The sequence below is a fragment of the Myotis myotis genome, unplaced genomic scaffold, assembly GCF_014108235.1.
Source record: "Myotis myotis isolate mMyoMyo1 unplaced genomic scaffold, mMyoMyo1.p scaffold_m19_p_4, whole genome shotgun sequence".
In the NCBI taxonomy this organism is placed as follows: Eukaryota; Metazoa; Chordata; class Mammalia; order Chiroptera; family Vespertilionidae; genus Myotis; species Myotis myotis.
Window position 1 is genome coordinate 117325438 of NW_023416346.1, and position 137521 is coordinate 117462958.

The window sequence follows — 137521 nt, forward strand, 5'->3', positions numbered from 1 at the left end:
CCCACTAGTGAGGTCTAGTAAGGTCAACAGAATGCTGCTGAGGAATTCGTGCAAAAGAAGGGTGGTTTTACCAGCTCTGGAGCTGAGGCCTAGTTATCATCCACACCTCCTGGGCCATGAGGATACTCATCCCCCAAATTCCTGTGATGGGGATGATACAGTTTGCTTCCCCGACGATGCTTTTTATCTCTGAGGGTCAGGAGCTTCAAGAACTCGTCACAGAGTTGGAGAATAGGGGCTGAAATCCACCCCTCCCTTTGTTCACCAAGTGGGGCTGCTTGGAGCCAGAGGAGCAAAGGTGCTATATAGGGTAGCTGAGATCTGCTGCTGGCCTGTTTCTAACTCTGTGGGCCTGCTTGACTAGACTCCATCCACTGACAACTCTCAGAGCTCCGAAGCGCCCCTTGTGGTAGACCACAGAGAATTGTTCAGGGAGATCCCCTGAGACCATTTTCACTCATGAGATTCTCAAAAGTAGAGAAGATCCCTGAAAACCACCAATAAGTGTTCAGATAATAGACACCTTCATAATCCAAAGGTAGGTGGCTTCATTTGTTGACCTAAGTCTGTGCTAAGAATACAGTATGTTGCCCTAACTGGTTTGGCTTAGTGGATAGAGCGTCGGCCTGCGGACTCAAGGGTCCCAGGTTTGATTCCGGTCAAGGGCATGTACCTTGGCTGCGGACACATCTCCAGTAGGGGGTGTGCAGGAGGCAGCTGATCGATGTTTCTAACTCTCTATCTCTTTCCCTTTCTCTCTGTAAAAAATCAATAAAATATATATATTTTTTTAAAAAAAGAGAAAAGAATACAGTATGTAATTGTATTGGTAGCCCTGTCTTGGTTCTATTTACTTTATAGTCAGAATTAATCAAAACCTCTCCTCTCATCTTTCTCGTACTCATGACAAATAATCGCCTACTCTAAGCAGGAGTTAATTGAGCAAATAGATTGGCAATGATTCTTCTTTTGGATGTGAGACAGAAGCTTGGAAATATAATCAAATGCACTGTTATTCTTTTTTCCCCCCAAATGCATTGTTATTCTAAGGGATGACAACAAGAGGCAATTTCAAAATAAGCCTCTTGTGAACCATTGGGCCTTGATGACACAAGAGTGATTTTTCCATTACTGAGAAGAGCAAACCAGTGCAAATAGAGGCGGATGATGTCTTCCTGACAGCTGAACCAAGCTTCAGCTTAGTTTTAGAGAAACCTCCCGTTCAAGGTTTCTGTGCTGTGTCAAGTTGGGGCATCATTTCAATGGATCCAGTAAATCAATAATGGAAGCAATAATGTATCCAGGACTTGGTGTGTGTGTTTTTTTTTCTCTTTTAGTCTTCTATCTGGAACCTACCCCTATGGTGTGGCTTACCTCTGATGGCCCATCCCAGCCTCTTATCCATGGGGATAAGAATGAAGATGAGGAGAAAGCATAGGAATGAAGAAGGAAGAGGTACCTGCAAAAATGCTTGGAGATGAAAAGAAGCATTGCAGGGTGAGGCTATAAGGAACTGTGGGGAGAAGTCCAATACAAATATAGCATCTATTTCCTTGGGTTTCTCAGTCGCTTCTTTTTTTTCAAAATATATTTTGACTTCAGACAGAAAGGGAGAGGGAGAGAGAGATAGAAACATCAATGAGAGAGAATCATTGATCAGCTGCCTCCTGCACGCGCCATACTAGGGATTGAGCCCACAACCCGGGCATGTGCCCTGATCAGGAATTGAATCATGACCTCCTGGTTCATAGGTCGACGCTCAACCACTGAGCCACCACGGCCAGGCCTCAGTCACTTCTAAACACAAGTTCCACAGGGCTTTCTCCCTATTGCCCTCTAAACTCCTCCCATGTTGAGGATTCTCTCCTAACAGTCCTTGTGTGGTTTGGAAAAACAAGTGTATCAGTTCAGTCAGGGAAGCAGAACCACTTTGAGCTGTGGAGAAAGGGATTCATTATAGGAGACGTGGCTGGTTGTGTGAGGGACTCGGGGAGTGGAGATCTAGAGGATAGTTAGAGGATGGGAGAAACCACCCACCTGGCAGTCAGAAGCCCAGTATATCCAGCTCCCAAAGTGGAAGCACACAGGAAGCTACTCCTATCTCCGTGGGGCTGCACAAATGCCCCATGGTGGGCCTGGGGCTGTTGTTAGTCAACATTTTGGAAGAAGATCTGGACATAGAGTGAAGGAACACAAGGACCAGCTGGGACCCTCCATTCATCACCACACTCAACTATGACAACCTTTGGAGAATTCCTCTTTTGGCCAACTCTTGCCCAGAGTCCTAAGGAAAGGGGATCCTTGGAAATGGGGTTCCAGCTCACCAAGGTGGCACACGACACACTGCCACACTAGAAAACTAGCAGTGAATTCACTGACAGAGCACCCCCAGCCACTGGGCCAGCATCCATACAGAGAGAGTGCAGGATGGATGCCAGATGGATGGGAAAGTTGAAAGGATCCTTCTGTTGATCAGAGAGCAAGTTTGACCATCCTGGTGATTAGAGTATGTGAGAAAGTGACGGAGAGTTTTCCTGTTAGCATGGGACAAAAAATCTTTACGTGGCTAAGGTGAATTTAGATGGACAGCAGTCTTCATTCTGAACTGAAGTATGATACGTTAATATCAGCAGCCAAAGTTCCCATAGTACTTTGCTGCAGCCAGATTTTAAAAGAATCTTTTTTCTCAGAAAGGACCAAAAACATGCATATTTACAGTGTTCTGCCCTAGCTGGTCTTGCTCAGTGGATAGAGCATCTGCCCAGGGAATGAAGGGTCCAGGTTCAATTTCAACTAAGGGCACATATCTCAGTTGCAGGCTCTATCTATCCCCTGACCTGGTTCAGACGTGTGCAGGAGGCAACCAATTGATGTGTCTCTCTCACTTTGATGTTTCTCTCTGTCTCTCCCCCTCCTTTCCACTCTCTCTAAAACTTAATGGGAAATTTGATTTTGTTAATCCTCGGTTGCGTTCTTTTACCACACAGTGTTATCTGAGAAGAAATTACCTCAATACAAATTGTGAAGCTCCTACATGGTTAAAATGTACACATTTCTCATCAGTGGTGCTTAGAATAGCTCCTTAGAAGAGAAAAATGCTTATTTGAATCTAAGTACATGTGAGAGATTTCTTTTCTCTATCTTTATTCTCCCATTTAAATAAAGGGCTTAGTTGTATATTAATGCCTCAAGGTCTTGACCACTTTTTATCTTGAAAAAACAAAGAGAGAAAATGTTTGTCATTCCAGGAGCATAATCAGTTGAGGCAGCACACAATGACAGAGTTAATTCACCAATGGCATTTGCTGCCATAGCTCCATTGAGGCACAGAGGACATGAAACAATGGCCTTTTTCACAAGTGCAGCTTTCACCACAACCTGCCTGTCCCTGCACAACAGGGCATCCGAGCGCCAGCCCAGAGCGCGGCAATTGTCAGTGAACAACAGCCCAGAAGAGGCAAGAGGAGGTTTGCAGTAAATAAAGCAAGAACCCCCAGCAACTTGGATCTCTGCTTATTCAATCACTGGGACGCGACTAGCCCTCTGAGCTTGAGTTTGAGCTTAACCTTTGGTCAAGTGCTCCAATAAGCCCAGAGAAAGAAAAATTTCACCCGTGACTCCAAAGAACTCCAAAGAAAGGACACTAGAAAAATAGGGAAAGCAGGACAGGAGCTGACATGGTGGGCCACCAGGAATGCACCATGGAAGAGGACAGCAGAGACAATTGCACTCCCAAGTTCTGGCACAAGGTATTGTACATGCTTGTTTGTTGATTTTTGCCTCTTTGAATATCCAAGTAGCTTCAAAAAGTAAAGTCTTATGTATCTGCAAGTATAATGGACCTGTACTAATGAATAGAGTCACACTCAGAATGGAAATATTACCCTCTCTGTTTTAAGGTGATACAAAAGAAAAAATATGGCTAATGTTTGTTTATTTCCCTTACAAAGCATGCAAGCTCCCCATAGAGTTAGATGATAGGAACAAATTCTCTTTCTTAAAAACAAAGCAAAACAAAAAACCCAAGTCAAATCAGGATAAGGAAATGTAGGTAGCTTAAGGGGAAGAATGATGTCGTGGGAGCCTGAGGGTGATGGAGAATGTTTTATTTATTTTTTTAATGTATTTTTTATTGATTTCAGAGAGGAAGGGAAAGGGAGGAAGAGATAAGAAACACTGCACACCCCACACTGGGGATCGAGCCCACAACCCGAGCATGTGCCCCGACTGGGAATTGAACCTTGATCTGGTTCATAGGCTGACACTCAACCACTGAGCCACGCCAGCTGGGCACAATGGAGAATGTTTTAGCAAAATATTCATTATCTATACAATTAGAAATTCTCCTAGTAGAAAGGTCACAAAATCCTGATTACGACACCCACTTCTGGATTCTTTGCAATGCAACTAGCACATAAGTGGGACGACCTTGTGTGAGCTTTTATTTATTTGGGGAGGGGGAGGTGCTTAGGGGAATGTGCATTTTAGTGGAGCTTTGTTTTTGTGTGTGTGTGTGTGTTTGTTTTAAATATTTATTGTTGAGAGTATTACAGGTGTCCCCATATTTTCCCCTCCACTCGGTTCCCACAACCTCAGGCCTTCACCAAGTGATGTGAAGAAGAGGTTAGGACCAAGGAAAGCTTCCTAGCAATGATGTAATTTCTCTGCTTCATGGTAAAGCTGGTTTCATGTCACTTCCTTGAAAGTGGTTTCTCAGGCCTCAGGACACAGGCCCTGCTCTTTTTTGTCCCAGCACCCCTTCAGAACCCTTGGAGTGGTTGTGGATGGCTAGTTAAAGCACCATATGCCCCAGAAAGTAGTATAGGTCCGAATCTACAAGCACTTGACCTATGATTGGTAGAGCATTTACACACTCAATCTCTTTCCCATTTGCCTCCATATTATCTCAGATTTAGAGACATTTGTGTGTTGAAGGCTCATGAGTTTTACCAGCTCATTTTATTGAGTTAAGGGGGGAATCAGGAGGCATTTTTACCCATTCATCGTTCATCATTCTAAAAACAGTTTTGAAGTGGTATCAAAACAACTAAATTCAGCTTCTGACTGGTGCGGATGTGTACAATTGAAATTATCTTTCTAGGTCCAGTCACGTAAAATTAAATCTGTGCAAATATCACTCTATACTCTTATACCTTTTGTTAATTAAAAAATAGCCAATGGATTCTAATCTCATGAATCTCCCAATACCATCCTTTGTCACTTAAAATAACAGCTGACATTTTTAGTCCTTAGTAGGTGGCATGCCCTGTACTAAGTACATTACATGCCTTATTTCATGTGATTATATTCAACAAAAGTGCTCAAGCTTCTAATAACTAGCCTATTTTGCTAACTGGTGCCTCATTTTTCCCTAGTTAAATGGAATGGATTCATTCAACTTCCTTGGGCAATCAAGATGAATTACATTATTAAATGTAACAATAATAAAGAAGTGATTGCATTAACTTTTATAAGCTGAACTTTCTGATTGCCAGCCCTTATGTGCATCATACATTGGTACTCCCAAGCCGACACATGACCATTTCGGACTATTGCTTATGGTGCTGTTTACCAGCTGATAGTTATAAGCATTGTCATTAAATATTATATCTGAATGCTGAGGATAATTATGAATTTAATAATATTTTTTATCTCTCGAGGAATACAAATTCCCTTTAAATGAGAGAGTTGGTTGTCCACTTTCCACATATTTAACTTTGGTTCTTGATTGACACTTATTTGGAAATAAGAGAATGCCTGAACATATCTTAATTCATCTTGCCCCAATTCCTGTGAGGAAGATATTATGTTACTCTCATTTTCAAGTAAGAAAAATGAAGTTCACAGAGGTTCATTAAGTAAACTGTGCAAGGTAGTAAGGGTAGGGCTGGAATTCAGTTTCTTGGATTCCAATTTTACCTTTTCTTTCAACTTACACTGTCAAGTAAGGTAGCCTCTAGCCATTTATGGGTATTTAAATTTAAGTTCATTAAATAAAATTTAACATTTAGTTCCTCAGTTACACTAGATACATCTCAAATGCTCAATAACCACCTGGCTACCTTATTTTGGACAGCTAGATAATGCACATATAGACTATTCCATCATGACAGAAATTTCTATTGGTTAACGTTGCTTTAAGCTGTAATGTCTCTTTTAGATATGTTAACACGTTCTCAAAATATATTGCAGTTCTGTTACAAGTAATATAGATTTAAAATTTTACAGTAAAATCTCATTTATTTGAAGTCTCCTCATTTGCATAGCACCAAGTTAACTTTGATCTGCAAATTAATAATATAGATAAGAGTCAAGGAGACACTAAACGCACTTCAGAGACCAAAGCTTTTTAAGCACCATCAAATAATTTCAGAAGCACTCACTTAGATGCAAGCAATTGATATGATAATTACACATCATTTTTATTTATTCATTAAAACAGGGATCCCCTAAGGTGCCCTGGTAGGAAATAATGTGGTTAGCCTAGTTCTTTCTGGCAACCATTCTGCTATTTTTAATTATATGTAAAATTATTTTATACTACTGATTTACCTTCTTCTGTTCCTTTGGATCATAAATTTGTAGCATAAAATACTTTCATGCTGAAATTTTTACTAGCTCAAGATCTAACTCCAAAGCTCTTGCTTCTTCCACTATCTCCCAGGATTCCCTGAAAGGAACGCTTCTGTGGGCCCCCCAGAGAGCAAGACACATTGTAGGGGTTTGATAGTTAACTACAGATTGAATGACAGAGATGGTTCTTTCAAGATGCCACTTATTGGAGTGGACTCCAATTTTCTATAGCGAATTCATAGATCAAAATGAAAACATTTCTTCTTTCCTCTACCAGTCTTTGCTGAAAAATCTTCATGGTGAGATAAGGGCTTCCATTCCCACTCAACACCCCTACATTCTGTCTCTATGAATTTGCCTATTCTGGACATTTCCTATAGTAGAATCATACAATATGTGGTCTTTTACTAGTATGTCTAGCTTCTTTCACTTAGCATATGTTTTCAAAGTTCATTACTGTTGTGGCATGTATCAGTACTTCATTCCTTTTAATGGCCAAATAATATTCCACTGTATGGATATACCACAATTTGTTTCTCCATTCATCAGTCAGTGGATATTTGGGTTGTTTTCACTTCTTAGTTATTGTGAATAATGTTGATATGACATTCGTCTACAAGGTTTTTTGTGGACATATATGTTCAAGTCTCTTGGGTATATACCTTCGAGTGGAGTTGCTAGGTCAAAGATTAACTCTATTTTTAATTTTTTGAGAAAGTGGCAAACTGTTTTCCAAAGAGGTCACACCAGCCCTGGCCAGTTTGACTCAATGAATAGAGCATCGACCTGTGGCTTGATGGGTCCCAAGTTCAATTCTGGTCAAGAGCATGTACCTCGGTTGCAGGTTCAATCCCCAGTAGGGGCTGTGCAGGAGGCAGCCAATTGATGATATTCCTCTCTCATTGATGTTTCTATCTCCCTTCCTCTACAGCAATGTGTGGAGGTTCCATTTTTCTCTATGTCCTCAACAACACTTGTTATTTTACATTCTTAAAAATTATAGCTATTCTAGTGGGTGTGAAGTTGTATCTCATTGTGGGTTTCTTTTTAAATCCTCCTCCAAGGAATGAGGATATTTTTTCCATTGATTTTTAGAGAGAATGGAAGGGCGGAAGAGAGAGAGAGAGAGAGAGAGAGAGAGAGAGAGAGAGAGAGAGAGAGAAAGAGGGGGGGTGAGAGAGACACATTGATTGGTTGCCTCCCTTACAAGCCCTGATTGGGGGCAGGGATCAAATCTTGACCCAGAATCAAACCTGAGGCCCTCCAGTGCACAGGCTGGTGCTCTAACCACTGAGCTGTGCCAGCTAGGGCTCATTGTGGTTTTGATTTGCATGTCCCTAATGGCTAATGATGTTGAGCATTTTTCGTGTGTTTATTGGCCATTTGTATGTGTTCTTTGGAGAAATATCAATTCAAATCCTTTGTCCATTTTATTTATTTATTTATTTTTGTTACCCCTCACCTGAGGATATTTTTCCACTGATTATTTTAGAGAGAGTGGAAGGGAGGGGGAGAGACAGAGAGAGGAAACATCAATGTGAGAGAGACACATTGATTGGTTGCCTTCAGCATGCACCCCAACCAAGGTACGTGCCCTTGACCAGAATCGAACCCCGGACCCTTCAGCCCATGGGCCAACATTTTATCCACTGAGCCAAACTGGCTAGGACCATTTAATATTTTTAAGTTAAATTTATTGGGGTGACATTGGTTTTTAAGGTTATATAGGTTTCAAGTGTACACTTCCATGATACATGATCTGTATATTGTATTGTGTGCCCACCACCCAAAGTCAAATCATCTTCTGTCGCCATATATTTGGCCCTCTTTACCCTTTATACTTCCCCAACCCCCTTCCCTCTGGTAACCATCATACTGTTGTCTGTGTCTATGAGTTTCCGTTTTATATCTGAAACACCCCCGCCCAGCCCAACAGTGGAGAGCTGCACTGCAGAACCCCATGCTCTGTCAGGAGTCTGCTGGCTTAGTCACTGTTCGCTCTACTCCACTTGCCCTGCTGGACTGCCCTCAAGCAGCTCTCTGTTCCTCCTGGTCAAAGAAAGTGCCTGGTACCACTGGCTTCCTCCCCTTTCCAGGCTGAGTGCACCACGAGCTACAAGCTCTGGGCTGCAGGGCTGAGTCTGAGGGCCATCTGAGCTTTCCTCCCCTCTAATCTCCCCTTATATTCCCGGTTGCCCACCTTTAGATGTTTCAATACACAGGTCTTGCAGGTGTGCCTCTGTATTGAGCAGGGAATTCTTTGTTGAATTATAGTTGGTTAACTTGTTGAAATTTCAGGGGGAGAGGCCAAAGGGATCTTTCACTTGGCCATTCCTCTGATGGCAGTCCTATGTCCATTTTAAATTATGTCATTTGTCTCAAAGACCTATCTCTGCCCTAAAGTAGGGTTTCTCAACCTTGGCATTTTGACATTTGGGGCCAGATCATTCTTTTCTGTGAGGAATTTTCGTGTGTATTGTAGGATGTTTAGCAGCATCCCTGGTCTCTACCTAGATCAGCCGTGGGCAAACTACGACCCGCAGGCCGGATCCGGCCCGTTTGAAATGAATAAAACTAAAAAAAAAAAAAGACCGTACCCTTTTATGTAATGATGTTTACTTTGAATTTATATTAGTTCACACAAACACTCCATCCATGCTTTTGTTCCGGCCCTCAGGTCCAGTTTAAGAACCCATTGTAGCCCTCGAGTCAAAAAGTTTGCCCACCCCTGCTAGATGCTAGTCACATGCCCCTCCCCCACTGTGACAATCAAAACTGTGTCTAGACACTAAAAATTCACACTTGGGAGGGGGGCATAAAATCTCCCCTAGTCAAGAGCTGGTGCTCTAAATAATCCTCCTATGCAGCTAAGAAATACATGGAAACGTAACCCAGTTTTAAGTGGAATGTTGAGGGCAGAAGTTTATCTGAGTGGGTTGAGGATGAGACAAGAAACTGGACCCTGGGAGTGTGAACTAATCTCCCCAATATTTATTTTACGAGAGATTAATATCAAGATTATAAATGAGACTTAGGGAACATTATGAGATAAACAGTAATCCTGTATAATAAAAGGCTAATATGCAAATTGACTGATAAACAGTAATCCTATATAATAAAAGGCTAATATGCAAATCGACTGAATGGTGGAATGACCGGGCATTATGACACGCACTGACCACCAGGAGGCAGGTGCTCAACATAGGAGCTGCCCCCTGGTGTTCAGTGTGCTCCCACAGGGGGAGCACTACTCAGCCAGAAGCTGGGCTCATGGCTGACGAGCACAGCAGCAGTGGCAGGAGCCTCTCCTGCCTCCGCAGAAGCGCTAAGGATGTCTGACTGCTGGCTTAGGCCTGTGGGACTATGCTGTCAGTCGGGCATTCCCTGAGGATGCCTGGACTATGGAGAGGGCACAGGCCGGGCTGAGGGATGCCCCCCAAGTGCACTAATTCCATGCACTGGGCCTCTAGTTTAATATAAAAACACAAAAGGAGTTGTAAGACTATATATGAAAGTATCAAAAGTATGGCATAGTATATCTAAAACAATAAGGTTTCTGAGAAGGGGAATTTACTATGAGCTGGTCTCTGGGGCAGAGTGTCATCCCTTGACCCTCCTAGGCATGAAGTACAAATGAATGTTAAGTGCTCTTGCCTTTCCTGGTAGGTAGCTCTCTTGGCTTCACTTCTCAGGTTAATCTCATCTCTAGGTGTGGATGTGTTCATATCTGTGTCAGAGATAGATTGTTGGGTTGCAAGGAATAGGACCCACTAAGTTAACTTTTTCATTAGGGAGGAATGCAAAGGCTGACTATTAGAATCTACAGAAAGCTTAAAAGTAGGCTTCAGGAAGAACAGAACCCAAAGCAGCTTAAAAAGCCCTTGGAAAGAGCCATTTCTGGACATAAGTACTCCAATGCTCTGTTCACAGCTCAGCTCCCAACCCACTCGGCCTCCATCTCTTAGTTCTAATTCCTGACGGAGGGAATCTGAGGATCTGAGAAACCACTGAAGAGGCCCTGGTGTGGCTCTCTTAATCAGGTGTCCCAACCCAATTCCCTGGCTGTTGGGTGAGGCAGTTTTCATAGAAGGGTTGGAATGGGGGAAGGGAGAAATAAAGAAATAGGAACACATCATAGATCCTTAAGCCATTACACCACCTTTTTATAATTAGTATCTTTACCTTTTTCTTCTTCTTCCTCTTCTTAAAGGATACCTTTCAGCATATCACATAATACTGGTTTGGTGGTGATGAACTCCTTTAGCTTTTCCTTATCTGTGAAGCTCTTTATCTGACCTTCAATTCTGAATGATAGCTTTGCTGGGTAAAGTAATCTTGATTGTAGGTTCTTGGCATTCATCACTTTGAATATTTCTTTCCACTCCCTTCTGGCCTGCAAAGTTTCTGTTGAGAAATCAGCTGACAGTCGTATGGGTATTCCCTTGTAGGTAACTGAGTTTCTTTCTCTTGCTGCTTTTAAGATTCTCTCTTTGTCTTTTGCTCTTGGCATTTTAATTATGATGTGTCTTGGTGTGGTCCTCTTTGGATTCCTTTTGTTTGGGGTTCTCTGCGCTTCCTGGAGTTGTAAGTCTATTTCTTTCACCAGGTAGGGGAAGTTTTCTGTCATTATTTCTTCAAATAGGTTTCCACCACCTTTTTATCCTCTCACCCTTTTTTACCTCACTGACCCCCAAAACACACACCACGTCTCACAGAAATGGCCTTACTGTTGTTTTCCAGCGAATACACAGCTACCATCATTTATTTCACTCTTCTTCAGTGCCTATGGCACTGTGGTCTTGACCTCAAGTATCCTGACATTAGAAAGGGGATGGGGTGGGTAAATTACTCATAATGTGTTTTATTTAATAATGACATGGCAGGCAAGTATCATCTAAACTGCAACGGGCTATATTAATAAGAGAAATGTTTGGGGAGTAGTGTCTGAATGCCCTTCATTCCAGTCCTCCCCCATTAGTGTAACAGTTGGGAATAAAGATGACTGAGATGTTGGAAGATGATACATACTTCCCACAAGTTAATAAAGTGATGCCACCCTTCACCATCTATTAATTAAGAAAGTAATCCGTGCATGTGTTGAGTTTGCTATTTGAAACTCAAAGGCAATGAAATCAGAACACTACGCAGATTTTTTTTTCTCATAAAGAAATGAATAACAAAATAGGGCCACAGAGCTAGAGTAATCACATTTTGAATGATTTCTCCTGAGCATGCCTTTAATAACCTGTATGTGTTAGGTAAGAACAAAAAAAGGCAAAGTTAATTATTTAGGAAAAGCCTCATCAAGGAGTTTTGGTTACATTAGCTCAGGGTTTCTCAGCCTTGGTACTACTGATATTTGGGGTCAGATAGTTCTTCGTTGTGGGGAGCAATCCTGTGCATATAATAGGACTAGAGGCCTGGTGCATGAAATTCGTGCACGGGAGGGTGTGTCCCTCAGCCTGACCTGCACCCTCTCCAATCTGGGAGCCCTCAGGGGATGTCCTACTGATGGCTTAGGCTTGATCCCCATGATTCTCTGCTCTCTGCAGGGCCTGCCTGCTCCACATCACAGTGACTGCCAAGCAGGCCGTGCTGGGTGCTGCCTGTGGGCCACACTTGCCTGCTCTCCGGTCGCCACAGCGACAGCCAAGCGGGCCATGCTGGGAGCTGCCTGCTGGCTGCGCTTCCTTGCTCCCGGGTTGCTGCAGTGACGGCCAAGCGGGCTGTCCTAGGAGCTGCCTGTGGCTGTGCTTGCCTGCTCCTGGGTCCCCACCGCAACGGCCAAGCAGGCTGTGCTGGGAGCTGCCTCCTACCTGCTGTCAGTCTCCATGGAGGTGATGAGGTTAATTTGCATACTCATTCCTGATTGGCTGGTGAGTGTAGTGGAAGGATGGTCAATTTACATGTTTCTCTTTTATTATATAGGATGTTTAGCAGCATCCCTGGACTCTAACCAGGAGATTCCAATAGTACCCCCATACAAGTTGTGACAACCAAAAATGTCTCCAGATATTATTAAGTGACACTTTTGGGGCAAAATCACCCTAGATTGAGAACTATTGAATCAACCACATACATTCCTTCTTACTCCTCATCCCCTGGGTCCCTCCAGGGTTTGCAGTTTTAAACCCTGAGAACCAAACATTTCATACCAGGGCCATCTACATTTTCCAGGGAATTATTTGAAAAGAAATTGACTAGATCAAAGTTACTTGTCCCCAGAACAAGAAGGGCTCTTTGCATTTCTGTATTGAAAAGTGGCTGACAAAAAGAACAAAGGAAGAAGGTCTAAACAAAGGTATTTATTTAGGGCACTAGCTAAACACTTTACTTACATTTAATTCCTCTGAAATCCTCAGGGGCATTATTAGCCTTATTTTGTTGGTGAGGAAACTGAGGCTTAAAGAGTCTAAGTCATTTGCTCAAGAAGACACAGTCGTAATTTGGTAGTGGAGCTAGAAAGAAGTCTGAAGGCAAAGATCGGGCATTTATGCATATTGCCTCAGTATATGCACTTAAAGTGATAGATATTTAATAAACCAAGGTGACCAATTTTTATGTTTTCTAAAAAGACAACTTTTAACCCTGGCCAGTGTGGCTCAGTTGGTTGAGCATTGTACTGTGCACCCAGAGGTCACTGGTTCCATTACCAGTCAGGGCATATGCCTTGGTTGCTGGCTCCATCTCCAGTAGAGGGCATGCAAGAGACAGCTGAACCATGGTTCACTCATCGATGTTTCTCTCTCTCCCTCTTCCATCCTCCCACTCTAAAATCAATAAAAACATATTTTAAAAAATATAGCTTTTATTATGGAGAAATACAACCATATGCAAAATTAGGCAAAACAGTGTCTTCCTATTTATGCTGTTTATGTACTCCTTACCTAGCTTCAATGATGATCAAGTCATGACCAATATTTTCCACAGTTGAGGGTGGAAAATCTAAGCACAGAAGAAGGAAATACATGAAATGTTGACAGTGTTAGTAATCACTAGTTATAAGGACTTTAGGGCTTTGTTCTTTTTTTACAATTATGTATTCCCCTAACCTTTTAAAATAATAAAGCAAAAATAAATTTTTTTGTTAATCTTCACCGAAGGATATTATTTCCCATTGACTTGTAGAGAGTGGAAGGTAAGGAGCGGGAGGTAGAGGGAGAGAGAGAGAGAGAAAGAGAGAAATATCGATGTGAGAGAGATGTGGTTACCTCCTGCATGCACCCCAACTGGGACTGAGGATCAAACCTGCAACGCAGGTATGTGCCCTTGACCGGGAATTGAACCCGTTACCCTTTGGTAAGCAGGCTGATGCTCTAACCACTACACACACTGGCCAGGGGTAAAGCAAAGATAATCTATATATCTATATACATAAAAGCCTAAGTGACCATTATGACAGAACGACTGGATCGACCGGTCAACCAGTCACTATGACACGCACTGACCACCAGGGGCACTCAACACAGGAGCTGCCCCCTGGTGGTCAGTGTGCTCCCACAGTGGGAGTGCCGTTCAACCTGAAGCTGGGCTCACTGGCTGGCGAGTGCAGCTGCAGTGACAGGAGTCTCTCCCAACTCCGTGCAGTGCTAATGAATGGCAGCAGCAGGCGAGTGGTGGCAGCAGGCGCAGTGGGCCAAGATAAGCACAAGCGGTGCAGCGCCCGGCCTCAGCTCGGGCTCCTCCTTGGCCGCCTGCCACTCGGCGCACTGCTACATCACTCAGGGGATGTCCCACTGCTGGTTTAGGCCCGATCCCCACCGGCCAGGTCCAACTGCCGGGTTAGGCCTGATCCCTGCAGGCGGGCCTAACCCGGCAGTGGGACATCCCCTGAGGGGTCCTGGATTGTGAAAGGGCACAGGCCAGGCTGAGGGACCCCCCCTCATCCCCCCACCCCCACACATGAATCCATGCACTGGGCCTCTATATAATAAAAGGCCAATGGCTGTAACGACCAAAATGACCAAACAAATGGTCACCAGGAAGTGCATGGAGCACCTCTTGGTCCCTCCCCTGTGGTCCACAGGCTCCTATCACAGCAAGGCTGGTGGCCGGCAGGTGAGCAGGGTGGTGAGCGGGTGGGCACGGTGAGGCAGGCGTAACAACCTCGCCGCCACTGCCATGGCCGCCGATCAGACCCAGAGAGAGGCCCAAAGAGAGAGGCAGGACCTGATCTGAAGCCACCGAGGAGGCTGTGGATCAGGCCCAGAGATAGGCCTGGAGAGAGAGACAGCTGTCAGCGAGGCCGTTCTGGATTTCCCAGAGGAGCCAATGGCTGCATAGTAGGTGGAGCTTTTGACACTGACTGGCATAGAAACTGACCAATCAGAACCAAATCTGGGTGAACTGTGAAGGCAGAACCTAAGGTGGGGCTGAGGAGGGGTTTTAAGGGCAACAGCTATTTGGTGTAAGGCGTAAGAAAGTGGTTCAGTTTTTTAATGACCGGTTTGGCAGCAAAGTGCATATGGCTGGCTATCAGTCCAGATATAGGGGTTATGTATTTCTGTCTGCCAAAAGGTTCGACCTCCTGCTAAAAAAGGCTCCCCCCACCATTTAAGCAATCCTATCCTATATAATGTATCTATACTAGTAAAGGGGTAATATGCTAATTAGACATGGTCAACCGGCCATCTTCCAGACGTCTGACTTCCTTCTGGGCAAAGCCATGGTGGTGGGGGCCGAGGCAGAGGCAGTTAGGGGCGATATCAGGCTGGCAGTGGAGCGCAGTTGGGGGCAAGATCAGGTCAGCAGGGGAGGGCAGTTGGGAGCAACCAGGCTGGCGGGGGAGGGCAGTTGGGGGCATTAGGCAGGCAGGCAGATAAGTGGTTAGGAGCCAGTGGTCCTGGATTGCAAGAGGGATGTTTAAAACTGACAGTCGGACATCCCCTGAGGGGTCACAGATTGGAGAGTGTGCAGGCCATGCTGAGGGATGCCCCCCGTGCACAAATTTCATGCACTGGGCCTCTAGTATATATATAAAAGCCTAAGCAACTGGCCAACCAGCTGACCAGCCAACCAGCCGGTAGTTATGAAGCACACTGACCACTAGGGGGCAGACGCTCAACACAGGGGCAGAAACCACAGGCATGGAAACATAGAACAGACTGATGAATCTCAGAGGGAAGGGGGGAGGGCGGGAAGAGATTAACCAAAGATCTTATATGCACTATACATAGTAGAGGCCCAGTGCACGAAATTTGTGCACTGGGGGGGGGGAGGGGTTCCCTCAGCCTGGCCTGTACCCTCTCGCAATCTGGGACTCCTCAGGGGATGTCTGACTCCTGGTTTAGGCCTTTCTTCATTACCTTCATACCTTTATAATTACTCATTCTAAAATGATACACTTCTTACTTACTATTTGGTTACCCAAAGGTATAGTTTGTATGGGAATGGGGAGATAAATGCTTGATTTTTTTCCCTCTAGTTCCCAGTTTTCAAAATAATGCATTTGTTCCATTGCATTCTCCAATGCAGACAGCTGAGGTTTTTTGTTTCTTTCTCTTTTTTTTTGTAGTATTATGAACTCATGGATTTAAACATATTTGATGGATTTCAATACATTGCTGTTCTTATCCTTATTGATGCTTAAACTTTCCATCTTTGGCTGGCAGGAGTTTTCCCAAGTTGGCTTCTGAGTCCTTTTGACAATTTCTATCCTTTTTAAAGAAAGGATAATAGAGCTTCTGTATTCACATGAGTATTTATTTTTAATATATTTTATTGATTTTTTTACAGAGAGGAAGGGAGAGGGATAGTTAGAAAATCAATGAGAGAGAAACATTGATTAGCTGCCTCCTGCACACCCCCTACTGGGGATGTGTCCACAACCAAAGTACATGCCCTTGACCGCAATCGAACCTGGGACCCTTCAGTCCACAGGCCAATGCTCTATCCACTGACCCAAACCAGTTAGGGCTCACATGGGTATTTTTATCTTCACATTTTTGCTCCACAGGTGTTACTCAAAGTGTGGATCTCAGGTAATACCTGTGAGCTTGATAGAATGTCAAATTGATGGGCCCTTCCCTGGCCTACTGAATTAGAATCTCTGGGAAACTGAAGTTTAACAAGTTCTCCAAGTGATTCTTATGAAAATTGAAATTTGAGAACCTCTGCTCTCCAAGAAGAATTGACCTCTGAGGGCACAGTAATCATTGTGGGTTATTTCTGATATGTTTGAAATAACCAAAAGTCAACTGATAGTCTAATAGGTGAACGATAAATCTGGTTAATACCTCTTTGGATCCTAAAATTTCTATTTGATTATATAATAACTGATTTTCATAAGGGGTCTTATAAACTTGCCATGGTGAAAATTTCAAAAGGATTATGCCAAAGATGTTTTGAGCAATAGTGGTGTTGTATGTGCTAGGAATCGCCATGGTTTAATGCTAGTGGTTTTGTTCCCTTGAGTTCCTACACTTGAATGTTGTCCCGACTATTTTGCAGAAATAAAGAATTATTTTTATTTGAAAGTGTGCTTTCCCATGCTTGTTTACTTGCTTATTTAAAGGAACTTCTTGTAGCAAGGATGTGCTTATGTAAGAGCACATTGACTATATATAGTTACTCTCAAGTACCATTAGTCAGTCATTTGACATAGGCCCTTAACTGGCACTAAAGTAGACTAGATGCTTAAAGTGATTGCTTTTGGACATATTGAAGGTTTTTATATAGCCAGCTTCTTGGGACACACACACTTATAGGGCTTATTTCTTTCAATGCAAACTAATAGAGAGCTTCGGGAAAAAAGAAAGCATAATAGTTTGGGGGGTCAAAACCCATGTCTTAATAAAGTCCCTTGTCATCTCTGCTTTACCACAATGGTTTTCAACTGTTTTTTGTTTTGTTTTGGTTCTTTGTTCAGCATTTTTAAAAGTCCTGGTACTGTGCCCAGGCTGATGAAGCCAGAATCTCTAGGAAGTGGGAACCAGGCCTCAGTGGCTTTGAAAGCTCCCCTGGTGATTCTAATGTGCAGCCAAGGCTGAGAAACTTGTGAAGTGAAGCAGAGACAATGAGAGACTTTAAGATATGAACTTTGGCCCTAACCGATTTGGCTCAGTGGATAGAGCATCGGCCTGCGGACTGAAAGGTCCCAGGTTCAATTCCGGTCAAGGGCATGTACCTTGGTTGCGGGCACATCCCCAGTGGGGGGTGTGCAGAAGGCAGCTGATCGATGTTTCTCTCTCATGGATGTTTCTAACTCTCTATCCCTCTCTCTTCCTCTCTGTAAAAAATCAATAAAATATATTAAAAAAAAAGATATGAACTTTGACCCCTAAAGTGTTAGGCTCTATTTTTTTCAAGAATAAGATATCTGATAGACTTGTGGGTCTTTGGAACGATCATTTCTCACTGGCACCACCTGGTATCATTTAGAGATTTCACTCATACAGAACATAACCTAGTGAATCCACTTCTGCTCGTGTTATGGAGGAAGAACCCATCAACTGCTACTCCTTGGAAGATTAATTATTAGAGGATGGGGAGACATTATCTTGAATGAGTGTTTCATGATGATACTGTCTACTGGCTCCTATGAGTGAGTCAAATATGGGATTTATAGGGGCTTAATAGAAAGTTTTGTATCATTAAACGTCAAACCAAATGAAAAGCTTTCAACATGAAGGCTAGAGAATAAACTGAACAGAGCATGGGAAATGTCCAGATTCAGGGGCAGCATACAAGAAGCAGGAGCAGGAGCTTTGCAGTTCAACAGGCCTGAGTTTGAAACTCAGCTCTGCCACTGACCTTGGGCAAAATACTTAACCTCTCTAAGCACTGATTCTTATCTGCAAACCTGGCACAGTGCCTGTGCCTGACATAGAGGAGAGTTTCATAAATTACTAAGTATTAAAATTACAGCCCTCGCTGGTTTGGCTCAGTGGATAGAGCATCAGCTTGCAGGCTGAAGCGTCCTGAGTTTGATTTCAGTCAAGGGCAGATGCCCGGGTTTCGGGCTTGATTCTGTAGGGGGCGTTCAGGAGGCAGCTGATTAATGATTCTCTCTCATCGTCAATGTTTCTATCTCTCTCTCTCCCTCTCCCTTCCTCTCTGAAATCAATAATAATGATAATAATAATAATAAAAAGAAAATTACAGGCGATGTATTGTTTGAATATCTGAGATGAGATACCAGGTCCAGCTCATGTTAAGGAAGGTGTGGTAGGCAGAATAATGCCCCCCCACCCCAAGATGTCTACATTCTAATTCCCAGAACCTGGGTGTATGTGACTTTACATGGCAAAAGGGATTTTACAGATGTAATTTAAAAATTTAAGATGAGAGAGACTATCCTAGATTATTCAGGTGGGCCCAATGTGATCACAAGGTCCTTTCAAGTGAAAGAGGCAGGCAGGGGAGTTAGAGATGTGACTACTGAGGCAGACAGAGGCTGGAATGAGACAATTGCTGGCATTAAAGATGAAAGGGAGAGGGCCATGAGCAAAGTAATGTCGATAGCTCTAGAAGCTGGAAAAGGCAAGGAAATGGATTAGAACCTCCTGAAGAAATGCAATCTTGCTGATACCTTGATTTTAGCCCACTGAGACCCATTTTAGACTTCAGACACCAAAAACTTTAAGATAATAAACATGTGGTTTTTAAACCACTACTTTTGTGATAAATTGCTACAATAGCAATAGGAAACTAATACAGAAGATTGAACTAAATCTCTTTGAGAATCTAAAGATTCTGAGTGCAGATTTTGCAAGATGAAGATTTCACTGTGGACTCCATGCAATTCATAATTGAGTAGTATAACGTCTAAGGATTATAATAATAGTTTGCTTGTTAATAAACTTATCTATCCCAGTCTTGATTACTCACTTGCCAGTCAAGCACATTTGTTTTTGTTTGTTTTAAAATGTATTTTTATTGATTTCAGATAGGAAGGGAGAGGGAAAGAGAGATAGAAACATCAATGATGAGAATCATTGATCCGCTGCCTCTTGCACACCCCCTACTGGGGATCAAGCCCGCAACCCGGGCATGTGTTCTTGACTAGAATCGAACCCGGGACCCTTCAGTCCGCAGGCTGACGGTCTATCTGCTGAGCCAAACCAGCTAGGGCTGTCAAGCACATCTGTATGACATTGAGGTCTCAGGTATGCTCCTCAGGACTCCAGTATTTGCTGCAGTGTCGGGAGACTGCCTGGTGGGAGAGCAACAAGGAAGAGAGCTGGTTATGGCACATCAATAACCAGGAAGGACAACTCTTTAGGAATACCAGACATGTACATTTGGTCAACTACTCTAGAGGACAAATTGATAATAGTAGCAGAAAACACGCATACAAAACCTGAAAAATGCAAGTACTCTGATTCAGCAATTCTACGTGTAGAAAAATTAATTCTAGGGGGAAATCTGGATTAGTATGCATATTAGTCACCTGCTTTAAAAAATCCTTTTGTGGTCCTCATAATTGCTTATAGAATAACACTTGGGGAGACCGAAGAGCAAGAGCAGTACATCCACTCACGTTGGATAATGAAGACTGGCAGGTGTTTGTGCTGGCCATAGCTTGGTCTAGACTTGAACCTGGTTAGATTAACCTCAACAGTCCCTGAGTCACCTTTGCTACATTTGATCTTTTTCATGAAAATCACTGAAATGGTGATTGTGACTAAGAGTTCCAATGTTAAGTTGGTGCCTGCCCTTGAACATTTATTATAAACTATTATCCAATTTTGTGGCTTAAATAAATTAAAAATATTATATGTCTGTGTAATTGAGCCATTAAGTGTTGAAAATTACCTATGTTCTTACTTATCCACTGACATTCAGATAATATATTGGGCACACAAAAGTTGTGAATCCAAATTATGCTCAAATCCAAGTGAGGAATCTTTATTCATTTTCTCTTGTATTGTCTGTTTCAGCCATATGTCTGGACCCATCAAGGAGGAACCAAAATTTACACAACATTCTTGAGTATGATGGCGGCTGCATTTGGAGTTTTGATTATACTGCACTACACGTGTGATTATTACTTGTAAACAGATTAGATATTAATTAGACAATAAGTGATTGTAAAGCACTTAGAAAATAAAAGTGTTTATAAATACCACCAAGTAATAGCAACAATAATTCTTTACTGACTACACAGCTGTAATGTCAATAAGAATTATTTATTCCAGCTAAGGGCAGCTTTAATTTATGCAAAATAAAAAGCTGTTAACGTATCTGTTTTGCTACAGGAAAACAAAATACATCATACAGATTTTATCATCAGCATTTAGATAAATACATCTTATTTTGATTAAAACAACTCATCTCTTTTAGGACCTTCTCAAACACAGGCACAACCATTATGGTATGGTGTCTTTGAGTGCTAAGAACTGGAGCTCTTTACTGATTATCTCTCTAACTCATTCCAAATATTCATTTCCTTTAAGCATAAGGTGTAAAATGACATTTCATGAGTGCCATTTGCATTCATGCAGTAGGTTTGTCATGTTGGGTCTGTGCAGTTGCTCCCCATCACCTTATACAGCTTTCCTTAACCTCAATACATTTTGGTCAAATGAATGAATAAAAGTTAACTCTTTTTTTTATTGTTATGGAAGCTGGAAAAAGAAGAAAATCCAGCCGTAACTGGTTTGGCTCAGTGGATAGAGCGTCAGTCTACGGACTGAAAGGGCCTAGATTCGATTCCGGTCAAGGGCATGTACCTTGGTTGTAGGCACATCCCCAGTAGGAGGTGTGCAGGAGGCAGCTGATCGATGTTTCTCTCTCATCGATGTTTCCGACTCTCTGTCCCTCTCCCTTCCTCTCTGTGTAAAAAATCAATAAAATATATATGTATATATTTTAAATATATTTTATTGATTTTTTTCACAGAAAGGAAGGGAGAGGAATAGAGAGTTAGAAACATCGATGAGAGAGAAACATCTATCAGCTGCCTCCTGCACACCTCCTACTGGGGATGTGCCTGCAACCAAGGTACATGCCCTTGACCGGAATTGAACCTAGGACCCTTCAGTCTGCAGGCCGACGCTCTATCCACTGAGCCAAACTGGTTAGGGCAATAAAATAAATTTTTAAAAAGAAAGAAAATCCATTTGAAGAATAAAGTACTTTCATTTTATCATCTTGATTTTGTTTTTCAAAAAATAAGTTTTGAAGCTCTGACTACTTTTTATGTCTGGCCATTAATTTTTCCCCCTAATGGCCTTTTATAGGTCGTAGACTTGTATCAGCTTGGCTCTTGACCTACCAGTGAATCTGGCAAAGCATCTGTGTTTATTTTTCTGTCATAAGTAAATTCAAGCACCAGCAATGAGTCCAGGTCCATGGTTTCAGAGATATGAAATGAACTGAATAAATACAAGTGAAGAGTGCTTCATGTTACATGAATTCAGTAGAAGAGGAGTGAAGGGGTTATTTTGGATGAGTTAGCAATCTTGTTAACAAGGCAAATCCAACTATATCAAAGAGTGAGGCAGTGCCCTGGCTGGTGTGGCTCAGTTTGTTGGAGCACCACCCTGTGCACCGAAAGATTGTTGGTTCAATTCCCAGTCAGGGCATATGCCTAGGTTGTGGGTTCGATCCCCAGTTGGGGTGCATGTGGGAGGCAGACAGTCCATGTGTCTCTCTCACATCAATGTTTCTTCTCTCTCTCTCTCTCTCTCTCTCTCTCTCTCTCTCTCTCTCTCTCTTTCTCTCTCTAAAAAACAATAAATTTTAAAAAAGAGTGAGCCCTAACTGGTTTGGCTCAGTGGATAGAGCATCGGCCTACGGACTGAAAGGTCCCAGGTTCGATTCTGGTCAAGGGCATGTACCTTGGTTGTGGGCACATCCGCAGTAGGGGGCGTGCAGGAGGCAGTTGATCGATGTTTCTCATTGATGTTTCTAACTCTCTATCCTTCTCCCTTCCTCTCTGTAAAAAAAAAATCAATAATATATATATTTTTTAAAAAGAGTGAGGTGGTGTGGTGGAAAATAAAGTAAACTTAGATTCAAGAGACCTGGATTCAAATGATACTTCTGTCATTTACTGTGTGACCTTGCTCATGTCACTTAACCTCTCTAAATCTACTTACTCATTTGAAATTTTTCATGATTAATAGTTGTCAATCTCAGAGTGCTATTATGATATAATTCAATGTATGAAGGCACCAAGTGAGGGGTGAAATGCTTTACAATGAAAAAAAATTATTACCATCATTTTCCCAGAGTGGATGAAAATGATTTATGCAGGGGTTTCATTACTTAGTATAGTGGAATTTTTGTTTTTTGGCTTATGTCAGGTTTTAGGCCCAAACCATGAGCCACATGGAGAAGTGGTCAAATTAGAACCATGAAAGTAACAAAATTCCATAGCAGGTAATAATGGTTTCCAGGTAACCTAGAATTCTTTGGTCAACTTCACCTTTCATTTCTCTAGTCTCTTTCTTTTTGATGAAGTCTTCTGTGGTGAACCTGGGGCAGTGAAGAAAAATGAGTAAAGAAGAAAAAGGAGATATGAAGGAAAGAGTGATGCCTAGAGTAACGGTAAGGAGTGGGGGGGGGAGGACTTGGAAGGAAGGAGACTTTACATGTGGCTTTGATAATATTAAGAGCTGTGTAATATGTGTAGGGGCGTACAAACTAGCTAAACCACTGAAAATTTTCAGTATACTTGACCTAACATTTTTATACAATGGCTATACAATTTCTAGCAGGATGACTAGATTAAAAATTGAAAAAATAAAAGGGAAGGGTATTTTTAAAGAAGAAAAGGCTTCAATGTAATGCCTACTGAAAAATAGACTTTCATATACCAGGTTTTGACTCATTTTCATTCACATGTAATGATATGAAAGGTATTTCATCGTAAGAAACAGATCATATTAAAACTTTGTGATGAGATGCTGAAGTAGGGCCTTAGTTGGAGATCCCCCAGAAGCTGATGCTGAGACGAGGATTCAAGTTCAAGTAGTTGATTTGGGAAGTCAGCCCAGGAAACACCCTCAGGAGAGCGGATGAGTGAGCTAGTCAAGCCAGCTACCACCATGGTGAGTGGAAATTAATGCCACTGGGGAACTCTGGAGTCATGTAGAGGACTTGGGTTTTTGTACATTCACTCCTGTAAATCATTGGTTGAGAGCTCTTGGGGGAGGGAAGGGGTCGGATCTGCCTCAGTGGTGCTGTGGGTGAATGGGTGAAGGGGGCAGGTGTTTCCCATGGCCAAAGAAAGCCCTCAGCCAGAGAGATGCAGGTGCTGACAGTTGGCAGTGGGCCAGTTCACCACAATGATAAGGCCCGAGGGGATGGGTTAGGGTTCAGACAGCCTCTGCTCCGAAGAGATTCTTTTAGCTCTTCCCTGCAGATCTTTGGAAATGATATTTTCGACAACTTTTTTTTTTTACATATTTTTATTAATTTCAGAGAGGAAGGGAGAGAGGTAGAGAGAATCATTGGTCAGCTGCCTCCTGCACGCCCCCTACTGGGGATCGAGCCTGCAACCCAGGTTTGAGTCTGGTCAAGGGCACATGACTGAGTTGGGGGCTCAATCCCCAGTGGGGGACATGCATGAGGCATCCAATCAATGATTCTCCGTCATCACTGATGTTTTTACCTCTCCCTCCCTCCCTTCCTCTCTGAAATCAATAAAAATATATTAAAGTCTGTTAGTGTGTACTGACAAATGTGCCCTATGGAGTTTTTAGCAATGTTAATACCTGTGTAACTATTACCATCCTCAGAATTTGAACAATCTCTTTCCCCCACATAACCCCTGGGTTATGGAATATTTAATTCCATTGTGTGAAATTAACTGACCATTCTCAACTAATCATCTTAATAGCATTATGAAGTCCCCAAATTAAAATAACCCATGTAGGTATTATTAAGATGTTTAGCTCCAGCTGGTTTGGCTCAGTGGATAGAGCATTGGCCTTCAGACTGAAGGGTCCTGGGTTCGATTCAAGTCAAGGGCACACACACACACACACACACACAAAAGACATTTCGGGTTGCAATAGCAGTCAAGACTCTGTCCCTGGAGTGAGTGGTAAGGAACCCTCTAAGAGAAGTGCCTGAAAGTGTCTATTTCTGCACATTAGGACTGTGAGACATACTGAGATTCAACCTCTGGCCTGCGGGGTGAGAGGTAAGAGGAAGCCAAGACAAGGCTGGATGGAATAGGAATGGAATTGGTAGTAGTTACAGAGTTGACCCTCAAGACAGAAGACAAGTCTAAATTGTGAGGTTCAAGGACTTAGGCTGAATATGTGTCAAGTGTGACTTGTATTTAACATAATGGCACTGATAGGTAAGGGTCTGACTTGGGTGACACAATGAAGATACTCATCCTAGGCAGAGGCAGCGTCTTGATTTGATGGAAATGGGGAGGATGAGGAGGGAGGAAGTGGGCGGGAAGACCTCTTTTCAGATGACCCAAGTGTCACTGGAATTCTTGCATCATTGGCATTTTCTCAAGCATCTATATATATATAAAAAGCCAGAGACTGTAATGCTGTAATGACCGGAACCATAACGACCAGAATGACCAGTTGCCATGACGCCCACTGTGGCCAGTGAACTGGCCTGATCAGGGGGTGGAGCCAGCTGGCCAACCTCCTGTGGCCCCTCCCCCTGGCAAGCCCCACCCCCAATGGGCCCCCACAACCCTGATCTGCCTGCAGCCCCTCCTCCTGGCTGGCCCCGCCCCTGATTGCCCCCCACCCCAGTAGAGGGTGGGGCCAGCTGGCCAACTTCCTGCAGCCCCTCCCCTCACCTGGCCCCACCCCAGAACAGCCCCCCCACCCCAATCAGGGGCAGGGTCAGCTGGCCAACCACCCACAGCCCTTCCCCATGGCCAAGCCCACCCCCAATCGGCTCCCCAACCCCAGTTGGAGGTGGGGCCTGCTGGCCAATCACCCACCATCTCCTCCTCCTGACAGGCCTAGCCTGGATCCACCCTGATTGGGGCCGGGCCGGCCAGACCCCACCCATGCACAAATTTGTGCACTGGGCCTCTAGTTGGTAATAACTGAGATGTCAAGTGATGTCATTCTGATTTAAAGTGGTAGGCTCTATAACTGTCAATCTCTGCTGCAGACTCCATTTTCTTCTTCTGTTAAGGTAAGTCTCTTTGCTTATTTAAAGAGTAATCCTATATAATAAGGAGGGAATATGCAAATTGACCATCACTCCACCACAAAGATGGCATTGCTCACAGTGGAGGCAGTGGTGGTGGAGGGGTTCCGTAACACAAGATGGTTGCACCCACAGTGGAGGCTGAGTTCCCGTAACGAGCCTTAATGAGCAATCAGTAGGGACCTGAGGCTGTGCCCCCAACCTCCCCATGGGGTTTGACAGGGGACCTCAGGCTGCACCCGCCCCAGTGGGGCCTGACGGGGGACCTCAGGACACGGCCCCCCGCCCCAGCACTGCGCCAGGGGATCTGAGGCCACAACCCTGCCCCGGCACCAGGCTGGAAGACCTGAGGCCACACCCCCACCTGGTGAGGCTTGACAGGGGACCTCAGGCAATGCCCCCCGCCTGGCAGGGATTGACGTGGGACCTCAAGGTGTGCCCCCCGCCCAGTAGGGCTTGACGGGTGACCTTAGGCCATGCCACCTGCCCGGTGGGGCTTGACAGGGGACCTCAGGCTGCGCCCCCCACCTGGCGGGGATTGACGGGGGCCCTCAAGGTGTGCCTCCTACCCCAGTGCTGGGCTGGGGGACCTCAGGCCATGCCCCCCACCCAGTGGGGCTTGATGGGGGACCTCAGGATGTGCCCCTACCCTGGTATCGGGCTGGGCGACCTGAGGCCATGCCCCTTGCCTGGTGGGGCTTGACAGGGGACCTCAGGCTGCACCCCCCACCCGGCGGGGATTGATGGGGGCCCTCAAGGTGTGCCTCCTACCCCGGTGCTGGGCCGGGGGACCTCAGGCCATGCCCCCCCACCCAGTGGGGCTTGATGAGGGACCTGAGGCTGCACCCTGCTCCCGGAGGGGATTGATGGGGGACCTGAGGCTGAGCCCCCCCTCCCAGTGCCAGGCTGGGGGACCTATGGTTGCACCCCTCACCCGGTGGGGCTTGACAGGGGATCTCAGGCCACATTCCCCACCCTGGCACCGGACCAGGGGACCTCAGGCCATGTCCCCCGCCTGGCGCAGCTTCACGGGGGACCTGAGGCTGTGACCCCGCCCGGCAGGGCTTTACAAGGTCTGGATCTAGCCCAATGGTGGTGGGGCTGGCCAGGTTTGGGTCTCTCATGATTTCGAGGTGCATGTAAGTGGGTGGGGACTTGACTCTGGGTCCCATGGTACGCCCCAGACTCTGACAGGAGGAAGATTTTCATATACATTTTCCTAATTTTCTTTCATCTCTGACTCTTCTATTATAGAGAAAGGGCAAATAGCAATATTAAAGTATTTCCTCTAATTAATCCCCTTTTAATGTGCACAAATTTCATGCACTGGGCCACTAGTAAAAAATAACGATCCCTTACATTAGTATAGCACAGTGGTTGGCAAACTCATTAGTCAACAGAGCCAAATATCAACAGTACAATGATTGAAATTTCTTTTGAGAGCCAAATTTTTTAAACTTAAACTATATAGGTATTTGCTGCTTCTTTGTAGCCATGTCAAACAGGGCACCTAAAAAAATGTTTCATTTTATAATAAAGCCACCAACACAAAATAATTACAATTCTTAAGTCGATGACAAAAATACCTGTAGGATTTGCAGCTGGTTGGAAAAACACAGGTAACTTTATGCTTCGAGTAGGTACTTTTGTCACCCGTCCGCCATTTGCGGACACGACTAGCACTAACCACGGCACAATGAGACTGCTGACTGACTGGCTCACTCAACTCGTGCATGAATCGTCCCGCCCACCCCCCACCCCCCCCACCCCCCACCCCTGGCGCTGCGTACTCCGGGGCCGTCTGCGCTGGGTCAGCAGACCTGCTGACACCCCCCACTTCTTTCTAGCACCACTTCTTCAAAATAGACTCGCTCAGGCCGAAAACCGACTTCTGCGCATGGGCCACGAAGTTTCAATCGCACTGTACACGCGCGCCCGCACATGGTATTTTGTGGAAGAGCCACACTCAAGGGGCCAAAGAGCCGCATATGGCTCGTGAGCCGCGGTTTGCCGACCACTGGTATAGCACATTCTAATTTACAGAGTGCTTTCACATCATATCTTATTTGATCTCCCAAATTCTGTGAGGGAGGCAGAGCAGGTATTTTATCTCATCCTTTGGACTACTGGTTCTCAAAGTATGGTCCCAGGCTCTGCAGCGTTAGTATCACGTAGGAACTTGTTAGACTGTGAATCCTGGACCCTCCCCAGAGCTACTGAATCAAGTCTTCAAGGGGGGGGATCATTTGCATTTCTAACAAGTTTCCAAGTGATGCTGATGTTGGTGCTGCTGGTCCTGGACCACACTTGGATGAAAACCACTGCTATACATTAAAATGAAAGATCTAGAAGCCCAGGGACTTACCTTAAGAGGACTCCTATCTAGGTGCTCTTTCTATACCTGCTGCATCCCTGGCCCACACCCCATCCTTTCAATTCCAGCTCTATTGCTTATGAGTTTGAGGCCCTGAGCAATTACTCTAAATTGCAATTTCTTCACCTGTAAAATGGGGATAATAGGATCAACTCCTTTGGGTTCTTATGAAGATTAAACAAGATCTAGGTAAAGTACTTAGCGCTGTGCCTGTGCTTAAAAATGCTAGCAATTACCACGACTTTTATTAATATTATTAAAAGTGCAATATTTCACAAGAATGAATACCTTCATAAGTTTTTTTGAGTGTATGTCCCTCTTAAAATAGGGGGGTATTCCTGACTGATTCAGACATTGTCACTTCCTCTTTAACACCCCATCTGGGATGTTTGTGTGATTGCCATGAGCATTTGCTGAGAGCTGGGTGCTTAGGAGGTGGAGCAGAGGAAATGAGCATGTGGAACAATGTATGGAAGGGCAAACAACAGCAACTTTACTGAGGAGAGAATAGGGGACCAGGGGGAGTATGGCTGAGGGAGGAAGCAATTGGAGAAAGCAGTCAGGGGTAAAAGGCAAGTTATTGAAAAACAATTTACCTCCTTCAGAGTCGCCCCCTCACCGCCCCCCCAGCAAGGGCTAGGCTCCAGGAGGCGAAGCCAGGCCTCAGGGGATCTGTCCTGCTCTTGTTGCAGTCAAGGGGTGAACACTCAGGTGCTCACAATAAATGCCCTGAGAAGCCATCCGGGGATAGCAGACAATTGCGGGCACAGGGAGTTTGGGCTCAAAAGTGGCTTTGTCTTCAAAGTGACTCCTGTTGGGCAAATTTCTGACTGGACCACGTCAAACGCGCCAGGGACATGGTTCTTTTTTAGCAGAGGTCTACAGTGTTCTTTCTTGGGGCATCCTGTCCCCGCCTCCGGAAGCGTTTTTTATCTTATCTGGGTAATGCAGCCCGGGTCCCTTTCCCCAGTGGACTGAGACCTTTGCAACTGAATTAAAGAAAAGAAACAAAAGCGGCAAGTTCGGCCCCGTGGGCACGGCAGGCCACCAATGGGCGCGGCCGCTCCCTAGCGGAGTGGTACTATGATGACAGTAGCCAATCAGCGCGCTCCATGCAAATAGGGTACTGTATCCCGCACCGCAGCTCCAGTGCCATCTGCTTGTTCTAGTGATAAACTGAGGCCTTGCCTCTCGGCTTCTCCCAGAACGAAAGGGGCGGGGGTGGGGGGTAACCTCTTTACTCCCCCCAGGATAGACAGAAAGAAGTGATGAAGAAGGGGGATGGGTAAGGAAGAGAAAAATACCTGAGAAAGAAAACATTCTCTGCCTGGGAGGAGACTGACGGGGTGTAGAGCTTGGAGGGAGCATTCACTGGCCATGCCAGTACTTACCACTGATGCTGAGTCAGAAACAGGTATCCCAAAATCCCTTTCCAATGAGCCTCCCTCAGAAACCATGGAGGAAATAGAGCACACATGCCCACAGCCTCGACTGGTAAGTAAAGACAAAGGATGCAAATGTATGCGTGGCTATGGCACAAAAGAATTCCTTATGCGCCTGCAGCCAGCGAGGAAAAAGATGCTGAGGATTTTCATGTAAATGAGAATGGAGCTACCGCCTAATCCTTCTCAGCTGTTTATATTTAGCTTCTCTACCCGGCGCTGCTCTCCGCTTACAAAGCATTTTTGTACCGGCTGGGTAGGAAATGGGCTGCTTGGGCTCTGCTGTGTTTTTGTGCTTGGGAGGAGGGAATGGCCTTTTTCCTTTTAAGTGTGTTCTCGTCTGAAGATAAAAAAAAAAAAAAGCCACAGTGCAATTTACAAAATGGTATTCTTTTCGCAAAGCTTGGGACGAGTCCGTTAAGTTCTCAGTCCTAGGTAAGGAATGATTCGGTCTTCAACTAATGTTGGTGCCTAATGCCAGTTTGGTAAAAATGAAAACGACATGGAAGCAAACTTCCCCATTTGCTTGAAAATGTCAAAATAACTGAGCAAAAGAGTCCCTCGATGATGTATTTAGAAATAACGTGTATCTTAAATGAATTGCAAGCATTTCCGGGTCTGCTGTCAGGGTTTCTCTTCAGGTATGGGAGCCTGGGGGAGCTGCATTTACTTAGCAAGGGGCTGCATGCCTTTAATAAGTGCAAATGGAGCACTTAGCGCTTCCTTCCTTCTCATTAACTGAATCAAAAACAACAAATGGGTAGCGGGTTTTCGGTGGCCTGGAGTCTTGTGGAACTTGGGGAGACCTCTCTTTGAACCCTCAGATCCAAGCCATACACTGTTTAGGGCTATATTTTCTCTCTAGCATTTCCCTCAAGTTAAAGGGTGCAATATTTTGATTGGCTGTGGAGTTTGACCCTGGGAAGAGGTGTTTTTTTTTTATTGTTTTTTAAGGATTTTGTGATGTAGTATTTTCCGTGAACTACCCCAATGAGGGCTCACAGATTCCAAAGCCAGCCCATCATGAAACTGTTATTTCTTCATAAGGGTTCATAAGGATTCAAAGGCAGGCTTAGGACAACTTCCTAATGCATGAAAACAAAGGAAGTTATATAGAGCCCCGTGGGCTTTTGTTCACTGTGCTTCTGTTTTTTCAAAAATATATTTTGTTAAGGCAATTTGATATTAACTGCTCCCCAGCACTTTCAGCCACTTATTGAATGTCATACATAAACGTTTTACCTATGTTCTCAAAAGATACAAACCATCCCAATAAGGACTTCCTTTGGGCTACTAAATATCTCATGTTTTAGCATAGAAAAAACTGACCACTAAAAACGTGTCACCCAAAATGTTTTTAAAAGTTAAACCCAATGTTCCAATTTGCATCAGACTTGCTGACAGGTAGGTAAAGGGTAGGCGAGAGAAAGGCGGCATCCAGTTCCAGTTTGTGTATGGGTTGAGTCTCTTGTGCCAACTTCTTTTCCTTCCCTTTTTGCCTTTTAGCGATTCTTTCCCTTGCTTGCTTCTGCCTGTGAGGGTGGGCAGAGGAAATCAAGGGAAGGAAGCAAGTTCAAGTACTTTTCACTTTCACTTGTAACAGCTCAGCCTGGAGTTAACTCTCAAGAATCATGCAAAGCTGGCAATGTTATACTTCCATCTCCCTGCTGCTTTAGAAATGAGGAAACTGAGGTTCAGAGAGGGTAAGTGACTTCCCCAAAGTCACATTGCTTCAAAGGGGTAGATCTGGGATTTGAACCCAGAGCTCTACCCCTGCAAAGTGGAAGATCCCCCCCCTCGCCCCCCGCAACATACTCTTAGGTGAGAAACATCCCCTTCCCATCTTTTTGGCAGTTCTGGCTTAAAGTGTGTGTGTGTGTGTGTGTGTGTGTGTGTGTGTGTGTGTGTGTGTGAAGAATATCCAACAGTTCCACTGTTAAAGTGACTGCTTTGTTCTGTGTTTTTTTTTTAATCCTCACCCGAGTATATTTGTCCATTGATTTTTAGAGAGAATGGAAGAGAGAGAGAGAGGGAAAGACAAAGAAATATTGATGTGAGAGAAACACATCAATTGGTTGCCTCTTGCACAAGCCCCTACTAGGGCCCTGGCCGGGGAGGAGCCTGCAACCGAGGTACGGGCCCTTGACCGGATTCAAACCAGGGACCCTTTGGTCTGCAGGCCGATGCTCTGTCCACTGACCCAAACCAGCTAGGGCTGCTTTGTTCTACTTTTGATAAAAATGTTCTATGTTGTCCATCATTATCATGATCTGCTGAAAACGGGCTCTGTTTAAATAGGGACTGCAACCAACTTGTAAACCACTGCACTCAATTCTTCGAAGCGCCTTTTCTCTGATCAGCAAACTTTGATCCCTGTAGGGGTATATAAATTTTGATTTACACTTCAGAGCCCAACTTTCCTTTGCTAAGAATTTTACTTTAAGGATGCAGGCACGTGTGAACTACTTAATAACAAAGTTTGCTCCTGAAGAGAATGAATGGCAAGTGAAAATGCTAAACTTGCATTTCTCTGGAAGGTTTTAGTAGTTTCTGTTGATCTTTAGCTTTGCTGATATCTTCACATTTCAAATTATATAAATTCTGTGTTTTTCCCAGCACCCAAGCACATTTGTCCAAAATTACAATGGACCCCTGCCGCCACAGTGGCGGCAAGGTGTGGCTGCTGCGTAGCTTTGGAAAGTGCATGAAAGACTTGAGAGATTCGCCTGCAGAAGACAGTCTCCTTCTCCCACTTGTCACCAAACTTGAATTCATACCGTTTAGAGAAAACAGGACTCAATAATAAAACATTTTTTTTAAAGTAGCAATTATGAAAGTAGTTGTCATGTGCTTTTTTTTTAAACTTTTTTTTGGTTAATCTTCACCCAAAGACATTTTTTTTCCATTGGTTTTTAGAGAGAGTGGAAGGGAATGGGAGACACACACAGAGAGGAACTTCGATGTGAGAGAGGCACATCGATTGGTTGCCTCCTGCACGGGCCCTGACCAGGGCCAGGGATCGAGCCTGCAACCAAGGCATGTGTCTTTGACCAGAATCAAACCCGGGGCCTTTCAGTTCTCCGGCCGATGCTCTATCCACTGAGCCAAACTGGCTAGGGCAGAGTGGTTGTCATTGTATTAGCTGATGCACACACTGGCTCCCCAAACTCTAATTTTACTTGGGAATAATGGAAAAGGAAATTTCTGAGTATATAAGGGCTATAAAGCTTTACTACAAGTTCCAGAATGTGAACTTAGGTCACCAAACGTTATTGTCTGTAAATACAGATTTTATTTAAATCTCAACAATTTGCCCCTAACTGGTTTGGCTCAGTGGATAGAGCATTGGCCTGCGGACTGAAAGGTCCCAGGTTCGATTACGGCCAGGGGCATGTACCTTGGTTGCAGGCACATCCCCAGTGGGGGGTGTGCAGGAGGCAGCTGATCGATGTTCCTCTCTCATTGATGTTTCTAACTCTCTATCTGTCTCCCTTCCTCTCTGTAAAAATATCAATAAAATATATATTTAAAAAATAAAATAAATCTCAGCAATTGTGTAAAATGCCTTTTTTTTGGTCATGAATTGGGCTCTCTATTTAGCATGGCACTAGAGAAGGTGTGTACAGTGTTCGTGTCTACGTGTGTTTGCCTCTATATTATTTACAGTGAAGGTTGTCTTTTGTGATCCAGTTGAACTCAGCCCTCATTGATTGAGCCCCCACTACATGCTAAGCTCTGAATCCTCAAGTACTTTGTGATCTAGAGATTCGAGAAGAGACTGAAACATAAACAGATAGTTTCCATACAGGTTGATAAGGGCACAGCGTGCTAAGAGTTGTGTTACCGGGTGCAGTGGGGACAGAAAGGAGAGTAGTGAACTCCTTCAGAGCGAGTCAAAGTTTGCCAGAGGGATGTTGACTAGAAACCTGTCTTGTCATCACTGTATCTCTGGTCTCTAATACACAGCCTGGCATAGTTCTTTAAGGAAATGCAACAGGAAGTTGGCTTACCTAAATAGGATTTTAAAGCAATCTATATTTTAGATCCTTGTAAGAAGCAAATTGATAGGGATATTGAGGATACGGTGGAATCGTGTTCAAGGGGAAATTTTTTTTTCTGAAAGGTATACCTGTAGTCTTTCCACCCTGCCTTATTTTTCGTTGGGAAAAAGCATAAGAAAGGAGAGGAGTAAGTAGAATTAAATAACACTGATAAAGAAATTAGGCACAGACAACAGTGTGGTTGGTGATGGCCAGAAGGAAGGGAGGAGGCAGGGTAGAGGCAGGCAAAGGGGTGGGGGGAATGGGGACATCTGTAATAGTGTCAACAATAAGAATAAAGAAAAAATAATAATATTTTAAAAATATTAACAAGAAATTAAGAAAGAACAGAACATGACCTAGGCTTTAAGATAGAGCTTATATTTTAGGAATGTAATCTTACTGCACTGGCTACTTTACTATGCTGCATGGGTTTGAGATGTTTCTTCTTTCCATTACTACAGTGTTTATTCTTGATCTTTGATTCGATTTCTGTTATTTGTTATTTTCTTGCTTGAACATGATGCAAGGTGACTCAAAACTTTGACTGTCAAGAAGAGACACTGAGTAGCCTCGGGCGATATGATGTAACAGCCCTCCTTGTAGACCCAACTCCTGAGGGATGAGGACTCCCTGTGGGCAAGGACTGTGTCCTCTTATGTCCTCAACCTTCAGATTTTGCCTAGACAAATCCTGTGGGCCCAGCAGGTGTTCCACTAACCCTTTCTAACAAGGCCCAGCCACCCTGAAAGCTGTCTGCTGAAGGATTTGGTTAACAACCTTGCTCAAGTTCTTGTAGGAGTACATTCTGCTATCAGAAGGAAGTTGTAATTCTAGCCTGCAGTAGTCACTTCCATGAAGATGGATGTGCCACGAATCAACTGAGAAGGCCTGGGAAATAAAATTGGGCTGGTTCAATATGCCACTTTAGCAGGAGTTCATTTCAGGCTTTACTTCAAAGGGGAGCAGGGCCAAAAGACTGCTGTCTTGCAGAAGGTGCATTATGTCAGCTGAGAGATAGGATGCTCACCGGCTGGTGCACCAAAAGATGCTGGATTTCCAGAGACATCAGTGGCTTCCTTTACTAGGTATCACCATCTATGTAGGCACTTAGAGCAGCATGCATTTTAAAGCGGGCACTTAATGTGCTGTGTTAGTGAAAGTAAACAAACATGGGCTTCCTTGGGCATTTACTGTGATCTACTGGAATTCTGCCCAAGGTTATTATTAGACGTTTTCCTGCTGCTCTCAGTTCAAATGCAACATTCATTTCTTGCAGGTTGATCATAGTCAGGCATACTGAGCATGGAATCAATGAATTCGTTTCTTCCATTTTAAATGTGTTCTTTCACTACCCCTCCAACCCACCATTTGCTGAATGCTGGACTCCTTATGGAACAAATGAATCAAAATCAAATGTAAGAAGATAGGCAGGTTCTTTGTTTTATTTTGGTGTCTGATCATATGGAAATGAACAGGGTGCGTGTGTCCTCATTCAGGCAGGGGGTGGGGAATTAAAGTATTTAGTGTTGCAGAGCTTTGGATGATAACTGAGAGAAAACTCAGTCCCCCACCAACAGGATCCCCAGTTAGCCAGTTGGTTATCAGCTTCCATGTACAGCAATGCACCAGGTGCTGTGGAGAGAAACGAAAGAAGTAATCCACAGCCCCTGACCTTGAAAATCATTTCCATTGAACAGAAGGCAGTAGTTCGGGATGTGGAAGCATGCCAGGATGCTGAAATCCCTCGAGAGCTTTTTTTGTAAGTTTGACTTCTTTAACCTGATGTATCCAAAATATTAGTATTTCAACAAGTCATCAATATAAAAGGATTAACGTTTATTATTTAATATAAAGGTATTTTATATTCTTTTCTTCATATTAAATCTGAAATCCAGTGTACATTATACTTGCAACACCTCTCAATTTAGGCTAGCCAATTTCAAGTGTGCAGCAGCCACACATGGCCTTAGAGCAGTGGTTCTCAACCTTCTGGCCCTTTAAATACAGTTCCTCATGTTGTGACCAAACCATAAAATTATTTTCGTTGCTACTTCATAACTGTAATGTTGCTACTGTTATGAATCGTAATGTTAACATCTGATATGCAGGATGGTCTTAGGCGACCCCTGTGAAAGGGTCCTTCGACCGCCAAAGGGGTCGCGACCCACAGGTTGAGAACCCCTGCCTTAGAGGGACCTCAGACACCTGCCCAGGCCTGTGGAGGATGAGCTCTGAGAAGCCACAATGATATATGTATGTTTCACAGTACACACATATATTTACTCATAACTAAAAACACCCCCACTTTCCTTTACTTTATATCTTGTACTCATATTTTCTTTTTAAAACATTTTTATTGATTTCAGACAGGAAGGGAAAGGGAGGGAGTGATAGAAACGACAATGATGAGAGAGAATCATTGATCAGCTGCCTCCTGCATGCCCTCTACTGGGAGTGAGCCTGCAACCCAGGTTTATTCCCTGACAAGGAATCGAACCCATGACCTCCTGGTTCATAGGTTGATACTCAACCACTGAGCCACACCAGCTAGGCACACTCATATTTTCAATGCTATCCTATTCTGTTTTAGTTAGGAGGCTGTTGCAAGAATCTAAATGAGAATGTTTGAAGTTATGGATGTGGCAGTAGAGAAGGAGAGAACTGGATAGATATGAGAGACATTAGGAGGCAAAAGCCCCAGGATTTGATAGCTGCCTGAGGGTGGGACAGTATCAAGGAAGACTTAATTTTCTGGATCCAGTGAGTGGGTGCCATCACTGGAATGGGAGCATCAGGTGACAGCAGTCTGTGAGAGTTCTGTTAGAGATACCGTGGGGACTTCCCTTTGGTGGTGTCTAGTAAATGTTTGTCTTTGGAACTCAAGAGAGAGTTCTGAGCTGGAGATGTAGATCTGGGAGGCATTGGTATGGAAGAGAGGAAAGGGAAGGGAAGGAAAATTGAGGTAGTGAAATTGATGGGAGCAAAATTGAGTCAAGACAGTTTCTGGACTTAGAGGAACTGAATAGAAATGGTTAGCAAGAGCACCTCGGGATAATCCTACTACAGGGTAATTCTGGAAAATAACTGACCCTGAGCCATCCTATCAGGGGGAACAGAGAAGAGCTGTAATTAAAACTATTAGAAGGCTCCTTCTATCTGCCTATCTCTACATGATATCTGGTTAAGTTAATCTACTTTATCCCAGAATCTTTCCAGGATGGAACCCTGAGAACACCATTTAAAGGGTCAATAGAGAAAGGATTGTGAAAAAAAGACAGAGAGGTATTTCTCAAATATTTGAGAGATCAGGGTGGGGGGGTGGAGGGCAGGGTAAGTTTCATGAAGGGAATGTCCAATCGTATCTAATGAATAAAGTAAAGTAACAAACAAAATAGAAAAGACCCACAGAACAGACTGACAGCTGTCAGAGTGGAGGGGTGTTGGGAGGTTGGGTAAAAAAGGTGAAGAGATTAAGCAAAGAAAAACTCATAGACACAGACAACAGTATGGTGATTACCAGAGGGAAAGGGGAGGTGAGGGCGGTAGAAGAGGGGAAAAGGGGGATAAATAGTGACAGAAGGAGACTTGACTTGGGGTGGTAAACACACAATGCAATATACAGATGATGTATTATAGAATTGTACACTTGAAACTGTATAAATCTATTAATCAATGTCTCCTTAATAAATTCAATAAAAATTAAAATAAAGAACCAAATGCAGCAGACAGAGCAAATGAGATAATAAGAAAAAGTCTCCCTTGGATTTAGAAAGAAGTCAATAGTGTCATCAATATAAAAGGATGAATGTTTATTATTTAATATAAAGGTACATTCAGTGAAGTTGTGGGAGCAGAAGCCAGATGGCAATAGGTTGAGGAGCCTTCAGGAGGCAGGGAAGTAGAAGTCGACTGAGGGGGGAAACATATAGAATGTATAGGACCCCCAAGGTGGCTAAATCAGGGCTTAGGGTTGAGGGAGGCTAGCTTTTCTCCTTTCTAACTTCTTTTGTTCCATCCTTCTTTCCTTCCATTCATTCAATATACCAAAACTTTTGGTTGGCTCGTTCTTATAAGATGGTAGCAACTTGCACGTAAGTATAAGTGGGAATGGGCCAGTGGGCGAGGGTGAAAGTGAGGGGGAAGTTTGTTGAAGGGAATAACCCCTAAGAGCTGGAGAGGTTGGGCTCCACTGCACAAGGGGAAGAATTGGCGTCAGGCAGGAAAAGAGACAGCTCTCCCACTGTGTGATGAGGAAGCTGGCAAGGATGTTTTGGGTAAGAAATAATTTATAAATAGAAGGCTACTGAAAGTTGAAAGCCTCTCTTATCTGATAGTATCTGTTTTCTCTGTGAAGGTGGAGGGAAAGTCACGGTGGTTTGCTTTTGGCAGGTGCAGAAGTATAATTATGGGATAGCCTGGGTGGGGAGCTGGGTCCAGTCCCAGGGTATTTCCTCTCTAGAGGCCTCTGGGCTAGGGGGAGGTAGGGAAAGGTGGAAAGACTGAGTGGTTTCTGATGAGACACGGTAGTAATCAGATGAAATGGATCTCTTCCTTTATGGCGTCTGGGACTCCACACCAACCCCCAAGGTCAAGGCAAATTCAGATCTGGAGGTCCAGGGAGAACTGGACTGACCCACAGCAAAAGGGTTGGGGCCTGGCAAGACAACTATGCTTCAGCTTGGACTCTGCTTGCTGGAGCTTGCAGTCTCATTTCAACCTCAGTGTTGCCATTGAATTATCGTGTGGGCTTAAGCAAATCACTTCTCTCTGAGCCTCAAGTCAATCACCCACAATGGGTTGAATAGATGTTCTTTTCCAGTTCCATGACTGTGAATGTAGCTTCCAGAGCCATAGAACATTGTCTACCATAGTGTATTCTGTTTCACCTGATGCTCCTATCAAAACACAGAGCTACCCCACTCCTTACCTCCTGTTGCCTTTATCCATTTGGGGTAAAAACAGGTTGAATGATCTTATGGTAAGACACATTGGCTAGATGTGAATAACAAATTATCACAAAATACTTTGGAACTTTACAACACTGTTGTATAAATCAGCGCTGGTGTCTTCTGCTTTATTCTTCAGATGCTTCTTCAGAAAGGTTGAGTGTATGCTGAATCAGATGTTGAATGCTTTAGTTACTGTTCATAGCAACCTAGGTCGAATCTCTTTTTAATATGAGCATTAGCCTCTGAATCTATCTATTTCATAATACTGAAGTTCAAAATACCTTGGAGATGTGGCAGGTTTGGTTCTAGACCACTGCAATAAAGCAAGTATCACAACAAAGTCAATTATAATCTTTTGGCTGGTGGAGGGTCTTGCCTTCAATTTGTAACAAAACAAAACAAACAAACAAAAAACCAACATCTGTGGAGTGCAATAAAGTAAAGTGCAATCAAGTGAGGTATGTCTGTATTGGGTTTTCTTTGAGGCATGGCAGTATGGCATTGAACTACAGGGGCCTTCTCTAACTGATGCTATCCATCTAAGCTTGGGGTTAAAGTCCAGCAGTGAGTCAGGCCATAGTCCTGAAACTGGCATATTTCACTGGTGCTCACACAAAGCTTCTCGATGCCTCTTAGTGAAATAAATACAGAAAAAAGATTTATTTTGTCTGATCACCAGGGGAAGGATGAAAAGGAGCAAGTAAGGAAGGTAGGAACAAACTAAGTCCTTGCAAGCTAGGCCTATTTTCTTCCAATAATCTCCCAGGTAACAGCCTCTACCTTGCTAGGATCTGATTACCCGTTGCTGGCCTCAGACCATAGCATTATTGTTTTAACATTCCTACCTTCCTCTTTATCCCAGCATGAACCAGGTTGTATGGGAGGCTGGGGAAGCTGACCCTGCTTGGGGATAAAGAGACAGTTTAGCTCTCAACAATCTTGAAGGCACACTTGAAAACACAGTGATTAGAAAATAAAGCAGCAAGCCCTGGTAGCGAGAGCCTGTGTAATAATGTGCAGGGCCACACGGGGCCAGCCCATGGAGCGGGGTACATTTTCATACAACCTCCCCCCTCCTGCCAAAGTCTTTGACTTGGTGTTTTTGTTTTCCACTCAGTAATCTGTGCCAATTGAACCTGACATCAATGTAAAAGAATGCTGAGGGTTATGTAAACTGGCATTTAAGAAAAGTTAACAACAACAACAACAATAATAATAGGTTAATAGAAGCATCATGAACGATGTGTACAGCCTACTGCCAACCAAATGATGTTGGAAGCCTGTTCCTGGTACACAAAGGCTTCTGTGCTTCATTTCTAGTATGCCTGATATTGACTGGAGGCACAGTCATATAATACTAAAATCTATTTTATGTTCATATTGTTTAGTTATAAGGTTAATTGTTCTATACTGGGTTCAAGGCTAGAGGTTTCACTTTTTTTCCTGTGGGCAAATGGAGGAATGGAACAACTATTTATTTTTTAAAAATATTTTTATTATTGATTTCAGAGAGGAAGGGAGAGGGAGAGATAGAAACATCAGTGATGAGAGAGAATCATTGATCAACTGCCTCCTGCACACCCCCCACTGGGGATTGAGCCCACAACCCAGGCATGTGCCCTGACTGGGAATCAAACCATGACCTCCTGGGTCATAGGTTGACGCTCAACCACTTAGCCACGCCAGCCGGGCTGGAACAACTATTTATAGTGCAAACTGTGTTGGGGACTGTGCTGAATACCTGATGTGTGTTACTTCATTAAAGTAGCCTGCAGACCTGTGAAATAGGAATTACTATTCCTCATGTTATAAACAAGGAAGCCAAGAATTCAGTAATTCCATAAAGATTGAATACAATCTGATAAAGCTGGGATTTAAAATTAGGTTTGTCTGACTTCTACAGCCCCCTGCTTCCACTACACACAGTCCTCTGACATCAGTGAGCAAAGAGTCACCTGCTCAAGCTCCCAGGTGGCTCAGGAGCCAGACGTGCTTGGATGCACTTGGAGAAACATTGTATTCAGCTCTCCCATGTCACATTCTCTGCTTTCAGAACCAGGAGTATAAACAAGTCAGATGTCCAGGCTCTTTGTAGTGAATTTAGAAATTCAAAGTAAATATTTTTGACCTAGCGCTTCTACTCCTAGGAAATTTATACATATGGCCAACAGAAATCAATATTAGGATGTTCTTAGCAACATTATTCATAACCCCAAACTGGAAACTATCCAAATGCCTAGCTGAAGTAGAATGGATAAATTGTGGTATATTCACCCAATGTAATGCTACACAGCAATGAGAATGAAGAATGTACACCCACGTGCAAAAAGTATGGATGACTCTCACAGCCATAATATTGAATGAAGTAAGCCAGATACAAAAGAATAAACACTACATGGTTCCATTTCTATACAATATTTTAAAGTAGGCGAAGCTAATCTATGATGTTAAGAGTCAGGGTAGGGGAAGGAGCACAAGATGGAGGTTGGTAGTGGTTGGTTACTTGATCTGGCTGCTGTATGTGTTTAGCCTGTGAAAGTTCATTGAGCCACATATTTAGGACATGTGCATGTTTCTGTATGTATGTTACACTCTAGTACAAACTTTCTGACCACAACTGAGGGAGAGCACACTCTACAACAGATTTCCCATTTCTAAACAATTCTAGTGAGCTGATAGGGAACACTAAGGAATGGTGTCAGATCCTACCTAAAATTAAAGCTCTTGGCCACTAACAGAGCTTTAATGTGCTCAGGCCTTCCAAGGGTCAATATATCCAGCCCCAAAGAGAGCTTATGTGAGCCCCTGAACTGAACTTGCCTTATTTCTAGGATCAGTCAAACCCTAATCAGGTAATCTGTGAATTAAAATTCATGGTGCCCAGACTATAGGCTTTTTCTAACAATGGCCTGGCCTGGAAGTCAGTGTCTAGACCAGTGGTTCCCAAATGGGGTACATGCCCCACAGGGGGGCAATTTGATTTTTAAGGGGGGCAATTTGAGAATGAGTTATTAATAGTGAATTTTTTGCATCTTATGGTTCTAGGGGCCTCATATACAGTATATAAATATATATTGTGACATATTTGTGTATTTCAGTTCTCTATTATATGCTTTGAAACTTTATTTGCTATTTTTTCATATCACTTCATATTATTATTTTAACAATTTCTTAGTGATTTCTTCCTCAGTACTTCAGCTGTCCTTTCGTTCTTTTTTTTTCCTCTTTCATGGATGCCATGTTCTTTGGAAGCCCGTTAATGGTCTTCTAGGCTTCCTCCATGTGAATAGAGAGTTCACTTTTTAAATAATAAGAATTATATGTCACAGGAGGGGCATCAGGATTTTAGAAATGCTTAGGTGGGGTGTGGCCAAAAAAAGGTTGGGAAGCACTGCTCTAGACTCAGAAGGAAGTGGATGGAATTGGTTAGCTAGCAAGAGTGGATCAGGATACTCCTGCTGCAGGGAAAATTCTAGAAAATAGCTGGTCCCAAGACATCCTATCAGGTTTGTAAAGGGAAGAAACAGAAGAGCTGTAATTAAAGCTATTTATTAGAACCTTCCCGCCCTGGCTGGTTTGGCTCAGTGGATAGAGCGTTGCACTGCAAACTGAAGGGTCCCAGGTTCGATTCTGGTCAAGGGCACATGCCCCAGTTGTGGGCTTGGTCCTCAATAGGGGGCATGCTGGAGGCAGCCGGTAGGTGATTCTCATATTGATGTTTCTGTCTCTCTCTCCCTCTCCCTTCCTCTCTGAAATCAATGATATTTATATCTAGATAGATAGATAGATAGATAGATAGATAGATAGATAGATAGATAGATATACCTTCCCTACACTTGCCCATCTCTTGATGAGATCTGGTTAAATTAATCTACAATCTTCCAGGATGGAACTCCTAGGAGTGACACTTAGAGAGCCAATAGCAGAAGGGTCATGAAGACTGGTATTTCTCAAGTAGGTGGGGGATCCAGGTCCAAGAGCAAAGCAATCACCTTACTGGTAGTTAGACGTACAGTGTTTCTGTAAAGTAGTTTTTATTAAAGAAACTATTTTGGCCGGAGCCGGTTTGGCTCAGTGGATAGAGCGTCGGTCTGCGGACTGGAGGGTCCCAGGTTCGATTCTGGTCAGGGGCATGTGCCTGGGTTGCGGGCACATCTCCAGTGGATGTGCGGGAGGCAGCTGATCGATGTTTCTGGCTCTCTGTCTCGCTCCCTTTCTCTTTGTTGGAAATTAATAAAATATATTTAAAAAAAAAAGAAACTGTTTTGCAGAGTCAGTCTTCTTTGGACCATCTTTCTTTGGAAAATCTTTCTTCTTTGGAATATCTTTTCTTTGGTGGCTCAGAAAAGAAGGTTTTATTATTGAAATAGCATCTAGCAACTACCTCAAGCTATGTTAGAAATATCTGCGCTTCCATCCAACTGTGTAGCAAGCCTCCCACACTGCATAATTTATCCTAATGCTTGTTTCTTCCCATCTTCAGCAATGTTTTCTATATGTCTTCTAAATATATTTGCTGACAAAGGAATGCATTTTAGCTTGACATCAAATTTTCTACACATTAGAGCAGCCAGTTTTACTGTGGCGTGACTCGAAAAAGGCTTCTACACATTTATCATTACACGTAACAGTATTTTGCGAACTATGGGATTGAGTACCACATGTCTTAAAACCTTGCTGAAAAAACCATAGAGGCTTGTCTTCATGTTTAGGGTGCTTTTTTTTTTTAAGTATCACAGTAATTACAATAGTTTCATGCTATGATTAGCTAGCATCTGAAGGTCCAATGTATGCTCTAGGTGATGTGTAATGCTAATGGTAGCAGGTATTTCAAATATAGTCTTCTTTGTAGTAATTTTCAATTCAGCTGTCTTTTTTATTTGTTAATTTATTGATCTGAGAGAGAGACACAGAGGGACACAGAGAGAGAGAGAGAGAGAAAACACACACTGATTTGTTGTTCCACTTACGTCTGCATTCGTGGGTTGATTCTTTTTTTTTTTTTTTTTAAATATATTTTATTGATTTTTCACAGACAGGAAGGGAGAGAGATAGAAAGTTAGAAACATCGATGAGAGAGAAACATCGATCAGCTGCCTCCTGCACATGCCCCACTGGGGATGTGCCCGCAACCCAGGCACATGCCCTTGACCGGAATCGAACCTGGGACCTTTCAGTCCGCAGGCCGACGCTCTATCCACTGAGCCAAACCGGTTTCGGCTCGTGGGTTGATTCTTATATGGGGATCGAACCCACACCTTGGCATATCGGAACACCATTCTAACCAATTGAGCTACCCAGCCAGGGTTTCTTGTCAGCTCTGATTAGGTTGTCATTTTTTTCACGCCTGGTACTGTGAGACGCAGAACTCATACATGATGTTGAAGAAGGGTCATCTCTGACACATTCCTGGTATTCGCCTGTTCTTATGTTATCTTTGCTTTCCTATTTCATTGCAGGAACTGTTTTAAGCCGCCCATTGATCTTGTGAGTACTGGCTTGGTAGATAATACAAGTAGATAGACATCTACAAATGTAGTTATTCAGGTCCAGATGAGCTGCATTATATTGCAATAAGCTGAATGAAACTAAATGAAAATGTCAGGGGACCCAGGCCCGCCTTCTCTATCTTACATCTTGCCTTCTTCCTTGAGGACACCTCATAGACTTCATGTGGACAGAGATGGGGCACCAGTATGAATCTGTATGTTAGGATTAGGTGGTAGTAATGCTTCCTTTCTTGTTCTTTTAACATGAAAAAGAAATCTAAGTGTTGCTCTCTAACGGATTGTCGGCCTATCCCACATTAGAAAACCCTGGTCTCGGTATTCTAAATCTTGCCCTTGGATCTAGCTGTGAGGGAGAGAACTGCATTTTCAAGCTGCATATTTGGCTCCTTGTGGAAATGCTTTACTGAATTGCTTTTTGGTTCTGGGGCTCAGCCTTGTGTGGAGGGCACTACCGAGATAAACATGACAAACGGGATTGTCTTTATCCAGGGCTGTTGTTGAGTATGTTGTTTGATTTGTTGTTGAGTATCACTGCACATCACTACACGTCACCCCGCCTCCCCCTGATGGAGGCACCATGGGAGGAATTTCTATAAAATTCGCCTCAGGAGATTCTGTGCTTCTCCTTAATAGCTGCTTTGTTTTTTGCTTAAGGACAATATTAACTTTGTCTTTCTCTTTGCTTTGACTGCTGGGAGCCTACAGCTGACCTTTCCAAAATGTAGAGGACCGGGAGAGGCCTTTCTGTGTGCTCATTTCACCCCTGACCCCCATATCTTGCAACTATTATTTTAAGTTTTCCAATTTTATTTTTTTGAAGTCATCACAAGTCCTTTGGGGAAGGAGATGGGATATGAATAAGATATAAGGTTGTTACTGATGTTCATTATAAAACAAACTCCTTTTGCTGAAGAAAAACTTGATTTAGGGTCTGGAACGTTTTATTTCTAGGTAAGGGTGATTCCTTTCTATTGTTAATAGCATGTATGCATTTCATGAATCTAAGATGCCATTAGTTATAAGATGAACTTCCATTTTAGAGGTGTTAAATGTCAGAAAATTGCCAGCACTGATTTTAAGACAGCATTGCTTGTAAGGCTCCCCCCTCCCCCAGGTCTCAGAGATGTTCAAGTGTGGGGAGAAATGGAGCTTTTAGAATCAATGAACTGTGGTGTTATTTATAGTACTGAGACTCTTCCAGCTACTTGAAATCCTTTGGAAGGTGGCCACATTGGGAGGAGAGAGTTATGACTTATGGGTGGTCAGTGTTTTAAGAAGGTCTGTATCCCTAGGACCTAATAAAAATTCTGATCCCTGGAGGACAGTAACTGCTCACCTGACATAGATGCAGGTGTTCACACCTTGGTTTAAAAAAATGAATTTCTTATGAAGGGACTCTAGGTAAAGTTGGAAAATGCATTTTAAAAAAGCTATTTAAGATAATTTTTTAACTGTGCTATTGTTTTGCTTTTAACAATCTTCAAAACACTTGTTCTCAACAATAGAAAAATGAGCAAAGGACAGCTTAGTCTCAGAAGAAAACACAAATGACTCATAAACATTGGGAAAATGTTCAATCTTTCTGGTAATCAAAATAATGCATATTGAAACAGCGTGATACCATTTTTTGGTCTATAAAATTGACAACAACAATACTCAAAGCCACTGAGATGGCAGCAAGAAAGGTGCTTTTATGCATTGTAATGTGACTATAAATGATGGCAGCTTTTGTAGAAGGTAATTTGCCAATATATGTTAAAATGTTCTTCAAATATTTATCTTTAAAATGTTCACACCCCTGATCTAAGTAATTCATCTCTTAGGCATCTATCCTAAGGAAGTAGTCAGAGGTTTAGCGTTATGTTTAGAATGTTATTTATATTAGTAAAACATAAACAACTTAATATCAAACAACAAATAAATAAATTATGGCTTTTCTTTTCAGTGGACTGTTTTTACAGCTATCAAAAATTAGTGAGAGTTATATGGAAATATCTGTATCTTCTTCTCATTTTGCTGTGAACCTGAATCTGCTCCAAAAAATAGTCTGTTAAGTCGAAAAAGTGGTAAGGCTGAAGAATATTTAAATGACATGATAAAGTAATCATGATATATTGAGTGAAAACAACTGTCTATGCCAGTGACGGTGAACCTTTTGAGCTCAGCGTGTCAGCATTTTGAAAAACCCTAACTTAACTCTGGTGCCATGTCACATATAGAAATTTTTTGATATTTGCAACCATAGTAAAATAAAGATGCATATTTTGATATTTATTTTATATATTTAAATGCCATTTAACAAAGAAAAATCAACCAAAAAAATGAGTTCACGTGTCACCTCTGACACATGTGTCATAGGTTCGCCATCACTTGTCTATGCAGTAGTACGATTCCAAAGCTGTTAATATGTATATATAACATATCAGAAAGCCTGAAAAGAAATAGAAAAAGTATTAACAATGGCTGTATTTAGGAAGTGACATTCTTGTTGAATTTTGCTATCTTCTCTTTATTTTCCCTAGTTTTTATTATACACTAGGGGCCCAGTGCACGGATTCGTGCACCTTGAAAGGAACTGTGGGCCATGAGGCTGCAGTGGGCACAGGGGCATCCTCCGGGCCCCCACCCGGCCCCTCCTGCCATGGCTCTGCGGCACCTGTCGCCAGCAGCCCTGCTCCCACAGCTGCCACTCCCATGCTCTGATGGCACCATCCCCGCTCACACCCATTGACAGCATGGAGCGATTGGAGCCGGTGCCAGCAGTGGGTGCGAGTGGGTCCAGCACTGTCAGTGGGTGCGAGTGTCAGTGGGTGCGAGCGTCAATGGGTGCGAGCGGTGGCTGCTGCCCTTATCACCCCTCAGGAGCAGGGGGAGGTGGAGAAGCCCTCAGGGGCAATCAGGGCCGGCAGCTGCTGCTCACACCTGCTGATGACACCGAGCGATCGGGATCAGCACTGGGCGCCGGCAGTGGGTGCGAGTGGGGCTGTCACCGGCAGTGGGTGTGAGAGGTGGCTGCCATCCCTGATTGCCCCTCAGGAGCTGAGGGAGGTGGAGAAGCCCTGAGGGTTGATTGGGGCCAGCAGCCACCTCTTGCACCTGCTGACAGCACTGAGCAATCGGGGTTAGAGCCGGGTGCTGGCAGCAGGTGCAAGTGCCGGGCAGTACTGCGGTGCATGGGAGCAAAGAATTTTCAGTAACCACCAGAGGCTCGCCCCAATGACAGCAACCGGTACCCCACCTTGGTCTGGAGCCCCCGCTCACCTGCTCCACCATCCTGCCGTGGCCGATGCCTGCCATGTTCTGTGCTCTGCTGCCTGTTGCCGACACCATCATGTTTCACGTGCCTCCCCTGGTGGTCAGCACACGTCATAGCGACTGGTTGCTCGGTTGTTCTGTTCTGCCATTCGGTCTATTTGCATATTAGGGTTTTATATATATATAGATATTATGATGATGATGATAAGAAAAATTGGTAAGTGTATTTATTTGAGTATAATTTTTATCAGTAATCATTCTCTCTCCAGTTCCTTTCTTTGTCAATAATAATTCTCTCTCCAGTGACTTTAAATTCCCCCCACTGAACAAATGTTTATTGAGGACCTTCTATATGCCAGGTACTGCCCTAAGAAGTATGGCTATAGCAATGAATAGGACAGACCAAGTCCTTGTTTTCTTGGTGCTTCTATAGTCATTGGGGGAGACTGGCTATAAATATTACAATGTCTAAGAACCCAGTGGCTCGTTGTTAGCCTGTGGTCAACTATATGATCTGCTTTTTCCCCGTCTCTCTTCAAAAGACTAAAATATTCTGATTCCAAATAAAATTGGGCTTTAAAAATGATGTTCAGAGGTGGGTAAATGCAATCCTAACAGCATGAGACTGAGGATTAGATTTTGTAATGTCTTTTTGTAATTTCTGGTGAGTCCTAAGGCAAAAGGCCTACCTGCGGAGGTGAGTCTTTCTGAGGTCCTGCTTGTGTCTCTTATGCATCTCTTGGTTAAATGTTCTGTTGTTGTAAACGTCTGTCCTACTGGAAGGCATTATTGATATAGTTATGATTATTAACAATGGGTAATTCACTTGATCTTTGCACTTTGAACATGTCTTTTCAACATTTGCTAGTTAACATTTATTGAGCTTGGCATCATACTGTTACATACAGTGTATCGGTCAAGGCCCTGTCAAGACACAGAGGGCTCACTCTAAAGAGGAAATTTGAAGGAAGTCTAATAAGGGTACTATTTAAAAGGCATGGGCAGGGTTTAAGGAAACCTCAGAGGGTATGAAGGGGCAAGGGGAGATTTTGATTACCAGAACTTCGTAGAGTGCTCTAGAAAGGGGGCCTCCTCACTAAAGCTGTGAATTTCAGTAAAAGAAGAGAACCAATATACAGCCTCTTAGCAGGTAGAAAGCCAGGGAGACAAATACCCTGAGCTCATTCTTGTCCTGCCCTCCAGCATTTTGCGTGCTTTCCATGGACCTGACCCAACTGGAAGTAGAAAGGCAACAGACTCCATTGGTGCAGGCCACACAGGAAGCCATACAGAGAAGAGCAGAGAAGGGTAGAAAGAGAATGGATGTTAGAGAGGCAAAAGGAAGGTATTAATCACACAGACATCATTTTATTTACTCCTCACAACAGCTTTATGAGGTAGATCATTTTATTATTCCCCCTTTTATAGATGAGGATACTGGAGATTACAGATTACAGGGGTTAAGAACCAACAAGTTTCTTTAAAATCCAATTTTAAAAAATCAAATGGATATTAAATAACGAAGCTAGGATTTGAACTCAGGACTATCTGACTGGATTGGCTCACTGTAGTTAAGAATAGCTTAGCTTAAACAAGCAATTCTGTGGTTGGCCATCACCATCAGCAGGACAATGCTAAGTTCTGATTGGATGATTAACCTGCTGTCTGATTGGTCCAGTTGTCAGTCAGTGATGTACATTGCATAAGTACAGGTTCTACTGACCATTTTTTTGTACTCAGGTAATGTTTGCATTGTACATTTTATATAGTGCCTAAAGCTTTTGTTTTAATATTTGACAATGTCCTGTTAAACACACTCTGCCAGTGAAATGCCAAATATCTAATGTCTTCCCCTTTAAAAAACTTGATGGGAATATGTTACTATGGTGCCGTTTACATAATCAAACCTTGCAGGACAAATAGGTAACATATTCACATGCAATGACTGGGTATCTTAGATTAGGTAGAGAGCAGTTATATTACAGTCTAGCTCCAAGTCTGTGGTCTGGCAAGGCCCCTGCACATGTGGTGTCCAGGGCCCTGGGCCAGGGCTTCTTAACCCTTTAAAATCCTCACTCTCTTTTGCCAAACATAAAAATGTCATGTGCCTCCCCAACCCTGAATTTGGAATATGGCTTCCTAGTGGCCCATAGTTTATTCTATGATAATCTCTACCTGCCCAGAGGCTTAATTTCTTTGACTTATATGTTAAATAGGGTAGGGTTTCTTTCTCAAATAATAATTTTATATTAATTAAATTAAATGTGCCTTTTCAAACTAATACTGTCTCCCTTTCTAAAACGGCCACCCTTCACCTTTGAGGGTGCTGCCCCAAAGCCAATTCCATTCCTTCCTTTCTGACTTATCTCCTCTGTTTATTCACCTTCCAAACAACCTAGATCATATGAAACACAGAGAATGTGCTAGTAAATACTTGACAATGTGATCTGGTGACTTGAACTCTGAGCTGATGCTTGCCAGTAACTATATGTACGTCATCTAACTTCACTAAGTCTGGGTCAAAATATGGTCACATGCTTTTCTTTTTTCAATTAATTTTTGCCCCCTCTTCTCTAATTATCAAGAAATCCAGTATCTCCTTTTCGAGACCCCTCCATCCTAATTGTCTAAGAATCCTGAAAGTGTCCTCAGTTCAAAGGGAGCCAAAAAGATAACTGAGCCTGAAGCATCTACCACTGCTGTTGCTTCTTGCTGCCACTGGTGTCACTTTTGAAGACAGGTCCTGGACAGTTCCGTGGAGATAGAACCTGCCTCACCCAGTTGTGGTACAAATGAAATTAGCTAATATAGTTAAAGTGCTTAGCATATAAATGGATATGCATGACACTAAGTAGGCACTCAAAGGTTTAGCTGTTATGTTACTGGGCCCCAGTTTTATGCCTATCCCAGAGGATCTCTGGAACCATCCCAGCTCTGGCAAATGGTGAGGAATAGATGGGGGCCTGGGTCCCCTGCAGGCTGGTATAGAGCCTGGAGGCCAGGGTGGACCAGTCTCTGCCCCTCTCTGAAGCCTCTGGCTAGCCTAATCCTGTTGTCCTGAGGTTGGTCTGCCCCTTGTAGGAGGAGACAGACCTGAGCCGTATAGAAGTCCTTGTAAGCGATTTGTTCTGGCTCAGAGAAGTAATAGTTCTAGGGTGGTCAGACTAAAAAATTACTGCATCAGCTCACAGGGCTGGTTGATGGTAGCTGGGCCTTAACCAAGGTCTTTGTGAATGCAGACCTTGACTTTCAACCCAGGAAGGTGGTGTTATGGAGAGCAAGGCTGTGGCTCATTTATGTTTGTATTCTCCTCATTCCAAGTACAGTGCCTTGAACATAACAGGAAACACACCTTCTTCATGTGAACTGCTGTTAAAGGTGCTCATAAGAAACACATGTACATATATACACATTCACATACAAGCACACGTATGAACTCTCTCTGCCTTCCAGCTCTTTGCTTCTCCCCTTTTTCCTACTTCGAGGCCACAATAATTAAGAACAGAATGGAGAGCAACTAAGATGGCGGCATAGGTAAACACCGGGAAATTATCGCCTCACACAACAATTGAAAATTACCGCAAAGGACTGAGCAAACATCATCCAAAAAAACAGGAAGGCTGGCTGAGTGTAAATTCCACAACTAGAAGGAAAGAAAAGCACGCTGAGAGCCAGAGGCGCTGCGGAGGTGAAGTGCAGAGGTACGGCGGCGCGCGTGCGCGCGAGGAAAGGGGGTGGCGCCTGAGGACGCGGCTGTCTTTTTGAATCACAAACTCCCGACGGCTCTGAACTCCGGTTCCGGGAAGTCTCTGGGGACCTAGGTCTCATACGGGGAGAAGCTGGTCTGTCCGGCAGCGAGCGAACTTGAGGGCGGCTTTCCCTCAGAGGTGCTTGCAGCCATTACCGGAACACTGAGACGCGCGACTCCGGCGGAGAATCGGCCATGGCCGCTTTCTCCGCCCTCTGACTCCCTGAGACCCCGCCCCACCCAGGCTGCCGCAGAGGCTTTTGCATGTGAATGTACCTAACTGCAGCCCAGCCAGGCAGACCCGGAACTTCCAAGAGAAGGCCCAAGGCCCCGCAGCGGCTTGCATTGCTTCACAGCTGAGCCTCTTCGTGGCTCCTGCTGTGTGGCCTCAGGCAGAGGCTGAATTAGCACCTCCTTAGATCCAGGAGCCACTGTACCCAGTGGTCAGAGGGTACCAGACTGCAACTCCTCAGATCCATAAGGGACACACTCAGGGAGCAGACTCAGTGAGCACCAAAGCCCCACTGAAGCAAGTCTTGCCCCAGAAGGGTGTCTTCAGCACAGAAGTTCTCCCACTTTAGACACAGCTGATTCTCACAGCCAATTGGCCTGGAGGTCAATTCCTCCCAGTGATTCTACAACAACCAAGGCACCAAGAGTGCACCAAGAGTGTCCACCCCAGGTAACTGGGGAGGCTGAGCTACTGGGCCCTACAGGACACCTGGCGCGCAGGGCCACTCTATCAACACAGGGAAGCTGCCAAAATGCGGAGACAAAGAAACAGGTCACAAATGGCAGAAATGGAGGAAAGCAAACGATTGGATATAGAGTTTAAGGCCACGGTTATAAGGTTTTTCAAGAATTTTATGGAAACCGCCGATAAATTTAATGAATCCCTCAATAAGTATAGGGAGACCATGGAGGACATGAAAAAGGACCAACTAGAAATTAAGCATACACTGACTGAAATAAAGAATAATTTACAGAGATCCAGCAGCAGAAAAGAGGATCCCAAGAATCAAGTCAAAGATTTGAAATACAAAGAAACAAAAAATACCCAACCGAAAAAGAAAAGAGATTCCAAAAATATGAAGATAGTGTAAGGAACCTCTGGGACAACTTCAAGCGTACCAACATCAGAATTATAGGGGTACCAGAAGGAGAGAGAGGGCAAGATATTGAAAACCTTTTTGAAGAAATAATGACAGAAAACTTCCCCTACCTGGTGAAAGAAATGGACTTACAAGTCCAGGAAGCACAGAGAACCCCAAACAAAAGGAATCCAAGGAGGACCACACCAAGACACATCATAATTAAAATGCCAAGAGCAAAAGATAAAGAGAGAATCTTAAAAGCAGCAAGAGAAAGACAGTCAGTTACCTACAAGGGAGTACCCATACGACTGTCAGCTGATTTCTCAACAGAAACCATGCAGGCCAGAAGAGAGTGGCAAGAAATATTCAAAGTGATGAATAGCAAGAACCTGCAACCAAGATTACTTTATCCAGCAAAGCTATCATTCAGAATAGAAGGTCAGATAAAGAGCTTCACGGATAAGAAAAAGCTAAAGGAGTTCATCATCACCAAACCAGCATTATATGAAATGCTGAAAGGTATTCTTTAAGAAGAGGAAGAAGAAAAAGGAACTCTTACCATTTGCCACAGCATGGATGGAACTTGAGAGCGGATAAATACCACAGGATCTCACTTCATTTGTGGAATATAATGAACAACATAAGCTGATGAACAAGGACTGATCCAGAGACGGAGAGGCATTGATTGGACTGTCGGGACTTGGAGGGAAGGTAGGGGAGGGTGGGGGTAAGGGGGAAAGATCAACCAAAGGACTTATATGCAAGCATATAGGCCTAACCAATGGACATGGACAACGGGGGGGTGAGGGCATGAGCGGGGGTGGGGGGGGAGGGGGGTAGAGGGTAACGTGGGGACAAGGACACATATGTAATATCTTAATCAATAAAAAATATATTAAAAAAAAAAAAAGAACAGAATGCACAGTGCATATAAACTTCATCTTCATCTTTGAGTACTATTGTGGCTTTACAACTTTCTTTGGCTCTGCTTTAATTACCACATTTCACACCTTCTGGAGTACACCTTTCTTGGAAAATGACAACACCTTATCTCTTTAATAGGCTTTGAGATTAGCACATAAAATATCCCAAAATAATAATTTATTTTAGTTCATGTGAAAACAGTTCACTGTCCACATATATTAAATGCTAATGAATCATTAATGTAAGAACCCCACTTGCTAACCCATTTACCTATTTGGGCTGTGTCCTAGAAGTTCATAGTCAATTTGCTTCTTTTTATAGGGAACTACATTATCTATTATTATGTCTTAATATAAAGTATTATAAATTATTATGTATAAGAATGAATACTAATAGCAGTAATAATAATTGCCACAATTTATTGAGTACCAGGTACTTGACATAATTTATCTCTGTTTTCTGCATCAACTTGCAAGATTGGTGTCCATTTTATAGGTGAAACTGAGATTCAACTAAGTAAACGAACTCCCTTTTAAGAGCACACAAGGTCAAATACCTTTCTGGCCCCAACAGCAGCGCCTGCTAAAGGGGCAATGACAGGCAACCCATGACCCCCCTCACCCTCCTCCTCCCCTCACCAGCCACAGATGGTGGGCACCTGATTCATTGCAGGCTAATTCTGGTTGTAGTCTGGTTTGAATTCATGAACTTGGCCAGTCTGATTCTCCCTTAGGAATGTGAATTGGGAAACATGGAAAGAAGCAGTAAGTTGGTAGGAGCAGGAGCTGGGGCTGAAAGGTTCAATCAGAAGCTGCTGCATGAGTGTTGGGAAGGGAGGTAGCGGAGGCCATGATGGGCCCCATTCAAACCGAAGTTTATCGGGGAGTCAAAGGCAAGCAGAGACTTTAACATCATGGAAGGATGTAGGGTGAATGGGTGTGGGACAGAAAGGATCACATGCCAGGCAGGTGCACAGCTAGCTCTCTGGGACCAGGTGCTGCCCCTATCCTCCCCGCACCGTCTCCATGCCAGGGTAGCCCTCAAAGAATCCCTCATCTCTTGAGCTTACTTTAGTGGGTGTCGGTTTCTTTCAACCAGGCGAGCCAAATGAGAATACACAGCCTGTAAGTGCTGGAAAGGTGATTTCAACCTCAGATTTGTGGCTATGGAGCGTCTGCTCTGGTCACTGTACCCCTTTGGCATATTACAAATGCTGCCCTGGCCCACCGCGACCCACGTGGTCACCTTAATGTTTCTGAAAAAGAACTAGTAACGAACTAAAGTTTCCCAAGTCCATGTCCTAAGTCTTGGTCTGCTTTCAGAGCCCTGGACGGGATGGTGGGGGTTAAGTGTCTCAGGCAATTGGGAAGTCTCCAAGCAACTCTGGGGCAGGACTCCAGTTTCCAGGGCGGAAGGTGCTACAATGGGGAGGAAGGGTGGGAACAGGGCAGGATGGGTTCTTGGCAGTACAGAGAAGCGGGACTCCCCCAGGACGGGGACCGGTCTCATCCCTATTTGTATCCCCAGTTCTAAGATAGTGCTTGACATATATTTGAATGAGCATGTGAATAAATGAATGAACTAGTGAATAAATAAATGAATGGCAAAAGTGGGTCACAGTCCCTCTTCAAATGTATGGATCATTATTCAGTTGAGTCTTATCAGGTGGAGGAACACCTGGGTCTAGCTCTAAGAAACAATCTCTGCAACAACACGAGTAATATTTACAGTGACTTCGGCTTTAAAAATAGCAAAGCAGGTGTAGTGATGACCATGATAAGGACATGGCTCAGAGACTGCAAATGGACGACTCTGGATTGCATTTGCCCTGTTTACAAAAACACCCCTGGCTTTGTCTTCCCCTGTCTGGAGAGAGTGAGGTTTTCATTTTAAGAAGCTGACTAAAAAATGCAGAGCCACTTCCTGGGCAGGCATCCAAGTGGCTACATCTCTCTCACAGCTCTCCCCAGAGCCTTAGCCCCAGCTGCCTGGGGCGGGGCCTCCAGCCGTTGGTGGCCGTTGGAGCTACCACAGGAGCAATTTATCTGCAGCCCGCCAGAAATGCTGTGCTTTCAGGCCCTTCCAGGGAACAGATAACGTCTTTGGCTTTTGCACTGAAGAGACGTCAGAGTTCGTGATTGGCCAGGCTGGTGTGTGTGAAATACAGATGTCTGCCACACTCCTGAGTATGGCATTCCTCCCAGCTGAGTATCCCAGGGTGTGGGTAAGTCTTAATGCTTGAAGCCTGCCCTTGCTGGTTGTGAAAGGTTCAAAGCTGAACACCGTGACTTTCCAAGGGCATGACTTAGCATATTTCTTAATGCTGCTGAGCCTCAGTTTCCTTTTCTGTGAACTGGAGATGGTGTTTTCCTTTGCTGTAGAAGGATAGAAGGGATCTAGCCATCACAGGCTGTTTGTTGTGAGGCCTGGAGGAATTAGCATATGCAGAGTACCTCATCTGGTACCTGGCATATGGCAGAGAGTGAAGAGTTATTATTTCTGAGGCAGCAGTCAAAAAAATATAATAATGTTTCAGTGACAATGTCCCGTTTTTATTTCTAATAGTACCATATTTCTCTGAAAGACTCCACTGATATATTCTACTTCTTGATCATACCTGTGAAGCCAACATAAATAAAACTTCAGAGGAAGTTAGTGCCCAAGGAAAGTTTATTAGACTCTATTCCCTTTCTCTTTTTCCCTTCTAGACTCTGACTGCTCCTGCCCCATTTGCAGACGAAGTCAGCTGCCAGTGCCAAGCGCCCCATGAAAAACTGACCATTGCTCAGGCCCGCCTAGGAACACCAGGTGAGGCTGTACTTTTTCTCCCAATGGGCCCTGTCTTGACGTCCAAAGGAGGAGAAAGGCCCGTCATTATTTGAGCAGCACTCGCTTTCAGAGAGTTGAATTTAGAGGTTGTGGCATAGCACAGGGATAACAGCACCAGTAACAAACTCGGCAAACCAAAGTAGCCAAGGTAAAAAATACAGTGAGATGTGGTGTGAGCCTCAGCTCTACCATTTACTAGTCCTACAGCCTTGGGCTAGTCACAAGAATGATCTGAATGGTTTCCTCATGTGTAAATAGGGACAATGATCCCCACTTCCCAAGGTTTTTGTGACAACTAGTTTCGGTTAAAAATACCAAAGCATTTTTTAAATTATGAAGTTTAAACAAACCTAAACTACTGTAATTATTACCATTCTTTAAAGTCCACATTTTAAAAAAGCTTCTCCAAGTGTGCCTTAAATGAAAGAGCCTGTGCCTTAAACTGCTCTAGGACTTTGTTCACTCCTTTAGTATATACCAGAGCTGCATAAGGAAGAGATTGAAAAAGAACTATAAGGTACTGTCTCTAGTTCCTAAGAACTTCATTATATACTGGAGGCCTGGTGCATGAATTCGTGCACGTGTGGGGCCGTCCCTCGGCCTGGCTGATCGGGGCTGATCGGGGTCATTTTGCCCAGTCCCAATCAAGGCTGCCCAGCCAGGGGGGGAGGGACCGTGGGAGGTTGGCGGGCTGTGGGAAGTTGGCTGTGGGAGCGCACTGACCACCAGGGGGCAGCTTCTGCATTGAGTGTCTGCCCCCTGGTGGTCAGTGCACGTCATAGTGACCAGTTGTTCAGTCGACCGGTCGTAACGGTCACTTAGGCTTTTATATATATAGATATTTGTGTTAATCCTCACCCAAGGATATTTTTCCATTGATTTTTTTTTGGGGGGGTGGAGATTGGAAGAGAGGGGAAAGAGAGAGAAACATCTATGTGAGAGAAACATATTGATTGGTTGCCTCCCTTACAAGCCCCAACCAGGGCCCCGGCCAGGGAGGAGCCTGCAACCAAGGTATGTTCCCTTGACCAGAATTGAACCCAGGACCCTTCAGTCCGCAGGCCAACACTCTATCGACTGAGCCAAACTGGCTAGCGCCTAAGAGCTTCATTATAAAGGGACAAGACAACCAGAAATAAAACCCACCAGTAGTATGCATGCATGTGTTTAGGGCAGGAATTTTCAACCAGCATGTCGTGGCCACATTCAACCAGCATTCTTGTGCCACAAGAATTTTTAAAACGTGTAGTACTTGACTATTGAGACAGGGGCACTGACCTCTTTTCCCTTAGATTGTCAAATTAAAAAATGACAACAGGCAACACAACAATAACTAGTATGAATGAATCAAAATTATACCCATTTTTTTTGTCAGATTGGCAAACAATACATTTTTTGGTGTGCTGCAGAATTATAGTAATTAGTTTATGTGTGCCATGAGATGAAAAAGATTGAAAATTGATTGCTTAGGGGTTAAATCCTGCAACACAGATGAAAATGGACAGTGTTAAGAAAGGCAGATTAGCCCGGCTAGTGTTTCTCAGTGGTTGGGTGTCAATCTATGAACCAGGAGGTCATGGTTGATTCCCAGGTTTTGAGCTCAATCCCCAGCAGGGGGCATGCACGAGGCAGCCCATCAATAATTCTCTCTCATTGATATTTCTATCTCCCTCTCCCTTCCTCTCTGAAATCAATAAAAATATATATTTAAAAGAAAGGCAGATTTATTTGGCCTGGAGCAGTCAGGCAAGACCTGGGAGCTCACCTCAGCTGATCTTGTTGGGAGAAGTAAGATTTGGACAATGTGGGCAGAGAATGGAAGGGCATTCTAGGCAAGTGGAACAGGAATAGTGAAAATATGAAGGTAGAGAGCCATGTAGCAGTAAATGAATAGCATTCCATTTGGTTGGGATGGAGCGGAAATCAGGCTAGTTAGCAGTTAAGCTTTGAGCCATGTATGATGGCTCAGAAACAAACATCCCAAGTTGAATAGAATCCCTGGGATAAAGGACAGTTTTCTTCATAATAATAACAATAGATATTTATTGTTTACTATTAAGTTCTTTATCTGTATTGTGTCATGTCATTGTCACAACTTTATGTGGTTAGTACTTTTAGTATTTCACAGATGAGGAAATGATGGTTTTAGAAAGCTGTGAATCTGCACAGGGTTATTCAGGGAGTCAAGTGGCAGTGCTTCTCACACTTGACTTTGCATCAGCATCACCTGGAGGGTTTGTTAAAACACAGATGTCTGGGCTTTACCCCCAGCGTTTCTGATTCAGTCCAACTGGGGTGTGGCCTAAGAACTTGGCTGGCTAACAAGTTCCCAGGTGATGCTGATGCTGAGGGACCACACTTTGGTAAATAGTGAAGTTGTGGTTTGATCTCAAACCTTTTTGTGTTCAAGCTTGATCTCTCAACCGTGACAGTCTGCCTCTTCTTTAAGAGTACAGCAGGTTTTCAGATAACGTTGTTTTGCTCCATGTTGTTTTGTTATAACATTGATGAGATGCCATAGGAACCTAACTCTTGTTTATATCTATTAGCCTATGATAAAATCGGTTTCATTGTACATCGTTTCACTTAAAGTCGCAGTACCTATTGATGATAAGTGAGGACTTACCGTAGCTTGGACAGAGTGAAGGGAGGAGGAGAGTGGGCCAAATTAGTACACTTTTTTGGTTACTGCTTTTGAGAAAGGCAAGAAGTGGCTTGGGGCAGTAGTTCAGAGCAGCTAAACCAGTTGTTCCCAGTCTTCAGTGTGCAAGGAATCACCTGGTAATTTTGTTAAAGGAGTGGATTTCCTGCTCTCTCTCTCCACCCCTAAATCTGGGCTGGGGCCCCAGCATCTGTATTTTGAATGAACAGCCCAGGTAAATCCATAAGGTGCACTGGAAGTGCAGGTAGTGATAAAGAGAACAGATGTGACCTAATGTTAAAGGCCCAAGCAGAAAAGGACCCTGCTTTTCTAGAGAAAGGAAAGGGAAGTTCAACTTACTCTAAATCTGCCAGCTGCTCTTTCCTGTCTCATTTAGTCTTTGCAAAAACTGTGCAGGTTGCATATTACTGTATCCTTTCTGCAGATGAGGCAAATGAGACTTGGAGAACTGAAAAGTTACTTCTCCAATGCACATGTTAGTCTTAGACCTCACTGTGATAACCATTGCTTTATTAGAGCAGCGATCCTCAAATTTCAACACACCCAATCCCCTGAAAAGCTTGTTAAAAGTCTGCTGGGCTCCACCCTCAGAGTTTATGATGAGGTAGGGCTGGGGTGAGGAGCAAGAATTGGTATTCCTGACAAGTTCCCAACTGATACTGCTGCTGCTGCCTGTCCTGGGACCACATGGCAAGAACCTCTGCTTTAGAGTGACTGTTGATAGTGGCTGGAGGGAGTGCCAGGAAGATCATCCTAAATATTTGTTGCAGCATTATGCTGTCACTACAGAAGCTCAGAGCATTTTTTTTCTTTTTTTTTTAAAATATATTTTATTGAGTTTTTACAGAGAGGAAAGGAGAGAGCTAGAGAGTTAGAAACATCGACCAGCCACCTCCTGCACACTTCCCACCGGGGACGTGCCCGCAACCAAGGCACATGCCCTTGACCGGAATCGAACCCGGGACCCCTCAGTCCGCAGGCCGACGCTCTATCCACAGAGCCAAACCGGTTTCGGCAGAGCATTTTTTTTTTATCTTGCTGTTGGACTACTTGTTTCGTAAGCAATGACCTTTTGTGGCACTTTCTTGAGCATTTCATCAAAAAGACAAAAGAGACCCCCGCTTGGGGTTCATAATGTGCTTCAAGATTATTGTTATAGCTGAAATCCTTCACTAGCTCCTTCACTAGCCCTATTTTATGACTTAATATAATTGCCTACAATATGTTTTGCAATCTTAGGTCTACCCAAACAGGGGCTAGCATAGAAATTCTAAAAGAGGTAATGACAAACTCTGCTCATAGCTCTGCTCAATGTATTGTCAGTGAAGTTACAAGGATAATGAAACATCAAGAAAAACAGCAGGGCAGTTGGAATCAGCACCTTTTAAAACAAATCTTTTTCTTGATTTAAGAGAGAAAGGGAACAGGGGAGAGAGAGAGAGAGAGAGAAACATCAATGATAAGAGAGAATCATTGATCAGCTGCCTCCTGCACACTCTACACTGGGTATCGAGTCCGCAACCCAGGCATGTGCTCTGACTGGGAATCGAACGATGACCTCCTGGTTCACAGGTTGATGCTCAAATCACTGAGCTATGCCGGCTGGGTGGAATCAGCACCTTAGACCTTAGCTCAACTAGTCCACTTGTGGCACTGTTAACATAGAGGGTTTAGTATGTGTCCTGAGGCAGAGAGAATTACTCCCCTGTCTTGTAGTAAAGGAAAAGTCCAAATGATTATTTCCTAGGTTCCTTTTTATTAAAGCTGACATTTTTCTCAAAGGGAAACTCAGTTCTGATTTCCTATTTTCCTTCTCAGAAATGGGATTTATATTATTCTGTTTCCACAGTGTGTAGAATTTCCAAATTCTTTCCTCAAAATCTACCTTAATGAATTTTGCTTCATTTGTGTGCCCCTTGCATTATAATTTACTTAACTTTCCTTTAATGTACTCTTTTTAAAACTTTAATGTATTTTAAAAGCAAACACCCATCATTATCACTTATTGAAAATAATATTGCTGGCAAAAGTAAGGGAAATTATAAAGTTTATATAAAACTATGTAAACTTTATAAGATGTAAATATTAGATTTTTTTTTAAGTGAGGCCTTTTTTTTAATATATTTCTTTATTGATTTCAAAGAGGAAGGGAGAAGGAGAGAGATAGAAACATCAATGATGAGAGAGAATCATTGATTGGCTGCCTCCTGCACACCCCACACTGGGGATGGAGCCCGCAACCCAGGCATGTGCCCCTGGCCGGAATCGAACCTGGGACCCTTCAGTCCTCAGGCTGATGTTCTATCCACTGAGCCAAGCCGGCTAGGGCAATATTAGATTTTAAAAGGTTATTTTTTGTGCCACCTATTTTGCACATCAATTGTACACAAAAATAGTACTAGTTACTGTAATTACTGGTGTTTAGTCATAGTTTGGTTCTGTGACATTGGGTAAGCTGCTTAACTTTGCTCAGCTGCCATTTGCCCCTCTATGAAATGAGGATAGTAAGTCCTCTCTCCTCTACCTCCCTCACAGAGTTGATGCGAAGATCAAGCGAAATACTAGTATATGGGCTTTGCAAATCATACACACTTTTAACACATTATTTAAATGTAGGGTGCTAATAGTCATTATAAAAAATGAATAATCACACTTTTGTTGTTGCCTGAATCTGAAGTAATATAAAAAAAAACATCATAACGCCCTAACCGGTTTGGCTTAGTGGATAGAGCGTTGGCCTGCGGACTGAAAGGTCCCAGGTTTGATTCCAGTCAAGAGCATGTACCTTGGTTGCGGGCACATCCCCAGTAGGAGGTGTGCAGGAAGCAGCTGATCGGTGTTCCTATCTCTCTCTTCCTCTCTGTAAAAAATCAATAAAATATATTTTTCAAAAAACAAACAAACATCATAACACACCCCACAAAATGGTGAGTTTAGATATAATGCAGTTGGTGATTGCCTTCTGTGTGGCCATATGGTAGGTATATGCTTAATTTTTTAACCAATTGTCAAACTGCTTTCCAAAAACAATTGTACCATTTTACATTTCTACCAGCAATGTGTAAGAGTTCCAGTTGCTCTATATCCTCACTAATACTTGGTAGGTATGGTCAATTTTTTAAAAAATGATATTGAGCATTGTTTCATGAGCTTATTTGCTATCCATATATTTATTTTCTTTGATGAAATGTCTATTCATTTTTTGCCCTTTTAAAATGAGTTATTTGTCTTATTATTGAGTTTTGGAAGTTCTTTGTATATTCTAGATAAAAGTCCTATATCTGATATATATATATATATATATATATATATATATATATATATATATATATTTTTGTTTTGCAAATATTTTCTCCCTGTCTATGACTTGCCTTTTCATTTTTGTAAAAATATCATTTAAAGAGCATAAGTTTTAAACAAGGTCCAATTTATTTATTTATTTATTTATTTGGGCTTTATAGTGTATATGTTTGGGGTCCTATTTAAGAAATTTTTTGCCAAATTCACTGAGATTTCCACCTTTTTTTTTCTTTTTAGAAGTTTTTAGTTATAGCTCTTACATTTAGGTCTATGATCCATTTTGAGTTAATTTTTATATATGGTGTGAGATGTGAGGTAAGTATAGCCCCCTTCATCATTTCATTTACTTCAAAGTGCTGAATAACTTACAAAAATTTGGAATGTAAGATCCCAGAAAGTTGAGACAGTCACATTTTCCTCACAATACTGTACCATAGTCATTATCTGGTATTTGTATCCATGATCCTCAAGCAGATATTTAGTATCATTTTGGTGTTATGTATAGTTTGTTATGTTTATTTTAAACATGCTTATCAGTGTGTGATATACAGACTTTCATTTTACCTGAACATCACATTTATATAATACTAGAGGCCTGTTGCACGAATTCATACATGGGTGGGGTCCAATCGCCCACCCTGATTGGGGCTGATCAGGCCAGGCTGGTGGGCGGGGGGCGGGGGGGGGGGTGTGGGTGGTTGGCCGGTGCCCTGCCCCCTGGTCAAACTCCTGGTTGAACTCCCGGTGGAGGGGACAATTTGCATATTAGCCTTTTAGTACATAGGATGCTTATTCTAACCATTCAGGATAAACAGGAATTTACTTAAAATATTTTAGAAATGTTCTAGTCTGTGGGTGGGCAGAAAGTGTATAATGCCATTGTATTCACTTTCTATTGCCCCATAACATATTGCCACAGATCTGGCAGCTTAAAACAATGCACATTTGAGCCGCCCCCTTACGTGGTCAGGTGGATTCCAATCAGCAGTGCCAGGGCGAGCTAAGGTTGAGCCAGGCCGGTCCCGTGATCGGGCGCACTCCAGCGTGGAGCGCCACCACACGGACCTAACGTTCCCTGCCGCCATGGCCAGTGCATCTGGGTCCACACACTCCAGCGCGGAGGGCCACCACACTGACTGCTGACATAAGGTTCCCTGGAGCGCCACCTCGCGGACGTAAGGTTCCTTGCCGCCCAGTGCATCTGGATCCACGCACTCCAGCGTGGAGCGCCATTACGTGGACGTAAGGTTCCCTGCCGCTGCTGCCAGTACATCTGGATCGGCGAGATGGCGCCTGTCAGTCTGCAGCTGGGCGATTTGGTGTGGGGGCGACTCGGCCCGTATCCTCCATGGCCGGGGAAGATTATTCCTCCACCCGAGGAGCTGGAGAAACCTCGTGGAAAGAAATGGTACTTCGTGAAGTTTTTTGGGGTGGAGGACCATGCCTGGATCGAATCGGGACAGTTGAAGCCGTATCTGGCGTATAAGGAAGAAATGATAAAGAAGACCAAGGGAAAACGATTCCAGCGAGCTGTGGAGGCTGTGGAAGAACTCCTCGGGACTGACAAAAAGAAAGATCAGACATTATGCCACAGTTCTGCCGATGACGAGAAGCGGCATGATTCCTGTGAGGAGAAACGTAGGCCAAACTCGAGTGACGAGAAGCGTAAGCATCGCTTATCTGAAGGGAAGCTGAGGAAAAAACTGAGAGAAAGAAAGAAGAGGGTGTCTTCAGGCTCTTCAGAGAGAGGCTCCAAGTCCCTTCTGAAAAGAACCCAAGAGCAGAGTCCCCAGAAGCAGGGTCCGCCCCCACAGGACGAGAAGGATCCCGAGTCTGCTACTATGAATGGGATGACGGCCATGGCCGCATTTGAGTGGCAGCCGACTGCGAGCGGGCCTCTTAAAGACATAGACCCTCATTTCCACCACTTCCTGCTCAGCCAAACCGGGAAGCCAGCTATCTCTTCCCAGACAATTATAAAGAAGTTGAAAGTATGTGGAGAGGATACTGGGTCCACCTCCACCCAGGCAGCAGACAGCACGGCCATGAATGGCAGCATCGCACCCACACACAAAAAGATAGGATTTTTGGGCGTCGGCCTCATGGGAAGTGGCATCATCTCCAACTTGCTAAAAACGGGTCACGTGGTGACTGTCTGGAACGGGACTGCAGTGACAGAGGGGGCCCGCCTGGGAAGAACTCCTGCTGAAGTTGTTTCAACTTGTGACATCACCTTTGCCTGTATGCCAGATCCAAAGACAGCCCAGGATGTGGTGCTGGGCCCCCGTGGTGTGCTGCAAGGGATCCGCTCTGGGAAATGCTATGTGGACTTGTCAACAACGGATGCTGACACAGTCACGGAGCTGGCACAGCTGATTGTGTCCAGGGGGGGCCGCTTTCTGGAAGCCCCGGTCTCAGGGAACCAGCAGCAGGCTAATGATGGGATGTTGGTGATCTTAGCAGCCGGAGACAGAGACTTATATGAGGACTGTAGCAGCTGCTTCCAGGCCATAGGGAAAACCTCCTTCTTTCTTGGTGAGGTTGGCAATGCAGCCAAAATGATGCTGATTGTGAACATGGTCCAGGGGAGCTTCATGGCCACCATTGCTGAGGGGCTGTCCCTGGCCCAAGAGACAGGCCAGTCTCAGCAGACATTCTTGGACATCCTCAATCAAGGACCACTGGCCAGCATCTTCCTGTATCAGAAGTACCAAAATATTCTGCAAGGAAACGTGGAGCCTGATTTCTACCTGAAATACATTCAGAAGGATCTTCGCTTAGCCATCGCACTGGGCAGTGCTGTCAATCATCCAACTCCGATGGCAGCTGCAGCCAATGAGGTGTACAAAAGAGCCAAGGCACTGGACTAGTCTGACAAGGACATGTCTACTGTGTACTGGGCCTATGTTTGCTAAGCCCCCCGCCCCCACTCCAGTCTTAATTCTTGTTAAATTTTTTTTCTTGGTTAAAAAATAAAAAATAAAACAATACATATTTGCTAGGTCATGATTTCCATGGTTCAGAAGTCCGAGCCTGGCTAAGCTGAGGGCCTCTGCCCAGGGTCTCACAAGGCTGCATTCAAGGTATCACCCAGGGCTCATTTCGTATCTGGAGGCTTAACTGATCATAGGTCTACTTTTGAGATCACTCAGGTTGTTGGAAGATTTTATTTCCTTGCAACTGTGAGACCAAGGATCTAGCTTCTTGCTGGTTGTCAGGCAGAGGTCACCCCCAGTTCCTAGAGGTCACCTGCAGTTCCTTGCCATGTGGCCCTCTGTACAGGCCCTTTCACAACATGGCAGCTTGCTTTTTTAAAAAAAAAATGATCTTTATTGTTGAGAGTATTACAGAAGTCCCCCACCCCCCCTTAACCTCCTCCACTGGTTCCTGCCCCGCCCCAGGCCTTACGGCACTATTATCTGCATCCATGGGAGATATATATATATATATATATATATATATATATATATATATATATATATATATATAGTGGCCAGATTATTATGACTGGCCAGATTATTATGACCACCCCATCAGTACAATGAAGTGAATTAGTTATGCAAATAATAATAATAAAACCTTGAAAGTATTTGCTTAGGAAGTTTTCAATATTCAGTATTTTTGGAAGTGTCAATGAAGTACTGATGGGGTGGGCATAATAATCTGGCTGGTCATAATAATCTGGCCACTCAGTGTGTGTGTGTGTGTGTGTGTGTGTGTGTGTGTGTGTATGCATGTATATATGTATATGTATATATATGTGTGTGTATGTATATGTGTGTGTATGTATATGTGTGTGTGTGTATATATATATATACATTCTTTGGTTAATCTCTTCCCACCCCACCTATTTCCCTCTGAGATCCATCAGTCTGTGCCGTGCTTCCATGCCTCTGGACCTATTTTATCCACTCATCTACTGACGGGTACTTGGGACTTTCTGTGCCTTCTGAACTTGTGTGACTTTTTCTTTCACCACCTTAGGGAACTTTTCTGTCATTATTTCTCCAAATAGGTTCTCTATCCCTTGCTCACTCCCCCCCACCCCCCCCCCCCGGTACCCTATGTTACATTTCATGTTGTCCCAAAGTTCCTTTAAACTGTCCTCATGCTTTTAAAGTATTTTTTTCTTTTTGCTGCTGTGATTGTTTTTTCTACCTTGTTTTCTAATTCTCATTTGATTCTCTGCTTCATCAAACCTGCTTTTAATTCCTCCAGCATATTCCTGATGTCAGATATAGTATTCTTCATTTTTGCCTGTTTCTTATTCATAGTTTCTATCTCCGTTATCATGCTCATATAGTTCCCATTAAGTTCCTTATAGTTATTACTAAGTTCCTTGAGCATCTTTATAACCATTACTATGAACTCTATGCCTGATAACATGCTTATTTCCATCTCATTTAGGTCTTTTTCTGGCGATTTCTCCTTTTCTTTAATTTGGGTGTTGTTTCTTTATCTCCCCATTTTAGTTGTCTCTTTGTGTTTGTATCTCTACATTAGATATACTTGCTGTGACTCCCGGTCTTAATGGGGTGGGCTTTTGCAGTAAATGTCTTGCCGGCCTAGTGGTGCAGTCTTCTTGTACTACTAAGCTTGATATTCTAGGGGTGACCCTTTTGTTGGTTATTTGGGCTCTTCTGTTGTAATTGGGTCTTGATTGTTATTGTCCTGTTCATGCAGGGGCTCTCCTCCCAGGCTGGGTAACTGTAAGGCTCAGCCACAACCAGGTCGTATGAGCTGACAGGGCAAAACAAAAACCAAACCAAACAAACAGGAAGCAAACACAAACATATAAAATATCCCAACAAGCAGCAAAACAACCACAAAAGAAAATAGAATTAGGAAAGAGAAAAGAACAAGAATAATAAAAAAGAGAGGAAGAGATAATGTTACTAATAGTAAAATAATAAACAGAAAATAAAAAGAATACTGGAAGAGAAAAGGGGTAGAAAAAAGATTCTGAAAGGAAAGAATGGAAAGCAAAAATAAGAGTAGAGTAGGAAAAGAGTAGAAAAAGACAAGAAGACAGAAAGAAAAAAGTTATGCAAGGTCAAAAGGAGAGAAAGGTAAAGCAAAAGAATGGAGAAGAAAAAAAGAAAGAGTAAGAAAAGGAAGGAGGCCAGTAAAAGATATGAAAGAAACAAGAAAAAAGGGGAAAAAATCTTAATAATAATAATAATAATAATAATACCAAAGCAATAAAAAAGAAAAAAGAAGCCAGCCAAGTGAAGTTTGTCTAGGCAGATTATGTTGTCTGAGGCTGATTGTTTTGTCTGCTACTCTCAGGCCTCCTGGGAGGTATTTTTGTGTCAGCCAATGTCAGGAGCTGTCCAAATTTGGCTCCTGATTTCCTGTTATAGCTGTGGTCAGTCTGTGGCTCTCTGAGGTCCACCTCCACATGTCAGCTACTCCACCTGCCCCCTGAGGTTGCCTGGTCTTCCTCCAGTATCTTCCAAAGACAGTCTTTCAGTGGAGCCAGGCTAGCCTAGCTAGGGCCAGTGGGCCCTCTGCTTAGAGATTACACCGTCAGGCACTCTGAGGGGAAATTAGTCTCTACTTCAAAGCTGAACTCCTCAGTCTCTACCAGAGACTCCAACTCCGGTTCCCCCTAAGGTGGCCTGGTGCAGGTTCAGGCTGGGTACAGCCTGCCCCCTTTTCCACATGAGCAGTTGCAGCTGCCCTGGGCTTAGTGGGATTGATCAAAAGAGTCTCTAGTTGACAATGTTGCCAGCTCAGTCCACAGGAGGGGCTTAAGCATTTTCTCCTGGTCCCAGACAATAGCCTTTGAAGGTCTCACTCTTGGGATGTCCTGCTCTGAGCTGTTCTCCCGACCCCCCCCGCCCCACACACACACACGGAACTGCACCAGTGGGGCTATCTTGGGCTTCAGAGAGCTGATCCAAACCATCTCCTGTTGGGGGTTATGTTCCCAAGCCTGCAGGAGGAGGACATGTTGCTCTGTCTCTCCTTCCCAGGACTGACTGGCTGAACTTCCAGGGAGCTCTGATCAGCCTCCCCACAATGTAGTCACAAAGCCCAGCTCTTGCTCATCTATCTCCCCAATAGAAGCCTTCCCAGGGGATACCATCCAAATATCCCTGCTCTGTGAGGACCTGGCACCCTTGTGCCACAGGTCCAAGCAGAAGGGGTTACAAAGTCAGCCCCGCACAGGACTCAGATCTCTCTGCACAGCTGGTCTCAGTAAAGTGGGGGGGGGGGGGTGTCGAGAATCCCAGCTCTACTTGTGCCCCCAACGCTCCACAGCACAAGTCAAAAATCCCCAATCTGCCCTGCCACCAACTCCCCCTCCCCCACGCCACACAGTTTAGTCACTGTCCAGGGCTCTGCACAATGCCTTTCAGGAAAGCAGAGGGCCCATCAAAGTCACTGCTGGGTACAACCCTCAGGCCCCTTATTTCTGGAGCCAAACATTGCAGCGCAACCTTTCCTGCAGTCCGAGCCCAGGGTGACCCTCTCTGGCCCAGGCTGCTAACAATAGGTGTGCTCTCTCACTGCGAAGGGAAGGGTTAGCCCAATCTCCTAGGCAGACAGAGCTTCCCTGGTTCCCTCTGCCCGCTGCCATACGAGCTCTCTTTCCAGTCTCTGCTGCTCCAGGTTTGGGATCTCTGCGTGGAATTGTGAGCCCACACTCCCAAGGGGAGGGAGCTTTGCAGCCAATATCAGCCTCTCAGCTGAGCACCAGCTCCAGGGGGGCTTGCCCTTTCTGGGCGACTCCCCTTCTCTTACCATTCTCCACATTGTTTCGTCAGTGCTCCTCAGATACAATATGCCCAATCAGCTGCACTTCTCTTGTGTGTTTTTTTTTCTTCAAGCTGACTGCACAGTATTTTAGCTGTAAATCCAGCCGGTGGCCGTGATCAAGGGCACGCAGTCTTCTGTTAGGCCACAGCCATCTTGCCCCATTCTGGCAGCTTGCTTCTTCACAACCACCAAGTTGTACACTGTAACATAATCATGGGAGTGCCAGCTATCATCTTTGCCAGATTGGACTCATCAGAAGCAAGTCACAGGTCCCACTCCCACTCCAAACGAAGGGGGATCACATAGAGGTGCAACACCAGCAGGCAGAAATCATTGGGAGATGGCTTAAGGCAGTGGTTCTCAACCTGTGGGTCGCGACCCCTTTGGGGTCAAACGACCCTTTCACAGGGGTCGCCTAAGACCATTCGAAAACACATATATAATTACATATTGTTTTTGTGATTAGTCACTATGCTTTAATTATGTTCAATTTGTAACAATGAAAATACATCCTGCATATCAGATATTTACATTACGATTCATAACAGTAGCAACATTACAGTTATGAAGTAGCAATGAAAATAATTTTATGGTTGGGGGTCACCACAACATGAGGAACTGTATTAAAAGGTCGCGACATTAGGAAGGTTGAGAACCACTGGCTTAAGGTTTCTAAACCACGGTCATGGAATAGCTGTGCTCTGACTTGTGCTAATTGCCAAACCTTCTGCTTCACAGGCCAATATTCCCAACATAGATGCTCTGGTGAGTCCCCAGATACCTACAAGAATGTCCAGGGAACCCTCAAACAAAGGATTAAAACAAATAAATATACGAGCTAACTTTAAAAAGCTACATTCTATTAGCATTTTTGCTATGGAGAATTTCAAACATACACAAAAGTAAAACCTCATGATGAAACCTCATGAGTCTGTTACCCATACCTAACAGCCACCAACCCATGGCCAGTCTTGCCCCATGCATGCCCCATCTATTCTTTCCTCTTGAATTATTTGAATGATAGGGCTTCCTATCATTAGTTTCATTTATAAGTAGTTGTGAATATATATATATATATATATATATATATATATATATTAACTATTTTTAAAGCATTATCACTATACCATTATCTCGCCTGAAAAATTACCAGTAATGCTTTAATATCATCAAATATTCAGTGTTACAATTCTGTTATCTTCCATCATCATTTATATATAATTTGTTTGAACCCAAATCCAAATAATGTCTATACACTACAATATATTGATATGTCTTCTAAATTTCTTCTAATCTGCAGGTCCTCCTTCCATTTTTCTCTTTCTCTTTTTTTTCTTGAAGTTTATTTGTTGAAGAGGCAGGATTCCTTTCCTTTTCTTTTCTTTTCTTTTCTTTTCTTTTCTTTTGGTCCTGTAGAGTTTCCCAGTCTGGAAACTGCTGACACATTACAGTTGTAAACGTGAACTTATTGCAAAATCAACTGCACAAATACTGTTAAAAGATTTCCTAAATGGCCTTTTTCTCGGTAATTATACCATCTTTCTTTACTTTTCTTCCCTCCCTGCTTCCTGAATCCATTTATCTTGATCACCTCTGAATCAATAAGGAAAAGTTCTGCAAAATTGCCATCTGCTTTCCTCTGGGGTTTACAACTTAAAACAAATTTTCCTCAATTGAAATCAAATTGAATAAGAGCATTGAAACCAAGGATCCCTCATTAGGCAGTTTGTTATTTCAAAGCATTTTCTATTTACTGTGCCTTATTTAGAATACAGGATAATCCTGTGAAGGCAATTCTGTTTGTTCAAAATGGTATATAATTGGACATAATTGCAATTCCCTGTCTGACATAAAGCCTCAAGATTTTTTATTAGAGAAATTAAATTTATTAGAAATATTTTACCATCTGAATCTATTAATGTAACATTTCTTTTCATTTATGTTCCAAATTAATGAGTTTGTACCACATCAAGAAATAATCACAACTTTAAATCTAAGTCTTAAGGATCACTCAACCAAAGTTTGCATGGATTTCTTTTTTAAAATGTATTTTTATAGAATTAACATAATTCATGCTCATAGTTTAAAAAGTCCATAAGACTCTTAGGCTTATAACAAACACAAACCAGCAGTCCCTTTGCCTACATGCCCCACTCCGGAGCCTGGCTACCCGTAGGCAGTCTGCACTTGAAAACCAACTTTCCAAAATGTTATGGACCGCTCTCATTCACTGTCATTGCCTTCCTTATTTCCTCTGCCCTTGGGGTATTCTACCTTTTCCATTTTTTTCTCTGTAATTCTTGTGTTTGGGAGGAAGTGGAGGAGTGTGTGTGTGTGTGTGTGTGTGTGTGTGTGTGTGTGTGTGTTCAGTTTGCCATATTTAGCTTGTAGTTTGCCATATTTTCACTTTGTAGTTCTTTCGTTGTGAGTCCAGAATGGTGTAAAAGTTGGCACCCAAGCCCCATAACCCCAATAGAGCCCTCTTCTTTGAGGGGATATGTCTTTGGGATGACACAAAAGTGTCATCCTGCATTTGCTAGCCTGCATGGCCAGTCTCCTGGCTTCCAGAGGGCTGTGGTGAAGTGAGTCCCTCTTCCTCGTGGAATGGTACTTCTGAGGGCTCTGTATGCCATTGTCAGAGTGTCTGCTGTGGCCTCTTCACTCTTGTCCTTTCTCCTTAGGCAGAACCGTAGTGTTGGTCGCTTGCCTCCAACCCTGAGGCCCACCCCCACATGTAACTTTTGTATGCTGATTCTCTTCTCTTTGGGGCATGTGCATCCCCCTCCCACATCTCTCATGGATACCAAAGAGATTAGGGAGTGACCCTTGTGCAGTAGTATGCTGGTAAATGCTTAACAATTGGCCCTCCAGAGGGACATACTAGTAAGCCCCTGATTGGTAGCATTTGCTAATTTCTGTGGTATAAATATTCCTACCGAGACTGATTGCAGGCTGCCAGTGTGATTGGTATGAGCAGTATGAGCTACTCCTGCACAACACTGTCTCTGGGAACAGGACTCAGGGGTCTTCATTCAAGACTGCCAGACTCAAGGATGAAGTCATTTGTCCTTTTCATTGAGCTCCTCCGTTACTCCTGCCTCGACATTCCTCGACACTGGACTGACTCTGCCAACCCTGTGGTTATTCCTGGTCTGTCTGAATGTGCTGGCTCAGACTCCCAAGACTCCACTCTGGGTCAAGAGAAGTCCCCAGTGCTCTGTGTTTGTCTTTCCTGTTGCCTTAAAGTGTGTGTTCTGGGTCAGTCTTAATTTTGCTATGTTTCTACTCTGCTCTGATCTCTTCACAAGAACCTCTTTGTAAAATTAATTTCCTGCATTAATATGAAATTGATGGTACGTAGACCTTGTGTTTTTATCCAGGTAAACCTTCCTGCAGTGCCATACTGATGGGAGAATCAGGTAACTGGGATTTGCTATTCTGCAGTTCTGTTGATGATGCTTTCTTTCTCCCACAGTTGACAGACCCGTCAGAGTATATGCCGATGGGATATTTGACCTCTTCCACTCAGGCCACGCAAGGGCACTTATGCAAGCAAAAACACTGTTTCCCAACAGCTACTTATTAGTAGGAGGTAAGAAGTGCATTTTCTCTTTGTCTAGAAAACTCCTTTATAATGTGCTTCCTATACAGGACCCCTTTCAGAGTTTTATTAAAATTTCACATTGTTAATGCTTCCAATTTAGCCCATATTGACTCACAAGTTTGCTGTCTGAAATTTAAAATGATGTTTCAAAAACTGAAATGGGATTATAACATGTGGTTTATACATCACTAATCCCCAGAGAGAGAGACAGGGTAACTGCTTTATGTTTTCTTTCTTTTCCCCCCATTAATCCTCACCCGAGGATATTTTTCCGTTGATTTTTAGAGAGAGTGGAAGGGAGGGGGGAGACAGAGAGAGAAACATCGTGTAAGAGAGATGCATCGATTGGTTGCTCACCCCCACCCCCATCCTGCACACACCCCAACCATGGCTGGGGATTGAGCCTGCAACCGATATAACTGCCCTTGACCAGAATCGAGCCCGGGACCCTTCAGTCCGCAGGCTGACACTCTATCCACTGAGCCAAACCAGCTAGGGCTGCTTCCTGTTTTCCATGAATGCTTTTCTTCTTGTGTTTGAGACTTGATCCAATTTATGTTTCTAAAATTTTCGAGAAGGTTAGGAGAAAAGCAATATTATTTGGATATCAAATCTTGGAGAGCTGAAAGGGGTTCAGAATGATTAAGGTTAAACAAGATCATTATCTATTTCCTTTGTGTGACCCAAAGCGCTGAGAATGATGTATTAACATTAGTGGCCTATATTCAATTCGTTGAATTTATAAACAGTGTGTTAAAGAAATAGTTAACTATTTATTGAGATCCTACTATGTGCCAGGCATTCTTCTATTTTCTCTCCTTTCTTAACATATCAATTATACTTCTTTTTTCATTTTTTTAGTGGTTGACTTAGAATTTGCAATATACATTCTAACTAAGCCAAGTCCACTTTCAAATAACACTATACCAGAAGTGCAAGTTCCTTATAATAATAAAATATTTCTAATTCCTCCTTCCTATCCCTTGAATTATTGCTGTTATTCATTTCACTTATATATAAGCATATATATGTCATACATGATTGACTACACTCTTGCTGTTATTATTCAGAACAAAGTGTTACCTGTTAGATGAATTAATAATAAGACAAATAAAAGTTAACTTATTCATTCTCTAATGTTCTTCTTTTCTTTATGTAGATTCAAATTTCTAACCTATCATTTTCCTTCTCTCTGAAGAACTTTTTTTCCCCTCTGAAGACCTTTTTAAAACACTTATTGCAAAGCAGGTCTACTGGAAACAAATTTCCTTAATTTGTGTTTGTCTGAGGAAGTCTTTATTTCTCCTTTCCTTTTAAAGGATAATTTTGCAGGGTACAGAATTCTAGGTGGGTAGGTAGGTTGTTTTCTCTCAACCCTGTAAATATTTCTCCATTCTCTTCTTGCTTGCATTGTTTCTGGGGAGAAGTCCAATATAATTTTTAACCTTGCACTTCTAATTGGTAAGGTGTTTTTCCCCCCTTCTGGTGTCTTTTGAAATGTTTTCTTTGACATTTAACCTGTTTGGTGTCAAATGAGATGAGCGGATCTCATTATTTGTGGATGAATTTATTATTGCTAGAATGAGACATAGTTTAACATTGGTTTTATTCCTATACTAGAGGGCCAATACATGACATTTGTGCACTTGGGGGGGGGGTCCCCTCAGCCCAGCCTGCACCCTTTCACAGTCTGTGAGCCCTTGGAGGATGTCCGACTGATGGCTTAGGCCCACTCCCCGCCTAAGCCGCAGTCAGACATCTTAGCACTGCCACTGAGGCAGGAGAGAGGCCCCTCCCCACCGCCGCTGTGTTCACCAACCCTGAGCCTGACTTCTGGCTGAGCGGTGCTCCCCCTGTGGGAGCACACTGACCACCAGAGGGCAGCTCCTGCATTGAGCGTCTGCCTCCTGATGGTCAGTGCACGTCATAGAGACCAGTCGTTCTGCCATTCGGTCAATTTGTATATTACCCTTTTATTATATAGGATTTCTTGTTATAGATGTAAGTGCTGAAGTATTTTGTTCACACAAATATTTAGATGGGAATGAAAGAAGTTTGTTACGACGATGCCACTCAATTATTGAATTCATGAGTTATTTTCCAAATGTCACAAAAATAATTTATTTCTATTGTCATAAAAAATAATTGTCTATCCAGTGACAGTTTATTGAGATCTCCTTTCAAATTTCTTGGAAGCTATGGATATGAAATGACCTGACCTACAAAAAGATTTATTACCAAGCTATTAGAATTATTTGCTTTCTCCCTTTCTGGGAAGTATAAGAAAAAGGCTTTACCAAGACTTATCACATGACTCTTAATTATAACCCTTACTCTTTTACTTGAAAGCAATTTACTCACCCCATGGAGCTTATGCCCTGCTGAGGAATACAGCCAGAGGTTCTTTCAATGCCTGAGCTTAACAGGCAGCCGACAGTTGGAGGTGGATCTTGGGGTGCTTTGGGGTGCCCTGGGCCCTGTGCTGGTAAAAGCTAGCCGTAGTGTGCAGCTTGGTCCTTCCTCCATGCACCCAGGCCAAGCAGAGGCAGCCACAAACTGTGGATCACTTGTAGTTCCAAACAGGTTGCCAAGGACCAGTCACAGGCAGTGTCTTGCATTGGCCTGCACCAGAGTCCCTCCCAAGAGGCCCCAGAAACCAACACACGCAGTGGCCAGCTTCAGATAACATCAGAGCAGGATCCAATAAGCTCTGCACACAGTATATCCAAAGGGAGATCTTGACAGGCACCAGACCCTGCTGAGACGAATTCCACTGAGTGTAGTCAGTAGCGACACAGCAGCTTGCACACTGTGGTCAGGGTTGAGCCTCACAGCCAGCCAGCCTGAGGGTCGATCCCACACATGAACGGGCCAATAGAAATCAAGACTCAGTTACAACAGGAGGGCCCACCTAACCCACACAAGGGACATTCCCGGAGCACCCAGCTAGGGGATCAAAGGGCCTGCACCACTCAGTCCCACTGGACACCTACCACATAAGGCCACCCTGCCAACACTGGGAAACGTAGCAGATCTACCTAGTACATAGAAACAGGCACAAAATGGTTTTATGCAAGCTTATCTTGCTGGTATTATTTTAGCGAATCAAAACTGTCCAGTTGTAAAGCTGTTTTCTCCATTTGAATTTAAAACCAGTCATTTAAAAACAAGTCAAGAAATTAACATTTATATTGGAGAGCTTGTTGGTTTGTTTTAATTGTTTAAGGATTTGAGTCACCAAATCCCCATTTCTGCCTCACAGGAGGGGAATAAGAGACAATAATAAACCCAGTGCTACTCGGACTATAGCAGACACAAACATTGCCCCATAAATGTGGGTTTGTGCTCTATGGTATTTTAATTGAAATGAAATATTCCTCGGAGACCGCATTTTGCCTGACTGGTAGGAAATTCAGTCTGGTCCTTGTTGGGCTCTCTTCAGCTCCCCAGAGTCAAACAAAATTTCAAAATATTTACAGAAACAAGAGAGGGGCTTCTAGTCTTCAGCCCAGCACTATTTTTGCACTGCCCGTATCATCCAAGCCCACAAAATGATTAGAAGGGACCAGGTCCACTGTACAAGGTGAGGCACCTGTGGTCGGTGCCCAGGCAGAACCCAGTGCTCAGGGCAGCATGGCCCTCATTCCCAGAGGCCCTGCTGCTAGCACCTGCTGCTTTGGGCTCCACAGACCTTTGGAGGAATTCCTCCTCATTTGGAGGAATCTTCTCTCTGTGTCTTCTTCCTTACAGAAACCCACCAAGGATCTCTGGCTGTAGGGAAACAGTAGCCAGAAGGGCATGCTATCTGCCAGCAACATGAACTTCACAACTTTTGTGTGTGTGTGTGTGGGGGGGGGGGGGCTGTTACATGAAGCTGGAGACCTGCTTGGAGTGGGAACAGGGCAAAGACAGAGCCCAAAACACAAATGAATATTGCCATCAGTGGTCCTATATTTCTACTACTATTAATAAATGACAGCCCGGCCGGTGTGGCTCGACGGTTGAGCGGCAACCTATGGGCCAGGAGGTCACGGTTTGATTCCCCGTCAAGGGCACATGCCCAGGTTGTGGGCTCGATCCCCAGTGTGGGGTGTGCAGGAGGCAGCCGATCAATGGTTCTCTCTCATCATTGATGTTTCTATCTCTCTCTCCCTCTCCTTTCTTCTCTGAAATCAATACAAATATATTTAAAAATAAATAAAGAAATGGCAAACGTTACTGAGCTCATACAGATGATCAAATTTAATTCTCAAAACTTTGCCATGTTTTAAAGACAGACAACTGAGGCTTAAAGAGTTTGAATAACTTTACCAGGGACAACAGAGCCAGCATTAGAACCCAAACCAAATCCAAAGTCCAACCCCTATGTTATATTTTTTTTTCTCCTGAGAGGTACTGGTAATATATTTTTTTAAATTTAAAACTTTTTTTCAAAAAAAATATATTTTTCAATTATACTTCAATTAGTGATTAGACATTAACATATCTTATGAAGTGATCACCCAATAAGTTTAGGGGTACTGGTAATATTTTGAGTACAGTGAGCTCTCAGATAGGCTCAGTGCATTCATCCATGGAACACCATGGCTCCGAGTTCTCCATCTGGTTGTCAGAGTGCATTTGCCAAGACTCAAGAACAACAGTGCTGCTCTGGGTGTAATTAATGTTTAGACAATAACTGATCAGCGTGTTCAGCTGCTTCTTGAGGTCACTTGTGGGGTATGAAAATAGGACCCTGTATTGGCATAAACAGGATGTTTGTTTTCTCTATGCTTGGTCAGGAGGCCATTACCTCGGCCACCTAGAAGTTATACCAAATTACTCAGGTGCAGGTTCAAAAGGGGGGTGGGATATAACCCAGCCTCATTTTATGTTCTTTTTTGCTGTTGTTATTAATACTTACCCGAGGATATTTTTGCATTGATATTTAGAGAATAGAAGAGGGGGGGGAAGACAAAGAGAGAAACATCTATATGAGAGAGACACATCGATTGGTTGCCTCCAGCAGGGTTGGGGATGGAGCCTGCAATTGAGGTAGGTGCCCTTGATGGGAATCGAACCCTAGGACGCTTCAGTCCGCAGGCCAATGCTTTATGCACTGAGCCAAACTGGCTAGGGCTAGTTTTGTATTCTTTAAAATAGAAAATTGATGGATCTGAAATCCATTTCTGCTCAATATGATTCCTGAGGTAGTAGTTTAGTCAAGTCCTAAAAGAACATTTAAAGTCTTAGATCAATTTTTAAATTGTATAGCTTGGCTCATAAATGATTCCTATTTAGGGAATCAAAAGCTAACACAGTCAGTGAATCAATACACATAACATAGTCATTATGGCCCTACTCCTTGTCCCCCGCCCCACCCCGCGACAGCTAGGCGTGATGGGTGATTAAAAAACAGGCTGGGCTCTTTACTCAAGATGTTCATAATATACTTCAGGGACTTTCAAATGTTTTATGCATCAGAATTTTCCCTGAAACTTGTGAAAAATGGAGCTGCCTGGACCCCACTCCAGACCCACTGTCTTAGTTCGTTCAGGCTGCTACAACAAGATACCACAGACTGGGTAGCTTAACAACAACGGAAGTTTATTTCTCACAGTCCTGGAGTCTGGGGAGCCTAAGATCAAGGTGCTGACATGGTCTCCTTCTGGTGAGGGGCCTCTTCCTGATTCATAGATGGCACCTTCTTGTTTTCTTACATGGTAGAAGGTTCTAAGGAGCTCTCTGGAGCCTCTTTTATAAGACACTAATCCACCCTCATAACCTTTGTACCCCTGAAGGGTCCACCTCCCATATCATTACCTTTGGGAGTAATTCGGAGAGGACACAGTCAGACCATAGCACCCCCTGAGTCAAAATCATGGGATGTGGGGCCCACTCATCTTTATATTTAACAATGTCTTTATATAGTTCTGATAGTAATCAAGGTTTTCAAGTCAGCCATGTGGCCGATGGTGTTACAGTAATATAAACCACCACTATACTGTTTTCTCTATTGTGTTCTATATATGTCTATGCAGCATCTAAGGAAATATGTATAGGAGATATATAGGCATACACATGTGTATCTAGAGATCCACTGGCCTCTTACTTGCATATATGGTGTTGAAATGTGCCTGCAGATATACATCTATTATTTTAAATCATAGTAAACATTTATTGAGCATCCTATATAATAAAACCCTAATATGCAAATCGACCAAATGGTGGCATGACTGGTCACTATGACACACACTGACCACCAGGGGGCAGACGCTCAATGCAGGAGCTGCCCCTTGGTGGTCAATGCACTCCCACAGGGGGAGCACGGCTCAGCCAGAAGCTGGGCTCACAGCTGGCAAGCACTGCGGCGATGGTGGGAGCCTCTCCTGCCTCTGCTGCAGGCGGGTGGTAAGGAGCGAGGGGTCCTGGATTGTGAGAGCCCTGGACTGCAAGAGGGATGTCTCACTGCCTGGGAATTGGGTCTAAGCCAGGAGGCGGACATCCCCAGAGGGTTCCCGGACTGTGAGAGGGTGCAGGCTGGGCTGAGGGACGCCCCCCCCCCCCCGCCTCCAGTGCACGAATCTTGTGCACCAGACCTCTAATCTATATATATCAGGCACTGTTAATTCATTCAACAAATATTTGTTATAAGCCTACTATGGGTCATCAGAAAATAAAAGAGACAAAAAAGTCCCTGTTTCCAGGGCGCTTATATTTTAGTAGAAGAACACCAACCATAAACAAAATTAAATAAGACAATTATATGATGACAAGCTCTATGGCAAGAAGTAAACTGGGGAGGGGATTGGGACTGCCCGTGGCAGTGGTGGGGTCACAGTTTAGAATAGGATGGTCGGGGAAGACTTGAGGGAGGACAGGGAAGGAGCCCTATGGATAATTGTAACAGAGCTGTCCAGATTTGGGGAACAGAAAATGTGAAGCCCTGACCTAAAGAGTATTCCAGTGGCTTCAGGAAACAGCAAGGAAGTCAGGGGCTGGGATGAAATAAAAGATGCAGTCAAAGAGGCAGGGAGTGGGTGGAGCTGTGGCTCTTGTAGGAGGAGCCTGTAGGCCACTGGAGGAGTTTAGCTTTTACTCTGGGGGAAATGGGGAGAGTTCTGAGCCTGGAAATGAATGACAGAGTTTAACGAATTTTAACAGGATCATTGTGGCTGATGAGAACAGGAGGTGTGCAAGAGACCAGTTAGGAGGCCACTGCAGGAACCTATAGGAGAGGTGGGGAATGGGCCGGGAAGGGAGCAGTGAAGGTGGTAAGAACAACATGACTTCTAGCCCCACTGTGAAGGCACAGCCAGCAGTTTTGCTGAGGGTTTGGATGTGGAGTGTATGAGGGCTGCAACAGGAGCTTTTCCAAGGATCCCAGGCATGGCCATAAGCTGTACCAGCTCTGTCGCCAGATTTGGTCCTGAATATGGATCATAATTTGGTTCCAAGAAAGTGATTGCATTTTTTTAAATCCTCACTCAAGAATATGTTTTATCAATTTTAGAGAGAGGACAGGAGAGAGAGAGATTGAGAACATTGATTGCTTGCCTCCTGTACCCACCCAGACCAGGGATCAAACCTGCAACCTAGGTATGTGCCCTGCCCAGAAATCAAACGTGCACCCTTTTGGTGTATGGGACAATGCTCCAACCAACGGAGCCTCCCATCCAGGGCTAACATTTTTGTTTTTAAAACATGTCACATACACTGAAAATTTGTAAATTTATTGTGTGTTCATATTACCTGAAGGGGAAAAAAAAACTCATCTTAAGAAGCAGTTGGGGTAATCTGACCACTGCAGCAGGGACTGTACCCACAATGACATTTTTCCCTGACATGTAGTAAAGCCCCGGAAAGCTGCCTTTGCCAACAAAAAAAGATATTCTGCATAGGATAACGAATAGTATTTATTGTGCTGTTTGTTTTGAAGCACTTTTATGTAAATCCCCAACAACTCCATTCTAAGGCCAATAGTGGAGGTTATTACTATTCCCATTTGAGGGTTCGAAAGGAACCCGAGATCTCGAGAGGATAAAGATGTGGGAAGGATGAACTCTGTTAGAGCAGACTTGGTATTTCATGACTTCCTCCTCTTGATTGTGTGGCTGGATGTGTCAGGACTGGTCCTCAATCCAGAAAACAGAAGTATGCTGTGCACGTAGGCACGTGTACACGCACGTGAGTCACACTTGGGTTACTATGTACAGTGATCTAATAAAGGAATTGGAACTGATTATTCAAACCTTCTATACTTCAGGCCTCTTGATGCCTCTCCTCTCTCTCCCTTCTCTGTCTCTCCATTTGATCATTTTATTTCTAAATAGTAATTTTCACTGAAGGATGGGCTAGGGAAATAAAAAGCAAATGAAAGTCACATTAGTAGTGTGGAGAATAATTTTAATAAAAGCCACCACGGAGAATGCAGTTGTAATTAGCACTGAAATGAAATTCTGATTGCTGCTGCATTGCAGCTTGCTTCCCTTTCCTGAGCCTTTGTTCCGTAGAAAACAGAGTTCGATTATGCAAAGCACCTAGCGAGACTGAGCTCCTTTTGTCTTGCTAAAGAAGCCATATAGGTACTGCTTCGGTTACCTGGGCCAGCTAACAGCATTTAATGCACTTGCCTGTTTCAGTTTGCAGTGACGACCTTACCCACAAATTCAAAGGTTTTACCGTCATGAATGAAGCAGAGCGATACGAGGCTCTCAGACACTGTCGCTATGTGGACGAAGTCATCAGAGATGCTCCATGGACACTCACACCAGAGTTTTTGGAAAAACACAAGGTACTTACTCTCCCCTGTTCTCTAAGTAGCAGAATTAAGGCACCTGGCTCTGCAGCCAATGCCCAGAAAGCCCAAACACTCTACCAATTCCTAAAAGAGGGGACTTCAGGAACTGCCATTTGGTGTCACTTGATGGAGCCCCTCTCTCCTGCCCTATCCTGGGGACTGATAGCCTCTCACTTCTTCAGTGTGGGCTCTGGAGTTAGGCCCCCAACAGGTCCAACTCCAGCCTCTATGCCTTCCTAACCTTGAGCAAAATATTGAACTCACCTAAACTGTAAAATGGGATGATATTAGTGCTTTCCTCCTGGGGCTGTTTTGAGGATCTAATGAGCTCATCTAAGTGAAACCCTTGGAACAGTGGCTGGCTCATAGCAAGAGCTCCAAAAATGTCATTATCGTCACCATCACCACTGTCATTATTTGTGCTTATAGATTCACAGGCAGCATTTTTCATGGAACAAATGAACACACATCTTATCCAGAAGGGCAGGGGTCAGCCGTTAGGGAAAGAACTTTATATCTATGATTTTGTGACCCTGAGACTCCTACTGATCCAAGATTTGTATTAGTTGAAAACATGAAAAATTCGTTTGATTTGCATCAAATTATGTGCTTTGTATCTCCCTACCAGACCCACATTAGGAGCTATTCTTTCCTTTTATAAGCAGCACAAAAAAATAAGATTAAGCAGTTCTAAGAGTTTTCTTGTCTATTTTTAAATTCACCATGCAGAAGAGAATAGAGAACACTGATAAATGTGCATCGGTAATAGCAGAGGAGACAATGTCCCAGCAAGAATAAAAAGAAAATGGAAGAACTACAATATAATTTACTTCCAGCAATCACTAACACATTTTTATTAAGCATCTATTGTATATTCAACTTGTGCTAGGCATTATGGAAGTACTCATGATGGTGATGATGGCTGCCACTTTCTGAGTATTTACTATGTGCCCAGCCCTGTGCTAAGTCCTTCGCTCTTACACAAATTGTACTCAATTTCATGGCTACCCTGAGAAGTTGTTGTTGTTGTTATTGTTATTATTATATATCGGACAGGAGGAGGAACTAAGTTTGAGTACTAAGAATAATAATAACTAACATTGAGTACTGTGTGCCAGTTATTATTTTTAAACACTTAAACAAGAGGGGTGCTACTGGCATCTAGTGGATAAATGGTAGGGTGCTACTAAGCATCCTACAGTGCACAGGACAGACACCCCACCAAAAAGAATGATTAGGTCAAAATGTCACTGGTACCGAGTTTGAGAAATCCTGATTTAATCTTTACCACCAATTTATAAGTTAGGTAGCTAGTAAGTGGTGGGGCAAGAATCACATCCATGCAAATTAAACTGCTATTCCAAACTACCTCTCAAGGTGGAGTGTAGGTGTGTTATAAAGGGCTTTGAAAGGTAGGTAAGGAGGTTTTACTTGATGTAGGCGGAAACAGAACTAGTGAAGTCAGCAGGCACAAGGATGACACAGAGAAAATTCTGTTTAAGGAAGATCCCCCAGGTGACAGAGGAATGACTTGGACAGGAGCCTGTAGTGAGGAAGGTCAGGTACAAATTGATATCAATAATCAGGTGACCCGACCCTGGATTAGTGTAGTAGCAACAGAGAGGAAGTGAGGCAGGCCACTTCCAAGGTGTTTGGGGCCTAGGTGAACTGGAAAAATGGAGGTGCCCTTAGAAGGGGGCACCAATTTTCAGGATGAATGAAATTCCAGGTAGATGGATTTTAAAGAGACAGTGAGGGGTAGTAAAAGAGAAAAGGGTGACTTTGGGCAAATCTAATAAGTTTTCCAGATTCAGCAGCCTTATGTCCCAACTGAAATAATAATATGCACCCTACTTACCTCACAAGTTGGTTATGAAAAATCAAATGAGAAAAGAGATAAAATTCATTCATCAGACTAAATTCATTTCCATAATACCGTATAAGATGGCACTTAAGTGTGAGTGCCTATTGCCATCAATGGGACAGGAAATGGAGACTTGGGTTCCTCATCATAGCAGCGGTGACTCAAGTGTGAAGAATGAATGAATTCTCTAAAAGACAAAGTTTAGAGGCAGAAAAACAAGAGGCCAAGAAAACCTACTGTCAGCGGTAGGAGAAAGGGGAATCAGCAAAGGAGAGAAACCAATCTAGTTCCCATTCTCTCACAGACATGGAGATGGTTGGAAATACCTTTCAGTCCAGGATTCCAAGCCACATTATAAACTGCTTATTTCAACTGCTTTATTCCAGCTGCTTTATTTCAAAAAGGCATTTTCAAATTGCAGATATGCACATCCACCCCAGTGGTGACATCACTCTTCTCTCTCTAACAGATTGACTTTGTGGCCCATGATGACATTCCGTACTCATCTGCTGGCTCAGATGATGTTTACAAGCACATAAAGGAAGCAGGTGAGGAGTTTTGGGCTCCCCTGTCTACTGTGGCACAATAATCAGGTTTAGTGCGGCATCTGCCCTACGTCTCCAGTATAGACATACCAGTTGGAATTTCAGAGGTCTCCCAAGTAGCCTTTTCAAGCCTCTGTTCACATGTGCTAAATGGTGCAGACCCCAATTAGATATTTATATAGGGATTAACCTGAGCCCCAAAGTACTCAACTTCCGGTTTAAGGCTTCATCAGACCAAACTCACAGGACCCTGTGGTTTAAAAGGCAATCATTTTCCTCATTCACAATGAAGTCCTCACAATGAAATTATTTTACACTCCCAAGAAAGTTCCTTCCAGAAGACGACAGATAACTGGCTAATTAACAATCTGGACTCATTGTCTGCCAAGTCCAGTCCTGCCGTATATCATCTTGTCACATGACAATAATATCCTCAGAGTACCACATGCAGAGGACAGAAAGCATGGATAAGTTTTTGTAGATTCCAGTAAAATATAGGATGTCTCAAAGAAGTTGTATACACACACTTTGAATAATTATAAAAGCATTAGGTAAGAATGGGAGGTCTGATGTTTTCAAATCCTGATCTTGTTTGTAAGGAGTTCTAAGAAAGGAAGCCCCATACACGTCGGACTTGCAAGGGTGCTGTGGAACATGTCTGGGAGGGGGAGGAACTGACTGGGGCATCAGTTACATCAGTTTAAGTCTTTGTAAGATCTGAGTTGTGAGCCAGCTGCTCCTTTTCTAACACTGCTCTGAAGGACCCAATAGAGACCCGTGCTTGTCGACTGGGAATGTGCCTACAGATCCCTTCAGGGTCCTTTCAAAGTGCAGGTTTGGATTCAGTGGGCCTGGTGGGACCCAAGATCCCCATTTCCAATAAGCCCCCAGGTTGTTAGAAGCTGCAGGTCTATAGATCTCCCCTAGAGTAGCGAGAATCCAGACCAGGGATTCTGGTTCACCCCGGATCACCCCCAGGATTAATGGAACCAACATATCCCAGGGTGACAGTTCCTCAGCTACTATCCAGAGTAGGGACAAGCACTCAGTGGTGGTTTTCCTTCTGGGTGGATGACCGCTAGTGGGCTAAGAAAAGTTGCTTTCCCGATTTTAGGGAGTCAAACCTCAACTCTAGCTATTTAGGTGTAGGAACAGCTCCAACGTTTTTCTAACTCTATGCTATTCAGCACCGTATTGCTGCATTAGAAATTACCCCCCCGCCCCGCCCCAGTTTAGTGACTTAAAAGAGTGGAGGGTTTGGCTGGGTGTCTCAAACGACTGTTGTCAGATGTTGGCTGGGGCTGCAGTTATCTAAAGTCCCAACTGTTGCTGGCAACAGGTGCTGGCTGCCCACAGGGAGTTCAGTTGGGCTTGACCTTGGAGCACCTACACATGGCTCTCCTGGGTCATATGGGCTTCTCAGAGCATGGTGGCTGGGTTCTAAGAGTGTGTGTCCTAAGAGGAGGCATCCGGAGGGCTTGCCATCTTGATAGAAGCCGCCAACTTTTTTTGCCCTAGCCCTGGAAGTCACCTGGTGTCATTTATACCAGCGGTTGCCAACCTTTCGGACCTCACGGACCACCAGTGGTCCACGGACCACCAGTTGGCGACCGCTGATTGATACTACAGTCAGTTTGTTATAAGCAAGTCACAAAGGCCAGCCCAGATTTCAGGGGATGGGAACTGTGCTCATGTTTAATTCACCACAATTCTCATCTCCAAATTGAATAGTCAGATGGTATTTTACTTTCCCTGGGAGCACAGGCATAAGCCTATGTGTGACTTTTCATATGCACAGGGACCCATTCTTATGATCCACTGATCTGCTCTGTTGAGTCCTCACCAATGAAGACCCACAGCAGAGATCTGTTTAGGGTCCAGGTAGAGGAGGCCAGCGTATTCATCATGGGAGAAAGATGCTCAGAAATGGCCTAAGCCTCCACATTTGGCTTTGATACTTGAGGTATACTTTGCATGTCAGAAATCACGTTAAACGAAGCCAGAGGTATCAAGGGCATGAATTAAAGTTTACAGTACTCTACTCTGCTTATCAGAGCTACGTGTCAAAATCCTACTGCAAAGCTGGATTAAAAGATGGGGCTTAAATGAAGTAGACTGTAAGGTCCACATCATCATCATTCTAATATTGCCTACTACTGTTGAAAGTTCCCTTCATTAACATGTGCTTTGCTGCTTCTTAAAATAGCTCCATAACCAAATGCTGCAATTCTGAAAAGCATGATAAAAAAGGTTCTCTGATCATACTCATTACTGAATATTTTTAGCAGAGCAATAATTAGGATGTGGAGGAAGCCGGGTGCCTCATTATAGCAGCAGAGGGCTTGGCTTCTTTCAGAGACCTACCTCCCAACCAGACAAAGCAAATCTCTCCCCAAAGCCAACTTTTAGTTACTCAGCCACAGAGGCCTCACCCTGTGGCTTCAAAGAAAGGGTGAGCTCATGTCACCAGTGTCGAAGTGATTTGTTAAAGTCCATGAATAGCCAGAGAATCCTCTTAACATTTCAGCAGGCATGGGTAGAGTGAAATAGCTGTCTGCTGAAAGATGGCACATACTTCTTTCTCACCAGAAGGCTCCCTGCTGCTCCCACCAAGGTGTTATTTCAGGTCCCCCCTTTCCTGCTTCGGGACAGCTCAGAGTTCCCCACCCACCAAAGCACCCTGCACAGCTGGGTCACTTGAGTGTTGTTTATACCCACGCATTTAGATGTTTGCATCCTCTGCCTTCCATTTGGTTTTCTGGAGTCCTCCTTTTTAGAAGGAGATAAAGGACGTTTTTGGTCTAGTGGGAACCCCAACTCTGTCTTCTGAGCTACAGAATATTAGAAACCGGATGTGTTGTCTTTAACATCAGCAGTGCCACCCTGCTGCTGATACTGCCAATATGCAGATGATCTCCAAAGAAAGCTCCAAAGGGACACCCTGGGAGGGGCCAGAAGACTAGAAAATTTACTCCCCCCCCCCATAGATTCAGAGAAAACTGGATTTGGAAAGGCATTTAGGGATCAATATTCATCTAGCCACTCATTCACCAAATGTCCCTATAAGTGCTCAATTGTCACCTGATGCTGAGACTATAGAAGAGAATGAGACACGAGCAGTTCCTTTCCTCATGTAGCTTATAGTCAAGTCGGGAAGGCAGTTATTGAACAAGTTGTTTTATAAAGACCTTGGAATAACTGAAGGAGAAGAGCAGTTAGTTGGACCTTGGTAGGGAAATAACGAACAGGAAGATCCAGTCAGGGGTTGAGAGATTTCCTTGAGGAAGTGACGCTAAAGGTGAAACCCAATGGATGACCAAGAGTCAACCAGGTGGAGTGTGTTTGTGGCAGAGTAAAGAGAGGGGGCCAGCCCTTTCAGGACACTGAAGTTCAGTGTGGCTGGACCAAGGCAGGGCAAGACTGTTGCCCAGTGCCATGGACTACAATTAAAATGGTACCCCCTACCCCTATGTAGCACAAGGACTTGGCTTAGGGAGTGAAGGAAGTGGAGAGCATCTGAGGTGGGACTGGAGAAAAGCACAGGGAACAGATAATGCAAGCTGCTGCAGGGCCAGGTTAAGGATTTGAATATAAATACAGAAGACAGTAGCCCAGCCAGCATAGCCCAGTGGTTGAGCATCAACCTATGAACCAGGAGGTCATGGTTTGATTCCTGGTCAGGGCACATGCCTGGGTTGCAGGCTTGATCGCTAGTGTGGGGCATACAGGAGGCAGCTGATCAATGATTCTCTCTCATCATTGATGTTTCTATCTCTCCCTCTCCCTTCCTCTCTGAAATCAATAAAAATATATTAAATACAGAGGACAGTAGAAAGCCAGTGAAGGCTGTTGGGTAGGCATATGACTTGCATTTTGAAAGACTGCCCTGCGATCTTGCTATAGGGAGAGTTAACTGAGAGGACCAAAAAAATGGCATCACTGAAGAGTAGTATTGAGGCTCTTGCTGTAATCTTTGCAAAAAATGGCATTAGATTGGTTTAGAATTGGAGAATGGAGACAATTGCATCAGTTGGGGAGACATTTACGAAGTAGATTGATGATTAGAAGGAAATTGGGTATAAGGAGTGAGGGAGAGGGAAGTGGCATGAATGAGCCCAAGGTCATCTTATCTAGCCACCTCGTTTCTCAGCTTTGGAGACTGAGGTTAAGTAACTTGCCTTCTGAGGCTTGAGAAACTTGCCCAAATCTACAAACCAAGAAGCCAGCATCATGGTCCCTAGACTCTTTCCATCATGCCGTCCCATGGCTGATGTCTCTGATTGAGTAGCCATAATCATACCAGGTAGAAAGATCTCAATTGCCAACAAGTATTTCAGTTGACACCTGTAAGCACAAACCAGCTTCTTGTCTTTGATAACATTTGTGATCTCTTTTTAGCCCTGTATTGGTATACCCATATATATCTGAGGACTTTAAGGAAGTTCTATTGTAATTTGGCATCCTCTGCTTTTTTTTTTTTTTTTTTTTTTTTACTCAGTCCCACGTATTCTAAATGAAAGGGTCTTTGAGTGGGGATATCACCATCCAGAGTAGAACAGTCTTAGGGAGATAAAATCATCTAGCACCCCACAAACATGTTTTTAGATCAGAGAAAACAAAAATAAAACACTTTTTCTCCTTTTCCTTCAGTATAACATGACACAGACTTCCTTGGGGAAGAAGGGGAGTTGCCATAATCTGACTAATTCATTGATTCAGTTTTATTCTCTCTTCATTTACTCATTTAATTTGCATTTCTTGAGCACCTTCCATGTGCTAGACCAGTGGTTCTCAACCTTCCTAATACCACGACTCTTTATTTTTTTTAAAATATATTTTATTGATTTTTTACAGAGAGGAAGAGAGAGAGATAGAGAGTTAGAAACATCGATGAGAGAGAAACATCGATCAGCTGCCTCCTGCACATCCCCCACTGGGGAAGTGCCCACAACCCAGGCACATGCCCTTGACCGGAATCGAACCCGGGACCTTTCAGTCCGCAGGCCGACGCTCTATCCACTTAGCCAAACCGGTTTCGGCATCCACGACTCTTTAATACAGTTCCTCATGTTGTGGTGACTCCCAATTTCATTGTTACAAATTGAACATAATTAAAGCATAGTGATTAATCACAAAAACAATATGTAATTACATATGTGTTTTCCGAAGGTCTTAGGCGACCCCAGTGAAAGGGTCGTTCAACCCCCAAAGGGGTCGCGACCCACAGGTTGAGAACCGCTGTGCTAGACACAGGGGCACTGATCTTGGTGCTGGGGATGCAAAGACAGTCAAGGCATAATAGGTGCTTTCAGAATGTTCTCTTTCTACAAGAAGACAGACATTGAAAATACTTTTGTTAGTGGAAGATGCTCTATGCAGTCGCAGGGGGCACCATTCTCATTGCATGTCCTAAATGTTGAGGATTCTGCCCAGGGGTGTCAGTAAAGACTTCCCAGAGGCATAACCTGGCAACTGGACGTTGTAGGATGAGGAGGAATGCTGTGGCTGATGTGAGCAGGGAAGGAGGATTCAAGGCAGAAAGGAAGGGCTGGGCATGAGCAAATGCTAGGAGCTTGGTGAGTGCATGGTGCATCCAGGTCCAGGATGATGAACACTCAGTGTTAATGGGAGAACAGGAGCATGCAGAACTGAGCCTTGGAAGAGTCAGCTGGGCCAGATGTGAAAACCTCCATGACACAGCAGGAGCTGCAACTTTTCTCTGCAAAGGAGGATTAAAGAAGATGGGTTAACCAAGTCCCCCTTACTTTTTCCTCGTAATCTCCCCTTTCCTATCTGAACAGGAATGTTCGTTCCAACGCAGAGAACGGAAGGCATCTCAACATCAGATATCATCACCAGAATTGTCCGAGACTATGATGTGTATGCCCGTCGCAACCTCCAGAGAGGGTACACAGCAAAGGAACTGAATGTCAGCTTCATAAATGTAAGTGTGCCACTTCTTACCCTCTGAAGACCACCAAATCACACCACTGTCGCCGTTTATTGAGCACTTACTATATGCCACGCCGTGTTCTTGGTGTTTTCAATCCACATAACAACCCAAGGATGTATTATCATCCCCATGTTACAGATGGAGAAACCAATGTTCAAAGGGGTAACATAAGTCAACCAAGGCACACAGGTAGTGAGCTCCACATTTTATAAAGGAACTGCCTCACTTCCCTCCCCTCCCCTTAATATACCTCTTTAGAGTTCTCAGGCCTGGGCCAACGGTTTCTGGGAGATCTGCTCTCATGAAAAGGAAGAGTTTTCTTCTGGTCCTAGCCGGTTTGGCTCAAAGGATAGAGGGTGGGCCCTTGGACTGAAGGGTCCTGGGTTCGATTCTGGTCAAGGGCACGTACCTCGGTTGCAGGCTCGATCCCCAGCCCCGGTCGGGGGCCAGGCAGAAGGCAATCAATTGATGCGTCTCTCTCACATCAATGTTTCTCTCTCTGTCTCCCCCTCCCTTCACTCTCTCTAAAAATCGATGGAAAAATATCCCCGGGTAAGGATTAACAACAACAACAAAAATAGTTCTCTTCTGCTCAGAGGGAAGGAAGGAGGGCAGAGGGGATGGAAAGCTAAACCCAGAGAAAACGCTTTCTTGTTCTAACATTTTTAAATTATCATTTTATTAAGACCTCACAGATGCTCACCAGACACCTTAAAAACAGTTTTTTCTTGTCCAGAGAAATTACAGCTGCTTAAATAAAGCCTAAAGTCTTTGGCTTCCTTGGGTATTTCTGCCATATTGTTCCCACAGAGCTGCTGTTAGCTTAATAATAGAGTAGCTGTTAAAACAATCTTTAAAACAAGCAAAACAAACTGTTAAAAAGCAAAGAGGGCAGCCCAGTTGCTGGAGGTGATGGTAGCAAGTCTGGACAACTGTATTTGCCTAGACTCCAAGGAGCCCAGGTAGTTGATTAAAACAAGAACTCTCTATCCATCCAGAATTTCAACCCCCCAAAATACTGTATTTTCAAAGAGGGATTTTTCCATAAAACTAGATGCTTAGAATTACGCACAGCCATAATTAGTCAGTAGCTTACACAGATTGGTCACTGCTCCCTTCACAATGCGGAAGGGCTCATTAATTGTAAATCAGGGATTATTAGTTGTCCCCACGAGACGGGGGCGGGGCAGGGTGTGTGTGTTGGTGGGCCAGGCTCTGTGGCTTCATGCAAGCCGGGCAACAAAGTGGAAAATGTCAGCTTCAAGTGGCACCAGAATACATGGCTGAAAAGAATTAAGTCAACGCGATTATTTGGTGTCTCATAGAGAATTAAGCCCCGGTTATTTAAAGACATTAAACCGATCTTTTAAACTGAATTCAGTCAACCATCCAAGCATGTCGAGCCATTTCCAAAAGTTCTCGCTCACGCTCTTTAGGCGGCCTGTGGCTAAGCCCCTGAGCTCAGGGAGCTGTGCAGTCGGCATGGATGCTCTCATGCCCTTTCTGTGACAACAAACCTGGCTGCAGCCTGGAGAGAGAGTCAAATGTGTTGGAGGGGCGTGTAGATGAGTCACAGGACCCCAGAGGTGGCCGGAACCTGCCGAGGGTCAGTCACCCTGTCCAAGTCCCTCCATGTAGGAATGAGGAAAGCTGAGCTCAGAGGATACCTGGCCAAGGCCCCTCAGCAAAGTAGAGGTGGAGGTGCAGCAGCCTCCCAGCCTTGTGACTCCCGATCCAGTGCTCATTCTACTGCTCTTTGCTGCCCCTGAGAACCATTATAATAACCATATAGTAAAAATAGCTGAGTGGCCCAGCTGACATGGCTCAGTGGTTGAGCATCGACCTATGAACCAGGAGGTCACAGTTCGATTCCCGGTCAGGGCACATGACCAGGTTGTGGGCTCGATCCCCAGTGTGGGGTGTGCAGTAGGCAGCCAATCAATGATTTTCTCTCATCACTGATATTTCTGTTCCTCTCTTCCTCTCCCTTCCTTCCTGAAATATATATAATATATATATAGCAAATATATATATATATATATATATATATATATAGCAAATATAGATATATATTGCAAATATGTATTTATTTATCTTAAAAAAGCTGAGTGGCAGCACATATAGCTCACACCCCACCCTGAGGCTGCAGTGAAGTTTGGAAAGTCTAAATCAGGGACTCCTGATCCAGTTTTGCAATCATCCAGGTGCCTTGAGAAAATCTGAAATCTGAAATGAACTGCAGTCCCGTGTAGTGAAGAAAAATGATAAAGCTTATTACCTATTTAGGAGAAAATGTATGATGATTTCATGGAGGGGAGGACCCCCTGTCTCATGTTATTTTCATGGTTTTCATACCACTGTCATCAAGTAACAGGATTAAATGCCTAGGCCACTTAGTAGCAATGAAACAGACGACACACACTGAGCTTTTACTAAATGCCAGGCTGTGCCAAAGCACATTCTTGCATTAGTTTATCTAATTGTTGCAGCTACCCTCTAGGGTAGGGATAATGATCCCATTTCACAGATGAGGAAATTGAGGCTTAGAGGTGCCATGTGACTTGCCTAACATACAATGCCTTCCAGGCATACAGATATTAGCACTGCTGCATAAAAGCTATAAGAAAAACAAAGCCCCAGTAAAAAGAAGCTATCAGGATAAGAGATTTCTTCACCACCAAGGAAAGCAATGCAGTTCAATTAGCTTCATGGAAAATACCATTACAATGAAAAGTTTAGCATAACACGTGAATTTCTAAGGCCCAGCAAATGACCGACTTTTTCAACCCATATTGGTTTTAACAGTGTCTCAGTGAAACAGCATATTCAGGAAGCCTCTGAGGGGCCATTCTATGTACATTTATCTTTTTGGCTAAGTCCCAGCAGAATTGGGGGGGGGGTTGAATATTTGCCCAATATATAACCATAATAAAGAGCAAATATATATTTTTTGGTTATTCTCTTATATAATCAAATTCAACTAAGACATTTACAAAAAAGAGACTGTTAAAACCAGTTGTACTTCACTTGTACATATCGAACAAGACTAATGATAAGTGCCTTTTCTTTTTCTTTCTTTTTTTTCAATTCTCAACTGAGGATATTTTCCCATTGATTTTTAGAGAGGGAAAGACAGAGAGAAATATCCATGTGAGAGAAACAGATTGATTGGTTGCCTCTTGCACATGCCCCCATTAGGGCCTGGGCCAGGGAGGAGCCTGCAACCAAGGTACATGCCCTTGACTAGAATCTAACCCAGGACCCTTCAGTCTTCAGGCCAATGCTCTATCCACTGAACCAAACTGGCCAGGGTGACAAGTGACTTTTCTAATAAGAGATGTACCTTCCCATCAATCCAGCTCTTGGGAAATAGTAACATCTGGACTCTTCAGATTAAGAACACAAGTTGAAAGAAAATAAAACCATTAATGTGAATGACTGACCTCTCTCATGCCCTCTCCGATAAATCCATTTTTCCCCTCCTCTACTTTTTGACCAGGAGAAGAAATACCGCTTTCAAAACCAGGTAGACAAGATGAAAGAAAAGGTTAAGAATGTGGAGGAAAGATCGAAGGAATTTGTTAACAGAGTGGAAGAAAAGAGTCATGATCTAATTCAAAAGTGGGAAGAGAAGTCAAGGGAATTCATTGGCAACTTCTTAGAACTGTTTGGGCCAGATGGAGCATGGGTATGTAATTATTTCACTTGGCCCCATGATGACGGGTGTTTTCAGTGTATCTTCTTTTTCACATAACTGTCAAGGGTGTCCCTTATCTCAGTCCAATATGTGGCCTCCACTTTGGGCATCAGTCAGCCTGAGTGACTTCAAGTTCATGTCACTTCCCTATTTAGTTCCTGCTTTACCCCTCAATATAGTACCCAATAGTACCCAAAGCCAGCTCTTGTCCAGAGCTTAAAGCCATTTGGTAGTCATTGAATGTAATTACTGCAGAGGTTGGTTCTGTAGCTCATCTCAGGTTCTCAGTGGGAGATGATACAAAGCTTGACGATAAAGGTGAACTGAGTCAGTGGCATCATGGAACTTGTAAGACAAGGCTAACTGGCTCTTGGATCAACCAGGGGAGGAGGGTGCGAATGAAACAGCTGCCTTGGTCAGATTTTGTTACCAGAAACTCACCTCTTTCATTGGTTGGAAGAGAGAGAGAGGAGGTAGGATTTGGCCCTGCAACTATACCCATCATGCCCTGATTTCCCTGTTTCTTCTTTTTTCCCCTCCTGTTTTTTCCATAGCATGTATATGTTGGCACAAAAGTCTTTGGGGACTGATGCCACAATCTGAATCTTAAAACAGAAACTGTCAAGGGTCTCTTGCCTAAATTCTACAGAAAATTCTGAATGAAATATATGAGAAGGGAAAAGAAAATTCTGGAAACCACCTTGAACTCCCTTGGTATTTTCTATTGTATGTGCACTTCCAGAGTAAATAACCAACATTGTCAGCAGAGTTAATGAGGGTTCCTTGAAAGAGATACTTTTACAGCTAACTTCCTTTTAAAACAAAAATAAATGATTCCATTTAATTTCCCTGATTTTAAGTAGCCTAGATTTCCTATTATGACATGAGAAGTCTCTAACAAAATCCACTTCGCTTTAATTATTTTATTGATGGGTTGTCACTCCTGCCTCTCTGCTCATTTGAGCTGGTTCATTAGAGGATTATCTAAAAGTAAAACACTCAATTAGTAATAGAAAAAGAACAACGTTTGAGAAATGGGAAGAGACACTTTGCTGAAAGCCTAGTGGTTTCTAAGTGATTATAGAGGGGGGATATCGCAGGCCATCCATGTCCTGTTGGTTGAGTCTGCAAGGGGCTGCTTTAACCCTTGTTGATGGCTAGAAAGAGATGGCAAGAGTGGAGGAGCCAGGGGCTGGGTTCCTTTTCCTTCTCCCTCGGGCATGTTAACATTTTCGCTCAGGTCAGTTGAATTCATGGGACAGTATGAATGTCCTTGTGTGTGCACAGTACTGGGGACCAACATGAGGACAAAGTGCAGACCCTGTTCTCTGGTGTTCCGTGGTCTCTATAACATAAAGTCTGAAGTTCCCTATTAATCTGGTGTGTAATTTAGTGGTTCTCAGTTTCACAACTAATCTTCAAATGCTGAAGAAATAGCTAGTGGTTTGTTAATGAAACCATGTAGGTATTCATGTGCTTATAGGGACTCAGAAATGTGTCTGCTGAGAAGCTCTGGTGTTGTAACTCAAGGGGGAGGGTGTTTTCTCCATATGGAGTGAGCAAAGGCAGGGAAGGAATATCATTTCATAGAAACTGTGTAGTAGACCCTAGTTTCAGGCTCCCAGTGAGTAGTGTGTTATACTACAACTAATAGTAGCTGGAATTATTCTGGGGTGGGGTGTCTGGTGACAGCGAGCTGAGGTGATTTTTAAGAAATGAAACCCAGCTTAGAGACGGGAGGTTTTTCTTTTTAACGCTTGCTATTAGTGTCAAAACTGTTATTAACATTAATTTACTGTATCAGCCAGACTTAGACATTACTTTTTTTCTGTTGACATTAAAAGTACAGGAATAGTTACAAGGATGTTAAACGCCAAGATAAGTAATTTGCTTTTCATGAATATGCTATTACTATAATAATTCTTTATTTGTGAATTTAGGACTGGAACTCATTTCTTAAAATAGAGGACCCACATTATCTGAAAATACAGTACTGATACAAATAACCCAAACTTGAAAAGGCAGAAAATAGAAGGATTTAAGTTACAAAATTCATAGAGCCTTCCGGCATTTGCAAAGGATATGGCATGGCTCAAATCTTCCATATCTACATCGATCTATATTGCTCTATATGATTAATATATACAAATAGATATAGTTCTGGATACAAAGCTTGGTTCCAATTTGATCTTTGATGGATCAAATTTAGCAGGCAGACATGGTTTGATTGGCCCTCACAGACTAATCCTGGTATATTTGGGGAGGACAATCACAAGGATATGAATACCAGAAGGTGGTGGGGCCATCTTGGCAGATGGCTACCGCAATTTGAGCAAGCAATCAGCTTCTCAATCACTAGAATAGACTATCTATTCCCATTTATTGTCTCATTGGTGGATTATCAGAGCCCAAGATATCATTTTTCAATCTCATCACCTACCACCCTATTTATTTAAGTATAGTCATGCACCACATAAAGATGTTTCAGTCAAAGCTGGACCACATATATGATGGTGGTCTCATAAGATTATAATGGAGCTGAAAAATTCCTATCACCTAGTGATGTCATAGCCATTTATATATATAAAAGCCTAAGCAACCAAATAACCGAACAACCGGTCACTATGACATGCACTGACCACCAGGGGGCAGATGCTCAATGCAGAAGCTGCCCCTGGTGGTCAGTGTGCTCTTATGGCCAACCTCCTGAGGCCAGCCAACTTCTCACAGTCCCTCCCCCAAGCCGGCAGGCCCCAATCGGACCCCATTGGGACTGGGTGAGATGGCCCAGATTGGCCCCGATCACTGGCCAGGCCGAGGGACCCCACCCATGCACGAATTTGTGCACCAGGCTTCTAGTTGTAGTATAACACACTACTCATGAGTTTGTGGCAATGCTAGTATAAACAAACCTACGGTGCTGCCAGTCCCATTAAAGCATAGCACATACAATTAAGTACAGTACATCATACTTGACAGGACTATGTTACTGGTTTATATATTTGCTATACTATATTTTTGTCAGTAGTTTATAGTCGTTCTATTTATAAAATTTGTTATAGACATATGCTGTGTTACACCAGCAGCAGCTTCATACATCTCATGTCTACTGGGTCTCTTGATTACATTATTTCATCTTGAACTCGATTTACTCTGGTGTTTTGTCGTAACGTGCTGTACTGGCCTGTAGCCTAGGAGAAATAAGCTAGACCAGGGGTGGGGAACGTACAGCCCGTGGGCCGTATAAGGCCTGAGAAATCATTTGGCCTGGCCCTGCCAAGGCATTAGGGGTGAGTTAATTAAATGTTTGACCAAATAGAGCAGGCTCATTTTTAAGTTGATAATTTTGTATGGCCTGCAAATGATGTTATAAATATCCAAATGGCCCTTGGCAGAAAAACGGTTCCCCACCCCTGGGCTATCCCATAGGGCCTAGGTGTAGTAGGCTACACCATCTAGATTTGTGTAAGTGCACTCTATGATGTCTACACAATGATGAAATTGCCTGTGACATTTCTCAGAATGCATCCTTGTCGTTAAGTGATACATGACTGTATGTGCTTGATTCTTGTAACCTCTTGACATTCTCAAAAGACAGCCTGTAACCCAAGCAGAGCGACAAAGCGAGGGGGTGTCTCTTTGAAAGACACTATCAAGGGAGGGGCTTTAAAGAAGTTAAATTTTGAAGCTTTGTTGCCATGGTGGAGGCAACACCATTCACTTCTGAGGTATTAAGTGGCAAGCAGCCAGGACTGAGGTAGGCTGAATCAGCTTTCACAGTTAGGTTTTACTGTAGGGCCTTCCTACTGAAAGTTGTTTTTTGTTTGAAATATCTGAATCCAGAGCAGACACATTCTATTTAAACATTAGTGCCCCAACCACATGTGCTGTTTTTTAAAAGACATGTATTATTTTGAATGGTCTGCCACTATATTTCTTCGTTGACTGAACACAGAGAATCATTTCCGGTTTGAAGTGAAAGTGGGTCTATTCCGTTTTACCATGTGAATGTAGACCCTTTCCTTGGAGCACCAGGAGACAATGACCTTAAGCCAAGTGCAAATTTCTAGTTCATCCTGGACCACAAACTCCCTCTGCCTCAATTTAATCAGTCGGCCAACCAAACAGGCCTTTGCCATCTGACATATGAGATTACCTTTAAAAAAAAAAAAAAAGGCTGACGTTGTGTTTTAGAAAAAACAGATTTATATGATGGGAGGTCCATTGGTGGTTGCTAGATGCAGGGGGTGGAGGGGTGGGTAAAGTGAGTGAAGGGAATCAAAGGTACAAATTTCCAGTTATAAAATAAGTAAGCCTTGGGGATGCAATGTACAGCATGGTGACTGTATGTAATACTGTACTGCATACTTAAAAGTTGCTAAGAGAGTAGATCATAAAAGCTCTCATCACAAAATTGTGTAACTATGTGTGGTGATGGATGTTAACGAGTCTTATTGTGGTGATCATTTCACAATATATACAAATATTGAATCATGTTATACACCCGAAACTAAAATATGTCAATTATGCTTCAATTAAAAAAATAAATGTGAGCATAGACTTTTTTCCCCCTCTATTGTTTACTCCTGTATCCTTAAGGCTGAGATTAATACCTGAACCATACATAGTGTGCTATCAGGAAATATTTGTTGAGAGAATGAATGCTCAATTTTCAGACTTTTCATGTCAGGAAAACCCTCCATAATACTTTGTAATAAACAAAACGTTTCTTTTCAACTTCTATCATGAAAATATACCATGCTAGTAAAACAAAAACAAAAACAAAAAACAAATCTGTGTGTGTGTATGTGGTGTTTGTGTGTGTATGTGTGTGTGTGTGTGTGTGTGTGTGTGTGTGTGTGTGTAGACATATATAATGGGATATTATTTGTATCTACCACATTTTGTTTATCCCTCCATTCGTTGGTAGACTTCTGAATTGTGTCCACCTTTTGGCTATTGTGAATAGTACTGATATACACATGGATATACAAATATCTGCTTAAGTCCCTGCTTTCAATTAAGTGGAATTGCTATATCATGTGGTAATTCTAGGTTTTTGTGTTGTTGTTTTTGTTTTGTTTTGTTTTAGGAACTGCTGTGCTGTTTTCCACAGTGGCTGCACCATTTTACATTCTCACCATAATACACAGGGTTCTAATTTCCCTCTATCCTCACTAGTACTTGATTTTTAATATTTTTATAATAGGCATTCTAATGGCACTGCTAATTTTTAAGACTGTTTTTATCTTCAGAAAAGAAATATAAATTTTAGTTTGTGGATTTGAATTAGATACCCCATTTGAGTCTTTTTGACAGTGGTTTTAAAAATTGTCTTCCAACAAATGCATAAGTAAAACATGAATAATCATGGGAAGCTTCTTACTATGTAAGTGAATGATTACATAGCACTGATCATGACAAGGGGCTCACTTCCTGGCTGGGTAGCCTTGGGTAAATTCCTTTGCCTCTCAGTCACCTACCAGGGGTGTTGGGAGGATGAAATTATTTTTTAAAAATATATTTATTGATTTCAGAGAGGAAGGGAGAGAGAGAGAGAGAGAGAGAGAGAGAGAGAGAGAGAGAGAGAGAGAGAGAAACATCAATGATGAGAATCACTGATTGGCTGCCTCCTGCACGCCCCACACTGGGGATCAAGCCCACAACCCAGGCATGTGCAACCCTGGCATGTGCCCTGACTGGGAATTGAACCATGACTTCCTGGCTCACAGGTCGACGCTTAACCACTGAGCCACACAGTCCGGGCAGGAATAAGTTGTTTTATACATACAGCCCTTTAACAGTGCCTGGCAGGCAGGTATCAGATACTGTACGCCTTAGTTGTTTATCCACAACTGAAACTCTCTCCTTGAGTTCTGTTGTTTCCCAGAGGTCCAAACCAGATAGGATAACTAGGATATTTTTTGCTTCTTTTTGGGCAGATATGTCAGAATATATCTGAAATACTGAAATCTTTAAAGACATCTGTGATGACATTTAGTGCCTTGGTGGATGTTAAGAATTTCTTAAAAGGGAAAACTTTGTAGGAGGGGCAAAATACTTTCATATGGACAGGACTATAAATGGTATTATTTTCTTGGGAGAAATCTTTATAAATGGAAACCTCTTGATACAGTAAAAGACTGAATTAAAATACCTTTTCTCTTTGAAAATGCCATGCCAGGTCTTCATTATTTGTTATATTTCTAAAGTGCTTTTCTTCCCAGGAAGCTCATTACAAACTGTCTCCTGACCTGATTCAATTCAGCTTCTTTGTAGGGGAACCACCCTTCAAAAGGCACCAGTAACAGATCAGAGAGCTTGCAAATCGAGACCCAGAGTTCCTTTGCAAGGATATCACATTTTATGAAGTGCGACACCATTGTTTATCATTAAGGATTCAAGTGATTTCATCTCCTTAGGCAGAATATTCTTGACTGGCACAGCACAGTCAAACCGTAATAGACAAGTCGTAGATTTCCCTAGAAAGTGGGCTTCTAATGGAAATGCTGATAATCCATTAACAGCAGGAGGGCTAATGGCTGCCACTAAAAATACACTTAAAGATTACAGTAATAAAAACACATATTTTAAAGTGCATGCTAGAAGTTCAAGGATTTTTTTTAAATGTTGCTGTTAATAATAGGCCACCCTCTCCTTTTGGTATTTGATTTTTGTCTTATAAATGGGCTTCATCTATAGCATTTTTTTTTTGTTTTGTTTAATTTTGAGAGGAGTTGGGTCTTTTGGCGGCGTTACCAGTACCTTTAATGGAAGGTGAATAATTGGTGTATTTGTAGAATTGTGGAGTTTTATATCTGGAAAGGATCTTAGCGATCATCAAGCATCTCTATTATATCTGCTAGAGGAGATTTGACATTCTAAAAAGTAATGGGCTAGCCCTAGCTGGTTTGGCTCAGTGGATAGAGCATCGACCTGTGGACTGAATGGCCCCAGGTTCGATTCCAGTCAGGTCACATACCCGGGTTGTAGGCTCGATCCTCAGTAGGAGGCGTGTTGGCAGCCAATTAATGACTCTCATCATTAATGTTTCTATCTCTCTCTCCCTCTCCCTTCCTCTCTGAAATCAATAAAAATATATAAAAAAATAAAAGGAAAATCAGTGCAGGGGGAACTGATGATGTACCTGAGGTCTTAACATTTTCTCATGCCATTATAGCAATGCCCTTCAGCCTAATCTTGCCTCTGTCTTCTCTCTCCCTACAGTTATTGCTTTTTTTATGATGATAAAATATGTGTTCACTACAGAACTATTTGAAAATAAAGAATAAAAGGAGACTAAAATACCTGTGACATTCAGCTGCCACAAATGTTGGTATAATCTATATATATAAAAGTCTAAGCAACGATTATGACCAGTCAACTGAACGATTGGTCAACCAGTCGCTATGATGCACACCGACCACCAGGGGGCAGATGCTCAACGCAGGAGCTGCCCCCTGGTGGTCAGCATGCTCCCACTGCCAACCTCCCGCAGCCAGTCAACCTCCCGTGGTCCCTCCCCCTGGCCAGCCCTGATCAGCCCAATTGGGACTGGGCAAGAAGGGCCCCCATCAGCCCCGATCGCCGGCCAGGTCGACGGATACCACCCATGCACAAATTCGTGCACCAGGCCTCTAGTTTTAAATAATGTCAAACTCCATTTTCTAGCAAGTTTTAATGATATATAAGGGAATTCCGTCCGTAGTGGTCCTGTCTCGTTGGTCATTTCTGGTGACCTTTTTGCTTCTTTCTAGAGCATATTTGTTGAAGAGCTCCTTATGATTAGGAGCAATATTTAAGCACAGGCCCATTAGGCTATATTTTTTAAATAAATGTACCAATTGAGAATAATTTAACAAAGAGACGAAAGTTACCTGCAGTCTCTCATCACCCAGAGTTCTTACCATTAATATTTTCGGGGTATTGCCCCAATCTTTTTCCTATCTACATGTATAGGGTGTAGTTCATATAGACAGGAACAAGATTGGGGCAGTACCACAAAAATATTAATGGTAATGAGATGGTAGGTTTATAGTTGTGAGTATAGAAGACATAGTTTATTCTTATATTAATTATTAATTATTATATTATTTTCCATATGAACATCTGCAAACTTACTTTTGCCCCCCCACCCCTGTTCATATAACCTTTTACAAAATTGGGATCATGCAGATCATGTTGTAAAATCATTTTTACTTTGTAACAGCTCATGAACATTTTCTCACATGATTAAATATTCTTTAAGGACTTGATTTTCATCAGCTGCTTAGTATAGCCTCTCAGTTGTGCAAGATTTCTCTCATCTATTTAGGGCGTTTTCAGTTTTGTCTGTTATGACACTGCACTGAATATCCATGTATACAATAAACATTTACTTACATCTCTGATGATCTCTTCAGGAAAAAAGTATTTGCACCTATTTCCAAATTACCCCTCACAACGGTTCTATTTTACCCTTCCACTAGCAGTAACATGCATGTGGTCTTGTTACTAAACTCTCACCAACACTAGCCATTGCAAATTTTTAAAAATCTTAGGACAGTGACATCACCAAGATGACAACATAGTGGTTATTTATTTTGCTCCCCCCCCCCACACACACACAAGAAGAACTAACAACTATTTGTGGGCAAGACAACCCTGGGAGGAGCCTAGAACACATGGGTCAGGCTGAAGCATCCCCTGTACCAGAGACCCAGACAGATCACATTAGAAGGGGTAGAGGAGTGACTGTGTGCTAACCAACTGCCCCTCCCCTAGACTGGCACAGCACCATACCAAGAGGTCTCCCTGAGCCTATGGTTCCTTCAGTGGGAAAAGAGATCCCAGGGTGGACATCCAGCTCCCCCATCACTGTAGTCACTTCTTGGGAGCCACCACTCCAGTCTCGCCCCACAGGGGGATCAGTAGTGCTTGCCCTCAGAGAATCTCATGTTACAGAAAAGGGGGAGGGGTTTGAAACAATCAGCTCTATGATCTTGGCAGACCAAGGTCCTGCCTATAGCACCCAAGTAGGAGTCCAAGCCAGGATATTTGCTCATCTGCAGAGCCAAATCAGAGTGCAGTATGAACAGGCAACTCAGCAGGGTGTAGGGTGCTCCAAGTTGGATACTCAGAGGCTTTTATTACCCTGGAGCCTGGTCTGCCTCTTCCAGGCAAGGGACCTGAGTCATTCCTGGCCCGGCCTGATCAGAGTCTGGCCATAACACCTAGAAATCTGTGTAGCCCAGCAACACTGGACCAGAGTCCACCAGGTAGAACTGTTCAGGTAGAGCTGGCTCTCCCACTGTGCGCAGGCAGGGAAACTGACTCATAGTTCTGCCTATTTCTGAACACAGCCTTTAGCCTACCCAAGAGGGAACCTAATCAGACACACAGGAAGCTGCATAGCCCATCCAACAGCCCTGCCTACAGTGGCACTTCAACAGAGGGCACTGCCCACGTCTCTCCCTATCTACACAACAAAATCCATGGCCCCATCTAGTCATGGAATTCAGTGCAGTCTTGCCTGGTTCAGGTTCCCAAACAAAAACCATGCAGGCCCTAGGGCCTGTCCTGCTGCCACATTTGCTGGGTGAAATAAGTTAGAGAAAGATAAATACTGTATGATCTCACTTATTTGTGGAATCTAAAAGCAATAAAACAGAAACTGACCCATAAAGAACAAGTTGCCTGGCCGGCGTGGCTCAGTGGTTGAGCGTCAGCCTATGAACCAGGAGGTCACGGTTAAATTCCCGGTCAGGGCACATGCCCAGGTTGTGGGCTCGATCCCCAGTAGGGGGTGTGAAGGAGGCAGCCAATCAATGAATCTCTCTCATCATTGATATGTCTATCTCTCTCTCCCTCTCCCTTCCTTCTTCTCTGAAATCAATAAAAAAAATTAAAATTAAAAAAAAAAAAACACAAGCTAATGGTTGCCAGAGGGGAGGATGGGGGCGGGGGGAGTACAGTACACTCAAGGATGACTTAACTGTTATATGCTGATAAAAATGTGAATGCATGCCCTGGTATTAGACTCACTGGTATACATATCATCCTCCTTAGAGGGTTATTCTTGGGAGCCAAAACTGCTGCAATAGTAATGAGATGCAGACTGTTAGGTAGGAAGTGACCAGGGATAGAGATAAATCAGTATTACACATATGAGAAGGTACATCTTTATACCATTAATTCCAAGGCAAAGTAATTCCACCATCCTTCTCTTAAAAAGAGGGCATTATAAATTGGGGCGGGGGGGGGGGGTGCAGGTGGAAGAGGGAAGGGTTAAAGCTTTAAGGATTTATCAATGAGTTGGATGGGCTACAATGTCATCCAAGTCTCTAGGCTAGGTTTTGTTTGGTCTGAGTTTCTCAGGTGTGTCACTAGTGACTATTAGTTAGGTAATCTCTCTCTCTCTCTCTCTCTCTCTCTCTCTCTCTCTCTCTATATATATATATATATATATATATATATATATATATATATATATATATAGCTAATATGCAAAGTGTCCCCTTGGGAGTTCAACCAGGAGTTCGATTGCTCGCTATGACATATGCTGACCACCAGGGGGCAGTGTGGAATGAAGGAAGGCCCTGATTGGCCCTGATCGCCGGCCAGGCCTAGGGACCCTACACGTGCACGAATTTCGTGCACTGGGCCTCTAGTATCATATAAGCCTAGATTACAAACTTAAAGTTATAGACCTCAGCCACAATTTAAAATATATATACTTCAGAGAGGAAGGGAGAGGGAGAGAGAGAAACATCAATGATGAGAGAAAATCATTGATTGGATGCCTCCTGCATGCCCCACACTGGAGATCGAGCTCACAATCCAGGCATGTATCCTGACTGGAAATCGAACCGTGATCTACTGGTTCATAGATTGACGCTCAACCACTGAGCCATGCCGGTTGGGCAGTCACAGTTTTTGAGATCTCCATAGATAAAAACGAAATGTAAACAATTTTAAATTACAACCCTGAATCCTCCCCTCCATCTCCCTCAACCCTCCCCCCCCCAAAAGAAAGAGAAAGTAGAATAAAGCTCACTGGTAATGAATATTTAGTCAAATTTAGATTCTGTAATGTGGTAGTGGTGATACATCACTCAGTTACAACTCGAATTTAAAAGTAAGAAAACAAATGTGGTAAAAATAACCAGAAATGCAATAACCTGCTATTGTTTACACAATAAAAGTATGTTAACGATAACATCAATAACCTAAAATGTGAGGAGGAGAAGTGAAAGCATAAAGTTCAAAACAGGGTGTTATAATGTTAAGATATTCTATGTAAGCCTCACAGTAACCACAAGAGAAAGACTTGTAGGAATTACACGTGAGAACATGATGAAGAAGTCAGAGCATGCTAACCCCCAAAGATGCTACAACACAGAACTGTATGCCTTAAGCTTCCAAAGCGCCATCTGTCAACTACATCTGGGAAACAATTGTTTTAAGTTGGGAGGCTTAAAAAATCTTTAAGTCTGATATATAAAAAGAAATCTCACTTCAGTCATTTTGCATTTGTTTGTTTACTCGTGATGCCGAACCTTTTTTACGGTTCATTTTTAAGTCTTCTGTGAATTGCCTGTATATGCCATATGCTCATTTTTCTGGGAAAGTTTTTACCTTCTTTTTTATGTTTAAGCTTTGTTTCTATACTAAGATTCATAATTTGCAGTTAAATGGTGCAAAAAAATTCCAGTTTTTTCTTTTGCTTTTATCTATTTCACAGTGGCTTTTTGGAGGTTCAGAAATTTTACTACAGCCAAACATTAGTTCCTTTCCTGTATGGTTTCTTTCCTTCCTTTTATGCTCATACCCAAAGATATTTCTAAAACACCAATCTGATCATACCCTTCCCTTGACTAAAATCTTCCAGGGGCTTTTTTTGGGGGGGGGGATCCCACCTCCTCCTGGTGCTCCACGTGCATCCACACACGCACATACACTCAGGCTTCTGGCCACGCCAAGCAATCATATTGAGTACTTTCCACTTAGCTCCCTCTGCTTGGCCAGTGAGCCCTCCAGCAGCCCACGGGCTCCCTCCATGCCTAACCCCCCTTCCTGTGCATCACCGAAGTCCCAGCTCAGACAGGACCACCTCCTGTGCAGCCCCTGGTCCCAGAGGTTCAGTAGTGGTTTGTAAAATAAATCACTCACACAACAAGCAAAGTCTAAAATAACCTAGTAGGAGCCCTAGCCAGTTTTGCTCAGTGGATAGAGCGTCGGCCTGCAGACTGAAAGGTCCCAGGTTCAATTCCGGTCAAGGGCATGTGTGTTGGGGTTGGGGGGCGTGTGCTGCAGGCAAAGCGCAGAAGGTTAGATCCATGGGCAGCTCGGGGCGGCCTGGCACGCAGGGGCTCCCCAGAAAGTCACTGTCAGGGGAGGGCTCAGTTCCAAAAGCACCAGGCAGCAGGCACCTGAGGTCCCAGACTGGAAAACCCATCTTACCATCCAAACCTCCCGCACCCCCACAGCCTCCCCCGCTCCCCACTCCCCATCCCTCACCCACCCCGCACCAACAAATGGCATCGCCGGCTTTCCAGTTTCACAGGCTGGAAACCGGAGTTGCTTGATGCCTCTTCCTCCCACGCCCCACAGCACATCTGTCTCGAGTCCTGCTGGTTCTGCACTCAACATGTAGCCAGACCACATGCTGCACACTTCCATTTCAGTGATATTTCAAAACCGCAGAACAGAAGCCAGATCTGTTGCCAGAGGCTGAGGAGGGGGTGACTAGAGAAGGGTCCTGAGGAAACTGAGGGCTGATGGGACATTCCTAGAATTTGTTTGTGGTGGTGATCACACAACTATAGGCATTTATCGAAACTCACAGAACTGCATGCTAAAAGGTGTTACTTTAAGTAAAGGACACCTTAATAATACCATGGGAAAAGAACAGACCGGGCTCTGGCTGGTTTGGCTCAGTGGAGAGAGCGTCGGACTGCGGACTGAAGAATCCCAGGTTCGATTCCAGTCAAGGGCACATGCCTGGGTTGCTGGCTCGATCCCCAGTAGGGGGTGTGCAGGAGCAGCCAATCAATGATTCTCTCTCATCATTGATGTTTCTGTCTCTCTCTCTCTCCATCTCTAAATCAATAAAAAAGAACATACCCGGATGCCAGCCAAGCTCCTGGCCATCACTCTGGTCCAAGGCACCATCGCAGTCTCAGATTCTCCTTGCAGCGGCTCCCGGCTCTTCTCCCTGCCCCTGCCCTTGCTTTACTGTGGTCTGCTCCCAGCACTGCAGAGTGGTCTTTTTAAACCCAAAGTCAGTTTGTTATTATTATTTTTTTAAATATATTTTTACATATGTCAGAGAGGAAGGGAGATGGAGGGGGAGATAAAAACATCAATTATGGGAGAGAATCGTTGATCGGCTGCTTCCTGCATGCCCCACACTGGGGATCGAGCCCACAACCCAGGCATGTGCCCTGAACGGGAATTGAACTGTGACCTCCTGGTTCATAGGTCGATGTGAGCCACGCTGGCTGGGCAGTTTGTTACTCTTTTGCTCAGAACTGCAGAGGTAAAGGCACTCTCCAGAGGTTTCTCTTTTCTTCAGCATAAAGGCTGAAATTCTCACATGGCCACCAAGACCCTATATAGCACACTTCGCTGGGACTTTTCTGGCGACCTCGCCCTCATGCCCTTCTTTCCATGCCCCTCCTCAGCCACGTGACTCCACTCCAGCCACCATGGCCTCCTTGCTCCTTCTTGAACGTGAACTCTATGCTCCCTTCTCGGGGTTCTCTGCCTGGACTGTACTTCCTCCTAATTTCCCTGCATGTGGCCTCCTCCCTCATCTCTTTCAAGTCTTTGTTCAAATAGCACTTTCTCGGGGGGGGGGGGGCGTCCCCTGAGCACCCCATTTGCAACTGCACCCCACTTGTCTCCATGCTCACATCCCTCTCTTTTTTTTTTATTTCCTTCCTCTGTCCATTTCTTTTTCTCAGACGATGGTTCCGTCTGACATCTTCATCTTATGTTGATTTTTTTGTGTGTGATGCCTCCTTATACAATAACCACGAGGACAGGGATTTTGGGTTTTCTTTCCTGCTACCCTTCCGGGATCCAGGACATTGCTGTTCGCCTGGCAAATAACAGCCACTCAGATTTTGTAGATGGAGGAGAAGAGGGCACGAAGGAGACAGTGCCAGGCACCAGCAGTGGTGGTGCCCTTATGTGTCAGCAGCTCCGTGGTCCTGAGTTTCATGCAGCTCCTCCCTAGAGAGTCTTGGCCAACATGGCCTGGAGTACAAGTCCATGTGGGGGCGCAGACGTTTGGGGGGCTCTCCTTTCTGCCTTTCCTTGCTGTTTTGCTGTGATCTCAGGTAACTAACAGATGCTTTCTCTCTAATTCCTCTGCAGAAGCAGATGTTCCAGGAGAGGAGTAGCCGGATGCTTCAGGCCCTGTCCCCGAAGCAGAGCCCCGTGAGCAGCCCCACCAGGAGCCGGTCCCCTTCCCGCTCCCCGTCGCCCACCTTCTCCTGGCTCCCAGTCAAAACCTCACCCCCCTCCTCGCCCAAAGCAGCCTCAGCCTCCATCAGCAGCTTGAGCGAGGGGGATGAGGATGAGAAGTAAAGGCTGCTGACAGACACAGGAGCCACACCACACAGGCTGGGGAGGACGGCGGGGACACTGGGGGTGCCTGGGTGGTGGGTGTATGAAAGGTTAAGAGTTGCAGGAGCTACAGCTTAGCAGGGAGAACCTGGGAAGGTCTGGAGACTTCAGTCTCCACTCAGCCCAACACCTGGGCCCTGCATGGAGGTTTCCAGCTGGACAACCTATAAACTTCATTAGCATCATGTAGAATTGCTGTACTTTAACCTTGCTAAGGAACGATGCAGAGCACCCCGGGAGACTTGCACCCCATGGGGTGCATCCTGCTTTGGTCTTTACACCTACCCCCACCAAGTGCACCACGTGTGGAAGCGGCTGTTCCCTCAACCCGCTACTTCCGGTTCTTAAGGGCCCTGCACGTTGCCCCCTGCCACCGCAGCTCTGCCAGAATTCACCTGTCCCCAATAGAGACAGTTGCGTCCAAGGCAAATGCCAACCTTCTCAGTTCAGCCACTGAGACCCAGCGTTGTAATGCATCTGTTCTTTCCTGTCCCAGAAATGAGAGCGCCACGGACGGCCTGATGTGCTCCTGGTGGTACTTTCGCACCATCGCATTGACTTCATTGCTTTTCCCTGTCACCATCATCTGTGGGAAATGCAATAAAGAACAACACTGTCTCGGAAAGGCCAGTGGAGCTGCTCTGCCTTGGCTTCCCCCATTTCTGACCAGTTAGCCGTTTCATGGACCTCAAGTAACAGTTTGATGTACCAAACTACGTAGTATACCAATAGGGGGTGCTACCTGCATGTGTCTGTTCTCAAACATGCCACCCAGGGTGCAGACCATATACAACCCGAGAATAGACTCCTCTCCTGCTCTCATTCTCACAACCCCGGTGAAATCCTCGGTCTCCAGGCCTCTCTGGTTCCCTTGTGACTTGGGCACTTCGACAGCAGTTCATCCTGGGGCCCTGTAGAAATGTCTGGACCAGCCAGGAAATCCAGGTGCTGGTCTCCTGGCTTCCCATCAGAGTTTGGAGTGAAGGGAGGCTCTGAAAGAGTTTCACGGAGCACTGTGGGAACTTAAGTTCTGAGCTCAGCCTTGCAGTGATCCAGGGAGTATTATACTCACCCCTGGCCTTAGGTTTGACAAACGGGATGCCGACCCTAAGCATTCCTGCTGAGTTATTTGAAGTCACTATCCCCACATCCCAGAGAGGGAGTGAGCAGGTAGAGTCCAGGCGTAGAACTGCATGCTGGGGTAGAAAAGGCATTGCCAGGCTCTCCCAGTAAAGCCAGAGACAGAGGCCTGAATCAGCAACTGGCAGGCAGAGCCCAACATCTTGTGACACAAACACCCCTCTTCAGAGGCCTTGGGGACTGGCTTTGTGGGTGACAAGGGGGGCAAGCAGTGAAGGAAGGTGGATGTCTTTCCCCCTTGTGTTGGGGTTGAACTACCTCCCTGCTTACCATGAAGCTAAGCTGGCTTGAAACCTCCTTGTTCTTGGCCTTTCCCCCAAGAACTCTGTCGAGCGCTCATGTGGGACAGAGAGCTGTCAGGACCATGGCCTGGGGGGAGAAATTTCCTTTTTGCAGTCAAGGCCTAGAGACCGAGGAGGTCTCTCTCTTCAGTGATGCACTCAGGGCAAACTGGGCACGCGTGCTTACTGCTTCAGTTGGGCGACACTCACAGCCAGGAAGAGAAGACGAGTGAGGCGAGACAAGGTGGTGAGAAACAGGGGAAGAGAAAAGAGGTGCCTGGAGAGAGGCCCAGGGCAGATAGACCCACTTTTACCCGAATCCTTCTCTGGAGCACATAGTGTGGGATTGATGTATCGGGCTGATTAGAAGTTTGCAGGCCTCATATCCCCTACGGACAGGTGCCACTTACGTGACTCAGATTCAGTGCCATCATAGCTGCCAATTATGGGAAATGCCCCATGCTTGAGATATTCCAGAGATGGGCCAAAATGATCCCCAAGTGGATTCTAAATCTCAACGAATGTCCCTCTCCTGACCGCTAGCAACAACACCTAAGGTGACAAGACTACTGAGAAGGGACGGGGGACGGGGATTCTGAAATCTAACAGTTGATGCTTTGCGGCCATCAGTTTCTTTCAGCCTCTCCCCTTCCCAGGACGAGAAGGGGTGGTTCTGTTTGGGCCAGTCAGTCAACAGCAATGGCCAACAGTGAGCCGGGACTGCAGTGAGGGATGTCCAAAGCATGATGCAAGCTTGAGGAGGTCAGCAGAAATGACCAAAAGCAAGGAAGGATTCTTTTTTTAAAAATATATTTTATTGATTTTTTACAGAGAGGAAGGGATAGGGATAGAGAGTTAGAAACATCGATGAGAGAGAAACATCTATCAGCTGCCTCCTGCACACCCCCTACTGGGGATGTGCCTGCAACCAAGGTACATGCCCTTGACTGGAATCGAACCCGGGACCCTTCAGTCCGCAGGCCGACGCTCTATCCACTGAGCCAAACCGGTCAGGGCAAGGAAGGATTCTTTTGCTCCAGAAAGGGAAGGATGCTTCGGACGGAGGACAAGAGCACACCACTTGGGGTTGTGGAAGGGGACAGGTTCAGTGAAGGAGGGTGAGAATGAGAGAGTAGTTCCTCTCCACTCACTGTCAAGTGTTACACCCCCACTAATAGGTGGAGAAAGTAGGCTTTCTTTCATGGACACCCAAAGTCAACGAGTACCCATGGGGGGTGTGGGTACCCCAGCCCCCTTGCCTCCCCATGTCAGGACTTCTCCATTAGCCACTACACCCTCCTCCTGGGAACCCTGAAATCAGATGTCCACCGTTCCACCAGCTAAACACACGGGGGACTTGTAATGCCGGGGTCACCGCGAATGGCTGTTTGTGGGAAGCCAGCTCCCGTGTACCAGGGCCTTACAAAGGTAAAGGGAATCAACCCAAGACTGAAGTTCTACCTTCTGACCTGCTCGGTGGAGAAGAGACCCAGCTGCGGGCTTGCAATCTTGCTCCACGCCTTAGGCCATAGTTCCTGTCAGTCCAGCCATCCCTGGAGGGAGGGACAGAAAGAGCGTGGGTTTGCTTTTTCTCCATCTTCAGGCCTCATCTGCGCACCCAGCCGAACCCTAGGGCAAGACACAAGATGGAGAAGCAGACGCAGCTGAGTCAGATGAGCCCCAACAGAGCAGAGGCATTCCTGTGCCTGGGGGACCCGTTTGGCACCAGTCTCGGCCATAAACTCATAAAGCGTTTGCACCTTCTCCTCTTGAGACTTGAGATTTTTGTTGCGTCATAGCAATGTGTTCCGGGACAAAGCCATAAGGAGCATACATACTGTAGACTATGCTGTACATATTAGACAAGATGACGATGACTATGTGGGTTCAAGGCTGACCTTATGCCCAAGCATTTGCTCTGGTGCTGAATCATGCAAACTACTGGAATCAGCCCTCAAACCTACCCCAACCCTTTCGCTCCCGCTCCCAGTCCACTCCTGCTCCCAAACGGAACACAGCATTCCCCACCTGTTTCTAAATAAAGGGATACAGAATTGCATTTTTGCTTGTTTCTCAAACGTGTGCAAAATTCCAGGCGTCACAGCTGGCCCAGCTCTGCCCAGCTGTGTCCCCAGCACTGAAGGCCGGGCCTCTGCGCTGGGCAGCACTGGGCAGAACCAAGGAGTTGCTAGAGGGCACGCACCTGACTTAAACGCTAGTTATGAACAGACCCGCCTGGGGGCGAGGTCACGTGGGGACCCCGGTTGGGACTTTGGCTTGTAGGCTCCCCTGCCAACTTGCTTGCTGGCCTTGGCCAAACCACTTCTCTGACCTCAGTGTCCACTTCTGTTGAATGAAGGGTTGGAGGGAATGGCTTCTGAAGCCTCCTTTGCCTGGAAAGGTCTCTAAATCGATGAGGCAGCCGGCATTGTCCCGAGGCTTCTCCAGCGATGAGGCGGTCACTCAGTGACCGTGAGAAAGTGCTTACCTCTCACGGAGTGGGTGCTGGAGAGGTCGCCTGGGGCCTTCACAACTGAAACATCCAAGTTTCACGCCTCATGATCCAGAATCTCAGGCTCCACCCACCTTTCTTACACCTGATGGAATGAATGCTTTTAACTTCCTTGGCAACATGGGGGCGTGGCCATTTCAACCACTTTTGCAGCTTTGGGAAAAAGCTCATTTGATCAGCTGGACGCTGACAGATGGGGGTGGAGGCACTAAATCAGGATCCCAAATGTCAACAATCAAAGCAGATCCCCCACCCCGACCCCATACACACACACACCCGGCCCATGTTCTGAGAATGCGCTCAGGCCCTCCACTAGCCAAATTAACTCCATCTGGTGAGGTCTAGCTCTTTGGAGTAACAACAGTTCTAATGTTAACCCAGACTCTGGAGCAGGGGTGGGGATGTCCGGCCCACTGGCAGTATAAGGCCCGCGAAATCATTTGGTCTGGCCCTGCCAAGGCATTAGGGGTGAGTTAGTGAAATGTTTGACCCAATATAGCAGGCTAATTTTTAAGTTGATAATTTTGAATGGCCAGAGAATGCTGTTATAAATATCCAAATGGCCCTTGGCAGAAAAAAGGTTCCCCACCCTGCTCTAGAAGCAATAAAGCCAGGCCTGTAGTCAGCAAAAGAATTAATTTAAGAAGAGAACACCTGTTATTCACAGACCATATTACTCGGCTCTGCCTCACAGATCAAAAACATTCCTGACAAGTTGTATTTAGAGTCACAGTGACAGGTTGGTTCTCAACTTTTATGATACCGCAGAGATGTTTTCAAGGGCAAAACAATCCGTTGGAAGGCATAACAAAACTCATGTTTAAGAACTCTGACATTTGCCCCAAAGAGAAATAGCCGTTGTTAATAAATACAACACCCGAGATAAAAGGGTACACTATCAAGAATGTTTACACACAGAGTCCCCATGGGCTATTGAAGTTGAATGTTTAAACTTCTTCTCTAGGTATTCAGTAGGAGCTATTAGATTTAAAAAAGACTTCCATGGAGATGCTTTTCAAACCAAGTGTGACAGTTCATAAGCACCAAAGTATATCTTGGGATCAAATTCTTTAAACCATAAAGTACCAGGTAAAAGCCAATAAATGACGAGTAAAATTGGAAAATATTATTAAAGGCATAAATATCTGTAGGCACTAATTGATCTGTACTTTCGGTCCTCGTGAACTGCCATAATTTATATCCTAGAAAACCAACCAGCTGAGTATCAGCTGTGTTGACCAAAGGTGGGAAACATGAGAAGAAATGTTCAGAGTAGGGCTGGCTTGTATTGTTTCCTATAAGCAATGTTTAATCTCCTTACCTTCATTATCTTTCTTGGGGGTGGGGAAAGGAATTGATTTGCCTGATTGCTGTACTATATTAATAAAAGCACTGTTTAGATCTAAAATATTTCATAGGTAACCTTCCATTTTCAAAGAATGAATGAATCCATACCTGAAGGAATGGGGATACTTACCCTTTCCACAGGGACCTTTTCAACTGGTTACAAACTTGTCACTGTAAAATTTCCAAGTTCAAAGAAAACCTGTTATCTGCTATGCCTGTGGCAGGACCTGACTCATTACGTAACTTGAGGATATAACCAGTCTTTCTTGTCTGGAATCCTGTTCCACTGGACAGAGGTTGGCAAGATACCACTTACTAGCCTAACCACAAATCAACATTAACACAACTGAGGTATTTTTTCTTTTTCTACTTGTTTCCATATCAGGGATTAAGGATAGATGAAAGATGTTCAATAGGTGTGTATTAGTTTCTTATTGCTGTAACAAATTTAGTGGCTTAAAACAATACAAATTTATTGTTTTACAGTTCTGAAGGCCAGAAGTCCAAAATGGCCCTTTACTGGGCTAAAATGAAGGTGTTGGCAGGGCTGCATCCCTACATGAAGGCTCTAGGGGAGAATCCGTTTTCTTGCATTTTCCAGCTTCTAGAAGCTGCCTGCATTCCTTGGCTTGTGGCCTCTTCCATTTTCAGAGTCATCAATGGCCAGAACAGTATTTTTCACACCACGTTACTGTGGCACTTCTGTCTCTCTCCTCTACTTGTAAGGACCCCTGTGATTACATTGGGCCCACCTGGATAACTCAGGAACATATCCCTATTTGAAGTTCATCAGCAACATTAATTCCTTCTTGCCATGTAATACAACATATTCCCAGCTTCTGAGAATTAGGATAGGGACATCTTGGGGAGAGGGACAATACTCTGTGTGCCATGTGATGATTGAAGACACTGGTCATAACCCCTTGAGCCTTTTCCCAGGTCCTGACAGAGCTGAGGAACAGTAACCCTCACGCAGACACAGAGATTCATGTTTTCCGTTGAAGTATTCCTACATTGTGATGAATCTGCTTGAATGTTTCTCTTGAGTCTTAAGAGAAGTGCAGAATAGATGTAACAGAGGATGTCTGACTCAAACGAACATGTGAATTGGTCCATGAGGACAGGAAGTGTATCCTTAACTCATGATCACAGAATCATGGCTGGGAGAGAAGGAAGTTTAGGAGCTTCCCTCCCCCAGTTCTCTGTACATATCCCCAATTCATACTTGGCGACACCAAGAAGACAAGAAGTGAAAGGGTTCAGTCTTTGATCATAGGACGTGTTCCTGCTGAAACAAGCTCTGGAATAGTCTCTGGCTATCAGGTACAATCTGTTTCCTGCCTGTTGTCCCCGTTGTGTGTTCTGTTGGTTGGTTTTGTTTTGGTTTTGGTCCTTGGATGTTGACCACGGCCAGTTTAAGCTAAGATTCATTTCTAGTTATCCAGTGGCAAGGTACTCCATGATCCTTTCTCCAGTAACTTATTTCTGCAATGGAGACCTTTGAGCTGCATTATATGTATATATTTTTAAATTTATTTCAGAGAGAAATGGGGAGGGAGAGAGATGGAAACATCAATGATGAGAGAAAATCATTGATCGGCTGCCTCCTGCATGTCCCACACTGGGGATCAAGCCCACAACCCAGGCATGTGCCCTGACCGGGAATTGAACCGTGACCTTCTGGTTCATAGGGCGACACTCAACCACTGAGTCATGCCGGCTGGGCTGAGTCCATTTTAACTTAAGGTCTAGCATACATTCCTGTCATCACCATTCAATAAATATTTGAGTGAGCTCGTAGGTGCTGGGGATGTAATGAATAAAAAGGACACATCCTTGCCTTCCACCCCAAGTTCAGTTCAGTAGCTTGACTCAGTTCTGGCCTCTCCTGACCTTTGACTTTACTGAGCTCTTGATGAACAATACATGTTTCTGATTCTGCTAAATAGATTTTTGTGATGATTTTACTAAATAATTTCACATTATTTTAGTACTCACTTTGGGGTGGGACGCTCTAAATTTCCCAAAGTGCAAAGACGACCAACTCTTACCCAGAGTGGGAGAAAATAGGAAAAGTAGATTTTTTTATATTTTTATTAATTTCAGAGAGGAAGGGAGAGGGAGAGAGAAACATCAATGATGAGAGAGAATCATTGATTGGCTGCCTCCTGCACACCCCCTACTGGGGATCAAGCCTGCAACCCAGGCATGTGCCCTTGACTGGAATCAAATCCGGGACTTTTCAGTCCGCAGGCTGTCGCTCTATCCACTGAGCCAAACCAGGTAAGGTGGAAAAGTAGATTTTTAGAAGTAGATTTTCTATTAGAAACCACTCACTTAGAATACTGACTGGAGGAGACTGACGATGCCACCCCTTAGCCAGGCCTATGAACAATAAGGCTCTAGGGGAGCTATCGAAGTCCCGAGGCATCAGCACACACTTTCCTTTAAGGCCTTATCAACGGGTGTGGGGCTCTGCATGCAATAGTTGAAACTCTCCCATTTGGACAGAGCTATTTTATGGACGAGATGGTCACTCAATGTCTCATCCTGGGTTCTTTGATTTTAGGGTGTCTGAAGGGCCTCTCTCACCTGAATAATGGGGCATTATTCACTAACTGCCATTTTGTTACCAATTGAAGGCCCAGGAAGAGAGCAGTTTTCATATAGGAAGTTCTGTTCCAATGACTGCTAAGCTGACAACAATTATCTTTAACATCAGAAATACTTACACTATTATATTTAGTGGTTGCTAAGGAACTGGGGCAAGCTGTATCCATCCCCACTGCTGAAATCATTAACATGTTTATTTTGTTTGAGGACTAGCGGATTCTGTTTGGACAGGAATGCCAGCAAATGACACGAGCGGCATTAGCTTAGCTCAGAGTTTCTTGCACAGAAGGAAACAGCTTGGTAGCTCCAAATCCAAATCGACAAGGCCTCTTCTTGCCTTTAAGTCAGTGGTTCTCAACCTCTGGCCCTTTAAATACAGTTCCTCATGTTGTGACCCAACCATAAAATTATTTTCGCTGCTACTTCATAACTGTAATGTTGTTACTGTTATGAATCGTAATGTAAATATCTGATATGCAGGATGGTCTTAGGCGACCCCTGTGAAAGGGTCGTTCGACCGCCAAAGGGGTCTGGACCCACAGGTTGAGAACCGCTGCTTTAAGTGCTTTCCAATGAGCTGTTAAACAGCATCAATAAAATGGCAGGGATTGCCAGTCTGCTCTGTGCCAAGAAGACAGCGTGTCCTGCTGCTAGCATTCTAGCTATTCTCTAGCTGGTCCCTAGTTTGGACTTGATCAGTGCTTTTCAATCCTGTCACACGTTACAAGCTCCTAAGGAACTCTTATTAAAAAAAAAAACTTCACAGAGACAGTGAGGGAATGAATCTGAAATGGAGCTCAGGACTGGGAGATTCCAATGTGGCTGAGTTGAGACCCTCTGGGCTGTAGTTAATATTTCAACTCACAGAACAAAGTGTGCCTCTGAGAGAACTGGATTCAAAGAGGCTGATGATCAATGCCTTTCCCAGCAAAGGTAAGAATTGATATGCAGCGATGGAAGAAAATGGTCTCAATACCATTTCATTATTTTCTTATTCCAAAGGAGACTATTATGTTGATGAAAGTGTCATCAATGGGCAGAGGGCAAAAGGAGTCACCGAAGAACAATATCTAGAAATGACAAGGGTACTGTTAAGTACCCAGCCCAGTGACAGGTGAAAATGGATGCTCAATGTTAAAGTAAAAAGCTTCAACAGTATGTAGTAGCTGTGTATAGCTTCACTGGCCAATATGGCAACCGTTAGCCACAGGCGGCTATTTAAATTTAAATCAATACACTAATTGCTGGGCCGGTGTGGCTCAGTGGTTGAGTGTCGACCTATGAACCAGGAGGTCATGGTTCGATTACTGGTCAAGGCACATGCCCGGGTTGCAGGAGGCAGGAGATCAATGGTTCTCTTTCATCGTTGATGTTTCTCTCTCTCCCTCTAAAAAATGTACTAAAAAAAATTTTAAGCACATTAAATTAAAAACACATTAAACTAGCCACATTTTTAACTGTTCAGGTGGCTACTAACGACCATATTGTGTAGCACAGATAGATAATATCCTCATCATCACAGAGTTCTAGTGGTGGACGATAGTCTATAGCAGTGGTTCTCAACCTTCCTAATGCCGCGACCCTTTAATACAGTTCCTCATGTTGTGGTGACCCCCAACCATAAAATTATTTTCGTTGCTACTGCATAACTGTAATTTTGCTACTGTTATGAATCGTAATGTAAACATCTGATATGCAGGATGTATTTTCATTGCTACAAATTGAACATAATTAAAGCATAGTGATTAATCACAAGAACAATATGTAATTATATATGTGTTTTCCGATGGTCTTAGGCGACCCCTGTGAAAGGGTCGTTCGACCCCCAAAGGGGTCGTGACCCACAGGTTGAGAACCGCTGGTCTATAGAAACCCTTCCTAAAGGCAACATCTCCTACATGATGCCTTGTGACTTACTCTTATGATCAAAGAGCACATCTATGTGTAATGATGAGGCGAACAGCTGACAGTATCAGCAGATAATCATTTGTAGACATGCCTTTGTTAAGACACTGGAAAGAATTAGAAATGAAAGACACAGAAGTAAAAATGTCCACTACAGTGCAATGCTCTGTGGCAACTTCGTGGAACCATAGACTCTTGAGTCTAAACTGTTACTTTATGAACTTCAAAACAGGGCAGGAGTAGCTGCTCTAAGAATGCTGTTGCCCAGTTGTGAATGCTTTTTCAGCACAGCACTGACTTTTGGTTACAGATGGATAATTTTAAAATTCTAACTAAAACCAGTGTCACTTTTTTTTAGTTAATCCTCACCCAAGGATATTTTCCCATTAATTTTTTGGAGAGAATGAAAGGGAAGAGAGGGGAAAGGGAAGGAGAGAGAGAGAGAGAGAGAGAGAGAGAGAGAGAGAGAGAGAGAGAGAGAGAGAGAAAGAAGAGAAACATTGATGTGAGAGAGACATATTGGTTGTCTCCCACACACACCCCGACCAGGGCCAGGGATTGAACCTGCAATTCAGGTATGTGCCCTTGACCGGGATTTGAACTCTGATCCTTTGGTGTGTGGGCTGACTCACTAACCACTGAACAACACTGGCCAGGGCTAAAGCAGTGTCACTTTTTAGAGTCACTGGTTTTGTATTCTTTGGGCAAAACATATCACAACATGAAAGCAGTTGATTAGTAACTGCGTTCCATTGTAGGTTTTATTTTTTTCAATTATAAGAGAAAGTTTCTTTAGAAAGTCACAGAAGTAGAAAAGGTGAGCCAGCTGAGCTGTGTGGGCTCAGTAAATAAATGACAGAAGCAGAAGAAGGGCCCTTGGAGTTTAGGAGAGAGAAAGGCAAAGGCATCATGCCTGGGGGGAGGGCGAGGGAAAGGGGAAGGTGCAGGCATGCTCCAGGGAGAATGTGCCTAAAGAATGCTATAGAACATCAGACCTGGAAAGAACCTCGAAACCACGTGGTCAACTCCCTCATTTTATCGATGAGGAAACTAAGGCACAGTTAACAGCTAGCTGGTAGCAGAAGCAAGGCAAACATGTTGACTTCCTGACATTCACACCCGCAAGAACTATATACACCCAAGTTTCTTGCCTCAAATTGGCTCAAAAAAATTTTTTAAATATGTTTTTATTGATTTCAGAGAGAGGAAGGGAGAGGGAGAGAGACATTGATTGACTGTCTCCTGCACGTCCCCTACTGGGGATTGAGCCCACAACCCGGGCATGTGCCCTGACCGGGAATCGAACCTGTGACATTTCAGTTAATGGGTCAACACTCAACCAACTGAGCCACACCAGCCACACAAATTTTGTGGGGTTTTTTAAGTGATAAATACACAAGATAGTTATGTGGCTCTCAAATTTTAAAAAGACACCCAGGGGTGGGTGGGTGGGAAGAGATCAAAGAATTTGTATGCTTATACGCTTAACCCATGGACACAGACAACAGGGTGGTGAAGGCCTAGGGCAGGGGGCAGGGTGGGCTATAAGGGGTCAATAGGGGAAAAAGGGGACATATGTAATACTTTCAACAATAAAGATTTAAAAAATAATAATAAATAAAAAGGACACCCACTCATCACTGAATGTTTAGTAAAAGAATAACACAATGGTCCTGATCGGTTTGGCTCAGTGGCTAGAGTGTCGGGCTGTGGACTGAAAGGTCCTGGGTTCGATTTCGGTCGAGGGCATGGACCTTGGTTGCAGGCTTAGTCCCCAGTAGGGGGTGTGCAGGAGGCAGCTGATCGATGTTTCTCTCTATCCCTCTCCCTTTCTCTCTGTAAAAAGTCAATGAAGAATATATTTTTAAAAAAGAATAACACAATGCAAGCTAATATGAAGACTACATTCAGGAAGCACATAGCTGCAGCCAAGTGTCTTTGGAGGCACTGGGTTCTGGTTTTGGTGTGGCACCAGTTCCTCAGAAGAGATCAAGAAACCAATTGCCTTTTAATTTTAAAATTTCAAGTTATCTTCTGCATAGTCCATATAGCAACAGCTTACAACTTACACTTTTTTATTTTTTAGAGAGAGAGAGAGAGAAAGAGACAGAGAGAGAGAGAGAGAGAGAGAGAGAGAGAGAGAGAGAGAGAGAAACGGGAGAGAGGAAGAAAGGGACAGTGAGAAAGAGAGACATCAGTGTGCTGTTCCACTTATTTATGCATTCATTGGTTGATTCTTGTATGTGCCCTGACCCACAACCTTGTTATATCAGGACGATACCCCAACCAATTGAGCTACTTGGCTAGGGCACAACTTACACTTTTTAAAGCATGCCCCTAAGGCATTTGTTAAAATACAGATGCCTAAGCCTCCACCCCAGAGAATCAGAATCAGGAGAGCTGAGGCAGAGCCCAGGAATCTACATGTAACCAGAATTTCAGGTCATTCTGGTCTACGTGGCCTCTCAAACCCAACTTGTCCAGGACAGTCTGGCTTATATCTGTTTACATCATAAAGTGCTCTTTCTCACTGTCAAAGGTGTCCTTGGCTTGGACAATATATTATTTGGTCCCCTTTCCCCAATCCATGGCCAAATTTTAAAAAATAACACTGTAGCCCTAACTGGTTTGGTTCAGTGGAAAGAGCGTTGGCCTGAGAACTGAAGGGTCGCAGGTTCGATTCCAGTCAAGGGTATGTACCTTGGTTGCGGGTACATCCCCAGTGGGGGGTGTGCAGGAGGCAACTGATGGATGTTTCTCTCTCATCGATGTTTCTAACTCTCTATCCCTCTCCCTTCCTCTCTGTAAAAAGTCAATAAAATATATTTAAAAAAAAATAACCTCTGTAAGTTTAACCTTAAGCAGTTCCTTTATTTTGCCAATAGGAGTTCCTGAAAAAGAGAACAACGTCTAGAAGTGACAAGAGTACTGTTAAGCACCCAGCCCAGTGACAGGTAAACATGTTCCCTGCTACAGAGAATCCAAATGACCTATTTTTCCTTTGATGGATCATAAGAATTTAAGTATCCTTAGTCCATTCCCAGCAACTTTCAAAGATGCTTGTTGTTCACATATTGAATTTCAGTAGCAGGCAAAGCTTACAGGTGAGAGAGGGAGGCGACTACTGGCCCGAGCTCAGGAAAAGACCACACCAAAGCACAATGAATCACAACTACCATTTTATTGTTTGATGACTGTGATACAGAATTGTCCACGTGCTCCGGGACTAGCTTGGCTATGGCACACATAACAGATGGTTCTGCAACTTACAGGGAACATTATCTGAGCCGCACACGTGTCCGGTCATGTTTTTCCAACAATCACAGCAACAAAACACTTTTCTCCACAGAACGTGGAGTGACAAATGAGCTCGAACCAAAGTCATCCTTCATTCGTGACAGTGTGGACCAGCCAGGCCACAAAATAGCACAAAGCACAAGGGGGCCAGGCTTCATTTCATGAACCACAAGACAGCTCATGAGCACTGGACACACATGTACATTCATCATGTAATTAAGCTGACAGATGCACAGAGCAAACCAGATCAGATTAGGACTTATGGTTACACACATTGTAATGAACTTGTATTTAACACATAAGTTAGTATTCTTCTCTTGTCGAATCTGTTATCGTTCCCAGTTTATACTCTGCTTTGAGGAGTTAAGGAGTTATGATGAAAAAATCGGCCAAGCAAGTAACTTCACATGTAAACACAGTGCTAGATATATTCATAACAGTGTGTTTTACTCTGCATTCACTTTTCTTATTTGGTTCAAGCATTTCTTAGGTATTCACAACTTGTATCCTAAATGTGGGAAATGTCTCAGTGGCCAGCACTTGTGTACTCTATGAGGATGTGAACTGAGAGCAGCAGATGGTGTGATGTGTACATGAACCTGAAGCTGCAATCACAACCTCAAATGATTCTAACAGCAACAATTCTGCAGAGAGAGATTAGGGTTAGGCAGGATGCTAAAGTGCTCTGCTCCATCCTCCTGAAACCTGCTGTGCAGAACGGACTCGAGCACAGCTCTGGTTCTGAAGCAGAGTGTAGCCTTCATTCAGTTCTGGTGCAGTGCAGCAGCAGAAGAGAGGATCATTGTAACAAGGAACACGATAGAAACAAAGGCAGGGGCACGATCACCCGATTCCTCCAACACTGCAGAGAGTCAACTTATGTTTTAAATAGTCAATACTTGACATTTCCTAGGCCAACCTGCCTTGGCTGTCTACTCAGAGTCCAGATACATTTCGTTTGGTCTGGTCTATAAAGGACTTTTAAGTATGTGCACGATGTATTGGTCAAAGCCACATGCCAGCTCTTAACGGGAACTTTGAAAAGTGAGAAGCAAGGAACTAAAGGATTTTAGGTGATGCTTTCCCCAGGAAGAGTTACACAGGCAGCAAGAGAAACAGGAAGCAGAGACAGGATCTTGGTGAGCCCTTTGGCGCTGGTTAGGACAGGCAGGCAAAATCTGTCTCCGGCCAGGCTCGGCCAGCAAGGCTTTGAAGCCTGCTATTCGGCCTGGTTCCCCTTCACTGGCAGGCAGTTGTCAGTGGTTTAAGATCCCTATCGTTACTGATTTTCACTGTAATTATCCTAAAACATTTGTCCTAGTTAAACATGTGGAAGAGTAGGTAACCTCAGCAGTTTTTTAGACAAAGGCCCAAGCCAATTCTTAATGAAAAAATATAATGCCTTTAAAACACAGATTGAGGTTTCCCGTGGTTATAAATGGTCAAATGACAAAAGGGAAAGGGAATTTCTACGAAAGGGGTGTCGTGATATATTATAAACAATATAAGCATTTAACTCATCTGTTTTCCCAAACTCGTCTCGTCACACTGCCTTGAGCACGGATGGGTAAATGGCCAGTGCCTTTGACTTCCAATCAGAATGAACTTTTGTAACTGCCTTTTTGATGCCCAAGCATGTATGAAGAGCCAACACAGAGTTACAATGGGATGGTAAGAGTCTTTTTAATTTCTCTCAGAAAGAATCCCAAGGTAAGAATATTTGAAAACATGAAGTAGTTGTTACTGATAGGCATTCCATTCTAAGGTTGCCATTAAACCACAAGGGGAACCAGAGAGCAGCAAGACCAGCCCCAGTGCCAGACTCAGACATTGCTTTGCTTTGCTTATATATTGTTTACAGAGTATATATGACCTTTGACATTTGTGCTGTTTTAGCCCATTAGCAAAAGGTATATACAGAATTCAAATTAGCAGACCACTTTAAGGTTGGCAAAAGTTAGAATTATTTACTAGAATGTTCTTTCAAGTGAACTGTTATTATCCCAACAGGATTCAATTCCAATAGAAAACAGAGTCCTCACTGAAAAGCCAAGCAGCAAAATGACTGAAGAAAATGGAATGGCAGGGTTTTTCTGTCTATGAACACCTCAGATATGCATGAGAAAGATCTCATATCTACCAAACAACGGGCATTTGGGCGTCATTTCTCACAAAAACAGCTTAAAGTCCATGGAATCTGAGTGGTGATAAAGACAAGGCTCACGTTTCTTGGGTAATCGTGTGTTCCTGAGATGACAATCCTTTGGAAGCTCTAATTAAGAAACATAGATAAGAACTATCAAATATGGACACATCATGAGAGAGTTTCAGAAATTTCTACGGGGATTCTTATCAAAAGCTATTTCCTGAGACATGCAAGGGTACTGAAAATGTAATTCTCTGAGTACAAAAAAATAAGAGATATAAAACCAATTTGATGCCTTTACTTTTCCCTTTAAAGACATTGCTAAAAATAAAGATTTATGGTTATAGTCTAAACTCTTGTTTCACCTTTCTTTAAAAATTTCATTTCATTTTTTGAAAGGCCAGGCACGGACGGATGCTTTCATATACATTCTCTCTTTTACATACACTTTCTCTCCTAATACTTCTCCTAAAAGATCACTTCTTTACAGTTACAGAAATAAAAATAGAGTTCTTACAATGGAAACAAACTTAGTGGAATCCTAAAATGATTAGTTGCCATTTAAAGAATACCACTGTAATTCTTCACTTTTGGAATTATAACATGAAAAACTTATGCAAACTTGATGGGAACTTTTAAAGACTGTAATTGCAATTCTGTACTTTTGGAAAATATAATGTGGAAAAAAAAATCCAAAATACCTCTCTACGTACATTAAAGCTCAAGCCATGGTATTCAAAATTTTAATGGTTTACACAATCTACTATATTTTGTGCTTTTTTAGTAATTAACCTTCCTGAGGCTGATTTTCTTCTTCGAGTTTGCTTAACTAAAGTGCTTAATAAAATTTCTACAGAATATATTAGCCTCTCCAAAGATGAGTATTATTTTGAACTACAATCTGACAAAAATCTAACTACATTTAATTATGCCTGATTAATCCAAATGCCACTGAGAGATTTATAGAATAGAGAAATGTTTTTCAGGTTAAGTTCATAGTCTTTTCACTGTGAGCTTCCTGGATTCAGTGTTATCACAAATCTACTACTCAGATCCCTATAACATTTTTAAAATCCCACCAAAATATTCCCAATAGTCCAAACTGGATAAACCATGGGACTCTAGACATCAACTTCTGATGTTTATCATTTTCAAGAGCCATGCAGATTCCACCCAACACTGAAGTCACCACTTCACTGGTGAGCATATAGCCCGTGCAGAGTCCCCAGTGCTGGGGGGAAAGGAGGCACACTGGGAATTCAAATACGGTTAGGGATTTATTAACACTGCAAGGATATTCATTTAAGAAAGGAGTGGGCTTTCTTTTAATGTAGGCACTAAACTGTATCCAACAATTTTTTTTTGGAGACTGTCAGTAGTGATGTCCTAAGGTGCTTTTATTTATATGCAAATAAGTCAATTTAAAGGAGACAAATTGGCCCTACCTACAGGAATGATTAAAGGCGTCCTAGCATCCTGTCTTTCTCCAATACTTAGCTCTACCCTCCATGAGTGACTACATAGGCAGGTGTCAGAGAATGGAAAGTGTCCACCGTGGCTTTGCTGTTTCCTCCCAGGGCGTGGAACCACCACGAGAGCAGCATCACCCTTTTGAAAAAAAAGGTTTTTTTATTGATTTCAGAGAGGAAAGGAAAGGGAGAGAGAGAAACATCAATGATGAGATAGAATCATTGATCAGCTGCCTCCTGCACACCCCACACTGGGGATTGAGCCCACAACCTCCTGGTTCCTAGGCCGACACTCAACCACTTAGCCATGCTGGCTGAGCGAGTAGCATCACCCTTTGTCCCCATAGCTGGCGAGCACTATGGGGAAAAAATAAGACAAGAATTAAGTGGAGGCTGTGCTAGAAGAGGAGGAAGAGGACTATGTGGTGGGAAAAGTTCTCAGCCATCGAGTGGTAAAGGGCAGAGTGGAGTCCTCGAGTGGAAGGGGTTCTTAGATGAGGACAACACATGGGAGCCAGAAAGAACCTGGACTGCCCCGACCTCAATGCTGAGTTTTTACAGTCACAGAAAACAGCACATGTGACAGACAAATCAGAGGGAGGCCAGCACACAGCTGACTGATTCTGAAGATAAGGGAGAGGAGAGCAAACCAAAGAAGAAGAAAGAAGAATCAGAAAAGCCACAAAGCTTTGCCTGGGTTTTGGAGCTGGAGTGGATTATTGGAGCTACAGACCTCAGTGGAGAATTAATGTTTCTGATGAAATGGAAAAACTCTGATCAGGCCTACCTGGTACCAGCCAAGGAAGCTAATGTCAAGTGCTCTCAGGCTGTCATATCCTTCTATGACAATTTAAATAAGGACTGTGAGAGATTGTTTAAAACCTGTGAATGCCTGATAGGTAAATCTTACTGAACATTCAAAGAAGAACTAATTACATATCCTTGTAAAACTATTCCAAAAAATTCAAGAGGAGGGAAGACTCCCAAGCTCATTTTACGAGACCAGCATCACCCTAATTCCAAAACTGGATAAAGACACTACAAAGAAAGAGAATTACAGGCCAATGTCCCTGATCAACATGGAGGCTAAAATCCTCACCAAAATGATAGCAAGTTGGATCCAGCAATACATTAAAAAGATCATACACCATGACCAAGTAGGATTTACTCCTGCGATGCAAGGCTGGTATACTATCTGCAAATCAATAAATGAAATGCAAGATAAAAATCACATGGATCACATCAATAAACACAGGAAAAACACTTGATAAAATTCAGCACCCATTTATAAAACTCTAAGCAAAGTGGGAATAGAGGGAGCATACCTCAACATAATAAAGGCCGTTTATGACAAACCCACAGCCAACATCATACTCAATGGGGAAAACTAAAACTTTCTCTTAAGAACAGGAACAAGATAGGATGTTCACTTTCACCACTCTTATTCAACACAGTACCGGAAGTCCGGGCCACAGAAATCAGACAAAAAGATATAAAAGAAATCCACACTGGAAAGGAAGAAGTAAAACTGTTATTATTTGTAGATAACATTGTATATAGAGAACCCTAAAGATTCTACCAAAAATCTACTAAAACTGATAAATGAATTCAGTAAAGTAGCAGAATACAAAATAAATATCCAGAAATCTATTGCATTTTTATATACCAATAATGAAGTATCAGAAAGGGAAACTAAGAAAGCAATCCCATTTATAATTGTACCAAAAAGAAATAAAGCACCTAAGAATAAATTTAACAAAGGAAGTAAAAGATCGGTACTCAGAAAATTATACAACACTGAAGAAAGAAGTTGAGGAAGATACAAATAAATGGAAGCACATACCATGGTCATGGATAGGAAGATTTAAAATATCATTAAAATGTCCATGCTGCCAAAAGCAATCTATAGATTCAATGTGATCCCTATGAAAACGCCAATGGCATATTTTGCAGGATTAGAATAATCCAAAAATTTATATGGAACCATTTTCTGAAGTTGACTATACCTCCCTACCTCTACTCCTGATATTGGGCCATCTTTTTAGTCACCTTGGGGGCAAGATCCACTGTGGAAGCTGAGGAAGGCACAGCATTAGTGTCTCTTTTAACCCTGAATATTAATAGTTACATGACCAGTGACGCTTCCAAACTCCAAGAAAGAATTAGGATGTGACCATGCTCACCACATTCCACAAATGAATTCTTACTCTGGGCTGTTTTATGACCAAAGTGTCATCTATGTAGACCTGGTGAATGTTAATCCCTTCCACTTCCCCAAGGCATTGAAAATAGAATTTTTACTTCAGCTCCAACTTGCATTAGCAGCCTTTATACTGCCCTAGGCTTGTCACTTTCCAGTGCATTTCTAGTGGGAAAAGCAGGGAGACCCCTACTCTGTTTCCCCTTTAAATGTGGAACAGCATGAATTTATGGGATTAAGTGGCAGTGGCCAATGTTTTCCCCTAGCTAAATCAAGAATTTAATTAACTTCCTTCTTAGTTTGTTATATAGCGAGTTGGAAGTCCCTGTTTACTAGAGTGTATTATGCTTCTGTTAATACGTTAGATTAAACTCAATTTGGTATCTATCTATATAAAAGGCTAATATGCTAAGTGCCCTTCCCACCTTCTGACCAGTCGCTATGATGCGCACTGACCACCAGGGGGCAGATGCTCAATGCAGGAGCTGCCATGATGCACACAGAGAAAGGGCACCGCAGACCTGGTGCCCAGAAAGCAACACTCGGCTTCCCCCAAATGGGACACAGGCTCCGCCACCACCTTGAAGTGACAGACCACCAAATTGCAGCAGATGCTGCTGAGACCCTATGGCGCAAAATGCAGCCCATAGCCCAGCCCAGCCCCAAAACAGGGTCACTGTGGATGCTGGGTAATGACATCACATAGCAACGCCTGGCTTCCTCTCCCTAGCGACTAGCCTCCTTGGAGTTCCAGGAACACAGGTGGAAACATTTTACACTGTAACCAAATGTCTGTGAAGCGTTTTCCCATGCCTCATCTCATTTGATCCTCACAGAAGTCCTGGAGTAGGTAGATAGGAGACTCGGTGGAATCCTATTTTCTTTTCATTAGCCGGAAAATGGAGATTTAGAAAGCTTAGAAACTTGACCCGACTGAAAAGAAGGAAGAAATGGTGGACCTTGAAAATGACTTCAGGTTTTCTCACTGCACAGAACATAGTCAAACACTGCTGCATTTAAATATTTTACCCTTTGTTCTCCCTGTGTGATCTACAATAATAATGTGCTTCATGTTAATATTTACTGCTATGTTGCTGAAAGAGAAGTTGGGTTGCTTCACTGGGCTGGAAAAAGTTTAGCTAAATCAGAAAGCAGTTCTAATTAAGCAAGTTTATTCTATATCTATAAAAAGCTAAGTTGACTTGCGCATGCACAATACATATAAAGCTCTCTCTCGCTGGTGCCAATCACACGCATGTGTTTTCATTTGTCATTGTTGATCATGAATTTGGTTACACTTGTATTATAGAGAAAGGGCGAACAGCGATATTAAAAGGATATTAATTTCCTTTCAATGTGCACAAATTTGTGCACTGAGCCACTAGTTCTCTTATAATTATTAATTTACTTTTTAAAAAGCAATAAATTATTTTTAGTAAAAAAGTAAAAAGCACCACCTGGCCAGCATGGCTCATTGATTAAGCATTGACCTATGAACCAGGAGATCCCAGTTCGATCCCCAGTCAGGGCACATGCCTGGGTTGTGGGCTCAATCCCCAGCAGGGAGCATGTAAGGAGGCAGCTGAGCAATGATTCTCTCTCATCATTGATGTTTCTCTCTCTCTCTCACTCTCCCTTTCTCTTTCTAAAAATAAAAACATATTTAAAAAAAACCCTCCATGGTTGGGAAGAAAACTATTTGCATGCAACAGATTTCTAGATATTTTTTGCTGCTAGTTTTATGTAATGTTTATTGAACATTTTGACAAATATTAATTTTTATAAGCCTAACAGTGATTCTTTAAAAGTTTGAATAAACTTGACCCAAAGGGTAAAAAAACCCTGGCACTTGAATGTTGAATGTCACCATATGTGTGAAATTATATATTTCAGGGTAGCATGAGCTTTTAATGTTAAGTCATATTAAACTCTTAAGTCAAATTAAGCAGACCAGGCATTGGCAGTGTAGCCATAACTTTCTGATGCTGGTAAAAACAAAATTGGCAACTTGAAATTAAATCATGCCACAGTTTTAAAACACTTGTCTTAAGGTATCAATGAAACACTTCAAAACACTAATATGAAGTGTCTAGATTCTCAGATGTCTGTGGCATAAGTTTTGATTTAAAAAACAAAAACAACCACAAAACAAAATACCTAATAGCCTCAGGAATATTGAAAAAGAAGAACAAAGTTAGAGGTATCACACTACCTGATAACAAACCATACTATAAGCCCATAGTAAACAAAACAGCATAGCATTGATATAAAAACAGACACATACACTGAGTGGCCAGATTATTATGACCACCTGACGTTTGTAGGCAAATTAGCTATAATTTCGTACTAAAGTTGCTAGAGGGCCAGACCATTATAAATAGGGAAGCAGGTTGTTTACCACGACAGTAGAAGTGATTTTTTTCTGAAGGTATGGGTAAACAACACGATTTAACAGCCTTTGAACGTGGAACACACACACACACACAGAGACACACACACACACACACACACACACACACACACACACACACACACTGAGTGGCCAGTTTATTATGACCACCTGACGCTTGTAGGAAAATTAGCTGTACATTGCATTGTATGGTAAATGGAAGCCGAAGGCCTGTTCGAACACCTCCGCTGTCTGCAGTTACCAAGATAAAACGTCTCCAATTCGCACAGGAACACAAGGATTGGACAGTCGAGCATTGGAAAAAAGTCATGTGGTCCGATGAATCACGTTTCCAGTTGCATCATGCAGATGGCAGAGTGAGAATTTGGCGGAAACAGCATGAAAGCATGCACCTCACATTCATGAGTACAACCCTTCAAGCTGGTGGGGGCAGTGTTATGGTTTGGGGCATGTTTTCCTGGCATGATTTGGGCCCTTTAATTCGTGTGGAACAACGTCTGAATAGCACAACATACCTAAGTATCGTTGCTGATCAGGTTCATCCCATCATGTTGATGGCGTATCCCAATGGAGATGGCTTCTTCCAACAAGACAATGCGCCATGCCACGGTGCTCGTATTGTGCAGGAGTGGTTTCAAGAATATGAGGGAGACTTTACCTTGCTTAGGTGGCCCCCACAATCACCAGATCTCAATCCCATTGAGCATTTGTGGGACGAAGTTAAAGAGCCATCAGGCAGCTGGTTCCACAACCATCAAATCTCACAGAACTGGGCAGTGCTATTCATCAGGCAGGGTGTCAGATTCCTCACATCACCTTTCAACATCTCGTGGAGTCAATGCCAAGAAAAATCGCCACAGTATTGAAGGCAAAAGGTGGCCCAACGAAGTACTGATGGGGTGGTCATAATAATCTGGCCACTCAGTGTAGGTCAATGGAACAGAATAGGGAGCCCAGAAATAAACCAACACTTATATGGTCAATTAATCTTTGACAAAGGAGGCAAGAGCATATGGTGGGGTAAAGATAGTCTATTCAATAAATATTTCTGGGAAAATTGGACAGATACCTGCAAATAAATGAAACTAGACCCTCCTTACACCCTACACAAGAATAAACTCAAAATGGATTAAAGACTTAAATGTAAGACTCAAAACCATAACAATCCTAGAAGATAAGATACCCAATAAAATCTCAGACTTTTGTCGTAGCAATATTTTTGTTATATCTCCTCACACAAGGGAAACAAAAGAAAAAATAAACAAATGGGGCTCTATTAAACTAAAGAATTTTTGCACAGCAAAGGAAAAACCATCAAAAAGTAAACATACAACCTACTAAATGATAGAACATATTCACCAATGATACATCTGATAAGAGGTTAATATCCCAAATTTATAAAGAACCCATACTAAGCACCAAAAAACCCCACACACAACCAATCCAATTTAAAAAGGGGCAGAGGACCTGAATAGACACTTCTCCAAAGAGGACATACAGATGGCCAAAAGACATATGAAAACATGCTCAACATCACTAATCATCAGAGAGATACAAGTTAAAACCACAATGAGATATTAACTCACACCTGTCAGAATGGCCATCATCAACAAATCAACAAACAAGTGTTGGAGAGGATGTGGAGAAAAGCGGGTCCTCATGCACTACTGATGGGAATGCAGACTGGTGCAGCCACTGTGGAAGACAGTATGGAGTTACCTCAAAAAATTAAAAACATGGATCTGCTTTATGACCCAGCAATTCCACTTCTGGGTATATATCCAAAGAAACCCAAAACACTAATTCAAAAGACTATATGCACCTGTATGTTCATTGCAGCATTATTTACAACTAGAGGCCCAGTGCATGAAATTTGTGCATGGGTAGGGTCCCTAGGCCTGGGCGGCGATCAGGGCTGATCAGAGCCTTCCTTCCCCTGGCTGCCAGCTGGGGCCTTTCTTTGTTCCGCACTGCCCCCTGGTGGTCAACGCACGTCATAGCAAGTGGTCAAACTCCCAAGGGGACAACTTGCATATTAGCCTTTTATTATATAGGATAGTCAAGTTATGGAAGCAATCTAAGTGCTCATCAATAGATGAGTGAATATGTGAGCTGTGATATACTTATACCATGGAATATTACACAGCCATAAAAAAGAATGAAATCTTACCATTTGCATGGATGAACCTAGAGGGTTATTATGCTCAGTGAAGTCAGAGAAAGACAAATACCATATGATCTAACTTATATGTGAATCTACAGAACAAAATAAACTAACAAAATTGAAAGAGACTGATAGACACAGAGAGAGAACTGGTGGTTGCCAGAGGGGAGAGAGTTGGGGGACTGGGATTTTAAAAGATGGGGGCGTTGGGGGCTAGGTGAAAAGGTGAAGGGATTTAGAAGTACAAATTGGTAGTTACAAAATGGTCAAGGGAATGTAAAGTACAGCATAGGGAATACTATAGTCAATAATAATGTAATAACTGTGTATGGTGCCAGATGGGTACTAGATTCATCAGGGTGACCACTTAATATGTTATATATCCAATAACTGGATTATACACCTGAAACTAATATAATATTGTGTGTCAACTGTAATTGAAACAAAATTATAGTTACGCCAGAAAATGTTGAAACAAAATTATGTGGTTTTTTCAAATATTTAGGTATAATTTTAACTATTCATTAATTATTAGGTTAGATCAAGTTTGCAAAGCAAAAAAAAAAAAAAAAAAAAAGAAAGAAAAGAAAAGCTGTGAGTGCCTGAAACTTATAAGCCAAAGTGTTCCCAGACTGAGCTTAATACTGTTCCCAACAAAGAACTAAGCCAGTTAAGTCACCAAAGCTGTTTCTATCTCTCTCCCTCTCTGAAATCAGTAAAAATATATTTTTTAAAAAAGATACAAAGGTGCCATAGCTGGTGGCTCAGTTGCTTGGAGCATCGTCCTGTACACCAAAGGATTGTAGGTTCAATCCCTGGTCGGGACACATACAGGAGGCAACCTATTGATGTTTCTCTCACACCGGATGTTTCTCTCTTTCTCCTTTTCTCGCTCTCTCAAAATCAATTTTAAAAAACATATCCTCGGGTGAGGATTTTTAAAAAAGATACAAAGGTGAAATAATTCAGGAATCACTAAGGAACACTCCTATCTACAATGAAAATATTTACAGAGTTGGTACCCTCCATTCACCCCCTTTATTTTTCTCCATAGCACTTGTCTCCCAAGTATACTAGAAACTTCCTTTGTGTTAGGCTTTGTCTGTCTCCTCTACTAGAACATGAGCTCCCTGAGGCAGGGAATTCTGTCTGCTTTGATCACTGCCACATGCCCAGCACTTAGCGCAGTTGCTAGCATACCGTAGATGTTCACTATTATTTAAATAGAGGAATGAACATGACTTTCCTTGACATCACTCCTCTGACTACCACTTTAACTTCCTTTGTCCCTTACATGTGGGCATGTTTTGAAGTCTCCATTTCACACAAGGACAGAACCAGGGCTACTGCTCTGACCTTAGGGGAAGGCACTGCATAGAGTGGAGTTTGATTAGTCCCCAACTAAAGGCAGCCAGGCTGTCATTCACACTCTTTGGTCATTATGCTCAGCCCTGAAGGTGAAAACAGTCAGCCGAGTAGAACACGCTGGCCACGAGGAAAGGAGGTCCCACAAACAGGCCACGTAACCCCACGCCATGATCCACCTGCCAGTGCTCTTTTGAAACATTACCTTGTGTGCTCCTGCAGTAGGCCCCAGATATACAAACCATCTAAACGCTCATGCACGAATCACAGAAATAATCCTGATGAGGCCTTTAACTTTTCTATTTCTTAATGAACCAAATTATAAAATGGGTTGATTGAAAAGACAGGTAAGAAAACCTGTACCACAGTAAAGCTCTCACAAGGGTAACTACCCTCAGTGGGGCAGCTCAAGTAGTGAACTGTTAGTAAGAAATAGTTTATACTTATCTTGGTAACTCTGATTATACGCTTGCTTGAAATATTCTATCATATTTAACTAATAAATAATTGTCAATGGCTGATAACATCTTGCATTCATTAAAATGTCACATGTCCCTTACTTTCAAACCAGAAGGCACTTCTATCTCTAATCATTCAAACAGGAATTTGAGTTAAAAGTTATCTTCCCACTAAGAACAATAAACAAAAATCCCATATTGATCAAGTTATTAAAGCTTCTTCCTGCTAGCGATATTGGGTCCTTCTGTTTACTAACATAGATTATGGTTATGAAGGGCATTCTCTTCAAAGTTAATGTTTAAGCACCCAGACCACTGGGAAAGACGGCAGAATAAATGCATGTTTATCTAAGTGCTCCTGCCCTTTCAATACACTCAACCAAAAACTGAAAAAGCTGCCTATAATGAAACTAATAAAAGCTACCACCACATACCAAAGACTCGAGGGGAGTGTCTAACAGATCCAGTGAAGTTGGGGACTCATCAAAGGAAGGTTCTTGAATTTGTCAAGCAAGCCACAGTTGCTGGGCTGTTCCTGAGAGCATTCCAAAGGACTCTCTACCAATCATTTCTTCTGAACTTGGAGAAACAAGGACTGGCGGCAGGCAGGAGAAGCTGAATGCATACTGTATGGGCGCACTTCCAAAAGCAAACCTAAGAGGGGAGGTTGATCTCAGATGCACCATTTGTGTGCCGTGGAGAGAAACTAACTCAGGAGCCACAAATGCTGACTACACTAAGTCCTCACTCAACGTCATTGATAGGGTCTTTGGCTTGACGTGAAACGATGTGAAACAAAAGCAATTTTCCCATAGGCTAACTGATATCAACAAGAGCTAAGTTCCTACGGCACCTCACTAATGTTATAATGAAACGATGTTATTTGAGGACCTGCTGTATGTAGACTCCAGCAGAGCCTAAGTATGAACCCACTCCACTCCTGCTAGTGAGACATCTAGCAGAAATGGGGAAAGTCAAGGGGAATCCCTCTTCTTCAGTGGGACATGGCTACTCCTGGGCAGAGGATCTCACAGTGTCCACGAAAGGCACTCACAGACAACATGGCCCAAGGGGTCTTTGATGCATTCCCTGTTCCCCCATATCCAGAGAGCAGAATGAAAAGCAAAACAGCCTCATCATTAGAGACCATCAAGATCTGGCCTTACAGTTCAAGTGCTAAGGTGATCATTCAAACTCTTCTTACTTGAGAAAGGAGTCAAGGAGGATTTCTCCATACTCTTCTTGGGCAGACAGAACTGGTCCCATGCAATGAAGAATAATAAGCAGAAAAGGCCGTCATACTTGTGCCACAATAACGAAGCAAAGCAACACAGAAGAAAAGGAATGAATGAAACAAAAGACAGATAAACATACTGTGGAAAGAGAATGGTTTCAGAAACCCCAACAATGTAGATAACAGAGCTCAGCCTCCAAAGTAACAGAAGAAGGAGCCAAAGAGGACAACATGATGAGAGAGAAAAGCTGGTAGGGCTAAGGAAAGAAATAGAGAAAAAAATAAATTCGGGGCAGAAGTGAAAGCCACATTGCAAGCATCAAGACCTAGGATCAACACTACAGAAAACGGAGTCAGTGAGATGGAAGGTTGGGAGCAGAGAAAGAAATCCCACCGCAGGAAAAAAGACAAGGAGACAACAGTGATGGAATGAAAGATAAATGTGAAGGACAGTTAACAGAGAGCCCATGCTGGTACAAACTTGAAGAGAACAAATAAACCAGTGAGAAATAGTCAAACCCGGCTGGTGTGGCTCAATTGTTGAGCGTCAACCCATGAACCAGGAGGTCAAGGTTCGATTCTTGGTCAAGGCACATGCCCAAGTTGCAGGCTCACTCCCCAGTAGGGGGCGTGCAGGAGGCAGCCAATCAATTATTCTCTCATCACTGATGTTTCTAACTCTCTCCTTCTCTATTCCTCTCTAAAGTAAATAAAAATATTTTTTTTTTAAAAAAGAAATACTGTTAGGCCCAAATGTCAATATCTAATGCTCATTGAGAACCAGAAAAAGCCAACAGATGACTGTCAACTCTGAGACATACTCGAATGAAGTTACTGAATTTGAGAATAAACAAGAAATCACAAGTCCCGCAGACAATCAAGCAGGTCATCTAGCAAAGGGGATGAAAGATCTAGACTTGGCTCAGTACCAGCAGACACTAGAAGACAATAAAGTGAGGTGCCCAAAGAATGGAGGGACAAAGGATGTGACCCAAGAACCTGAGAGGCAGCCAAGTTACTGAACATAAGGAACTGTAACATTCATAAATAAGCAAGAAAATCTAAATGAAGCTGCAACCAGTCCTCCAAAAGATAAAACCATCAACTCTCAAATGAGGAGTCTTTGTGTGAATGGCTGGCAGAGAGCACTAAGTTCATTCAAACATAAAATTAAATCTAAATAACTCTAGCAATTACCGACTGCCTTGCACTTTAAGTTGCCTGTCTTCCTCGGTGAAAGTTGCCAAATCTATTCGATTGGCTCCTCTTACTAACCATGCCAAAATGAAAACTGAATGGAATTCTCTTGCACTGTAGAAAAACTGGTTTCTATCTTCTCCACACACTCAAAAAAGGATAATACTAACTACCTGGTGCATTGTTGAGTGTATAGGTCTAGGAATAAGGAGACCCATTACTCTCTTTGGTTTTTTCCATTCACTTACCGTGCCACTTGGCAAACACTGCACTGCTTTGGGACTCATGAATAACAGAGAAAATGCCTGCATGGTCCACCTCATGGCACGGTAAGGATCAAGGGATGCTCTATGTGAGTGAAAGTTCTTTGGAATCTACAAGCAAGGCCATAAAACCATGCCACTCGGTTGGATGGAAATAACCCACTGTATTAAGGAGTCAAAATGAATATTTAAAGGCAAAAAAAGGATCAGAAACCTTCTGTGGATCCATCCCTACTTCTTTTCTTTCATCTCTCTACATTTCAAGGTCACTGCTTAGCACTATGAATAGGAAATTCAGTACCTCTACAGCTCTTGAATGGAACGATTTTTAATTTGGAAACAAAAGCTAGCTTAAGAATTTAAAGATGTTGCCCTCCACCCAAGGTTAATGTCTCTCAATTTGCGTTCCTTCATTCCACTAATATTTATTAAGCACCTACTATGTGCCTGGCACTGTTCCAAATAGTAGACAGTCTCTAAATACTTAAAATAAAATCAAGTCAATGAAATCCAAACAATAGAATTGAGGGAACTAAATGAATTTCGCAGGAAAGGGGTCAATGCCTATTTATATTACAACTTATAGATAGACATCTGACCATTTGCTCAGAAACAAACCCATCAAACAGCCAACGGGATGCACGGAAGTTCAAAGAATCATGCATAGCCAACAAAAACAATAAATGAATATTGGGTCACTAAACTGTGAGAATGCCAGATGTTCCTGAAACTCTGCTCATGGTTACGTTGGGAGCAAAGTTAAATTCTTAATGCAGAAAACAAATAGGAGGCAAGATTGTACTTGGGTCAGATGGATATGAGTCAACTAGAAAGCATATTAGTAAAGGACTACCAATGAAGTCACTAAAACATTGGAAAAAATCTTTTCTTTTGGAAAAGATCGGTAAAGGGAGGAATGTGAGAGGATTTCCCATACCCTATCTTCCATCTTCAACCTTTACACGGATCTTGCTGTAAGGGCATCACAATCAAAGGGCATGCCTCAAGCACAGTGAAACAGAACAAGGCAGGAGTATGTTAGAAATAGTGGCCTAGGAAGATACTCATATACTAGCTAACATGTATAAGGAAGCCAGGGCTTTTAAATGCAAAGAACCACTATTTCTACATTTTTTTTACACAAGGAAATAATCCGGTGGAAAAGCCCTATCCTAAGACACTGACTCAGCCTCCATAAAGACCATCTTGTCATTCCTGTCTTGGATGTACAGTGGCCTTTCTTCTACCTAACTGATTATGATGTCTCTGATGAGATCCTCTGAGGATGGAAGACATGAGCGAGTTCTTTCTAAAGATTAAGGGAACTAGCACATAATGAAATGAAAGAAACACACCCCGTGAAGCTATGTAAGTGGCGGGTTGTAATCCGGACTCTCCGATAGCTTCCATTTCTATGGGGCAATAATAACGGCTCCTTTTCCCTCACCTTAAGTCCTCTGCCAATTCCAACTCTCAGCCAAAAGCAAACGATTGTGAAAATCAGATCGGCAATTCTAACACTGGCTAAAATTCATGAAAATGAAAATGATGAAGATGTAGGGCATTTTCCAAAATAAAGTAGAAAGAACTTTACCCTTAGTCTATTTTACAATTAGTGAAGTACATCACACAAGGACTTCCAATTCCTTAGGAAACTACAAAGCAGTATCATATGACAAAGGTACAGTATTAGGTTAGTAGAAAGTTTACATAAACATAAAAGCTCTACTTCCCACTCTTTACAAACTTGACAGTGACCAGAAGGTAGTTTTTCACTTAAGATCTTTGAAGCCAAGCAGTTAAGTGAAAAATTCCAAGACAACTTTTGGAACGGCTTAATGGACATAATAGAAGCATATACGTGGATTTTAAAATAAAACAAATGCATCAAAGACTAAACGTGGAATACACACA

At 43.4% G+C, this 137521-nt stretch overlaps 2 protein-coding genes, 1 long non-coding RNA gene and 1 pseudogene across 11 annotated transcripts in view; all 4 read left to right on the forward strand.

The window, feature by feature from the left end:
* LOC118654554 overlaps positions 1–3743 on the forward strand; it is an 8650-nt gene extending 4907 nt beyond the window's left edge. Inside the window, exons 2-3 of the long non-coding RNA XR_004967004.1 lie at positions 1338–1497; positions 3249–3743. This is a non-coding gene — a long non-coding RNA (uncharacterized LOC118654554). The remainder of the gene's footprint in view (positions 1–1337; positions 1498–3248) is intronic.
* A 19246-nt stretch (positions 3744–22989) lies between these two features.
* Positions 22990–111079, forward strand: PCYT1B (phosphate cytidylyltransferase 1, choline, beta). Of its 8 annotated transcripts, none has more exons than XM_036305715.1 (9): positions 29207–29524; positions 55704–55803; positions 72027–72143; positions 80777–80928; positions 83268–83346; positions 89145–89287; positions 92796–92984; positions 107355–107417; positions 108103–111079. In XM_036305715.1, the coding sequence occupies exons 1-9, from the start codon at positions 29408–29410 to the stop codon at positions 108106–108108; spliced, it is 966 nt and encodes a 321-aa protein (XP_036161608.1). In that variant the 5' UTR covers positions 29207–29407; the 3' UTR covers positions 108109–111079. The 8 variants fall into 8 exon arrangements, with proteins under 8 accessions (XP_036161607.1, XP_036161608.1, XP_036161604.1 ...); XM_036305718.1 differs by adding an exon at positions 31076–31175 and having other exon boundaries at positions 29421–29524; positions 107355–111079; XM_036305714.1 differs by lacking the exon at positions 29207–29524 and adding an exon at positions 22990–23067 and having other exon boundaries at positions 107355–111079.
* LOC118654397 (putative oxidoreductase GLYR1) lies at positions 63073–64702 on the forward strand. Of its 2 annotated transcripts, XM_036305710.1 has the most exons (2): positions 63073–63384; positions 63610–64702. In XM_036305710.1, the coding sequence occupies exons 1-2, from the start codon at positions 63073–63075 to the stop codon at positions 64654–64656; spliced, it is 1359 nt and encodes a 452-aa protein (XP_036161603.1). In that variant the 3' UTR covers positions 64657–64702. The 2 variants fall into 2 exon arrangements, with proteins under 2 accessions (XP_036161603.1, XP_036161602.1); XM_036305709.1 differs by having other exon boundaries at positions 63073–64702.
* Positions 111080–124675: 13596 nt separating the features above from the next.
* LOC118653609 lies at positions 124676–125229 on the forward strand (annotated as a pseudogene).
* The last annotated feature ends 12292 nt before the right edge of the window (positions 125230–137521 follow it).

Excerpts from the sequence above, each read along its gene's own strand:
- PCYT1B (XM_036305711.1), top strand. The coding sequence starts at position 29,408 with ATGCCAGTACTTACCACTGATGCTGAGTCAGAAACAGGTATCCCAAAA. Across the intron at positions 72,144-80,776 it reads CAGCTACTTATTAGTAGGAG|TTTGCAGTGACGACCTTACC; the intron begins GTAAGAAGTGCA and ends TGCCTGTTTCAG. Across the intron at positions 89,288-92,795 it reads TGAATGTCAGCTTCATAAAT|GAGAAGAAATACCGCTTTCA; the intron begins GTAAGTGTGCCA and ends CTTTTTGACCAG.
- LOC118654397 (XM_036305709.1), top strand. The coding sequence starts at position 63,073 with ATGGCGCCTGTCAGTCTGCAGCTGGGCGATTTGGTGTGGGGGCGACTC.